This window comes from Achroia grisella, unplaced genomic scaffold (assembly GCF_030625045.1).
Source record: "Achroia grisella isolate CSIRO2021 unplaced genomic scaffold, CSIRO_AGI_Agris_v1 utg516, whole genome shotgun sequence".
Classification (NCBI taxonomy): domain Eukaryota; kingdom Metazoa; phylum Arthropoda; class Insecta; order Lepidoptera; family Pyralidae; genus Achroia; species Achroia grisella.
In genome coordinates this window covers 1,787,606-1,931,784 of record NW_026712909.1, presented here as the reverse complement: position 1 = coordinate 1,931,784, position 144,179 = coordinate 1,787,606, and the positions used below count along the sequence as shown (strand labels likewise).

Here is a 144,179-nt window from a genome sequence, read left to right as displayed (position 1 = left end):
TATTCATGCCACCGGTAGTTCGGCTCTTGTGGATTTCCTACCTTCTACAACGTATCCCCGCAGTCGTACCCCTGTTTCGGAGGTCGCTTATTCGCGCCTCGGTACGTCTGCCCTTGTGGATCGCGTCTCTGTTTCTAATAAATTCACTAACAGACATTTGACTTTTTCAGAGCCCCAATCTACATATCTTCAATCTTCAGGTCCTCTTAATGCGGTGCTGGCTGAATCATCAGCACAGTGTAGTTACCAGTGTCCCCAGGGAACAGTAACTACAAATCAGCACCCGGAAAGTAATATTTGTTGTAAAAATAATACACACACAGGTAAGTCAGATATTCATTTATTAGCAAATGCAATAACAGCTTTAACAAATGTTAACCGTCCTTCAAAACACAGGGATGATCGCCTGCCTCCCTATGATGGTAAGCATTTGGATTGGTTTATTTTTAAAAAAGTTTTCGAAGAGTCAGCCTCTTCGTACACGCCTGCTGAAAACTTAGCACGTATTGGCATGGCGTTACGTGGTAGTGCACGAGAAGCCGTTGCTGTATTGTTGGTAACAGCACACGACCCTGCGCCAGTCATGGCACAGCTAGAAATGCGGTTCGCTCGGCCAGAGTACATTGTGCTACATGAAGTAAATACACTGCGAGCCCTTCCTAGGCTAGGCACAGAATCGAGAGATTTACATATCCTTGCTTGTCGCGTTCGTAACAGTGTCGAAATTATAAAATTACTGAAAAACAAAGCTTATTTAGAATCTCCTGAACTTTTTAACTCTGTATTATCCAAATTGACTCCACTTATGAGATCACGGTGGATAGATTTTATTATTTCCAACAAAAATTTCACCTCCAACACGTCTGTAGGTTCACCAACAAAACTTGAACTTTTAGCTGATTTTTTGACTAGGGAGGTAAATATTCAATTACAATTTGGCATAATTAATAATCATCCTAGTAGTTCTTTCGATAATTATTCTAAAATAAATTCTAAAATGAAAAATTCATCACATTCTAGTACATGATGATAATACGCATGACAAGACATTAACATGTCTTTATTGTCAGCAGTGTCATGTAATAGAAATATGTAAAAAATTTCTTTCTCTCACACCTCAATAGAGGTTTGAGTGGTGTAAAAATGAAAAAGTTTGTAACAGATGCCTTAAGAAAGGTTTACACAGATATAAATATTGTACTAGAGGGGATTTATGTAATATTTCTGGGTGTAAATATAAGCATCATAAACTTTTACATTTTTTGTCGGGTGTGTCGGGGTCCTCTGTCAGTAATAATTATGTTACTATAGAGGATATATCTCAGGAGGACCAACCACGAACGCACATTTCCATGAATTCCGCAGTTTGTCCTCCGATAATGACAACCTGGTTTAAAGAACATTTAAATTAATACCAAAATCAAGGACTGATAGAAATGCCCAGTCTCCTACGCGTCGTCGACGTCGGTCGGTCCTAATTTTAGAGAGCAACCTTCCTCGAGGTAGCTGACTTAAAGGCAGAGTTTCGGCGGTCCACACTGGCAACGATGGCGGTCCACCCTGGCAAGTCTCATCGATGTCAAACCACTGACGGAACACTGCGTGGAGCTCCCAAGAAGCTGGTGCGGTTGCCCATCAGCTAAATTGGGGAGGATGTTGCCGATGGCAACCTTTTTGATAGTTTTTATGTTTTTTATATATATTTGAATTTTATATTTTGACGTTCTGTTTTTATATACTATTTGTTTTCTTATGCCATATGGTCTTTATATTTTTGCTAGCGAGCTGATTACACCTATTTTACCTCACCTAAGAACGTGTCTCATTTTTAACCAGCCTTAATACAGTCCATCCTTCCATCCGTAACAACACTGATACTGATATTTCTAGATTAGTCTATTTTAGTTATTTTCATAGTTTACTCTCTTATGGAATATTATTATGGGGAAAAGCGGCAGATATTAAAAATATATTCATATTACAAAAACGTGGCGTTCGAGCGATCTACTGTATGAAGAGCCGTGACTCATTAAGAGAGAAATTCAAAGAGGCAAATATTCTCACCGTTGCTTCTCAATTTATATATTCAAATATCCTACATGTTCATAAAAATCTTGACTTATTTCCAAAAAACAGCAATATTCATAATATTAATACTAGATTTAAAGACAAACTTGTTGTCCCAAGTATCGTTTAGAAAAAGTTAATAGGTCTTTTATGGGAATAGGTATAAAAATTTACAATAAGATACCAAAGGATATGTTGGAATTACCCTTAAATAAATTCAAAACATCTGTTAAATCATATTTACTGAGCAAAGCCTATTACTCACTAAACGATTACTTGAATGACGAGTGTGCATGGCAATAGTTGTTCATGCACTGAATTTTCATTTAATGTTAGACATAGACACCTATATAAATATACATTGTAAATAAACTGGCTTTAAAAAAAAAAAGTAATTCAATTGAGTTTCTTGCCAGTTCTTCTCAATTGGATCTATATACCGAACTGGATGGTAGGGAAAAAATAAAATTATAATGTAAAAATTTGACGTTTATAAGCGGCTAAAATGTCCTACATGAATAAATGATTTTTGAATTTTGAATATTTTGAATTTTGACAACTACAAATTCTCCCACTTTAACATCATCATCTGCTCAAGTTGTAAAAGGTATTCCGCAAGGATCTATTCTAGGGCCGATATTGTTCATACTCTTCACAGCTGACATAATTAATTCTATTAAAATTTGTAAATATCTTTTATTCGCAGATGTTCTTCAAATGTAGGTATAAATCTATAAATCCCTATAATCCTAATCCTGATATATCAGTGATTTGAACAATATAGCGAAATGGTCTGTATCAAATGGTCTTACTTTAAATCCAACAAAATCAAAGTTACTAGTACTTGGTACTAAAAATAAAATAAATCAGATCATGGTACGAAATCCTACACTGTCAATTTCAGAAAATCCTCTAATATTTGTTGATCAGGTTCGAAATCTTGGTGTCATTATGGATGGCTAATTACACTTCGAGGGTCATATCCATGAAACCATAAGAAACTGTTACTATAGACTAGGAGTACTCTATAAAGTACGTGATTTTCTAAGTGAGGAAATGCGTATCACTCTGTGATTTATTAGTTCTGTCTAAGCTCAATTATGCGGACACAGTCTACGGAGGCTGTCTATTAAATCGTACAAAAAAAATAATACAGCGCGTGCAGAATGCATGCGCACGCTTCTGTTTTTCTGTATCCCCCCGTGCTCATGTTACTCCCTATATAAATCAATGCAACTGGCTAAAAGTGGAACACAGGCGATCTCTACATTTTGCAGTATTGCTTTTTGGAGTGGTGAAGTATAAGAAACCAATATATTTATTTGAAACACTTTCATTTTCTACGCGAATTCATCGATTGTCACATCCCTACATGATCTGTCCTCAATATAAAACTGCAACATTTCGTGGTAGTTTTAAATACACTGCCACGAAATGCTGGAACAATTTACCACCCCCGATTCAAAATACTATTCAGTCAGTTTCGTCTTTTAAACATCATTTTAAAAAATATTTATTTAAGGTACAAAAATCTTAAACGTGGCAGATAAATACAGTAGTCATATATACATATATATTGATTAAATAAATAAATATATTCAAGCTATATTATATTACACAAAAGTCTTTCTATCAACACTTTTTTATCCTTATATATTTTTCTTATATTTATCACACATACTTATAATTCATCCATTTAACTCATTCTTCATTTTATATATTTAAATTCATCACGAATGCTATTTCTTTTTTTCAAGTGGCTCCACTGAAAATCAGCGCTGTACTGACACGCTGCGGCACCAGCTGAGTGGAAGCCTTTTCAGCATAGACGATTATTAGTATTTAAGTTTTCTTTTTTACTCTGCATGCTGAATAAATGATTATTATTATTATTATTCTTTTTTCCCTTTTTTTCTCTTCTTTTATCGATTTAAAAGAAGGTAATACTCACCTACACGGGCCTTAGCCAAGTGTGGGAGAGGTTGTGCTGGGTGAAGATATTGTTGAGGAGGATAAGAATTTTCGGGTTATGCGACAGGTATTTAATATTGTGGCTTTCTGTAGGAGATATTTATTATTATTATTATTATTATTATTATAAATCTATTAAAATATATATCATTTTCGAAAAAAACTTCGCTCCCATATAATTAAAATTACAAATACGAAACATGTAATTCTTATGAAATTAAAAATCTAGATTCAAAAGATACGGGTCTAGATTTATGAGACTTTGATTAATCGATCTTTTTTTTAAACGAATCGTAATTTAAAGGCTGTCATAACGTGACTGTCAAAGTCAAATTGACATTTTCTCCATTTTAGTTTATTGTCATTCATTTCATTTATTTTGTTTTTATTTGGTTCTCAACTTATTATTTTAAATATAGTAGTGATATAGTAGAATTATAAATAATGGATGATGTTTTAGTGTTGAAAGATTACAAAACTGTTCCTGATGTTGTTCATGAATACAACAGTACTTTGCAGTATGGCAATGTCCCTTTAGTTATTGATAACGGTTTGTTCGCGTATTTTCAAAATACTTTAATATTGTTGTTACTTGAATTGTGTCCAAACTGTGCATGTAATAGATTTGAGTTGCTCTCTATTTCTACACTACAAGTTGGCTAAGTACTTATAATATTAAATGAATAAATCACAGGTTCGTATCAATGCAGAGTTGGTTGGTCCATATACGATGAGCCTCAATTGATATTTAAAAACCTGATAGCCCGGCCAAGGAAAGATAGATGTAAAAAGGATGCTGAGCCTCCAGTAACACCACCAATTCAAATTGGAAATGATATAATTAATATTGAAGCTGTTAGGTAAGAAGAGGTTAAACCAGGTACCCTGCCTATGATTTTCATTATTTGTAGCATACCTTGATTAATTGATATGCTTTTATTATACATTCAGTAACATAGATGTCAAATGACATAACTAGATTCATAAAATAATATTTTTAATTCCCAATGTATTAAAAATACTATTATATACTTAGTATGCTTGTTATTGTTTATGTTCAAGAAATGTATCATCATATGTATCTCTAGTGAATTAAGAGAATAAATTATAGATGATTTCAGGTTTCAACTTAAAACTCAGTTTGACAAAAATGTAGTAACACATTTTGAGGCTCAAGAGCAAGTATTGGATTACATCTTTTCACATTTGGGTATAAATAGTGATGGTCATGTGGCACATCCAATTGTAATGACAGAAGCATTTGTAACACCAAATTACTGCAGACAATGTAAGTATGTTATAATAAATATAAATTAATATTATTAAATTGTAGTTCCTGTGAATCTTGACTATTTTGGAAGTCTTATCACTGAGTATGACTGTAAAAGAGGGCAATAATAATATTTATGTGTCAGAACCCTCAAATTTTCTTATCAACTCAATAATTGCCTTTACACATCATACAAATAGAGATGCATACTATTCTAGGTGGTAAAAAATGTACTCACAATTATATGATATTGTTTGCTTCCTCTTTCTCTATCATAATATGCATACTCTAACTCACACGAAACCCAATTCTAGCATGAACAAGTTCGAGTATGTGTCAATGCTACTAAGAGAAATCTACTATAATCACTTCAAAATGTTTACAGTGATGTCAGAACTGCTGTTTGAGGGATATGGCATTCCAGCTGTCAGTTATGGTGTTGACTCTTTGTTCAGCATGTACAAGAATGATATTGGTGACACAGCACTCATCATCAACTGTGGCTATCATACTATACATATAACACCGGTCATCAGAGGAAAAGTCATTGTAGAGCATGCCAGAAGAATCAATTTGGGTACATTAATTGCACTGAATTTAAATCTAAGTGTTTTACCATGAAACAGACAATGCATAACAATGTAATATTAGTAATTAGTAATTACATAGACATTTAATTACTAATTACATTATACAAGTTAATATTTTTACACCTTAAAAAAATGTAAATAACACATATAGTGTAAATAATAACAATAACACTACCATTGTACAGTTATTGTATGGCTACAAATGTTTGGAACTGTAAATAATGTTACTATGACAAAGTACTAATGTATTTACAATTAGTAATCCCATTTAATTAGTGATATTTTTTTAAAATAATTTATATATACATAATCTGTTATAAGTATATAGATTAAATATTTAATTTTAGGAAAATAGGATAAAAAGAAAATAATTAAGGTAACAGATATGCAGATAAACACAATAGAATGAATAATTCTTTGTTTTATATTTAGGTGGCAGTGAGATGATATCTTACTTGCATAAATTACTTCAACTGAAATATCCAGTTCATGTAAATGCTATCACAATGTCTCGGATTGAAGAGATTTTACAAGAACATTCTTCAATAGCTTTAGATTATCAAGAGGAGATAAGGAAATGGGCTAACCCTGACTATTACGAAGCTAATGTTAAGAGAATACAACTGCCATTTATACAGTCTTCAAGTTCATCTGGTCTTACAGGTATGAGCTTCAAGTTAATTATTAGTTAGAGATTTCTGCATACTTTTTTTCAATTTAGGAATACACTATCTGTGAATTTGTAATCCTGTAAAAAGGATTACAACGAAATAGTTATTTTCGGCTCTATCCTGTTGTACATATTGCCATGTTTTTCATATAATGTATGATAAACAATTAATTTAATGAAATTACAGTATAAGAGGCATGATATCTTAGTCCTCTGGTATATGGCAACATATTAGCAATAGGAGTGTCACCTGATAATGTGAAATCTGTAGTGTTCATGTATGTGATAGTTTCCAGTTACCATTAAACAGGCCAACTTTTTTGCCATTGTAATTACATAAAAAAAATATTCAATATACTAATATAAGTTTTTTTTCATTAGCTGAGCAACAAAAAGAACGCAAGAAGGAAATGGCGCGCAGGTTACTCGAAATAAATGCAAGGAAACGAGAGGAACGCCTTGCAGAAGATGAGGAAATGCTTAACCAGTTGTGTTCCATACAGGTCTGTGGGTATTATAACAAATTTATTAAAATATCTAATAAGTTTATTGTTTCTTTTAAATTGAAATGTATTGTCTTTTTTTAAGGATATGATAGAAGATGGTGACACTGATGAATTCAATGAGGCAATTAAAGGTTTCGATATTAAAAGCTATGAAGACCTTCAAGTGAGTATCAATATTAAATAAGCAAGCATGTCAATACACTCACTATAGTAACAAACAAACTACTAAAATAGGACTACATATATATTACAATTATCTGGAGTCATAGCTTTTACAAGTAAATGTTATAATCAGTTACAAACAAACTATGTACAATTTGAATAATCCACCTAAATTCTGTTCAATGGGGGACACATTATTTATTAGTCCTAGTGAATAATTCCAGTGATTATCCTATTGTTCTCTGTGATTGAGGAATTTTAAAACCACCTAAGCATTATGATTATATAAATCTAGTATTTGGACTATGTGCTGCAAGCTGTGTTTTGCTTCCTTACCCTACATAACCAACAATTTTTGTGGTTTAATTCAAATTAATTGAGCCGTTTATGTTTTAGCGCCAAATCGCAAATGTTAATTTGAGGATAGAAAAGAATAAACAACGTATCGCTGCCGCTGCAAATGCTGAGGAGAATTTAGACACACGACCAAATACCGGACGTATGCAGCCGCCTACTGATCCCGAGGCGTTCCAGATATGGCTCAACGATACGCGAGCCAAGGTTAATAAAATAACATAATTTATTGCTAGGTAGACAAAATACTTCCATAAATAGTTACCTTCCCGCGTACTATTGCAATTCTCATCTCTTACGACATCTTGGGGGTAACATAGTGGAGACGTTTTAAATGTGCTCTCCCACTACTTACTCCATAACTATACTTATGATTTTTGAACTGTATGCGTCTATGGCGTTAAAATTATTTATTTTTTTGAGTTTAAAATGAAATACTGGTAAAATTGAATAAAAATGTCATAAGTAATAATAACCCAGGACAATTCATGCAGCGTTATCTACTTTAGCCAGCCTTTACCTAGTATGCAGAGCTTGTACCATGGGTTAGTACATGGCACATGGTATCGGTTATTTAGTAACAACTAATAGAATTATCCACTTTTTACTGTATACATAGAAGACACCCAGACAAATACAAACATCATCATTACAAATATAAATGTTTGTATCGAAACCGTTAGACCGCTGGCGCGACTGGTGCGGCGCGTGCGGCGCGCGCTTTATGTTTGTAGCCTACGTATGTATGCAACGAAATATACAGTATCCTAAGGATATAAAAACCAGCGCTCCCAAGAATATCCTTCAATTTTTGTCCCTGACGGGTCTAGGTAGCGGACTTTGAAACTGAGCAAAATAGATCTATGCAGGTGCAGTGTCACAAGTCTTAACAACTAACATTAGTCCGAAACTCTCAATAAAAAAATGTCAGTACCGGGCGCTGTCAGCGGCGCGGGCGGCACGGCGCGCTCGCCGCGCGGCCATGCTGCGGCGCCGCACGCCGGCCGCCGCCGAGCGTATGCGCGTCATATCGCGCCTCGCCGCCGCCGGCGACGACTTCGGCGCGCAGGACTCTGACTGGGACGCCTACAAGAGGTAAAGTAAGGACTTCCACACCCACCTCTTTAGAATATAATATAATAATAGTTATTACACCACACATCGCAATACAACAATGACGATGCTGACTGCCGCGAGCAGATAAATTATATAAAATAAGATAGATAGATAAATAATTTATTTGCTTCAACATTTACAGGGTTAGGTACAAATGTAAAAAAATGCATTAAATTTAAGATGAAATCGTCCTTAAAAAAATACTGAAACAATAGTCATAAAGTAATGCATTGTATCCATCTCTGTGGAGCATCGTCACCGCGTCACTGTGTAATTGATGAGTTTGTAAGGTTATGCGTCTCAGCGTTATTCCATTCAAGCCCCGACGATCATTTTCCTAGAATCTTATGGGGAACACGGCCCGCAATAACCGGATCCCCACCAACATTCAGTCCACATGAATGAAGGCAGACTACTGGATTGAAATAAATAAAACTGCTGGATCCTGAAAACATGAACGCTCAGACATGGGCAGGCTGCCCTTCTCTGCTCTACCTAAAAATTGTACATTTTACTAATATTATAAAAGGGAAAGTTAGTGAGTATGGATGGATGAATGTTGGTTACTCTTTCACGAAAAGACTACTGACCATATTTTGAAACTTAACACTAATATAACTTGTACAACAGAATAACACAGGCTATAATTTAAAAATATTGTAATTGTAAATTTTGCGAAATATAATAATAAATCAAGTTTGGTGCAGACAAAGTTACGCGGGTCAACTAGTGTTATAATAATTATACATAAACAATTTAACGGCTCCCCCACACCCATCTGGGCCAGAAGCAAATATGACTCTTGTCCCATTAGAGTCCATAATTTTTGGACATGCTACTATCAGCCAAACATTGATTGAACTGCTTTTGAAATTTGGTGCAAAATACGCGATATCCGAAAACAAGAAATATACTTATTTCCAAACATTCCACATCAACAAAATAAATTAAGTTTATATTAGGATTCATCAAAGTATATTAACAATCGAAAAATCGAGAACCAACCATATATGTTTTCGGCTTTACCTAAAACTTTTATTTCTGAAACTGAAACAACTAGATACAGATCAGAAGACTAAACTGTTTAACAAGCAGTCTGTCACTTTCTAATATGTTACACATTCATTTTGTGTTTACAATTTCTAACAGTTGCAATATTTTGATAGCATAAGTAGAGAAGCAGATTCTGATTCCGAAGCTGACGGAGAGCGCTTGATGGAATTGGAAGAAGCACTCCGTGAGTACGAACCACAGCTGTCCTCTCATCAGCACCATCAGTTGCACTTGGCTATTGAACCTTTCAGGTAATTTTAACTTGTAATGCCTATAATGCATCTTACTTAGTCTTAGTTAAAAGTATTATGTACTATATATGAAATAGTATTATTTTTCGAATTATTCTAATGCTGTTGGCCGCAGTTGGTCTTTACAGCTTTAACGAACGACAGGGGGCAAGTGTAGATGGCACTCCAACGGACGAATATGACTTCAGTGTAAGGCTTCCAACCTCAGCCCAGACCCGTTGTAGTTTCGATCCTTGTTTGAATTGAACTGTGGTTAAAAGTAATTATTATATTAAAAATATTAATGATAGCATAAATATTTATGTCCAGACGTTTGCCACACCTAGTAAAGAGCCTAAAATTAGAAACCACAAATACTCTTCAAATTTATTATTTTAGTATTTCTTTTAATTATCACGCTTAATTTATTTATTATACAGTTGTGACGTTCTTTTTATAAATAATTTCGGAATATATAATCGTTTTGTTTTAGAGCTCCAGAATTAATGTTTCAACCGTCAATGATGGGGAACTTGGAAGCTGGTTTAGCAGAAACAATGGAATATGTATTTAAGCACTTCAGTCCTGAGGATCAACTATTGCTAGCTAACAATGTGTTTCTCACTGGAGGTTGTTCACAATTTCCAGGTATGTCGCCTTCTGTATTTGTTTAGTTCCATTTAAAAAAATTATAATTACTACATAAAAACATCAATATTACCAAAATTTATGGTGCTTTTACACAGTTACAGTCAGTCTAAAACATACTGTTTACTAATTATTTATAAACTCCACTACGAAATTTGAAAGTACAAAGAATAAAATAAAATAGTCTAAAGCTTATTCACACGGCTCTATTATTGAAGCAGTGTTAGGAGCGCGTTACGTAGCCTCATGTATAAGCTAAACGTAATAATTAACTCCATAACTGCTCTGATATAAAATACCCATCGATTTCATGGTCCTATATAAAAAAAAATTGTTACTATTTCAGGTCTCAAAGAAAGATTGGAGAGAGAGCTTCTCGAAATGAGACCTTTCCAATCTACACACAAGGTAGTTACGGCTGCAAATCCCAGCCTAGATTCGTGGTACGGTGCCAGAGATTTTGCGGGCAGTAATGAATTTGAAAACTGGTGTATTTCCAAAGAAGAATATTATGAGATGGGCGGTGAATATCTAAAGGAGCACTACGCCAGTAATATTTACTACAAAAGTCCTGCGCCTATTGTGGACACCACATTAGCACCGGCCGGCGACGCTAATGTCATTAAAGAGGAAATAGTAGTAGATTGTTAATCAATTTTGGCGTCTTTCAATATATTTCCATATGCAACTCTGAATAATCTTTTTGTTTAATTCCCAACGTATTTGTAGAATAGTATTTCCTATTACAATGTATTTCCACCAAATTAAATATTTATGACATTTTCGTATAAGTATTGAGGTTATGTTTTATACATGTCAGATGTTATGACATAAATGTTCTGAATATTTAAATCATATTTTCTGCTGAGTACTAAAAATAGTTTGAATAGCAATATTTTTAGTCTTCTAATAAGGTAACCGCATTTATTGTATTTATTTATTTTATACACCACTACATATGTATAACAAACGCGGTACGTATGTCAAAAACAATATATTGTTAGGCTTTGGTTTCGAAATGTCACAATGAAAAATTAAGTATATAGTGAAATAAAAAAAAATGTTAGTAATTTTTATTATATTTACGAATCACTGATGAGATATTCCGCTGCTATTAGATTATTAATTAGAGTACCTATATAAGTACTTTAATTAATAATATAATACCTGCTTTATATGCCATACTTTTTCTACAGGATAAAAAAAAATAATCCAGGGTTGGTAATTAAACAAATTAATTAGCCACAAATATCATGGCACGTTTATTTTTCTCCACTACATGGCGACTTCTAAAAGAATCGTGACTTGTTATTTGCATTCACAGTTTCTTTTTATTAGGGCTCTGCAAATGAGCACTAAAGAATAATTTTACAATGTAAATATTTCCATAAAATTAAATAAACTCTGTATTTATTTTGATCTCAATATAAATCACTATGAACTGAAAAAAAATTTTAAACGTTTTGTTAGTTCGCTAATTATATTGATTGATGATACTATAATTAAGAGTACATTTAAAAAATCACATTAAAGCATATACATAATGCTGACTACATAAACACTCTTACAGCCTCTGTCTCTACCTTACCACACCACTCTATTCAGGTTGTATACTCAAAAATATCAACAATAAACAATAATAAGATTTTTTTTATTACAAGATAAACAAACCAATAATAATAATATTTTTATCACAATCATTTCAGACTATAAAAACAACTAAACATTACTTATATATAGTAAAGGAGGCTGTAAGAGTTATACTCACGTGCAATTTAATACACCACAATTAACAAATCTAACTTATTTAAAATATAAACTAGCCTAAAAATTTTAACAATAAAAGAAAACAATTGTATGTAAAATATTGGTCATTAAAACTCTGAAGAGCTATAACTAAATGACCGTATCAAATATCATCATGCCATGATGTTTGCTTATTGATTTTTAATAAAAAATTAGCAATTAAAATGATGTAAATAACTCCAAAATTTGGTTAATTCATTGGCTCATAGCCAGTAATATAATTTGGTTAGCTTATACAAATCGTATAAAATCAGTGACTTAGAAATAGCTCTCAGTATATAAAAAAAGTTAAAATCCTTAGGCTGTACTCTCGTATGATTATAATGTAAGCAACGCAATAATGTTGGCAAAGCGGAAGTTCGCGTAAATCTAACGATACAGTATAACTAAATATTTATGTACCTTAGACATTATGATTACACAAGGCTCACTGTTATTTGCTCTTTAAACTATCAAGATCTCAAACGATCAGGTGTAAGTGTCGGCGGCGCTCAACCCGCGCCCCGAAAGACTAGCAGTCGTTCTCCGCACACCTCGGCCCACCGCGGCCACCACGCGGGAATAGTATACGTTTATATTCACCGGAAGGATATGTATGATTTCTTTAACAAAATGTCGAGGCCTGCCTATAAAACATGGTTGGTCCGTCACCACAACCACTACGACGTAAAACAACATATTTAACAAAACCTTAAAATGCCAATAATTCTTTTGAGTATTCTTGTAAAGTTGTGAATTCCTTTCGTATAAAGTAATTCAGTCTTTTCTACAGTTGAAAAATAAGTAGACAATGGGAAAATACAATTTATACAATTTTTTGATTACGTAAATGGAAAATGGCTATTACATTACATTCTAAATATAGTAACTAACATCGGTATGTAAAATAGTTCAGACAACAAAGACGCACAAATTACAGGTCCACTAAATACTAGTACGTAATATAATATAACTTGCATTAGTGGACACTTCTACAAATTGTGGTTCTTCATTACTATAAATATCCTAACTGTTTAAGAAATATATATATATACATTCGTAAAATATTTATCATCCACTTCGAAAGTCATGGAACCTGAGCTAGAGTAAAAGATGACGAATCTCTAAATATATTTCAAAAACAGCAGGATTACACCACTGGCTTCTCTATGAACTCGACCAGGATGAAGTAACGATAGAATAATGTCACTAAGTAAGGGTAAACAATAATAAAGACAGTGAACATATAACAAAAATATATTATTAATCTAGAATTAATAAAGAAACAATCTCCCTTGCCGATCCAGTAAGAAGCTCAGTGGTTATATAATATAATCATATATTTTATATATGTACCTAGTTCACTATGTTGGTGTTTCTATTTCATTCATAATATCTATGGATAATACATGGTATCAACAGAGGAAAGCACCTGTAAAGTGGTGCATACCAATGTTGTTACAAACTATTATTGATAAATTATTATTTTAAAATTTAATGGTGATAATTTTTTTTCATAATGGTAGCTGAAAGATTTATACTACTTTAAACCCAAGTTCTAGTTTGTCTAAATAATACTGTTATCAATGGCTTGGTAAAAATCCTACTAAAATTTAAGAATTTGAAAAAAACGCGTAAAGATATTACTCCTAACTTTTCTGGGCAACTAAATGCATACATCATAATTACTATTTATCTTAAATTATCGTGTACATATTTTATTTATTTATTAAAAATGATAAATGAGACATTGGCCTATTTTTTCGTGTTTCTTTCAAATACAGAACTATCAAAATATAAAAAAATATTGAGGACTATCAAACAACATTCATATGTATATATTATTATATGTATACGTATGTACATCTACAAAGAAATTTAGATTTTTTTATAGTAAATAGTACCCAAAGTATAGTTCTGTACTATATACTCTAACATTTATTCCAATTATGCTCTCAGTTCGATATCTTTATTATTAGATTGTAGAGTGAGACCATTCTACAAAACATTCCTATTATAATATTGAATTGTATTCTCTTTTTGATATATAAATATATATACTTGAATAAATAAACCCTACCAATATTTACAATTCCTGACCCAGCACATGGACACACACAATATGGAAATAAAATAATGTATGATTTGTAATGGAGAAAATATAGAATATAACAGAAATGACGTTTATGACACGTAACATATAATACGAAGACGATTCCCCTTACAATATTTTATTTCCAATTCTACCCTGACCTGCAGACTTAACTAAACTTACTCTACCACATCATTACATAGAAATGGCACCAATCTATCTTTGATATCAATAATGGCAAACCATAAGGAACCCCCGCAGCGGACACATTAGCTGCACTCCAGTGCACAAACCACTCTGTCTCAGGTATTGGAAGACTACTGCACTATATCACTATACATAATTACTATTATTCGAAAACAGTAAAAGAGACGACAGTTTGCATTCCACAAAAAAACGTATAGAACGCAAACTGTAATATCCGAAATGGTAATCATTACATACTGTATTATACGATGTTATACATGAGAGTACACTAACATGAACATTTATATGGAATATTAGAAAAAATAATGAAGTTTTTAATGGTGTTATGATTGATATTGCCTAATGTCGCTATCCGCTAGAAGGCACACAAAGTTTTAGTAAGAAGCTTCACAAATGATACGCTGCATGCGGCCGCACGGACGGCGCTCGAACTATCACTTATTGCCTGCGGCCGGCCGCCCACTCGGTGGCCACATTGAACACTGAACATAAGTTTATTCTGAACGCAATACGATTAAAAAATATTGCCAATTTTATGTTGCAACAGGCACTTCTCTGGATTTCTCCAATAAACATCATATTAAACTTTATTAATTTTGTGAAGCTTTTCAATATTGCCTCTGAGGACTCTGCAAATTATGGCTTTATTTGTACTTATTTATTAATAATTATTTATTTTATATGAACCTGAATATTACTTTAAAGCATTCTTATGGATTAATATTGAGGTTAGAGTCCCTAAAAATTCTCAGCGATCAAAATACTTTACCTCTCATTGGTAACAGTTCTATAAAATTATTGAACTCCATAATTATACACTGACAAATTCTAAGTTAAAGCATCGCAATAAGATATTGTTACATTTTACTACCACTAATGAGAATGTATGACAAGCGAGTTATGTTATGAACATTCAATTTAGAATTTCATAGTTTGGAGATTTACCATTCACGATTCCAAAGTTATCACTAAGCAAATTAGAATATGAGATCAAAAATTTTAGGCCTACAATCTAAAATGATGAGAGTTTAAGTATTGATTTATGAACGCCACCACGTCAATTAATATAATTATGTGATGGTATAGATAAATCACAGTTGTGGGTAAAAATCACAATGCATATCATAGGCGGTACCGCTACTTGACTACTCACTACTTCCTCCTTCTCCTTGTGATGTCCACCTGATGTTACCGAGGGATTCCACAAGCGGAACGAAACCAACTCGATGCTCATCCTTTATAATATCCCTGCACACGGCTTCCTCTATCTATCTCTTCTCGTCTCGACGATCGACGCGCGTGTCACAGTCGACCAACTCAACCAACAGTAAATATAAATAAATAACTCAAAATAAAATATAATCTGTGCATTAGTCCATGCTGACCATTCGTAGTAAGGAGTTAGCAGTCTCCCGTTTCTCTTGTATATCATTCATTTCATTAATAACTTGTAAATAGCTGCTCTTGTTGATGGCTGCCATACTTAAAATATTGCACTCTGGCTGCTCGCTTGTCAACCGAGAGCTGAAACCAAGATATATATATTAAAAATCATTAGGACTAGTATAAACATCTACAATTTTTTACGTGTTGTGCATATTTTTTGATATTGATTATAGAAAACTATACCAACCTATATCAGCGATCAGTCTGTAAGATGCATTTGTCCTGACATCTGGGGCTGTGGTGTGGGGGTGTGGGGTGGTGGGGGTGATGCTAGAAACAATTATCCCTTATTAATATAGTCATATCTATATCTTAAATTATTAACTTAGTAACTTCGTACACAATTTTTTTTTGCAACCGTTTTAACTATTAAAATAAACAAGCTGTTTCAAGTGAAGTTTACCACAATACATTAGTGAAATCTGCACCAAAAATTAGATCAAATCGGAGATTAGACTGGATAAACACATAAAAAATTCTATCAATCATTGTTTTGAGTTGTATCATGTTGATAAAGTTATCAGTTCAGTATCAGTTTTTATTATAAGTAAGGATTGATGAAAATATTAAATTAATTTCGGACTTACATATCGATGCTATAGACTGGGGCGACATTGCTGACATTTTGCTTTGAGTGTCCTGCATTGACACCTGTGTACCTTGCGAAGTCATATAGCGATTGACCATGTGTGGAACAAAACTGAAAAGAGAACAAGCTCAAAGTTATAAATTTAACGAAAACGAAAAATACTAGTATTGTGCCTACAATGCAACAATAACATGGTTGCTTATTTAAAAAAATCCTAATCACGTATCTTTTAATAAATGTGACACTTGTAGAACATTAACATCATCAGCGATAAAGAGAAAAAACAAAACTTTGTCAGAGTATAAAATCTTAGGCAAATCATTTAACAGTAAGACAGCTACCATCTACAAAATTTAGGATTGTTAGGCAGGCTATGTAGGAGGCAATATGATAATGGAAGTCCGTTTATTGTATTCCCACAGAATGGGTCTGACTGACCATTCATAACTAACATCAATAACTAGAGCCTTAATTATTGTTAATAGGTTTCACAGCCCTAAAATAAATTTGGCAACATTAACAGGCAGTTCAAATGTAACAAACCTTAAGTCACAAACGCCGGGCGATTCGTAGTTACTGTTATTCGAGTTGTTCGTGTTGGTGGCGACACTGTTAATAGTTCCAATGCTATTCGCTGACACGTTGCTATGATTTTCACGGTGCACGCGGTTATGATGTCTGTACGTAAAGTGATTAAACGTTAGGTTTTAGAATTACTATAACATAAAAACGCATTAAGGTTCCTCGAGAATCTGGTCTCTACATCCTATCATACATCCTACATCCATGATACTTTTTTCTGCGCCATTTAGTCCCCATGGTAAGCAGACTTTGTGTAATGGCTACTAAACAAATATTACTTATTTTTTTTTCGAAATACACACAATATACATAGAACACACATAGACAGATACAAACAATCATACTCATATACAAATGTTTGTATCGTGCGAGTAATCGAACTTCCAACCATCGGAAGTAAGGCGGTATGTTAAACCGCTCGACCATCAAATCTGTCCCCACCACGGAGACAGCAATTATTTAGTTGTTTTTAGTATTGTATATTATTACACGTTCGCTGTTCCTCAAAACCATCGGACTGTTTTCGACATCATGGAGATGAAAGGAGTGGTAACAAATGATTTAGATTGAATTAGCAACAATATTATACAAATATAAGAAAGTGAAATATTTTGGGATTTCGTATACTAATATATACATGACAATAAGTGTTTTAATAGTGGATCAGGCATAAATCTATATAATGTAATGAATATGTAATATAAAAACCTCAGCGTTAGTAGACAATAATGAATAGATAAGTAGAACTTGATCTAAAAGGGCGTGTCGGGAACGAGCGAATATTGAGAAAACAAGTTACAAAAGTGATAAGAAACAATAGATGTGTGAAAACGGCGTGAATGTGAACACACCTTATGAGATAGCTGTCCCTGACGAATGTACGTCCGCAGACACTACACTCGTAGCAGGAGCCAGCAGAATGTGTACGGATGTGCAGCGCGAACTGCGACTTTGAGGTGAACGTCATTGAGCACCGATCGCAGTTCAGCGGTTTATCCGCCACATGAGACCATCTATTAATAAACGGAGAACAATGTAACAACATGTGAACAAGTTATTATTTTACACAAGTAACATATTCAAACACACACCCTAAGGCATAATATACAAACTGTAGACAAAAACCGTTTCCATCAATATGACCAAAAGCGGTTTTGATACTAGTAAAATTTTAAAGTACTGTTATAAAATAACATGTTTTTGACAACAGCATTGCGTGCATTCATTTGGGAACGGAATGACAAACAAGCTTACAGCCCACCTTATTGGCACCGATTACATTCACAAAAATACAAATGAACAGCACCCTTTATTTTTGTTTGCAGTAGTTTAAAATATTTATTTATATAGATTAACATTTACAAATTTACTACAATATCCTGGGGGTTGGGAGCGCGGATACCAAAAATATGCAGTATGTGTACACTTCAGTTCACTATTTTATAAATAACACCGTTACACCCGGGCCGTTTCAATCCTGGGGATATGAATGTTATAACTCCCCAAGTGTTATGTACCCAAATCATTTGCTTATAATAGAATATTGAATTGAAATATATAATTGAAATTTACGTGCTGTCGGTGCAGTGATTGTTGAAGACTATGGTGTTTCTTTGAAGCATTCAGCATATTTCAATAAAATAAATATAAATGCATAAATTAAAAATAAAAGATTCGAGACAATTATAAAAAATATAGTTTACCAGGGTACGATATGCTCATATGTATTTTATTTTCCGATTTCTATAGCTTTTACCGTTCGCCTTTTATTTTAAGTTTGTATATTTAATCAAAACATAATTATATATACTTTTTATAATATCAATGTGAACCACAATTGTTAAGGAAATCTAAATATTTATACAAAATCACAAAGCTTTTATTAATTATAAAGCTAGTGGGATTGTAAACAAAACTATCTAATTAGACTGGGTTCGAAAAATAGGTATATATAAGAAAAGGGATTTATATAGGGGAATAAGAATTCAGATATTTTAAATTAAAGCGTCAAAACCGACACACAGAAGCAAAAACAATTCCAATTGCAGTGATAAACAAAGTTTCGAAAATTAATCTTTCTTCTTAAAAATGTGTCAATTCTCTTTGCGTCGAACAGAATTTGTGGTCGTTAGGAAAATTAAGATATGAGACAAAGATTTATATTAATTGAAGACATTACATATTCTATCATGTGAAGTAAAAAGCATTTTATAAAAACAAAATCTGTCCCAAACAATAAATACCAAATAATGCGTGAAGTAATGGAATGCATTTGTAGAGTGTGTCGTAACAACTCATCATCTTATCACATATTGACTCACCTATGAGCGGTTACATAGCTTTTCACCGCGAATCGTTTCTGACAAATATCGCAAGCGTACGGGCGTTCTCCTGTAAGTGTATATAAAACAACATTAAAAAAGTAGAATACGAATGCAATCCATACATGTTAACTACAATAAGCTTGTGAAACTTAATGGCATAATGATAAAGCTTAAAATTAACTACAAAACAAGATGTAATGAAAAGCAAGTGGGTATGCAAATGATGATGTTAGAAAGACGGCAAGATGCAATTAGACAGTATGATGCAGTCTGAAATTGATGAATGTAAGCCAAGAAATTATAACAATAAGGAACATCATAATATTAAAATACTGAAACTTATGTGGTGATGTAGCGGATGATAAGATTACGTTATCGGAGACAGTTGTCGGTGCCACATCATTAAGTTCAGAACAATAGGAGTGTATACCTGTTATCACAATTTGCCGTCTTCTTAACTTTACATATCTTCCAACCACGGTAAATATATTCACACATGCTCCTTTTATATGAAAAATATTATAATATATAATAAATTAAAAATTAAAATTTACATCTGCTATGTGTGAATGATGATACCGATTAAAAAAAACGATGAGCATCTGTACTCTCATTTATTAAAAAATAGTACAAATGCTTTTCGGGATAAATATATTAGCTGTAGCTCTTATTGTAAAATTAGCATGTTAGCAGATAAGCTCAAAACTTTTATTAAATTTGTTTAGAGAACGCGATTTAGTGGCGTCGTACCGGTATGTATTCGCTTGTGAATATTGAGTGTGGACTTCTGCGTGAAGCGTTTGTAACAGACGTCGCACTCGAACGGTCGCTCGCCTGTGTGCGTGCGCATGTGTATCTCCAGGTACGGCTTGCAAGTGAACGCTGCCGGACACTCCATGCACTGATACGGCCGCCCTTGCACTAACCGTCGTAATGCAATATTAATTCTATGTCCCGTACTTACTCGCACTATACACCTTATTTCATACTCACAAAGACATACATACGGCTTTACGTGTCATGTGGCACCGACAACTCTAATATAAACACATCTTATAAGTACTACTAACTACTCAAGTTTTCGAGACGGTTATGATTTAATACTAATGAACATAGTTACATTATTACATTATAGCCCATGATATATGAATTAGTTAATAGGAATAACAAAAAAAAGTGGTGCTTGTGAATGCGACTGACCTGTGTGCGTTCGTTTGTGTATATTGAGTGTAGATTTTTGCGCGAATCTCTTGAGGCATACGTCACACTGGTAGGGTCGCTCGCCGGTGTGAGTGCGGTTGTGTATCTCTAGATACTGCTTGCAGGTGAAGGCGGCCGGGCACTGCAAGCACTGGAACGGCCGCCCCTGCACTGTGGACGAGATTAAACGTTAATGAGAAGCGGGCTCTGGCCCACCTCCCCGCGTGCACGCATCCTCACTAGTAGCCCACATATCGTTCATACGTCCCTAGACCCTAATGTCGAGCGGCGAACGCCGACCGACCCAAGCGTCACATACCTGAGTGCGTCCGCTTGTGTATGTTCAGACTGGATTTCTGTGTGAAGCGCTTCAGGCAGATGTCACATTGATAGGGACGCTCGCCGGTGTGGGTGCGCGTGTGTATCTCCAGGTATTGCTTGCAGGTGAAGGCAGCGGGGCACGACAGGCACTGGAACGGTCTCCCCTGGACTGGTGCCCAATACATATATTATAGCAGCGGTGAGCAGGCAAGGACGCTAAACGCCCTCGCACTACGGAGATTGCGGCGCGGACTGGTCGCCACTCGCCGCTAAAACTCCGCTCCAAATCTTTATCGTTTATGAATATTTAGTGCGCTAGCAATAATCAATATCAAGTAGTCCGATCGTAAATATATAAACATCCAAGCACTTGAAACAATAAGAGAGATTTGGAGAGGCAGAATGTGTGTGGAGTAAGGCTGGGAGCGGGCGACGGGCCAGTCCGGCCCGCGGCTGTCACCCACCTGTGTGCGTCCTCTTATGTATATTGAGGCTGGACTTCTGCGTGAAGCGCTTGAAACACACGTCGCACTGATAGGGCCGCTCGCCTGTATGCGTGCGCATGTGAATGTCCAGGTAGGGGCGGCGGGCGAACGCCGCCGGGCATTGCCCGCACGTGAATGGACGGCCTTGCACTGCGTCCAGTGCACACACAAAAGCGAGTAACGCACGTCGCCGACGCATGCTGGCAACGTTGCCTTTTGTCGCCCGCCCCCTGCCAATCTCACCCCACTTATCGACTTCCGTAACTACGGCTTCGTCTCTATTTAATATACCCAATTTTGATAGCACCTTGCATCGATATTGAGGCGCCAATAATGCGTCACTGCGGCGATTGCATTACCGCTTTTGTGAAAGAATTATTATTCATGAAGAAATGATGAAATACAAAAAATGATATACTAAAATCTTTGAATGTATTGTGTTATTAATGAGAGGAGAACATAACTGACTATCTATTGATAACATGATAGGCGGGGAAGTATTCATGTGAATGCAGAAGTACGTAAAAGCGCGCATTGAGATGAGTTAAAGATGTTGAGATGTTAGTCGAAAGCAACGAGATGGAAGCTGCTGATATAGTGGGATTGTAAAAACAACGGGTTAGGCGGGCAACGGAAAATAGGAAAGAAGCATGACGCTAAATGATGTGAGACGGAGTGGCCAGCCCTACGTTGTCACTAATTTTACCGAAAAAGAATACTGCGCAATATAATATATGTGGGCTACTAACCCGTATGTATTTTTTCGTGCAAATTGAGCGCGCACTTCTGCGTGAAGGACTTGAGGCAGACGGTGCACTGGAACGGCCGCTCCCCTGCGCCGCCAACACACGGACACGGGGGGACAGAGAAACAAAACAAAACCACGATGGACAAATAATACTACTTGACGCAAACCAATCGCTTTTACGATGCACTACCATGAGGGAATTTCAAACACGTTATTTGTCCATCAGATATACTCTCTCTCCTACTTAACGAAATCCTCACAACGTACACATGCTTTACTTATATTGTTTGTGAATAGTTTTTGAGCCTGTACAACCTAGTGAAAAATCTATACGTAAATATTGTATATTAAAAAAAATAAAAAGTACGACAAACACTTCCGAATCGCTAATCGTGTTAATGTTATGTTACAATGTGTTTTTCGAAGTTGGGAGCCCTTAAAACTATTCACAAAACATAGGTATCAAAGCCACAAACAGTAAATAATGTAAGCTTTAGAAGCAGTAACAAAAATGGAATTGTGGCTGAGAGACCGATTTGAAAATAAAAATTAAATATCAAGGGACCCACCAGTATGTATACGTTTATGAGTGCCAAGGCTTGACTTCTGAGTGAACCGCTTGTCACAGATGTCGCATTGATAGGGGCGCACTTTGTTGATCAGCGATTGGATGTGCTCCTCTAGAAATACCAACAAAATTCAGCTACAACAACGGTTCTGCTCCATGCACTGCCATAGATGATAGTGCCTAATAACGTGAGCTCTAAAATTATAAATTGTCTACTAAAGGATTTTAGGGCAAAATGCCTACCAGTGTGTATTTTCCCATGTCGGCCCAGGCTGGACTTCTGAGTGAAGCGCATAAAACAGATGTGGCACTGGTACGGCCGCACTTTCTCTAACAGGGCTCGTCTGTGCTCCTCTATAAGTTATACGAGTTTCGATATAGCAACTCTGCACCCTCTCAATCAATATGCATTTCATTATTACCTAACAGGTTAAGAATTTCACACTCATTCACACGCATTCAGGGGGAGGTAAACTATGTAATCATTATCATTCATTATTCGTTAGTACCCTTCTGCCACAAGGGTAAACGTTTCTCACAAGTTGGCAATTAGTAGTAGACAATCACCCACCGGTATGTATTTTTTCGTGCCGGCCCAAACTTGATCTCTGTGTGAATCTCATAAAGCAGACGCCGCATTGGTAGTTCCGTTCCTTAGCCAGCAGCGCGCGTTTGTGTTCCTCTGAACGAAACCATCGGACAAATCAAATTAAGGCTTACTATAATTGCTACGGAGGGATTGTCTAGACTCGAGCTCTATGAGCGCAATGATTGAGATATCTATCAAACGTTTTCATTCACTATAGGCACAGGGCGGTAGATAAGTAAGGGTACCCAAACAAAAACCCACCCGTGTGTATTTTCTTGTGTCTGTTGAGGCTGGAGCTCTGCGTGAACCGCAACTGACAGAGTTCACACTTGTAGGGCCGCTCCTTCACCAACAACGCGTGCATGTGCTCATCTAGAACCCAGGCCACATTCCAACAACATACGCTCGACTGCTCATATTCCGTTCAATTCCATCTACTATAGAACTTACAATGGACTCCTTTGAGTGGTAAATGTCTCGAAGTAATAGCAGTGTCCATTATACGTTCATTACCTCCCCCTGTTTACCTCGCATCAATGAAGCCTTCCTCACGCCCTGATTTATTATGAATCGATTTTATATTCGACTCAACTCAAAAACTATTCACATTTTAAGTTAAGCATATGTATTGTCGAGTATTCGATGAGCGAACTGTGTGTCGCACCAGTGTCATAGGTAACTGTTTATTATGTTCTATAATAATTAAGTATTTATAAAGTAAATGAATGTACATGTATACAAGAATTATAGAAGCTCCGTCCAGAGGCCGCGTTTTACATGCCAGAATGTTGAGATATACATTTGTAGGTATAGCAAATAAATGTTACTTACTATTAACATATACACAAGTTAACGGGATAATACAATAAGATATATTTTGACATTTTAATCTAGATTCCAATTACCTACGGTATAAAACCATGCTTGACATATTTTCTTTCAGCGAAAAACAAAATAATAAAGCTTATTTAATAAGAATAAAAAAATTTGCATACATATCATTAAAATTAAAATAAAATTATAAATATAAAAATGACGATAACAGACAACACGTGTAATATGCAAAATGTATAATACTTGAAATATCAGGGCGTCAAAATAGGATATAAGCAAAATATGTAATATTTTATCACACACAATGTAAAAAGAAAAATAATAAAAAAAATTTTTTTACATATTTTGGTTTCGTGGAAACAGGAGGAGGTTAGTATTAGACTGAAAATATAATATCCAACGTTCTCATGCAGCAATATTTTTAATCCCCTCATGGTACTAGGGTCATTGGCCCATTTCTATTTAATTTCCTTTTTAATTTATTTCATACTTAGCTCACATATAACAATAATGTAACTTCCATATAGTTTTATATAATATTCAAATTGTAAGTCAATAATGACATTGATATTCCTTAATATCCATATTTAACAAGGTGATAAATAATACTTATCAAATTTTATTTGTGATTTATGTACGTCTACGTTCCATAAGTTAAAAGAAATAAATAATGTTGCATAATATTTTGTAGAATTCATTGTAAAGTAAAAATAAAAAAAATCACATACATATTTCATATATTAGTATCACCAAAGTCTAATTAATAGGACTAATTTAGGATTAATGTAGCATATTTTGTAATGACAATTTACTGTTCCATAAATTATCACCATTTATAATAATAAGGTGCAACATTGAAATATGAAAATTACAATAATAATACACCATATGACTGGACCTCCAATTCTTCCTATTAAAATACCAAAATAAACACTAATAAAGAAAGATCTTTAAATTTAACTTGAAACAAATATTTTTAAACCACACATAAACGTATAATTGGGACATGCAGAATGGAATTAAGTACTAACAAAAATTATTTTATTACTATTAACAAAAATGGTTCCCTTCTGCATATGCCAAAATAAATGTTGAGAATGAGAAGATGCAGTCTTTCCTACGAGTGGACACTGACCTGTATGAACGCGCTTGTGCGTATTCAGGCTGGACTTTTGTGTGAATCGCTTAAGACACAAGTCACACTGGAACGGTCGCTCCCCTGTGTGTGTACGCATGTGCACTTCTAGATATGGCTTGCGGCAGAATGCTGCGTCACATACCTTAATAAATTTATATTCAATATGAATAAAAACATTGTATTTTAAATAATTTATATAAAAATTAATATTTCAGGATTATGCATAATACAAATTATAAGATTTATATCCAAATGTTTTTGTGTAGAATCATTAAAAATGTCATGATCGTCGAATACTAATTTCACATGTAAGTACAATTTAAGTTAACAGTTTAACCTTTCAAATAGTAACAATTTTATTATTCTTAACTATAGTAGTTATTACTCAATATCGCGCGGTATCAATTCCAAGTAAGTGATTCCATACTTTTGCTCGCGAGTATATTTATATGAAGACAGAAGACCTAAAATCAAATTTAAATATTAAAAAATACTAATAGTTGGTACTTACAGTACACTGAAATGGTTTGTTGCCAGAGTGGAGTTTCATATGGACATAATAAGATGAAGCTGACGATAGTACTTTTCCACAAACCTGTAAATATTTAATAATGTAATGGGGATTATATAAATAAAATCTATAAAACCATATTCCAATATTTAACTCACCTTACAGGCTTGAGGTTTAGACCGCGGTGCCCCTTGGCCGTTTGCAACTTCCATTTTAGTTTGAACTGATCCTAAATCTACACCCATACCCTGTATATAAATAAAACTTATATCATAATGAATCCATTTAGAAATTATATAATACTAGATAAACAAGTATAAGAATAGAAGTAAGTAGAAGAGTCAATCAAGAGTAAAGTACCAATAAAAGTATACTTGATTGGTTTTTAAGTTTACTATTTAAACTTAAAAACAAATCAAATTTAGTATTGAACTCGTAATTTATTATAAACTAAATATATATATTACCTGAGAACATTGTCGCCCATCCATATCCATCTCTACACCTTCATCCTCCATTCCTTTGAAGCTTAACTACAAAAATACACAAATTATATTAATACCCAGTTTTTATTTAGCCTTGTGTCTCATTCAAATGCATCAGTGACCATGAATCCATGAAGCGGATATATGAAATAATATACGTAATGGATGGACTCTGAAAGTAAGCAATCATATCATTACTGATTATTTAATGATTGTATGATACAATTTAATAATAATATAAAAAATATTCCGTGCACAAAATATATTGTAAATGAGATAGTAAATGAAATAGTAAATGCTTTTTTGCTTGTACACAAGAAAAATATATATTTTAATTTTAGACTTGATGTTTAAGTATCGGTGTCAAAATCCATTTACCATTAAGTAAAATTTCAGTAGGGTAGCAAATTAATTGCAATGCAGACTTTTGATCTAATAATTTGCAATTGTACGCAATCTCACTTTAAAAATTATGGCGGTTGGTTAGTCATAATGAGTAAACTGACCTGACACCCTCATTCCTAAAATTTTTGATATGAGCCTTGCTATACCAAAACAAGCCGAATGGCCATTATAATCAACAAAAACGTAATAAGTAAATAGAATAGTGGACATATGTAGACTGGCTTGAGGTGTGTCATCACATCATCTATATAATATATAAAATTCTCGTATTACAGGTTTCGTGGTTATACTCCTCCGAAACGGCTTAATCGTGTTTAATGAAATTTTATATCTATATTCAATAGGTCTGAGAATAGGTTTATAACAAATTTTTTACCCGAAGGGTTAAGGGTGGCTCACCCCAAAAATTTTTTTTCTATATTTGACAATTTTTTTTTTGTAGCATTAAAATATACATACAGCCTTAAAATTTCACCCTTCCACCATCAATCTTTATTTTTAATAGTGATATTAGTACTTAAATCTTTTTCAACTATGACATACATCATCATCTTGTTGCATTTCTTGTTGTTGATGTTGTTCCATAAGTTCTTGCTGGTGGTGTTGTACTTGATGTTGTACTATCAGGCTATCCTTCGAGTCTTCTTGGTGTACAGGATGATGTTGGTTCATATTGATGATAGGATGGTTGGAATCTGATCGAACTATTGTTGGGGGACCGGAGTGTATATGTTGATGGGATGAGTAGAAACTGCAATATACGATTTTCATTATTTAAACAAGAAACAATAAGTGTAATTAATGGTATCGAAATTAAAGAAAATTAAACTTTAGAGTATTGTATGTCTATGGTTTGTCTTTGCCATTCCAGATATGTAAAAAAATGTCATTTTTTGCGTTACTATTGGAAAAATACATATATAGGCAATTGTTTTGGAATGTCCATTGTTTTCTTCATGCAGAGTTTTAGTAAGTACTTTCATATAGTTAACAACGAAATTTTGATTAAATACAACATATACCTCATTGGTTCAGCTTTGATCTGTTGTTCGAACATGGATATAGTGGCGAGTAGGTCGCCGGGGGGCGGCACGGGGACCCCCACGCCCCGCGCCACACCCCCGACGCCCACGCCCCAGTGTGCCGGGAAACTAATGGCGGACTGTTTGATTCACCCCCATTTTCAGCTTGTGCCACCTGTATCAATAAAAACAATAATTATATGAAATGAAATAATTCATTTGTATGGGTACATAATTAGGGTTTTATATATGTCAAGCCAAGTGTAATTTGAATGTAATAGAAATAAAAATAATCTATATTCAAATAAACTTAAAAGTGTATACTTTTGAATAACCATATTTTTTGTTTCTACCAGTCAAAAAAAATATACTAAGTAAAAATATTAAAAGCTATGCGCTAGTCAATATTATTATAAATATATGTAATATATTCTTTAATTGTATATTCTGATTATGAGCATATTAAAACATGTCAAATAGATATAAGTAGGTATAGAATTTTAAATCTGAACAAAATCGTTAATCTAATACATAAAATTTTCATGTCCAGTATTTGTACTATGACCAATTCTTATGAAATTTTGTGGGTTCAAGACTAAGAGGTAAACTATTTTTCATAGCCCTATGTGATAAGCGTGGTCCACACAAACTTTTTTAATAAGTGCCTGGTTTAATTTAATAAGTGTTTTGGTTTAGTATGATTCTAATATGAATCATCATTAAAAAACATATACAAACATAAATTTAATCCATCTAACATTAACATCTATTTTCTAATAGCGATAATCCTTACTAATAATATAAATTCAAAAATAACTCTGTCTGTATGTCTCGTTTTCACGCCAAAACTATTGAACAGGTTTAAACGAAATTTGGTACACAGATAGTCTAGACCCTGAGAAAGGACAAGTCATTTTTAAAGCTAGAAGGTTGAAAGTTATTTTTTAAGCTGTCTATTAAATATGAATGCATGTGACAATCAAGTTCGCAAAAATTTTAGTCTTAAAGGGTTAAAATATAATAGCAGATAATAGTTTTTAAGTAAATCGTCATTTTTGAAGCTTGAACGAAGAAACCTTTTTTGGCTTATTTTATTAAATAATTTACTAATATTATAATGTGAAAGTAACTTTGTCTGTTGTATGGAGGAATCGTCATTTTTGAAGCTAGAAGCATGAAACTTATTTTTTAGGCTTTTTATTCACTATAAATAATGAAAAAGGGTTGTAAGGGGTTGAAAGAGAGATGAAAGATTGTATGGAAGTATCGCCATTTTTAAAACTTGATATGTTTGAAACTTATTTTTTAGGCTGTTGATTAAATATAAATAAAGAAAAAGGGTTGTTAAGGCTTGAAAGGGGAAATGAAAGGTTGTATAGAAGTATCGTCTATTTTAAAGCCAGAAGGCTGAAATTTATTTTTTACGCTGTTGATTGAGTTGTATGATATTCTACATGGATATTCGTCATTTTTGAAGCTAGAACTATGAAACTTTTTACTTGATTTTTATTGGGTATACCTTACTGTACCTTGACCAAATAATGAAAAAATATATAAATGTAATATTTTTTTCATTATACAAAATATATTATATTAAATATATTAGGTTATAATGTAATAAGGTAAAGGGCCATATTATGGAACATTGTACTAGTTTATGAAACAAGTGATAAAAATCCGAATTACAAATAAGTTCTAACGTATTCAGTATTTATAATATTATCTTTATGATCTTTAATAACCTATTTATTGATTAAATTAATTTATTTTTGTAAACACCTTAAAATGTATAGAAAAAAAAATAGTTGAAATGCCCGTGTCAGGTTGCATGAAAAAAGACTGTCTTTTAGAGTTAGAGAATGACACGTGTCATCACAATTGTTTTAACAATTTGAAATATTTGTCAATGATACAAAAATACTTGAAACATGTCAATCAAAAGTTTGACTTATTATCTATTGATTGATAATGAATTTAAAGTACTTTAATAAGGTATTTATTTTTTATTTAGGTGTTTCATAATTGCCGCAAAAATTTCTAAACAGACCGTATTTATGGAACAGTATATTCAGTGTTCCACATCCCCCTCACATTCGATTTTCTTAGTTGTCCGTAATTATGAAACAGCAAAAAGTGGACAATATTTAGTTAATTTCGTGTTAATCATTGTTAATTAATTACAACAAAGCAATTTACGTTAGAACAGTTTATATTTCTAAAAATTTGCATTTAGATATGTACATAGATTGTAAAATTCTATGAAAATGAAAAACTAACCTCAAAAATGAATAAGCTGGATGATAAATATTGTTTTATATTAATTAAAACATATACTTAAGTGGAAAACCTGCCTGAAAAAATTTAATTCAAAATTTTTACGAAGCACCTACATATCACATTTTTATAGATGTTTTTAAATTAATAATTTACAAAAATTAGGTAGATACATTTTTTTTTATAGAATTTGATATCTTTATTCTATAGATTTATTTTATATTGTTATTTTTATTTTTGATTGTTTGGTATAATTTTTATAATTTGATATTGGTTGGTTTTCCTGAAATAAATAAACTAACTGTCAAAGAAGTGACGTTGGTAAATTTGAATTTTTAGTGAAAGAACAGAACAGTAAGAAAATAATTTGATTAATAATCAAGTCGAATGATAAAACTAATGATTACATGACACTTAACAATGATTGTCATTCTTCTAATAAATATTCTCCTCTGATAAATACCAGTACCCAGTCTCAACAAAGCAGCCATTCCTGAGGTAATTACTGTATGAAATTATAGTATAAAATGAACCTTAGATATGGTTACTGAAGCTCATTCTGGTATTTATGAAAGTAGTAATTTAAATTGACTAAATTTAACTAATATTTTGAAGCGTAATGTTGGTGATGAATTAATATTTGAGTTGAATTTGAAGTTAAGAAAAAATAGATTAAAGCTGAGTCATCAGGTAAACTCAAACTACCTTCTGCTGGCACATCTGATCGATGGATGCAATATGACTAAAAAAAAGAAACTGATCGTAAAACTAAAGAAGAAAAGCTACATAAAAGAAAACAATTACTAAATGAGAAAAAAGTGATAGCTGATGAACGGAAAAAGCTACTAGATAACGCATTACTACAAAGGATAAAAGAAGAAATGAAATAGTTGAATTTTTGGTTTAATTTAATGTATATTTGGTTTTTATATCTTGTTTATTAATGCTAAGATTTGAAACTGTTTTTGTCATACTTACTTTGTAAGTGAATATTTATTTATTGCTTGTTTATTCGTATAATTTTTAAATCTAACTGTATTAATAATTAGTAATAAAACTTTTGATACTATGAATAAATAAATTAGTAACTGAAAAATGTTTTTAATGCGAGTACTTCAGGTTATTTTGAGTTCCATAATTTGGGACATTCCCGATGGAACACCCGTACGTGTTGCTTTAGACTGTTTCATAAATACGGCCGTATGTACTTGTCTGTTATTTTATTCAATTTATTAGCATTTTCAACTAAAACTCACTTGATAATAATTATTATCACTTCAGTAGATATCAGGCAAACTATTAACTTAGAAAAATTCAATGTTTCAACTCTATTTTTTTTTAAACAATGTAAAATATTCAACTCCTACTCAAAAGGTGTTTCATAATATGGCCCTTTACCTTATAATATATCAAAATATATTAATGTAATATTTTTTTCTTTATTTGGTAAAGTCCCTATTTTATGCAGACGAAGTCGCGGGTACAGGTAGTAATTTATGGGGATAAAACAACGTTTGCCGGAAACTTAAGACAACCAATTAGTTAATTACACTCACCTATTTTAACGATGTCAGGTACCAAGCAAAAAACCCGTTTAGTGCGACTCTGGTTTAAAAGACCAACTGTTTATAGCGACCATTATTTATGATAATACGCCCGGATAAAACCACAAGCAATGTTTTGTTTACATAACTTACGCATCAATACCTCGACTTACTGGCTACGTGCGTTTAATCTCTCGTTATTGGCGCACATAAATCTGTTACTTTTTGTCACATGTAAGGACAAGTACAACAAGCTCGACAAAATGCGTTCCGTTAAGCGAAACTGTTTTACAGTTGAAGAAAAAGTGCAATATTACACCGATTAGAAGCCCATGAATCAAATGCAACCCTCACAAAAAACTATTAACATAAACCATCTCATCATGATTCCTATATACTGTTTTATTTACCTAAATAGGAAAATGAAACTTTTACATTCATAATCATCATGTTACATACATGATGATTATGAATGTAAAAGTTTCATACACTACATAATTTAAGTACATATGTATGTATATATGTACTTAAACAATCCTGCCGTTATGTGCGTCATCCGCTTAGTACGAAGTATCACCATCCCTAGAAAGTCTTTACATCCGGAAATAACTGTATTTATATCAGTTAATATTGTAAATTATAATCACCATATAACAATATTGTTCAAATATTGAAGTTTTATATATAGGCTTTAATAACTCTGTTGGGTCTCTTGGTCTATTATCTTGGATTATTAAATTTAAATTTGTATGCAAGATAGCTGTGTTGATGTTGTTATAATGATGATGATGAAGATCATCATCAACAACTTATTTATAATCATCTATATCATACACACACAACATCTATAGCAAAATTTAATAAAATTTTTCTTAATTTTACAAGATGCGGTTGGTAAGCCCTGCCACAGGCTTATTTGCGTTTACAGTAGTTATGACAGGTAGTCTTTATAACAAAACTGTCTGGCTAAAATTTATATAAATAAACTATTCAATTAATGATTATGATTAGTGTTGAACGTAAATTTAATCATTTAGTTAAAAAGAGTAATAAAATACTGCCAACACTGCACACTGGACATTAATTCTAGTCGGGGAGCAGAACACAGATGCATGTATAATTATTTCTTAAATTGTTATTTATTACATAAGAAATTATACCAAATTATTACCTGAATATTACCTACCTGAATAATTGTAATTGCTTTGGGATAAAATAATAATAGAGTGTTTAAAGTATTTATAAACTGTTAACATAATGATTATCGAGATAAGACAATTTATAATTTAAAAATAAAACAAGGATTATGAAATTATATTGCATATAATAATAATTAATAATAATATAATTTTACCTAACCATATGATCTCTATCTATCTAATAGGTAAGATTATTAATTTGTATAATAAAAATTTTTTAATAAATATAAGTTTTTTGAAGCATGTTACATTATACATACATTTATAAAAAAATATGCTTAAAAAATTATTGCTTTATATGTAGAAATCTATTTATATTTAACAACCAATTTTAAATTTAGATTTATATATTGTCAGTATGCTCAGAATGCAGCAATTAAATATTTTTTCAGTATATAAAATTATATACTATTAGATGGTCCTACTGATTCCAGATTGGTTTTTAAATAAAATAACTATAAAATATGTCAAAAGAACTGCCTACCACCTGTCTTTTTCATGAGGCAATGGATAATGATAATGTAATTATAAAACAATGTTATTTGTGATTTTTATAAAATCTAATTAACTTTTGTGGTACAAAAACAAACAACTTGTTTTTGTGCTGTACTTACTAAACATCTGTACATAAATATCTGTACTGTCTTAATAAACATCTGCAATGTGCTGGGTATTAACCCAGAGAGATTAATAAAGAAAATAGCCTATCATTGAATAGATGTAGGATGTATAGACAGGTAGTGAACCTGTCTATACCAATATTATTTTTTTCACTAATATACAATTCAGAAAATTAAGCTACACTTTATGTTTTTTTTAATTAATGAATAATATAGATTGTATTGTAACACAAATACCTATAAATAGTGTTTTATATAATAAAAAGAAATTAAAAACAATAACTTACAATTGAACAACACAACAACCTATTTTTATATGTTTATTTTTATGTATTATTGTTTAGATAATGTCATGACTGATAGCTACTTAAATAAGTAACATTAGAATAACCAATTAAGGGTTAAATTTGCTAAGTAATTAAAAAAATATTTTTACAATTTACTGAGTATTATTACAATAAATAATTTTAAAAATAGTCAGATTGTCACTTAGAATATCAAAGAATCAATCAATCAAATCAAATAAAAAAAAAGTACACAGCAATTTAAACAAAGCATTTAATGTTTTATTCATATTGGTGCACATTACAGTACAACATTATTATATATATATATTGTTCATTTATACAGATGAGTGCATTGCATTGTCCTACTACTAATATATAGCTGTATACACAAACATAACGTTACATACGAAGTATAGTATATAAAGCTTATTATCGAAATCACCTTGTTTATGATTACTCAATGTTTGTGAATACGTATAATGTAGACAAATTATCTATCAACAAAATAGTAAATCAATTAAGTGCAATCAGGAAGTTAAAACAATTAAAATGCAAGAGAAAATATTAAATGGCGGAAGCTCACCGACCGACTGTCTCCACCCAGCCTCCCCCCGGCCATCAATAAAATGGCCAATTCGTTATTGAATTTTGTCCCCAACTTTCAGGCCGAGGCTGCGCGACGCCGGTTGATAAGCGACAAGTAATTTAGTGACCACTACCAGTCCAATGTAAACAACTCAAGTTTTTATGATGTATACTATTAATTTTAGTGAAAGTTATGTCATATGATACAGCTAAATAAGAGAATGCAATTTGCGACAATATCGTTTAGTAAAATTTTGTAAACATAAACAGAATTAACAAATGAAAGATCATAGTGTAATTAACCTTTAGAGATTCTAAAGGTGCATATTAGATGAGATATAAAAAAAGTTATTAAACCTTTTTTGCTTAGATCTTGGTGCATCGAGTTTGTATGTTATTCTATTGGTAGGTAAATATAGCAAAAACTTAGTTTCTACTCACATAGATAATGGAACACCTAATTCTAGCAGCGTGTAGAGTAACACATAAAATATAGCACTAATTACACAATTTCATTAAGATTGGCCATTCGAATTATGTTTTTCTTAGACACCGACATAAAATGGCTGCTACCTCATTGTTCTGCGCGTTCGTTCGTGCGCATAGAAGCCGTGAACGCTTGGGGACGACTTCTCCGCCAATTAAAATTATGGCGCGAAATTTAAGCCACCGTTAAATTGATTTTGACCGATTAATTACTTAATAAAATAGGTACTCACTAAAAATATTTAAGTATAATAGTTATAATATAACAAAAAAGATATATTGTAATAGAAATAATAATGAATGTTGGAAGATATACTTTAACATTGTTATGATATTCCTCTAAATCACTTTTGTTATTTAATTTTACAGAATTCATCTTAAACACATTTTCTCTTTGTTGGTGTCTAATACCATTTAGATGTTGATTTAATTGACTATCTGAGTTTGTGTACACATCGCATATAGCACAGTAAAACCTATTACATTTGCTTGATATACTACGATTAATATCTTTTGGCTCGTCCATGAATTTTTTTCAGTCTTAACACTTAATATGTATATTTTGTACTGTATTGTGGTTTAACAGTGTGCAAAATTTATGAAGGAAATTTTTTCTCTCTCTTCTAGCTCTGGCTATGAAGGTAGTTAACGTTTAAAATATTACTTAATAATCTGTCTACCTTCACATACAGGGTTTGGCGTAAAGGTATAGTTGGCTGTAAATGTATATTGAAATAATTTGTAAATAAATAAAGAGTAAATAAGCAAGTCGTTGCGTGCGCACTGGTTAATTAAACCAAATAATCACAATTGTCGTGCGTAGAATAGTTCGCGTCATATCAATCACTAATAACTAATAGGCATGTATAGTTTACGAATGAACTAGTTCGAAAGAGCGCTCATAAATAGAAACTACGCAAAGAAGTTCGCAAATTTTAAAACTCTATAGTTCATTTGAAGAAACACAACAAGTATTGCTAAAAAAATTGCAATACTTACTTGCCGGAAAAATACATATAGACTAGTCGAGCGAACGAATTAAATAAGAATTGTAGAAGTTACGAACTAGATTAAACGATCCCAGTCGCAAACTATTATATTTTGTAAGTGAATCGATTTCTAATTCTTTTGTTATGCCAAATGAAACATATTATTATTATGATATTTATTATGACAATTGGTACTTGAGAAAAAAAAGCGAAATTTATAACAAGAAGCGTATGTAAAAATTTGCTATGATGAACACCAGGGCGAGGGGTTGTTAATAATGGTGACTAGACGATTCATTCCTAGCAATGTACCATGTTATATTAACCTTTGCCACGATGCACTAACTGGCTTGACTTCGTACTCAGACTATCAAGTTCCACTGGTGCCAGCCAATGCATACCGTTACCGCAGGCGGTTGGACTAATGTACCTATATTATATTCGTTTTTTAAAAAACTTAATAATGAACAAATTTAATAGAAGCATCACAATATTCACATAAATATGAAGAATAGTTATTTATATACTTGAATAAGTACTTAGATTGCTATAAATTAAAGTTAGCTTTTAAAATATTAAGTAACATTATTGAATTAATTAAAAAATAAAGTTATTATGAACAAAAGTTAACTAGGTATTCCTATCATATGCATTAATTTCACATATCAGTTTAAAAACAACAGAGCTAGAATAAAAATACAGTTACACAATGTCACATCTCTAGTGGAAACCTCTAGTGTCTCATTGCACTGAAATCCGGACATCCCGATCAAATCGAGCAACCGCTTCTCTCCAAGTAGGTATGTGTACCTACTTAAACAATGAAAAAGCGCTAGGCGCTCTTGTCATTGAATATAAAAGAATACATATCGTCCTACTAGTACTGAGTTCGGTGAAAAAATTATTGTTTTATAGATACCTGTATATTCAGTCTTACACATGTTTTGCATATATTGTGACTTCGTTTTGTTAACTTTACATAGTTATCGTCGTCATCTATTTTTCAAACGAATCCTTCATGCAATATTTCAGCTCAATTGGAAACACGAAAAACAAACCTGCGATTCAAAATTCCAGCATAAATTAAAATTACAACGGCCTATAGCAATGTTCAAATCCTTTTAATCCTTAAGCGGTGCCCTTATACCCTAAATTAAAATACCTACTCTTTTATATACATACGTAGGTACTCTTCTTCTATACCGCGCCGTATCCGTCAGACCCGAGTTGGTCTTCGGTCGCTCCCAAAGTCTTTTCTCTGATTAGTAGTCCTAATAAGTTAAAAATAAATAGTCTCTTCTTCGTTCGTAAAAATTAGTTCGGCGAAATTTAATAGTTAAATTACCGTATAAGTAGTTTAATAATAATGTCAATAATTATTGAGATTTAGGTCAATAATTATTCATATGAAGAAAATAAAAACCGGTTTGTATTATTTGTACGGAACCGTCGGTCGGCGAGACCGGCTCACTTCACTTATAAAAAGACAACAGACAATTTATGAATAATATTTATATAGAACCGGGACGACAATAGAGCATGCACATATTTTTTTACTCCAAAAATTACTTATAATTTATTCAACTGCATTGTTTTTGTGTATATTGACCTATAATAACGTTATAGAAATATACTTAATATACTTATATTTCTTTGGTAAAAGTTGCAAAGATATCGCTTGATATAAATGAAATTATTGGCGTGTTTTGCCTGTATGTTCCTTTATTTATTAATTCAGAACTACTTGTCAGAATTTGGCATAATTGATTCGTTAGAATAGTTATTTTTTGTTTTTTTTTTTAATAATAATATCTATCTCCGGATATTAAATTCTAGGCTTGTTACCTTAATTTACTTATATACTACAGAAGAGGTACCAGAGTACTTGCAATCATAATCATTTCAATAATATCATCAGTTCAATTGGCCAGAACGTCTTCAACAAAAAAAATATATTAATGATTAGATTGTTACCGTATTGGTGTGCCGTAATGTACTAATTAAGACCCTTAATTAGTACATTTAAAATATATAAATATTGTAAGCTTTCACATATATACATATCCCGTTAATTGGGAATTTTAAAATCACGCCTTAGATGTGAATCTAAAATATTTTCTATACAAATCTGTAAAATACAAATTTAGACACCAATATAATTAAAAAACCACTATAATTGAATTTGATTTTACCAAAACTAAGCCATGTGATATTTGATTTAGATTTAGATACATTACTATTTTTTTCATAAACTAACTGCCTATCACCGCACGGATTTTACTTATAAGCCTACATCTTGACGATTCAAGAGTTTTAATACAGTTTGCAGCAATGTATAGAGCAATCTCTATCTATTGCTGAAGCTGTCTAGAAACTCGTAGCGTAATTTAAAAAATCTAACCGTAAAAACAGAGAGTGACTTTGTTTTACTATGTAGAGATAAATATATTACATTTTTAACACACACATAAAATCAGACTCTGGTCTACAAACAATATTGTCCAAGTATGGTGTGTGTAAGAGAATCCTATTATCACATGGAAATCAAAAGACATAGACTATGAAATGAAACTACACTTTATTCGTCATAGTGTTAAAGAGGGTTTGATCCAAATAAAATATATGGAAACGAAAACAATGGAATCTGACCATCTCACTAAAAAACTTCCAGGACCACGACTCTCAAAACTTAGTTTTTAGTACAATAATAACGTTGTGAGGATGGGTTTGTTAGTGATGATACTGGCACAATACTACTTTAATCGCTGAAAAATAATATACAAAAAATACCTTACTATTATATATCTTAAATAACCAGTCGTCTTTTTCCGGGAATAAATATGTACTCGTTTGCATAAAATTAATTTATCCTATAGCACAGTGGCGCCATCGTTTGAAATTTTACCCGTTACAATTATTTATTTTACCCCCGGACCAGGGCAAAAGAATTCGCCCCGAGATCCCGACCTGTACCCTTTCAGGAGTGTACAAAAAACTCTTTTAAGTCTATCTTTCCTGTCGCAGTTGCATAAATGTCGAGTTGCTTGCCTACCTATCCTTATTCATATGTCATTCATTATTTTTCATCACCGACTGCATTGATAGAACAAGTTTTAATAAACAAGATATTTAGCTTTTTATTACAACAAAAATAATAGTTAGCAAAACTGTCTGTGTTATAGTTTCTATGTTATTTATATAAAAATGTGTTCGACTGAAGGACTGGTATCCATGGTCATGTATAAAGAATTATTAAAAAAAATATATAGTTCTTAGTGTCACGTTGACGTTGATGTCTATCGAAGCAACACTAGAACCCATACATATTTAAAATAAAAAAAAATATAATTTTCTTTTGAAAAGTTGTCAACATGGCGGTCAGTGTTTTATATAATTTTTATGAAATTATCCTTAAAAATCTACGTATAATAATATTTTTTTAGATTTATTTTATTTTCAAATCTTTCTTAATTTACTTAAGATTATGTCTAGTGTTATATTTTAGTGCTTGGATCCATCTAATGTCTTATATTTCGGCATAATATAACCTATTCTATACATTTTGAAAATTGAATGAAATTCCCTAATAAACTGAATACTAATTAAACATGTATATTTTAGCGTGCACCACCGACTGCTGGTAAAAAGGAAAAAAAAGAGAAGAAACCGCCTAAAGACAAATCTAAAAATGTTATGAGAAATCTTCATATACGAAAACTATGCCTGAACATCTGTGTAGGAGAGTCTGGTGACAGGCTAACTCGTGCTGCTAAGGTTTATTTCCATTATTTTGCTATGTTGTTTTCATATGTATAACCTATTGTTACTATGCAGCATGAACTGTTCAAGACTCACATCGTTGTGTTTCTTTGTAAATTCATGCAAGAGCAAATATTTCTCATTTGCAACTTCTAAATACTAAATGTTTACTATTTAGAATACTCGAAGAAATTACACTTGTAATGTTACAATTTTAAAATTAATATCAGTTCCTATACTCCCTATAGTGTGGTGTTGCTGACATGACCATAAAGTTTTGACACTTTATATTGTTAATGATTGGTATTTAGTCATTATTTTTAAAAATGTATAATAAATTTAACGATTCCTTTCTCGTATTTTGAAATTAGTTAGGTTCATTGATTTGCGTCATTCACACCATGGTATGAAACATAGATTTGACTTTATAAAACTGAGTTCAAACTAAACAACAGAGTTAATAAAAATCTGTTGTTTAGGTTGGACTTAGTTTTCTTGTTAACAACACCTGAAGTCAAGTTTATGTAGTTCATCTCTGTATTGACTACTGCCCATACTTATAGCACCATGCAATTGTTGAATTTAAGAAGGTGAGGGGGTATGCTTATTAAGAATTTCGCTGACAGTAGTTTTATTCCATGGAGCTGTCCAGATGTTTATATTTTCTTGTGTTTGTATAGCATCATTCTGCTAACAATAGCAGAATGATGCGTGGTTACTTATTTCATTATTTACCCAAATTTAAATTCTATATTCAATGTTATTTCATAATATTATCATTGTAAATGTCCTGTTTCTATAATCTGTACAATTGTAAAGAACAATAAAAAATCTTAAATCCTCAAAATTCTTAGATTCATACTTTCATTATAACATAGTGCTGTAGTGGAAAATATACTCATTAATACATTTTCCACTACAGCACTAATGGAAAATGATATTATTACCTACAGACATGGTAGAAATATCATACAACTTTGTTTTATCAATATAGTTAAATATTTATTATTACCTTATTGAAAACAAATTATCAACATTTATTAAATGTATTGTATTCTCCAGGTGTTGGAACAACTTACTGGTCAACAACCTGTATTTTCAAAGGCCCGTTATACTGTGCGTTCTTTTGGAATACGTCGTAATGAAAAGATTGCTGTCCATTGTACCGTGCGGGGTGCTAAAGCAGAGGAAATCCTTGAAAGAGGTCTGAAGGTGGGTTATTACTGTTTATATACATAATTGATTAGAGATTCTTGCCAGGTGAAGGAATGTAATGATATTTTTTGGGTAAAGTTATTAATGGGAATAAATCAAGAATTTAAGTGTAAAGATTTGAATATTTCTATATAAATATATGGTAGTTATTTGAAATTACCTAAACTTAAAATATTTTGTGAGAACAAATTTTATTAATGTGGCTTTTTTATACCTTTTTTATAATGCTTCTAATTTTTTTTGTTCTTCCCAGGTCAGAGAATATGAGTTGAGACGTGACAACTTTTCAGCCACTGGTAACTTTGGCTTTGGTATTCAAGAACACATTGACTTGGGTATTAAATATGACCCATCCATTGGTATTTACGGTTTGGACTTCTATGTTGTTCTTGGACGACCAGGTATGACTATATTTTATATCTTATTACATTTATAAAATTCTTTATTTTTGTTCATATTTTATGTTCTGCTATAACATTTGTTCCATGAAATTATGAAAGATACATAACGAAATGCATTGTAGAAAAGGTTCTGAACTAAAATGTTAAAGTAGAATGTGATATGTTTGTTTGAAATGAAAAGGGTTCAAATTCTCATCTGTATTTATTTGTTTCTAAAATATATGAAAGTATAAAAGTAATAAAATATTTATAACACAAAAATTATACTATTAATAATCATATTTCGAATTTGTTTAGTAATCTCAATGTGTGAGACTAAATCGAAATTTATTGTTTTAATTTAATGTTGTCTCCAATTAAATATTTCTCTTGGGGGCTGATATTTAAGTGCAGCATATTTGTATATAGGCACATGTGTTCAAGGAAGGAATCATATTGTTTCCTATTCTGTAAATCATGTGCTACATTGTAACTTAACTTGTAAAGAGTAATATATTTTATTTTACTCTTAATGAGATAAGGATAGATTCAGATACAACAAGCATGCAATAATTAGGGTTTCATTTAAATAATTTAATTTAATTTGCCAAATTATAAAAATAAGTACAATGAAAAGTGTGATGAACAGGTAGTTTATAAAGAATTTGTTATTAATTGGTTTCCTCAAATGGTGTTGCACATGTGAAATCATCATCATTACCATCCATGGAGAAATATTTCAATACCTATTTTACGATTCTCTTTTTTCTAGGTTTCAATGTCGCACACAGAAGACGTAAGACGGGCAAAGTTGGGTTCGCTCATCGTTTGACAAAAGAAGATGCCATGAAGTGGTTCCAACAGAAATACGATGGTATCATTCTTAACAGCAAAAAGTAAATTAAGTAAAAAAATATATGTATAAATATATCGTGTTTTCTTTATATTTTCCCATTAAAAAGATACAACTTGGTGGAGATTGGAAGCCAAACTATTTAATATTAATCATAATTACATAAGTACCCTCACATAAATCAATTTACAAATAATAATCAAACTACCCATAGTTTACATACATAACGCCCATAAACATTTGACCAATCCATGCATTACTGATCAAGTCTCGTATTGAATTTGAACACATGTAACGTAAGAAAATAACAATTATGTGTAATGATCAGTTTTAACAACTTAAATTTGCTGAAAAATAATACCTGTTTTCGAAAAGTTAATTTAACATATTGGGTGTACAAAATAAGACTGAATTAGCTAATTAGATGCATTTAGCTTTATATTGAACGGACTTAAGCATTTGTTTTCAACTACTTGTAAGCATCCAATAATAACAATTATTTTTGCTACTGTATTGTATATTATAATAATGTCCATAGTAAAAACTCGTTTATTATCACTTTAGATCTGTCAGTTGAAATTAGGGGACATTGATAGAACACATTTATATTTCTGACTAACACTCTGATAATAGAAACACCTTTAACAACCCAAATGAATCTAATGTACCGAGCGCCGGTATAACTATAACAACTTAAAAATATTGTGTAGTTCTTCCCGCAATTCTTATATTATCTTCAGACAATTTTCATAATAAAAAAATTGCAAACTATTCTGAGTAACCATAAACAAAGTTGCCGTTGAAATTCGGTTGCTATGACAATTATTTGTTTAGTCACTAATACACTTGTAGATATTTATATATATCTAAATTAATAATACTGCAACATCTTGAGATGGCTGGAAAATTTGGCGGTTATGAAGATGACGAGGAAGATGTGTTGGCACCGAAGGAACCACAAGTTACGTCCCAGAACCCAGAGGAGCGTAAAGCAGGCAGAGCTTTACGTATCAAAAGGAGACAGGAAGCTCTGAAAAAGTATGTATAAACTATATATTATTAGGTATATGTGCCATAGCACAGAAAACTTGGCATTATAATAGAGTGAACGTAGTATTTACAAGGAACAGGCCCTTATAAAAACTACGTTATTGGAACTTTTTTTACTAAATTATGTAACGTTCTTCATGTGCTAACGTTTTCTCAAAGTAGGGGCCCCAGGTAGACAGCTCATAGTATTTTGTCCGAACTGACCCGATTGATACACACCTTTTCCCTGCACTTACAATCCCTATCTTCAAGTTACTTCTCTTTAAGTTTATAGCGTATAGCACCACTAGGCTCCCAGCCCGATATCACAAGTTTCCGGTGACAATACCGTACGTCCGGTAGTTAGTATTAGACATAACTTGAGCTAGCCCTGCATTATTGGACGCCTAACGTTTTCATGTTCCCACTATAGTTTCCAGGACGGAATACGGGGGGGTCGACCTGACATTGTAGATTATTAGTAATGTCCCTAGTCATTAGTAAATCCATAAAAAGACTATCTCTATTACATCACGCGTTAAGGGCGGGGTGAGAGCTTGACAAAGAGTAACATTATAACGGGTTGTAGGTATCATAAACTGTGTATGTAAAACTTTTGACTTTTTTACATAGTATAAAATATATTTTATACTGTGTATTTTTTATGATAATGGAATAGTGCACCCGCCTGTGCTAACGGTTTTCGCTGGCGGGGCTCCAGTCGAGGATGAGAAGATTAGCATGAGGTCAGGTCAGTTAGCCCATCGTGACAAATTCACCAAGATTTTATCACGATGGTATACAGGGGGAACCGCGTGTAGTCTAAACTGACATGGTATATTGCTAGCAATGAGATCATAAGACCACATTACTAACAATCCCCTTTCCCTCCTATACTGTGTATTCGTGTAGAGCTGAACAACAGACCGACGAGACCAGCGGAGAGGAAGAACCAGGCCCCATCGAACAGGCAACAGCAACTGCGGCTGAAGAACTCCAACGATTAGCGCTCGATGGTGCTGCTAACGTTACCAACGTTAAAGTTACGACGGACGAGCGGGAAGTTATTCGGCGAGCACTTTTTTCGGAAAAAATGATTCGTTAGTATTATCTTATCGTCTTACTTGTAGAAAACCCACATATAGAAGACTATCTGTTACCAGGCCCGCGACTTCGTCCCCATGGAATATGTCATTATTTTACTTAACTAAATAAAATTTCTAAGAAAAGCCTAGTTAGTTACTCCTTGTAGTGTTAGCAATCTGCGAATGATAATCCCGTCAAAATTAGTCCAGCCGTTTCAGAGGTCGGTAAGAACAAACAGATATTTTTATAGATTGAGCTTTGTTGTACGTACTTATATAATCTTTGGATAAAAATTTTTGTTCAGGTTGCTCGGTGATTCCAATTTGTAATAACTATGCCTGTATTTTTAGTCTATGTATACATTTTACGACTGAGAAACGTTTTTACTTTTGTTTACTTAAATTAAGAAAAATGAAAAATTTTCAGGTTCTGTACAAAAAATAGAGGATGAAGCAACTGAAGCACAATTACAGTACGAGGCAATTACTTCCAACTGGGATGTTATGGTGGCTATTAAAGACCCTTTAGATATAGACGCTGAAATTAAAGCCCAAAGGCAAAAGTGTGACGATTTGTTAGCTCAAAAGAATAACCTCATCGGCGAGTTAAAGAATGATCTCAAGCGCATGGATCAGGCATATTATGAAGATTTAGATAAACAGGTAGGTACATCATACAATTGTAAATTCTATAGCATAAGCATTTAGGGTAAACATTTATTAGTTGTTTCTTTGACACAATTCTTTCGTTTTTAGGATAAAGACATAAAAGAATTATCTGATAGAATTGAAAAGCAAGTAACTATTATGCAAAGGGCTTACGAGAAACAACTGAGTCTGATAGAACATGCTATTAATATAGAACGGGATGCGATGGTTGATCATAATAATAAAAGATGGGAGGCCCTGTATAAACAACGTGACAGAGAAGAAGTTGCCCACATGGAGTACAAGTTCGGACAGGTGATATTTATAATTATTTAAATAAGTTTGTTATTATAAGTTGTAATTAATGTGTCTTTATAGTGTATATTTTATATGTACGTATTCTGATAGGTGCTTATGCTTCGACTGATGATCGTGAAATTGTAAACAGTTGAGAGAGGGTTCCGTACTTCTACTACAGGTATACAACTGATAACGAATAATATTTCAAGAAAAATATTAGGGTTTTTTAAGGGCATCGCACCAGGGGTGCCACCTACGTAGTATCTATAAAAAAATAATTATTTAATCCTGCATTATGTTAATCTTTAGTTAGAAGAACATAAAGAAGAGATAGAATCTATTATGTGGGACCACCATGAAAAATATCGTGAAGCCAAAATTGAACTCGAGTCATTGATTCAAGAACTACAAAAGGAACTGGAAAAATTAAAAGCTACATGTATTATAAACACAGAGAAAATTGGATACAATTATCAGGTAGGTACATGTCAATTATCTTAGTAATAACTTATAATGTAATTAAATATCTACTTATAATCAATAAATGATTTAGCTGTTGGTAATATAGAATAGATAATGAAAAGAATTTTATTAATTTTTACTTACAGCTATATTGCATGTCTATGATTATTTTAGGTTCTTAAAAAAAGGGAGGAAGAGAACGTCTTCGTCAGGTCACAACAAAAACGGAAACTAAACAAAATGTCAGATATAGCCAACAATCTGCGATCGAAAATTCGAAAAGCCGCCGAGGATGGTGCTGTCGAGGAAATTAAAGCTGACGCGGAAATTGTAAAACTAATGCAAACAATGGATGATTTGGAAAAAAAATCTGAGCACTTCTCTCATGTGAATCATTACAAGTTTAGCCAAGTGTGGCGTATGGCTGCCGCTCGATGCTCACAACTTTTGCGGGAGTTAAGCCAGGCGGAAGTGGCGCTGCATGCTCACGTCTTATCTGAACCACCGCCACAAGCACCGGCACCACCACCAAAGAGCCCCTTAGCTAAATATGGTAAAATCTCTACATATATAAACTTATCCTGACTAATTTACTACTCTATTATGGATTAAACGAGGGGGGTCTAGAACACGATAATTTTATACATAGGTTAATGGAGGAAGGGAATGTAATGAAGGTGCCCTGTTCGTATCGTAGCCTGTTAGCCCAGTCGAGTGCAACACCTAATATCATTCCTTACAAACTATATGTTACGATAATTATATACTTATTAATTTTCATTACCTCTTTGCTATTTCTAAATGTTCTTTCTTAGACAATGCCTACCTATGTAACTGAAGAAATCTATGCTTAACATTTTTAGTTTTTAACATTTGCTGTTTGCACTATATGTTTATCAGTTAGTCAGGATAAGTTTTGTTGTAAATTTAGAAGATTACTAAACGGTGTTGCTGTGCACTAACTTACTTAATAACTTACAGAACATGAAGATTTGGACAAATGCGCACAAAATTCTATTATGCCAAAGGAGCCTATAGATCCAAACGATAAATTAGCGCAAGATGCGAAAGACAAATTGGTAATCTATTGAAAATATTTGTTATTGCTATTGAATATATTACTGAAGTACTTAAACTTTGTACAAAGTGACCTGCGTCACCTATTTCTCTTACTCTATCTGTGACACATTTCAGCCTCCAGTAGCTTGCTTTGTACTTCGGTGGAAGGTTGAGATAAGGGAGTGTAATTACAGGGTATGCAAGTATCTAAGTCTTCCAGAATAGCAACGCATAATTGGTACCTGGGTTATGTGACAATGTCTTTGCTGTTCATGTACCAACAACATTAGAAGAAACGCCACGTTTGAAGGCCGGGATGGCCTTGCATCAGGACCTCTTATCCTTGCCTGTACCGCCACTCTCATCAGGCTATTATAACAATTATTACCCTTTTTTATAGATGATAATGATATGGTGCACCCGCTTGCGCTCACGGTTTACGATGGCGGGGTGGATGATAAGATGAACATGAAGTCAGATCAGTTAGCCCGACGTGACAAATTCATCTGGAATTTATCACGATGGTTTCCAGGGGGAACCGCGTGGAGGTTATGGGACACAGTCACCTAGATACATCAAAATAATAATTGCATTTAATAATGTCTAGTAAGACAAATTCAATATTGTCTACTAAGCACTGCTGTGTCTAAACTGTGTCACCCCACCTTACATTTTCCTATTGTTATTTAGTATATAAGATTATTATTTCTATGTACATATTATCAGTTTATTACCATCTGTAATATACATCGTCTCGACCAACAACATTGTATCATTCGCCCGCAACAGAGGTCAACAATTATTACCAACAATTTGTCCAGAGTGACCTAGTTCTAAACATTCTCAACCAAGCGAACATATCCACGAAGATGAGCGATCCATCTATAGCCGAAGCCAAAGTGGAGATTGGCCGTTATATAAAAAATATTGTTACAGGTTCGTCATATATTGCAAATGGTAGCAGACAATACAGGATTCCTGGTAGAAGACCGTCTGTTGAAACTAATTGAAAAGTATCAGTTGACTTCCCGAAATTTATGTACATTAGATTCCATATTTATGGTAAATACAATACAATTTTACTATATTTCGATCATACCTTAGGGATCTACGAGATGATTCGTACTTAAAATGTAATAAGATTAGTTCAATTTGAAGCTTTTGAAGACGATCAACTCTTTTTCTAGATTATGTTTTAAGTGGTAGAAGTATGACCACTAGTGGTTGTGAAGCACGAATAATCTGTACGTACCGGGAAATATTGCACCTCTTTAGAATATCGACGTCAAGTGTTATCACGTTTTGCATGATAAGTCGAGCTTTCGACTGCCCATTTTTTTTTATTTCACGACTCTTGTATTTAAATTTCTTTAAGGCTCTTGAAATTCAAGCCGAAGAGGATATTGAATTACTATGTAAGACATTCTTAAATTATGCGTTTTGTCCTATATGTGTGGGAATGGAAGTAACATCCGAAGTACTTGAACAGCCAAGCTTTATATTGACAAATGAAGATTCACATCAAGCTAGCATCAGCGCTAAAGGAGGGCGCGGTAATATATTTTTTTGATTACATATTTGCATGCATAAATTTCTTAAGTACCTACGCAAGTAATTATTTTAAATATATTTTTCTATATTATTAGTTGAAAGGCCTTCATTGCGTGGACGCTCCAGTATTGCCAGAAGCATTTCAGCGAGCACATCTCGATCTGCCCATGTCGGATTCAAGTAAGACCATAAACTATAGCCATTGTCAGTAAATTGGCGTCTATTTAGAGTAAAAAATTACTATCAAATTACATGCATTTGTACCAATTACGATGAAACGGAAAAGATATGCAGTGTAATAAAACTATAATATACATAAATTAAGTACACACATGTAAATATAAGTAAATATAAATTATAAGTTTATATATAAATTTTACATAGATCACTCACTCACACACATACACACATACGCACACATACACACACACACACACACACACACACACACACACACACACACACACACACACATGCTCAATGCACTCCACGTTTAAACTTAAAACTAGATGTATAACTAATTTATATGAAGGGGAGACCTGGTGTCTAAGTTACAGGCTATGGCTTAGTTTGGGCTCCAGATTTCCCACAAATTATATTTGTGATTTTTATTTGATAGCATTTATATAATAAAACTAAAATTACATAATTTTAGTTTTATTTTTATCTCCACAAATTACATAATTTGTGGAGATAAAATAAAAAAAAAATTATTATTATTATTAATTAACTTTATTACCTTTATTACGCCTGCGCTAACGGTTTACACTACCGGGGAACCGGTGGTGGTTGATAGATGACGGGATGAAGATGAAATGAGGTCGTGGCTAACATTGTGGCTAATTTACCAAAAATTTACCATAAGTCACTATTTTTACAAGGAGTCACAATATTTACCATTGTATTTAAGTTTATTGCCCCATTCACGAATTGTATTAGGACACAGTTTTAACCATTCCAATTTACTAAGTTCTAATCTACTCGACGCTATAACATCATATACTAAGTGCTATCGGGCAATTTATTTATAAGTAACTCGTGTACCTTCAGCATGTGATTCGTAAGTATTGAATCTCACCAATAATTCTAAAGTAAATTAGTTTAACTCAATTAGGAATTAACGTAGTACCTAAACATAATGCCCACATTTTGCGAAATATATTAGTATCCTAAATAATCTACCTACATTTTTTGTACAGGTCTCATGAATTGTCAGCAGCTGATCAACTACTTATGGCTGAAGCAGACGAAATCATACAAAAATGTGGCGACCCTCAAAGTAAGTTTTCAGACTAAGAAGTAGAATAGTCATTACTATGTTTAAATCACGTGGCATTAATCTTGATTAGCTGCGTTCTCCTTTCGTAAAGTTGTTTAAAACACAGGTCCAACTGACAGTAAATGTTTAGTATCTATTAGGGTGGTTCGCTTACGACTTATTTAATTATTTTAACGAAATAGTTTACGATTTTTGTTTATTTTATTTTATTCAGAATATATTTTTAACATCAATTGTATATTATAACTATTTAGTAATGCCTGTCTTATTTAGTAGTTTAGTATTTTGATAATACCTGATAACTACACATTTTTTTATTAACATTTATTGTTAAATATATGCTTTAAATAATTTGCATTTTTTAATCTTTTCCTGTTTGTAAGCTTAACTTTGCCTGTTTGAATAGAATAGAATAGAAAATCATTTATTCAAATAAACTTAATTTAAGCACTTTTGAATAGTCAATATTTTTTTTAAATCTACCACTTATTCGGAAAGCTGTCTCATCACAAGAAGAATAAGCAAGAAACTTGTGTGTTGCTCTTTTAAACAATCCTTGTAAGTTCACATTTTACAAGTCGAAACGTGTGAATACAAACTACCAACCAGCACTAATTTATTTAGGCTCAAATATAAAAACACAATAAGATTAAATCAGTCGTAGTGATAAGAGCAGATCAGTCCCTACAAGCAGCACTCGCTCACGAGTATGACGGATGAGCCAGCCATCACTGCGCTCGACCATATTTTAGGGAGCCCAATGACCCGGCCCACCACGCCGCCACATGTCTGGACATTTTAGTGTGCATGACTACTCATTCCACTCGACCACGTCACAACTACAAAAATTACTATATGGTAGTTACAGTATTCGCACTGTAACTACCATATAGTAATTCGCACATGAGGATGCATGCGGCAATCAATACAAAAGCCGCTACGCTATCAAATATCAAGAAAGCAGTATGAAAAATAAATTATAACGTTGTCCGCAAATAAACTTATACTTACTATATATTGCTATCATCTATAAATTCATCTATCCTATAATAGGCTTTTTTACATAACATTTGTTTACTATAAAATTTGAATTGCCTCTCTGTTAGATTTAGCGTAGATTCTGGCAGTTTATTATAGAATCTTATGCAATTACCATAAAATGAATTACTAACTTTGTGTAGACGGCATTTAGGTAAAATTAACTTATTTTTATTGCGTAAGTTTCTACTTGTACAGTCTTTTGAATAAAAATAAGTACATAATATCCGTTTCTTAAGCATTTAATTTTATCTTCAGCTACTGTATCTATGACGGGTGGAGGTTCTGATTCCACGGGACCCACGTCGGCGCGACGTGCTGGTGCTCGAGGCGTCACAGTATCCTCACAACCGACTGTAAGCACGACAAGGACAACAAATCCTTTTCTCTGCCCAGGTCAGCATGTTTTTTTATATATAATAGCTAATATTATTTAGTAGTAATAACTTTATAAAATAACTGGCACTATCAAGCTTCAAAGGAAAAGAATTATGTCATCAACAAATCTGAATAATTATTTTATCTGTTACTTGTTATTTTTCCAATACCAATTTTAAAACTATTAAATCAAGTTTTGTATAAAGTAAATTTGTGTACCTACATTTTTTTATATAATTGAAATGGAAAAACAAGCTGAAAGCTCCAGGTTGACCTGGATGGTAAGTTGTGGTATGTCTTTGAATTTACAGATAATTTAGAGACATTAATTTTGCGAAAACAAAGATGCCACATCATACCATTATGTATAAGGAAAATATAATATTTATATTTTGTGACTCAATTCATAATAAGGTATCTATTTATTGCGTATTTATTTATTTCTTCATAGTGGGCCATTACCTAGAAATCGAGCCCATGCAGGTGTTGACAGCCTTGAGTGAATTTATGTTGGTATTTGTACCACCCAAAAAGAAGCAACTTTATGACATTTTGTAAGTATTCAAGTAAAAAAATATGTTTGTTTAATCTAAGAGAATTTAGCAACAGGCTATTATGACTATACTATAATATGAGTTAACAAATTAAATATAGATCTGACATCAATAATAGAGTGGTCAGTAAAACATGGTCTTACACTTAATCCCAATAAAAGTAGTACTATTACATTTGGAACTAAACAACAAGTTAAAAATATTATAGAGTGTAAATCGGCAATTAAACTTAGCAATATTACTATACCATATCAAGATAGTGTACGTAATCTGGGTCTCCTCATGGATGAGCATATTAAATTTGAACACCATATCCGAAGTAAAGTAGCTAAGTGTTATGGGGTATTAAAAATGCTTTATAAGTTTTGTACGTTTCTCAAACGAGGCATAAGACTATTATTATGCAATAGTCTAGTATTATCACTAATAAACTATTGTGATATTGTTTATAGTCCTTGTATGATTGCAAAAACTGCCAAAATAAAACAAAGAGTACAGAATGCTTGTATGAGATTTTGTTACAATATACCGCGGAGAGATCATATTACACCTTATTTAATCAGAAATAATATATTAAATTCACACAATGTTTGTATTTTAAAGTATGCTTGTCTTTTGCACTCCATAAGGAATACAAAATTATATTATTATTATTATTATTTTTTTTTTTTTAAGCTTTTTATTTTAGTTCTTAGTTGTACAATTAGGTTATAAATACTAGTTATATAACAAATCGATTGTATATTAAATATATAAAATAAAAAGAAGAAACAGATTATTTAAGTCTCAATATAACATTATGTCACTGCTGTCCTAAAACAAATGTTTATAAATCTAAAATAGACTCCCTCAGAGACAGATGTCATCAGTTTTCTAAACCTTTCATCAAGCTCATAAGAACTAGGGGTTGTTTTAAGTATGCTGCAGCAAAAATTTGGAACGACTCGCCCCCGCCAGTTCGTTCATCGCTGATTTTATCCTTACCAATATTTAGGCGCAAATGTAGCAAATGGTTGCTGCAAGAACAATCCCCCGTTTCGTAGTATTGTAATTTACTAAGTTGTGTCGATATATGTGTGTACACGCAAGTCTGCGTCTGATGGTATATGTGATAAAATAACCCTGTAGATGTTATTTAATGTTGTAACTAATCCTGAATAATGTTTAGATTATATATATTTAAGTTTGTTATTGTCAATTTTTATGTTTGTTTTGTTAGTTGTAGTTTAAAACTTAATATGCTATCGTCGTCGTCGATCTCACATTGTATTTTACTGGTAAAGGCTATAACAGAATAGCAGAGAGGGTGGACTCACTGCCCTCACTGAGTTATAGACCGTTTTGTCTCATTAATTTGTTTTTAAATTATATTATTCTATGGGCAATAGTTGTATTGTGTAAAACTTTCTGTTCGAGACAAATAAAGATTATTATTATTTTATTATTATTATTATTATTATTATGAAACAGAGACGTTAATATCTAGTTTTCAACGCGTTTGTCTCTTAAGCGACAGAAATACACTAAATAAGTTAAATCACTACGTGTTAGAGATAACCATTTATTTATGATTGTGTTTAATTCAAGCTGTTTTATCGTATACAAATATGGGGGTTATAAACGCCAAACTACCCTAAGATATGCGTTTGATATGTTAAAAGTTAGCTTGCTGGGTATAAAGCCATTCGTTATTGCTCATAGGGATAGCGTGAAGCCGCTAAACTTTAGTACACCTTCACGAAAATTAACAACTGAAGAGATTACGCAGTATTGGGCTCAATGGAAAAATATATTCCCTTTTGAAAAAGACCGCTTTTGGGATGGTCTACTTACTGGCCTAAATAATTATTTACCTATTTTACAAGGTACGTAAAATCTTTTTATAATATTTTAGTAAAATTATATTAATGTTTATTTGTAACATATTCTATATTGCGATTATTGTTTTTCTTTGAGGACTTGTATTTAATAGTAATTCTTGTAACTTATAATTTGTTTATTTAGTGAATCGAATGTGTTGTCACAAAAAGACGATTGAAATAAAAATCCCAAAGTCGTTGTTCAAATTAAAATCAATAATATATGTATACTAGCTGTCCCGGCAAACGTTGTTTTGCCTTAAAATAAAAATAAAAAATTTAGGGGTGGACTACAACTAACATTTGGATTACAGGGGGATGAAAAATAGATGTTGGCCGATTCTCAGACCTACTCAATACGCTCACAAAATTTCATGAGAATCGGTCAAGCCGTTTCGGAGGAGTATGGGAACGAAAACTGTGACACGAGAATTTTATATATAAGATATATATATACAGTGGCGGCCTAAGGGGGTGGCGAACAGGGCAATCGCCCGAGGCCTCGTTCTTGCAGGGCAGGCATTTAATCGCGAATAAACAAAATTACCAACAGTAAAATTTAGAATAAAAAATACATATTTAAAAAAATGTGAAATAAGATAAGAGAATAAGATGTTGTTTTCTTAAATCAGCGGAAAATTTCCGCATACTCGTTGGCATCACTTAGGTATTTTTAACGTAGGACAAAGGGCCTCGCAATGGGTAAGGCCGCCGCTTATATAGCGGCGGCCCGGCGGCGGTATCTATTAGTATTTACGAAAATGAATTATATCAATTTGTTCAAGACATGTTTTAAATATGTTAAAAGTCTTCTATAATGCGCATATTGCGAAACTTCGTTAGTACCTGTTGTGCATATTTAAGTATTTTATCCATAGAACGGGAACGTATTTATGAAGAAGTGATGACTCTTCGAAGTCGAAACGCCGCTTTGAGACGGCTGGTGCGCGGAGCGCTGCCCGAACTGCCGCAGCCTTCCGCCGCCCGCGCTCCGCCAGCGGCATTCACTGCGCCACGGCCCGACCTGGCACCACACGCGTATTCCAAGTTACCGCCGATTTAATTATATAATCTATTCTTTCCTAGCTCTCACTAGCAATTCCATTCACATACAAATGATACTAATTTAACTAACACACAAATTGACACATCATGGATTCATAACACAAATATTCTTTCCCCATTTTAATTTTATTGTCAATGCAAATGGTAAAGGGTATATTTGCGAAGGTCTACTCTATCTGAATTAAAATTTATCATAATGAATTGGTTTACGCTGAAAACGATATAACACAACGTAATATGATAGAATCACTGTCACATTCCTAATTTTTATCGTGGGTGCAAATAACCCAATATTCTTTATTTAAAAAAAAGTAACAAAACAATATGATAGTTATTTTAATTATTATACTTATTTATATATATATATATTAAATAATCATGTTCGGATCAAATAAAATGAGACAATTTTGAAATTGTTGTGGTTATTTTATTTTGTATCTTAAACATAGCAAACCATATAGAAAAACTAATAATTTCCGTTTCTAAGATCTGTATTCTCTGCTTAGGTATAGCAACTTTCAGTTCTCCGTTTTCCAGAATGAATTTTCTATTTTTACCCGACTAAGGTACTTTTAAAGCTGGTAACCATGAAACTAACCAACTCGTAATAGACACTGACTTTATTTTTTGTAATTTATAGAAAACGTAGTTGGTCTATGCCCACGACTTGTATCCAGAGCCGTAAAACATATTAATAAAAAAAACTACACGTCATCATAGATTATATTGCTGACATAGCCTGTCTTCTATTACGTTGTCCGTGTCAGTGTTTCAGATCTGTGCTATAAATACAAAAGTCATTACCTACTTAACCTAAGTTAATTTTAGTTCTTCTCAAATAATCAAAGTTCCGAATATCTTTTAGTTTATTAGTATAGTATATGGAATGAATACTACGTAATTTCCTACATTATTTAAAAAAATAAATCGGTTTGTAAGACTTAAGTATTTTAAAATTACATTAAATAATTTATATATTTTTGTCCGGTCTAGTTTTTACTTTCACTTAAAATTAAGTCATATCATACTTTGATTCTTATTTCATTATATTATTTTTATTTTGAGAAACTAACATTACTTTTGATCCAAAATCTTGACATTTACGAAACAGTATAATGTATATATAATAACAAACATGTACATATATTGTGTCCGTCCGGTTCCCAGTTTAATACTTCGTTTTACATTACAGAATCTTCAAGTGAATTATACAGTATGTTGTTAAAAACCCTGTTTCATTTGTTGGGAGCAATACAATTTTGTTATGGATGTTACTATGATGCAGTATATGTTAATATTCCTGGTAGTGCTGCCCCAACATTGGGCGGAAAATTAAAATATTTGACATATTTGGATGCGGTAAGATAACATTTTTCTTCTATTATTTACAATACTAAACTAAAAATACTTCAGCCATAAATTAAACTTAGGAAGCTATCTTTGCTAAAATTACAGTGTGAGCACAATTCTTTGTATCCTTCCCATAAAGTATACCTTAAGTAGTCATAATTTCTACTGTAGTTTGCACTTTATTTTATTCTATAACTTAAAATACTATAAACAACTATATAGAAAACCATACCTTTTAACAAAGCAGGCTATTTTATTTTTATATACATAAAAACACTAAGATTTCAATGAATTTCTGTGCTTTTTTTACAAAATCAAAGGCCAAGCTAAATTAAATATTCTTTTAGAGACACAATATGGTTCAATAGTTAGGAATTCAATACAGACATTTATACACTATTGTAGATTCAGCATGCGCAAAGATATTAAACAAGATCTGGTATATGTATGACATCTCATGTTAAATATAATAAATATCACAGGTTTTATACATAATTATGGCAATGAAGTAAAAGTTAAAAGCTTTATCTTCTAATAATTATATATATATACATACTCATCAGAATTGCATTATAAATACTGCTATTTCTTTGTTACAGATAGTGCAGAGTATTTATTTTACTATAGCTTTCCTCAATGATCTGTTTGGTAACAATGAGTCAACATTGTCAGAGAAACCTCTGATACGGCGTATAAAGGATATTCTTTTTTGTGCCCTGGCATACCCTGTAGCCATGTTTGTTGGAATATCATTTTGGGGCATATATGCTGTAGATCGAGAGTTAATTCTCCCTCGAAGTCTAGATCCATATTTTCCAACATGGTTAAATCATGTAATGCATACTAATATTGTTATATTCGTGTTAATTGAACTTATCTCATCATTCAGAATGTATCCAACAAGAAAATCTGCCATGACTATACTATCTACTTTCTTTCTTGCTTATTTTATATGGGTACATGTAATTTATTTCAAAACTGACAAATGGGTTTACCCTATTTTGGCCGTATTAAACTGGCCAATTAGAATTGTATTCTATTTATTCTGTCTTGGCTTTGTTTCTAGTCTTTATTTCTTAGGTGAGAAATTAAACAGAATTGTGTGGTCTAAGGAAGTCGAACGAACTGTTAAATCTGGTAAAAAGAAGGCTAAATAATTGTAATATGTATATTTTCTTGTAATCATATACCAAATAGTTAATGTAAGAGTTTTGTAATTGGGTTATCATAATTCGTAAAAATAATATAAGAATAGCTATAGCAATAACTATGAGCCTTGAATGATATCTGATAACTATATACTATTCAGTTGAGTCTTTGAGTCTTATAGACGGTATCCACTTTTTGAAATACCAGTGGAACATCTATATAAGAACAAGTATTCTTAAATAAGTATTCTAAATGATGTACTTACCACAAATAAATATAATTATTGTGATTTGAAATTAAAATGAATCTTTTGGTGTCCTAAAAATGTTTGATTAGATTGTAATTAAATAAACACATTGTCAAGTAGCATGATTTATACTAGAATATCTTTACGTAACATTGCATAGAGCTGTAATTTCCTTATTCAACGAATCTAGTTTGATGTCATAAAACTATTATAGTTAGATAATTCTAAATTATTGAAACTGATTGCCACAAAATAGCTAAAAAATATATATTATATATAGTGTATTACATCTAAGTAGAGGTATAGATTATAATAATTATTAGGTGTAGCTATTGACTAGGTACGAGTTCATAATAATTAGCATTGTAATGTGTAACAAGTCTTCTGTAGCGGAGTGAGTCCGTGTTAGATTGATAGATAAATGCTTTATTCAATAATTACATTGTATAGATGCTTAAGTTATGCGAAATTTTCTAATAGAATAGCTTTAAAATAGTTTCAGAATAATGGCACTGTCTAGACAGTCACACCCCAGAAAATAGAAACTACCATTTATATTTTTACACACCTTAAATAATAATTTGATCAAGATTGTGAAATTTTATTGCATACTACAAAATGACGATTATGGAAATACGGTGTAGGTTGTGACCTTAAAATAATGATTTTTTACTTTAGCTGATAATTGTCGAACGTGTGCATTTTAATTTATGATAGGTATTTATTATTAAATATTTTTTATGCATTCCAAATATGTTGTTTTGTTTTTATACTAAATATAAACTAGGTATTTAGTCTATTACAAAATTTATAACGTTGTTCATCAAGAAATATTCCTTGTAATGGGACATTCATTTTAAGTCGGCCTTGAGTGGTAATTAATGTGTAAATTACAGTAGTGCTAAGAATGAATTTAAATTTCCATAGGTCATGGGAATCCATATTATTAAAACTGTTTATTCCATATATTTGCTTTTTAATTTTATTAAGTTTTGTAACAAACACACAAAACGATCATGCTCACTTTCATACCTACTCTGATTTTTCTTCTTTATCTTGTCCATTCTTATCACACCACATATCCAGTTTCACATTCACATATTTCTGTTGTATTCAATCATGTTTTCTCCGTAGTCTAACACACCGCCTTAATTTCGACCCTCGCGGGTTCTATTCCTCGCATATAAATGTGTTTTATATAATTGTCTAGTCATAATACAAACTCTGCTTAGCACTAGATGGTGCTGTTTGAATTGTACTGGGTTATTATTATCATTATTACCTTGTTTTTATAAAGCTGCTTATATTGTTTTATATTTAAATTGAAACAATGTGAATAAGATATTTTCACGCCTGTTTTATTTCGCTGTGTATTTACACACAAGATAATCTATTTCCGATAAAACTTCAAATTATACAGGCTTTTAATTAGTGAAATTAATTCACAACTGTTCTTTTAGAAAACTATGTAAGTATAGGAATAATCTTCAGACGGAAGATTAATACAAGGATATTGTTAAACCTGAACAGATATACAACGAAATGAAAAAATGTTAATACCTATAACTTGTGAAATAAATTCATAATAAAAAGAAATAGTAGGTACATGTTTTATTTAAAGCATTTTGTTTATTTTCATAATTTCTATTGTAGTTTGCACTTCATTTTATTCTATAACTTAAAATACAATAAGGAACAATAAAATCAGTTAGCATTAATGAATCCAATAAATATTTTAAGTACATAAATCACATCGGTCCTTAAATAAAAAATATAATTTTTACATATTTGGCCATAATCTAAATCACTAGGATGACTAGATTAATTTTAAATATAATGTATTTACGCAGTGCGTTAAACTAGTTTGAGAATAACGTGCTATAGAACTAAAACACTATTTAGTTACTGAAACAAAAATAGCTTTTCCCAAAATTTTTACGGAATGTATCCGATTATATCACCACCTTCAATATATATGAACGATAACTTAAAAATGTTCTAGTAGTGAACTAAAATATTAATCGTGCAAATATTCATTAAACTATCTTGTGATGGTAAAAAAAATTGTATACTTAGATATTTTTTGTGGGTTTTTGTTTGGATTCTTATGCAAAAGCGCAAGGCGCGAATAAGTTCCATAAGTGTCGTATGCCCATTATAAGTTTAGAACTGTTAGGATCTTTAAATACTTGACAGACATTTCTTTAAAAAAAAATTTAAACCTTGTTCGCATTAATTTTAATTTATGAATCAAGTGATTCCAAACAAATCTATACTCAAAATGTCTATACCGAAATACAAAATTTAACAAATTTTAGGAGATCAATTTTTCATATTTTGTCTAAACTTTTTTGTCATGTAGTTAATATAAAGACAACAATTTTTACATTCCATGCAATTGCACTCAGAATTAATATTATATTATATTTTTTAAGTAATAAGTTTTCTAATAAAAACTAGTTAATCTCTAGTTACTATAAATATACAAAATACAATCATAGCTACATATCCTTAAATAGGATAACAGTATAATTATGTCAGATTATACACAACTTGCCACATTATTAAAAGTAACAATTATAATTTATGAACCAAGTGATCCAAACCATATATGTTTGTAATCTCCATGCCGAAATCTTTAATGTCATCAGAGTACTATAAAATATTAAATTAATAAAAGTTATGTTTATGCCTACGTTAAAATACTGTAGTAGGTACGTATAATTAAGTGTATGAACTATAAAGATATGCAACTCATGTAGCTTCACTATTTTTACCAGCCGTTTCACAGAGCACAAAATATTTTATTTCGTCATTTTCATTTTTCTATTAATTTATACTACTCGCCTAACGTAAATAATACTCTCCTTAACCACTTGGTCCATAACATACACATTATTAACATACTAACTACACTGGAATGTAAGTACTAGCGATTTTCAATAAAATAAGAACGTAGCTCTAAAAAAAATCTTAACATAATTAAAAATTAACATGAATCTGTAATAAATCTCATTAGTCACATACGGGTCGTAATAACTACATAAAATTACGAATCAGCGACGGAATTTATCGGAATGTGTTTATTTTATAAGAACGTTATATTTACTGTGCGTAGAATTTGGTCAAATCAATTGTTTAGTTTGAAAATTGTGCTAATATTATTAATTACTATATTACAAGTACACTGAATTATTATAACTAATACATAAGGTAAACCGTAATGATGAGTATATCAAGCCGAAATTAATGAAAATATTAATGAAACTAAAAAACTTTTCAAAAGAATAATCTCCATACAAATTGCGCGCACACACCAGATCAATTTATTACGATTTTTTGTTGAAAGTAGTTGTGTTTAGCGTTATAGTATTTTCCCTGGTTTTTGTTTTGGTTATACCCTTTCAACTAACCCCGTACAAAAAGAGTTCCATGTAATATCTAATGTTTTTGAAATCTTATTTAAGATTTAAAAATTCACTTCAAAAGTCAACTTCATAACTCAATAACGAGTGTACGGAGCTAATAACCTGGTTTAGTTCTGATTTTTAGTTAATTTTTAAAAAATAATATGCTTATTGGATCTCTTCACACATCAGTTTAGGTTTTTTTAAATACTTCAGTATACTAAGTCAAAACTAAGCCAGATAGAGAACTGAACCACTTTCACCAAGAAGTAAAAGACAATAAATTTGGAACTTATAAATACCATATAAATTAACTGTCCGCATAGTTTGTATGAATATTTTTATCAATTATTTCCAATGTACTTACCTATGTAGAAAGAAGTTCAATTTAAACAATTTTAACTTTGCTATTATCCATATACACTATTAATTTTAATTTCATAATTTCGAGTGTAATAATGCATACACAGTGCATCTAGTCACAGGATTGGATAAAAATATTTCCAACCGTAACAACCTTGCTAAAGAATCAGATATCCCTTGCAGACACTATTTACCTCAAGTATCGTTAGTAAATTAAAATTAAATAGGCACATACTTTTTTCTGTACATAATGGCATAACAACAGTAGGAAAGTTTATTAATTTTATCTAATATCTTATATAGTTATACATAATTCATTGACTTAGTTACGTAAAACATCATGGTTGACTTATTTAAAAAAAATAATACTGGGATATCAAATACCAAAATCAATAAAATTGTAAAATTTATCACATCTTTAATTGCCTTGTAATGTCTTTTAATGCAAATAATAATAACGTGAATAAATGTTAACATTACTGTTTTGGCAAAACTATAATCATAATAATATATATTATAATATGTACTTACTAGATAAATACTACAAAACAGACTATTGTATTGGAAATCAGTGGAAGAAAATTTACAAAAGCCTGATGCGTTCTGGATAACGCTAGAAATTCATCAAAATCAGGAAAAGATAGTAATAGTAAACTCAACCTATCTATTACTATTCAATTTATTGATGGCTTACGTTAATTGACTTAGAAATGGAAGCTGGATTTGTTGATAAATCTTCTGCCACTTATTGTGCGTTATTCTGTAAGTTTGATACAAAATCCGTTTATTCGTTGTTATAAATTTCAGGGTCATTAACAATTACTCACTATAACTACTATACGGCATGCGAAAAATGTTTCCTACAGTACAAAATCTGATTGGTTCTACTATTCATTAATTTCGATGCTCTTTATGGTAATTGTCATATTTTACTAGCGTCATAGCCTTTCATTTACATTAGTAAAATGTATTGTAGATATAGTCTGGTACACTTATTTTGATTTTAACCTTTTGCTTACATTAACCGTATAATTTGAAAAGGTTTTTCGATATATCGAAACTATAACGAGGATATGTGCTATACTACATACCCAAGAATTACATACCAGACAATACCAGTCCAAAAAAGTAATTCTTAAAAATATTAGCTTGTCACAGTGATTTTTATTGAAACTAAAATCTTTTCGGTAACGTTTCTAAGAACACTTGTACTGACCGATACTAATTTAATGACAGAGACGGTACATTTTAGATGGCTACGTTTTAATCTTACGATTTCCTTTATAATGTCCGTTTTTCTTCCATCCATTCCCTTGGGGTGCGTCTCCGTTCATTGATCGCGATAGGAATGATGTCGTCTGACCTTTAGATTCAAATAAAACATCTGAATCCGTTTCAGTTTCTGACACGTCTTTACCCGTAACTGGAAAGACGAAAGTTTCATAATGTTAATTATGAAAAGGATAACAGGAATTTTCGTAAAGTAGTTACATTTACTTATGTTTGTTTATTATATTAAAATACTAGATGAAAACCCGGCTTCGCTCGGGTGAAATGTGGGTAGATATTTCTGTATGACTACATGGTATATTAAAAGTAAGCAAGGCATAGATTTGTAAAGTTTCGTTCATTGTGTTTAATAAATATAGTAAATAAAAAGTGCAAAAGTTTTTATACAAATAATTTTTATTTTTTTGTAAAACTTTAAGTTGTGCTAAAAAGCAAATTAATAAAAAAAATTGCCAAATTTGTCTTGCAATCGGTCAATTTCTGGTTTAAAGGAAAAACACATACTCTTTTATCATAAAGTGTCAAAAACAATATTTTCGCGAAACGTCAACGACCAAAGAAAATGCTAGTGAAATTAAAATATGGTGACTGCGGTTCGTTTGTCAGTGTCATTAGAATTTAACGAAATACTCCATAATCCGAATTTGGCGGATATATGTTGTCGACTCGAAATCAATATTTTTTTATGTTTTGTTAATCACATACGGCCTTATTACAAAAAGATAAATCTGGTTTAGCACTAGTAATAAACCATTCACCAATGTATTCCTTATTACAAAATGAAGTTTATCTCTAAATCGTGATTCGTCTATGGTCTAAAGTTAGACCTGCGATGCCCCTAGTTTAACAGTGGTCTAAATGCAAAAATACAAACTCCATTTTAAAAATTCTATTGTTGTAGTTTTTGGAAAAATATTTTAACTAAATTAAAAATATATTAACTAAAAATATTTAAAGCAAATTTTACGACAATAAAAACATATAAAAGACGTTAATTGTTATTTTTTCACTCATTTGACTTTGAAATAGTCATCATTCGAACGATCCAATAAAAATATCTCGCCGTTCCTTTTCTCCGTATAGGACTCCTACTTGTAATTTAAAACTGATTTTCAGCCTAATAGTACATTAATAAATATTATATATTAATGAAATAGTTATAATGAAGATATAGATAAATAGAAATAAATTTATTTTTAGTTTATGCATTTTTCTTTGAACTAATATTATTTTTGATCTTTTCAGTTTTCTGGTAAAATGGAACGTAATTGTACGGTGACAGACATGAGTGACTGATTTCTGTATGGAATACATAATGAACGATTTAACTGTAGTACTAAGTAGTCCTCTGTTAGATCTGGATTCGTAATAATGTTAGGTTTATTCCAAGTATTAACTTTAGGAATGGTTTAAACCACGACCATTTAGACCACGTTTCGTCCGAGTTTTAACAGATTTTTTGTAATAAGACCGATAAGGTTTCGTTCGAGTCTACCGTACCCCTTGACGGAATTATTACTATAGATTTACTTTATATACATAACTAGATTGCTTCGTAAGCTGTGTTTTGGTTGTAGGAAGATTAGGCATATTACAGGATAAGAAGCAAGACATCGCAGGCTGAAATGGCACTGCATGAGTCTTGTCGCGGGTATGTACTATGGATTTCAACATGATATCCATAGTGCTGTTAGTGTATAAACGATGGTTATCACTAGGCGGCCCCAATCAGCTTATTTGCCATGCTAATGAAACAAAAAAAATATTAACCATTGTGTAAGTAAAAAATTGTAGTAAATCGGAAGCAACTGAAAAGAGAGTGCAGATGTATATAGATAGACTAAGAAACCATTCTTACCAGTTATCACTTATATTCTGCTGAATGAAATGTGTATGGTTGATGATTCGGTTTGGCAATTTGAAGCAGTTATCATGTTGATCAAAATATTATAAAAATCAGCCATCAGAAAATAAGTGAAATACTTTTTACGAATAACGACTATACCTGATACCTACTTAAGAATGGCCATCTGGTCATACTAGCGGGCATGTTATTCATTGAAGTATTAGGCTATCGTCAGGACCTGTAGCACTGCGACCCACATAGATCTATTGGGCTATTGGGTGTTAGGGCGGGTGTACACTCACAGGGCGCGTCGTCGTGCGCGGCGAGCGGCAGCAGGCGGTACTTGGGGCGCGAGCGCGGGCGCGGCGCACACGTGCGGCGAGCGGCGCGCGCGCAGCCCCAGCAGCACGCGCCCGCGCTCACCAGCGCCGCCACCAGCCCCAGGCTCGCGTACACCACCGACCAGTCTGCACGCGACCGATCAAATGTTATTGGGGAGAAGGAGATTGTTAGTAACGGGAACTAGTAACTCCCATTGCTAGCAATATACCATGTTAGGTCGACCTCCATGCGGTTCTCCCTGGAAACCATCGTAATAAATTAATGGTGAATTTGTCACGATGGGCTAATTGACCTGACCTCATGCTCATCTTATCATCCTCCAATGGTCCTCCGCCAGCGTAACCGTTAGCGCAGGCGGGTGTACCACTCAATAAGCATTCACAAAAAAAAACACATTATTTAACATAAGTCTCGGCCTCGGTAGTCTAGCGGTTTAACTCTTTACTTCCGAACGTCGCGGGTAAATAGTCATAGTTGTAGTTATCGCAGTCGGACATCGCGTCGGTATCGAACTGCGTGAACATAATAATAAAAACGAAGGGATAAAATATATATAAGCGAGTAGTGGTAGTTACCGCAGTCGGGCATCGCGTCGGGATCGAACTGCGTGAAGAGGCTCTGCATCCAGAAGGCGTCGCAGTGGCAGGTGCGCGTGGCGCGGTCGCAGGCGCCGCGGCCCGAGCACGCACTCAGGCACGCCACCGCGCGCACGCGCACTCCGCCGCCGCCGCCCCCCCCGCCACCGCCGCCCGCCGCCGCGCTCGCCGCCCGCGACAGCGGCAGCGCCGCCGCACCCTCCATCGCTTTACCCTGTCGTCGTCACACCCAAATCGCTTTCTTACTTCACTATATACAGGGTTAGCCGGTGATATTAAAAGATGATACAGGCCAAATTTTGTTAAGACGATGACATAAAAATACGTTGGAAGGTATATTTTGAAAAACTTATGAATGAAGAGAATCTGTGGGTGATCCTACAAAAGATGTATCGGTAAACATCGGTGTAGTAAATGAGATTGGTATGGATGAAGTAAGGAAAGCAGTGAAAAGTATGAAGAATGGGAAAGCTGTTGGGCCAGATGGCATACCAGCAGAAGTCTGGAAATTATTAGGAGAAGATGGATGCAAGTGGTTAGCCCTAGTGCCCATTTTTAAGAATAAGGGTGATGTACTGGATTGCAATAATTATCGAGGAATAAAGCGCAAATTGCAATAATTATAGAGAAGCGATTTTATTTATTTTTTATTTAAACTCTTTATTGCACCAGACAAAGAAAACACACAAAATGATATAATACATAAACTGATACAAAAGGCGGTCTTATCGCTAAGCAATCTCTTCCAGACTACCAGTAGAGAAAGTAACATTAAGATAAGAAAATAGTAGGTGGTGCACGTAATGAACATAAATATATCTATTAATATATATAATAAAGTATAAACATACATATACTGTATATATGAAGGGAACTATGAGACAAAGAGGACAATATGAACTTAAAGGGAAAGAAAGTGGGATTTGACAGAGACTTTGAAACTAGCAAGTGACTGAATGCTCCGAATGCAAGGGGGGAGTGCGTTCCATAACCTGACAGCCTGGACAGAAAAGAATTTAGAATAGAAGGAAGTGGAATGAGAGGGATATCTGAGAAGGAGGTTGTTAACATTACGCGACGGATAGCTACTGTTCTCACTGAGAAATGTGAAACTGTCTTTTAGATAATCAGGAGTGTGGGGGTTAAAGAGAATGTTGTAAAGGAGTGATAGGATGTGTAAGTTGCGACGAAGACGGATAGGGAGCCACTTGAGTTGAGTACGATAATGGGAAATATGATCATATTTGCGCAGACCAAATATGAAACGTATACATAAATTTTGAAGTCGCTCAAGTTTATTTAGTTGCTCTTCAGTGAGATCTAAATAGCAGGAGTCTGCGTAATCGAGGATAGGAAGAAGTAAGGAGTGAGCAAGTGCAATTTTGGTTTCAAAAGGGAGAAAGTTACGCAATCTGTTCAAGCTACCTGCTGCCGCAAACATTTTTTTGCTGACCTCGGAGATTTGATGGGACCAAGACAAAGTACAGTCAAACACAACGCCAAGATTTCTTACAGATTTCTTGTATTCAATAAGGACTCCATCAAAGACTACAGGTGGAAGGTCATTCCAAGATATTTGCGAAATATATCTGGAGCTACCTATAATGATGACATGTGTCTTCGAGGGGTTCACAACAAGGCCGTAAGACTTACTCCAGGCAGATATACGGGCGAGGTCATCATTAATTGTGGAAATGGCTTGAGAAATATCTACCAAGGTAGCCCCTGAGTGTAGATTTGGAGATCGTCTGCATAAAGATGGTAGGAAGATTGAAGTGTAGAAGTGATAGAGCCAATAAACAAAGCGAATAATAGAGGAGATAAGACACCACCCTGAGGCACGCCAGCTGACGTAAGGCACCAAGTAGACAAAGCGTCATCGATGCGAATACGCTGTCATCGATGCGACGCCCCAACAGGTAACTACGAAACCAATCAATTGCCGTTGGAGATAAGTTGAGAGAGGACAACAAACCTAATAGGATATCAAAATCCACAGTATTAAAAGCATTACTGAAATCAAGTAATGTGAGAACAGTAAGCTGAGAGTTCTCCATAGCAAGACGAATGTCGTCAGATATTTTCATAAGAGCGGTAGTCGTACTATGACCAGGGCGGAAACCAGATTGTAAAGGATTTAGAAGGTTATGTCTGGTTAGGAATGAATTAAGCTTTTGTTGGACTAAACGTTCAAAGGCTTTGGATAGGAAAGGGAGAATGGAAATAGGACGATAATCTGCGAATGAGGTAGGAATGTTCTTTTTGGGTAGAGGAATAATGTGAGCATCTTTCCATTTGGAAGGAAAGACGCCGGAGGATAGAGATCTATTAAAAATAAAAGTAATGGAGGGCAAAATGATATCAAGATTAGGAATGATCATATTGCGATTGCGTGATGAGACTTGTTCGGACATCGTCGGCTGGCCGGACTGGAGAGACTTTTATATTTCAACTATTACATCTCACTTACAGTCCATAAAACAATCTTTTAATCTAAAAATCCTTAGTTTAGGACCCTACAAGACTAGTATCACTCAAAACCCGTTTGAATTTATGCCAGGCCGAAGTACCACAGATGCAATATTTGCACTGCGCCAGCTGTGTGAAAAATACAGACGTGCTCACAAGAACTTGCACATGGTGTTTGTGGACCTGGAAAAGGCGTACGATAAAGTACCCAGACCGGTTTTGTGGTGGTCCCTGAATGATAGAGGAGTGCCAGTGAAGTATGTGGAGTTGATTCGTGCTATGTACAGTCAACCTCGTACATACGTTCGGTCGGCCGCGAGAAATACCAGCGAGTTCAGTGTGTCTGTAGGCTTGCATCAGGGATCGGCTTTAAGCCCGTACCCCTTTTTGTTGATAATGGATGCCTTGACGTTGGAGATACAAGAAGAGGCACCCTGGTGCATGCTATTTGCAGATGACATTGTGCTCGTTGGTGAGGAGGGAGCTGAGATACAGAGTAGATTGGCGATGTGGCAGCAAAAGCTGGAAAGTGGTGGCTCAAAGATTAGTAATTCCAAAACGGAATACATGTTTTGCGACTTTGGCGGTCTTTCTGGCTCTGCAGCCATATCACTAAATGGAGCTCCATTGCCGATCTGCTCCGATTTCCGGTATTTAGGTTCACTCCTCCAAAGCAATGGCCAATTAGACCGAACCATAAAGCACAGGATTAACTCAGATTGGATGAAGTGGCGGCAGGTTACGGCGACGACGTGCAACACACGAGTTCCCCCTTAAACTTAAGGGCAAAATTTACAAGACCATGATCCTGCCTGCTATTTTGTATGGATCAGAGTGCTGGCCCATAAAAGCGACGGATGAGAGACAGTCGTCTCTCATCCGTCGCCTTTATGGGCCTTTCGCATGCAACTGAAATACGAATGTTGAGATGGATGTGTGGTGTGACGAGGATAGACAAGATAAAGAATGAATACATCAGAGTAAGTATGAAAGTGGCACCGATGTCGGAGAGGTTAAAGAGTAATCGTCTATCGTGGTATGGGCATGTAATGCATAGGAATGACGATCATATCCTAATGACGGTGTTACATATGAATGTGGATGGTTATAAGGGTAGAGGAAAACCGAAAACGAGATGGATGGACTGTGTGAAAGATGATATGGTGAGAAAAGGAGTAAATAACGGGATGACTGCGAACAGAGATGAATGGAAGAGAAAAACATATTACGCCGACCCCAAATAAATGGGATAAGGAAGAAGCAGATGATGATACAGGGTTAGCCGGAACATGGTATACCACCCCACAGGGATAAAAGTATCCATTTTTTTTATAGAGTCGTTTGGACTATTGTCAGGTATTTGGACCTGTAGCACTGCGACCTACATAGATTTATAGTGCTCTACTGAAAGTACCCATTCTAACGAGAAACTTTTGTTGAAATTGAAACTATATATTTTTTTTCGAGAAAAAACCGGTTCATGTTTGTTATATAAAAATTTTATGACGACAAAAGACACAGCCCTTACAATAGGTGTCAACAGCAGTAACATAATAAAAAAATATGTAACGACATTGATAGCTTTTATGAATGAAAAACGGAGCTTTATATTTATGGTTGAATACCAAAGTATAGGTTTGTCGATTCTTTGTAATAAATGATACAGGTTTATTTTTGTATGAAAAAAAAGTAATCTCTTTCAGATGGATGAGCAAAAAGGAACACATCCAATATTACATTTCTTATGCATCCGGAATAGAAAATAAACGGACGCGAAATGAGTTATATTCTATTAAGCGTAAGTCTTACCTCCTTCGACAAGAAAAAGATGAGTTGTGTATTTCCAGAATCCACTTGACCTCTAACTGCACTGATATTGACTTTTATGTCGTCCTTCAATAACAATGTCATTTTTTGTACAAGAGAGTCTAGTTGGCTTTGTGTAAATGTTGAGACAGGTATATTCAGTGTCATCTCTAGTAGACTTGTCTCCAGTGGGTCAGGTTTGACTTGCACGCTCACAGTGTCACGATCCGACTCGCCTTGATCGTCAGTTACGGTCAGCTCAAATACATATCTACCAGGTTCTATATCTGTTAGCTGAAAATTATTAATGGTTTTCTTGATGTCTTATTTTATTCTTGACAGCCTCGATGTTCTAATAGTTTAGAACACCGTTCATGCTCGCGGGTTCGAATTTAAAAACATACAATATACAAATATTATGTATGCATTTATTATAGATATTATGCATGCATTTACAAAAAAATTACGTATTTGTCAATTTTTATCAGTTATTTAGCACTAATTGTACAAGTTACCTAGTTTGGGACTAAATGACACTGTGTAAATAGGTTATTATTTATTTCTAAGTTCGATTACAAATTATCATCTATATTTCATTTAAGATTCGGTTTCACAAAAAATCTGTTAGCTAAAAAGGAAAAACCTTTTATATTCAAACAAAAACTAACTTAATTCAGAACTGGTGACGATATAACCAACAATACATAGAAATTCATCATTTTGATTGAACATATGAACATAGTGTGTACCTCCTCATTTTCAGAGAGACACGATATACAATAAATGTTTTACCAATTCTGATCAACATAATTTACTAAGCTCTCTTACCATTAGTACAGGTTCCGTGTCCGATTTAAGTATGACAGTACCAGCGGCTAAGCCAGACCCTGATCGCGACCATTTCCACGTGACTATCCGAAAGTCGTCCGATGACCTCGAACCGTTAAGGATCAGCACAGATATGGGTAGATTTAACACTTGATCTCCTCCGGCGTCTGCTTTTGGTGGACTGTTTTTATCTGCCATAATATAACTTACATATAATGTAGAACTAAGTAGAATGCGTCGTTATGGCCATTTGAATTGTTATACTTACGATTATTATATTGCCAATGTGATTACCATATACTCAAATAAACAAAAAAAATCATAAATATATGTTAATAGGTATAATTCGTACAAATTAATAATCGTTATACGTTGACCGAGACATTATTAAAGAATGAAAGAAATATCATATCGATACATCGATTATAATTATCGGCGTGACTACATTGAGGTAAGTAATGTCATTAGTGTACAATAACGAACTAACGTCTACTAATATTTTATATAGAAAATATTTATATTTATTATTCTTTTTTATATACGTGTGTGTGTCAAATACACGGTAGTGTATGTTATTTTTTTTTATTGATTTAAAGTATTATTTAAGCATAAATTTAAAAAAATATGCGTTCTGCACTCCTCTATGTAAACTATAAATGTGCGAAATTTCATACTCCTCTTTCCGCGCAATTTTCGTAAAAAGGAGTACTTTTGCTTCACGTATTAATATATACATTATAAAGTAACTTACTTTGAGTTACGGTGACTGATACGTTGTTACTAGCGGAGTTTCCGTTATCGTCCAGAACAGTCAGCGAGAACATGTATTGCCCCTTAGTGAGGGCCGTAGCGTTGGCTACAGATTCGTTAAAGTTGATTATGTTAGAGTTAGTGGGGCCGGACAAGCAACGCCAAGTGTATGCAACGATCTTGTGGTCGTCGTGCGAACCGGTACCGTTCAATGTTATCCATGTTTGAGGTAGAGATATGAACTGTAATTATAAAATCATTTAATAGATAGCTACATTAGATCTAAGTGTATGTTGCACGATGTTTTAAAAACAAGTAAAAATCGCTTAAAACGAAGTAGTATATCGTACAAATTCTACATCAATGTATCTACATGATTTTGAAAACCAATCATCTATTGACGGAATATATTTTGACCGCTTTTCAGTTTTCATCTGCCTCCTACCTCTATATTGTAACATATAGATTTTTATAATGAAATTTATATTTTTTGATGGCTTTGGTGGTCTGTCTAGTGGTTTAGCTTACTGCCTTACTTTTAATGGTCGCGGGTTTTTTATAAGTTTGTATCGGTCTTGGTATTTTCTATATATAAAAAAAATCTATGCATTTGTATCAGTTGTGAGTACTAGACTCACAACACAAACTCTAGCTAGCTATGTGAATTGTCCTGAGCTTATTATTATTTGTTATTGTTATAATTTATTAGGATTTTGAATTCTGTAGTACTGTAGTTGATAAGGCAAAGCTATAGCTTATATAGCTAAAACTATATAATTAATAAATTATATATGAGCACCCTAGTGTACTTGTGTGAGAATGCAGTTATCAGTATCAATGTATTTGTTCGCACCAAATTCATTAGTGGCATTTAGATAGCCAATATTTATACTGTTATCGTAACTTATTTAGAATAAAGGTTTAGATAAGTTTTTTATTTGTATTAATATTAGGAAAATAATTTAACAGATATAATATAAATAAACTAATACTTAATTTATTAATAGATATGTAAATAATATGAAACAAAGTGTTTTTCGTATGGATTTTCATATAGGTTTCATTGTAATTTTGATATTATTATGGAAGCTATACCTATAAATTTATGCATTCATGTGTTATATTAAAAAAACTTGTCCTAACTGACTGATCTCTTAACCGCGTTAACTTTTTTGTATTTGGCGTGTGTTTTATCGAATTTAGTCGTTTCGTAATACGATGCGAAAATAAATTTGTATTAAATAAGATGCCCGCATACTCTTTTTTATTACAACACATGAAAGATTAAATCAATGAAATCATTTATTCGTGTAGTTTTTAGCCGCTAATCAACGTAAAGTTTTTTGTATTCATATTTGGACGGTAGAGCGTCCAATCAGTATACACATTCGATTGAGAATAACTGGCAGGTACTCAATTGGTTTTTTTTAAAGCTTTTTTTTAAAAACGTTATTTATGTTTATTTTTACATTATAGTTGTCTATGTCTAACATTAAAGGAAAATCCCGTGCATGAATAACTATTGCCATGCACGTTTGTTGTTATTATATTATTTATAAAAACATGATAAAGATGACGTTTATTAATGTGGCATATTCACACAATTGTTTATTATACTGTACGTAACTGTATCAAATAACAATACTAAAAATAGCAACACTATCATATCAGGTATTGCAAAAATAATACACTTACCATATCAGAACCGGCATCCGCTACAGGTGGTGTGTTTGTTGGTGGTTTCACGAAAACATGCACTTCAGCAGTAGAAAACTGACCTGATGAATCTGTTACTTTCAACACAAACGTATACACACCCTCAGATAAGTTGGATAGCTGAAAATAGTAATAAGAATACAAAATAGCAACTTATGTGAACAAGATATTATTAATAGTATGATGATAGTAATAATTAAAGGGAATGTGTACCGTAAATATAAATAACATTATTATCTATCAATGTTAATAATATTGTGTTATTTGTCATAGGTTGCTAACAAATCTTACTAACTTCAAATTGAAGTATTTTAAAGATTGTATTGGACATCTTTGCTTATATACTAAATAATGAAAAAACTGTTCAAAATTTTATATATATTATTATTATAATTCCAAACCCAAAAAAGTAAGATCACATGCTGCTAGAATATTAATTATGATGATTGGATAAGATTCAGTTAGTTTAGTAATAAAATGTAACTTGTATGTATTGATGTTTCAATACTCACATACCTGTAAGTAAGGTGAGTGTGTGTTCTGCATATCTACAGCTTTGTTTTCATCTTCCGTCGACTTAGTCCATTCCCATGACGTAATCTCGTGGTCGTCCGTGGACAAACTCCCGTTCAACGTGAGATTATTATTTGGCAAGTATATTATTACATCTTGGCCTGTCAGATACAAACAATGTCAAGAATTTTTTTTCTCCTCCTCTATCTTTGGCTTTGCCTTCGCATTTAGCCAAATATCAAAGTTAAGGAAATATGTCAAGAGTTGAGCATATTAGAAGTTCTAGATTGTGTTACAAACTGACATTCATAACAAATTTAAAGTCACACCTAGATGTTTTGTTTAATCACCAGCAAATACCATTCCCAAAAGTATTAATATCAGGCAGACATTTGACTGCATAATGTTACATTATACCGAACTCTAATCAATAGGATTCCGAGTGATTAAGGGATTGACATTTCTATTTTGTCTTAACTAATGTTTACCTGACCTGCACAACTTTGTCTGCAATACACTTACTCGACATTTATCAATATAGAAATAGAAATAATCTTTATTCAAATAAACTTAATACAAGCACTTTTGAATAGTCAAGTATTTTGATTCTACCGCTTATTCGGAATGCAGATTCATCACAAGAAGAATAAGCAAGAAACTTGTGTGTTGCTCTTTTAAATAAATATTGATTTACTTATATTTAATTAATAACAAGGATTAGGCATGCGATAATCAACATAGAAACCGCTACGCACTTAATCTCTGTTCAATCAGATAACATTGTCAGCGCTATGAATTTTAAGTTAGATATTTTATACAAAAACATTATAATCATTTATAAATTCTTCAATTTTATAATAAGTTTTTTTACAAAGAAAATATTTTATGACACATTTGAATTTTTGTTGTAAAACCTTACGCAATTTCCATAAAACGAATTACTAACTTTCGTCAAAGCACTTAGGTAAAACTAGTTTGTTGACATTACGTAAGTTTTTATTAGTGTAATCACCTACTTTTTTAAAACTGTTAATGTTTTTCCTGGCATACATAATATTTTCGTAGATGTATTGAGAAACAACGGTGAGGATATTTGATTCTTTAAAACATTCATGCAAAGACTCCCTGGAACCCATACCGTAAATGGAGCGGATGGCCCTCTTTTGCAAAGTAAATACTGTATTTATATCAGCTGCTTTACCCCATAATAAATTACCGTATGACTGATAATGCTATGAAAATAGCTAAAATACACGAGTTTAGCCGTTGCCACGTCTGTTAATTCTCTAATTCTTCTTACCGCATAAGCTGCAGAATTAAGTCTATTCGCCAATTTAGAAATATGAGCACCCCATACAAGAAATACAGTACACAAGAAATCAAAACAAGAAATACTATATGTTATTCTGATGTATAAGCTATATTACTGTAAAGTTAAATCCGTTTAGTATGTTTTGCATGAAAGAGTAACAAACATCCATCCATTTATAATATTAATAAGATAAAATTCGTAAAACATAATTTATAAACATTCTATAGAATTTATTACTTTATTTATACATTTTATTGCACCAGAACAAAAAAAATATACGAATTAATATAAATATATATATATATATATATATATATATACAATCATAGATACAACGGCAGCCTTTAGGTAGACGGTGAAGGTATATGAAAAAGAGTAGGTGGTGCAAATCACAACACTATATTAGTTATATATAAATAATACTAGCAAATATACATAAATTTAATAATACACATATCCATGAAAAATTTGAAGGAAAGAAAGGGATTACAAAAAAAGGAAAAATAGAATTAAAGGGAAAGGAAATGAGATTTTACTGATCCTTTAAAGCTAGCAAGAGATTGAGCGCACCAAATAGAAGCAGGAAGCGAGTTCCACAACCTATCAGTCTGAACAGAAAATGGTTTTGAATAAAAGGAAGTGGAATGAATGGGAATTCTAAGACGGAGATTGTTTACGCTACGCAAGGAATGACAACTGTTCTCACTGAGAAATAGGAAGCAGTTTTTAAGGTAATCAGGAGTAGCAGGATTAAAAATGTTGTAGTAATAAGACAAAAGACTTGGTAAAACGGAGAAAATATATTAATAATAGACAACTAACATATTAGGAACAGAATGAATTGAAGTATCAAACAAGAATCTAAAGAAGGAACTATAAATATAATTTTTAAAATACAAATTTAGATATAAAAACACATTACTTAGCCACTTCAGTTGAATACGAAACTGGGAAATGTGATCATATTTGCGAAGACCAAATATGAAGCGAATACATAAATTTTGAAGACGCCGAAGTTTGTTTAATTGTCAAGGATTTTGATCAAGGATTGATTAATAGTCAAGAATAGGAAGGAGCAAGGAATGTGCAAGTGCAATTTTGGTGTCAAGGGGAAGAAAGTTACGTAATCTGTTCAAGGCACCTGTTGCTGTAAACAACTTCCTACTAACCTCGGAGATTTGATGAGACCAAGACAAAGTATTATCAAAGATAATACCAAGATTTTTAACAAACTTACTGTATTCCATTAAAACCCCATCGAAAACCACAGGCGGAAGGTCATTATAAGTAATTTTTGAAATATACCTCGGGCTACCAATAATAATGACTTGGGTCTTCGAGGGGTTTACATCGAGACCGTAAAATTTGCTCCAAACAGATAGACGAGCAAGATCTTCGTTAACATTTACAATGGCTTGAGTAATATCAACCAGGGTTGCTGGAGAATAAATTTGGAGATCATCTGCATAAAGATGGTAGGAAGATTGAAGTTTAGAAGTGATTGAGCTAATAAATAAGACCAATAAAAGAGGAGATAAGACACCACCCTGAGGAACGCCAGCAGACGTGACGCACCATGCAGACAGAACGTCATCAATGCGAATGCGCTACTGACGCCCCAACAGGTAACTACGAAACCAGTCAATTGCCATTGGAGATATGTTGAGAGAGGATAATAGACCTAATAAAACATCAAAATCTACAGTATTAAAAGCATTACTGAAGTCAAGTAAAGTGAGAACAGTAAGTTGAGAGATTATAATATTTTTTTACCTGCATTGGCTTCAGGAGGATAGTCTGTGTGGTTTAGAACAGTAATATTAGCTGTGGTTGAATTCTTGACATGGTCAGAGTCCTCAACTGTTAATTTGAATGTATAGACACCAGGCTGTTTTAGATCTTTCAGCACTAAAGTGGGTATATCTTCAAGTGGTGGTTGGAATCCTATAGGTCCAGAAGTTAAATCCCAATGCCATGATATTATCTGAACATCATCCTGTACAGAAAGAATAACATTCACTTCAACTTATACAACCATATACACCTTAATATATAATAAAAACAGGCATCCTGATGTCACATAAAACTAAGATTTGTGTTACATTTTAAACTTTTAAATGGCTCAAGATCACAGATAAGAGAATATTTGCATATTCAAAACAAAATGAAGCACTTGGGAATAATCAAACCTCTCTGAAAGTATTAATTTAATACTTAATCAAATGTAAAGTATGCACTAAAATAACTAACAAGTATGTACAAATATGGAATAAAGTATTTAGTATTACCTTGCTAGCACTGCCATCAAGTACAGCACCAGAATTGGGTAGTTTCACAGTTTGTGTCTGTGGTGTAATTACTACTACTGGTGGCGTATTTTTTCGGACTTTAGGCAATACTGTCACAGTAGCATATTCCTCTCCATATGAATCAGTGCCATTAACTGTCACTTTAAATCTGTATTGTCCTTCGGTGAGATCCGTAAGTTTAACAGTAGCACCATCTTGATGCATATTTCCTAGAGAACAATCAATTCCAATTAAGAACTCTTTATTGCAACTAATTATTGCTATGTTATATATTAATATTATATAAATAATTTACCAGTAAAACCACCCTTTGACTGATCTACTAAGGTCCACACATAGTTGTAATGTCTATTACTTGTTTTTTCATTGGGTATTGTATAAGCCGCTAAAGTCACTTCATTGTCTGGCAATTGAACCTATAATATATGAAATATTTTACACAAAAAACTAATGGCTACAATACTATCAGATATTAATACATTATAATAAATCATACCTCTTTATCTGATACAGAAACAGTTAAATTTTGTATGGTTTTAGGAGATGAAGTGTCAGTTTTTAAGTTATCATTTTTTGAATCAGGAATTATTTCATCACTTTTTTTAATTGAATCAATAGGTATTGTGGGTCCCTTTGAATATGGCCGTATTGGTACACAAGAGCTTTGTATAAGCTCTGTACCTGGCACACACTTACAGATACCATGACCTCCTTTTAGTCCAATTGGTATACAATCTGAATTGATTGGACAATCACCAGCACCCATATCACATGGTACATTTTCAAGATAATTTGTTGAGTCCATTATCATGTCACTGTCACTAGATTCTCTAAATTTATTATAATTGTTCCCTTCACTCTCTTCCATATTTGGCAAATTGTTAATGAAGTGGGACAAGAAATTTGAGTCTTCAACTTCAGATAGCATTTCATTGTGATGATTTGAATAAGGTGCATAGAGTGATTCTTCTTCAGGTGAGAAATTGTTGCTGACTTCTGAATAACTAGATAGATCTAATATGTCCGACCAATTTTCTGTGAACCAAATTTAAATTTCCATCATATATGTATGAGTATCACGGTATATAGACCTAAAATATACATATATATAATTCACAGAAAGGAACGAAATTTAATTATAATTGACAGTTTTTGTGGTCTAGTAGTTTAGCATACTGCTTTGCTTCCAATATTCACAGATTCAATATCTTACATGGTACCAACATTTGTATTCATGAGTATGATTATTTATATTGGACAGTATATGTTCTACATAGAAAATATACGTATATTTTAAAAAGATCAGTATATCTATGAGTTATCACAAGATCAGTTCAGCTTGGGATTAGACAGAGCCCTGTGAATTGCACTGATTTATAAAAAATAAAAAATGCCAAATATCTAAATTTACACATTAATTTACATTTGTATGAATACAGATGTTTGTTGAATCAAACAGTCAGGTAGAAAATTTTATACACAAATTTATATATAATAATAAAGATAATTTATTTAACAAGGTTGGTAGTTTGGTTAATTGTTGTTCCTTTGTATGACTTTTTGTAGCATTCACTTAAGTAACATGAAATATATTACTTAGAAATAAACAAAATAACTTTTATTTATATATAACAATGCTACAAAAACACAATACAGTTTAAGTTACTAATATATGGTATACAAATATAGACATCATATTTATGAGACTAGAATTTTCAATATAATTATTAATAATAATGAGATGCAAAAGAAGCCTAAGATGTCAACAATAAGAGAAGTCATTAATTATTATTATTGGTTAAAAACAATATTGAGTATTGAATTTTTTATAATATTTACCATTAGGTAGAACAGGTTTAACTAATATCATTGAAAGATGTGCATCCCATTTGCGATTACCAGGAGTCTTCGGTAGTGGCAAGCACAGCTCATCACTGACACATTCGACATGGAAACATCTTGAGTCGACAATGAATACAATATTACATGTCTCACTAAGACAACATGCCATTACACATTGAGGGAGACCTTTTATCCCAGTCTTCTCTGTGTAGTTTCCAGCAGTAAGGTTCCCTAATAAAAGAAACATTAATTTTAAATGAATTATACAAAAGATTTTTTGTATTTTTTGTATATACATCTATGAATTACTGAAAAAAACAACTGTGTATTTTCTAATACATAGCAATTAAATCAATGTTCTCAAATGATTTAGCAAAGTAGTGATATAGCGCGTGGCCTTACCTACGGGAGCATAATTCACAAAATTTTTTGGAAATAATTTGGGGCATTTATTGTTTTCATATTTATCACTCCATGGCTTATTATATTGTGAAAAAGATATTCTTACATTAAAAATGCACAGCAATATAATTAAACCACAATAATTCCAAACACAATTATTCATATTTTAAAACTATAAATTAGAATCGTCTGATGAAATTATTAATTAGAGCGGATGGAACATCGAGTTCAGCCAATTCCGCTAATGCTATCAGTCTGCAAATCCTGGTGTTTGTAGATAAACTTTTACGTGGGTGTTTAAACTGGGGTCGTTTGACTATTTAATATAATTTACAACATAAATATGCAATGTATAGGTTTCATATTGATATATTGAAAACTGAAACACAAATGACGATTGATGATTGTATTATAGTAGAATACAACACAATTTCAAATTTTCAAAGACAAACATCACAGAGCAGACTACCTCAAACACCAAAGCAGTATTGCAAGTTGCAATACCCTGGACTACCAGAATCAAGTCCCGAATACCTAAATCTGTCGTTAAGCACTGCCTCCTCCCGTCCCAGTTTCTAGGTATATGGTAGATGTAATTTTCTAAAATAATTCTCATAAAATTTACCAACCTTTTCTTTTCCTGTCCCCCAGACGGGGCTGTCTATTTTAGATATACTTAAAAAGAGTCTAACATCCAAATTATCTTTACTTATTAGTAACGATAATTTGAGAGAGAGAGACTCTTTTGAGAGATTATCTAAGCATTATCTAATAAGATAACGCTTAGATAATCTTAAATTTCAGTCCATTAATTTTTCCCCAAATTTTGGGTAATAGCCAAAATCAAAATAAATCACAGATCATACTATATAAAGTCATGTCAGTAAACAATTTGACAATCAGAATTTCTACCACAGATGACATATGCAAAATAGTGTTGTAAAAAGGAAATGTAATCCATAACATACTTATCTATGTAATTGGAATGGCAACGGTCTACGGCTTACTTGATGGTAAGCGCTAGCCGCCTCTTACACATATACAATAACAGCAGTACAGATATCACGTTATTACATGTTAACGTGATGTTCATGCACTACGAACATCACGTTAACATGTAATAACGTACTATCACTAATACTATGACATTCTAGAGCGTTGTAACTTCACTGCTCAATCTGCATCCTATGACTGAAACATACTTTATAAAACAAGTCAGCGAAACAGCGGTGGCTTTCTGCTATAATAGAAACAACTATGATGACGAATAAAAGTATGTTCACAACTCCATCTGGCAACTCTATTTGCTGAATAAACATTGATTTGCAAGGGTATAATAGGTCCTCGGTAGCTCAGGAGTCGAATACGTGTCGTACAGAGAAGATATCCAAATTGATGTTGTTCACATGTAATGAGATTCGCGAATTTACTAAGACGATGCGCCTGCCGGTGTTACAGATATAATAAGCCATAGTGCATACTGCTTTTCCTATGCAATTGTGTTGCATATTAAGGGTATATAAAAACGAGCAATAGAAAAGTTAATGTAAAAAATTCCATGACGAAACGCTGAGGTACCTATGCAAACAACTTACTACAGTCTAAATCTGGATTTGCATAGGAAATGCTGACCATAATAGCAATAAAAGGAAATTATGTAAGTCAAACCATGTGGCTTGGATTTTTTTAATGCAATTGTATTCCAGGTGAATCACGGAAATACAATTTCTATTACTATTATTAAAAAGGTATGGCTAATATCATTGTAGACATTATATTCTTATGCTCATAAAGATGCAGATGTATTCATTGGAATTATTTTTTTAATTAAAATTGTTTTAAAATACTACGCCATTACATTCTATAGGTACTGTTATCATTGTAACGATTGAACGACTTCATACTTAAGTATTTTCAAACCGTAAACTTTAATCAAAGTGTTTAAGTACCAATTTTCAATATTAGTACGAATGCCAATTTAGTAGGCGTAACATCTATAATAAAAATGGGTGCTGGACAAATAGGCGGCATAGCCACAATGCGTAAATTATCATAATTTATTATTTTGGTTACTGCAAATACTAAATTAAAATAAGTTACATTTTATATTTTATAATTAATTTTGCAGTGGATATTGATTTCAAAAATGCAGCAGGTTTTATTGGTGTGCAGGCCGATTTAACAGAAGCACAATATATTGTAAGTTGATAATGATTATAAAAGGAAGTAGTAAATACTTAGATGCTGAATAATTTTTGTTTATGCAAATTTAATATATACGAGTATAGGTATATCTAATAATGAACACGTTACTGATTTAATATTGTTCAGATTGAATTATTACGAATGGCATTTCGTCGGTTAAATTGAAAATGACACTATTCAGAATGTACATCTTTTACAAGACAAGCATTTAAAGTTTTTAAATTTATTTAAATTATTATTTTTTCCTTAAAGTTTTAACAAAAATTTACACAGAAGTATTATAAATAGTTTTAAAAGTATTTAGACAATGATTAAGATGACGTGGTTAATTTAATTGACTTATATAAAAGGAAGCAATTCTAGCTTCTAATTTTGAAAAATATCATTTTTCTATTTAATCAACGATTTGTTGTTTCGTTTTGTAACTAGTACATTACGTGAAAATGGCTACACAGTTGATATTTAGTTTCTTCTTTAACTAGACAGAAATTTAGCACTGCAGTAAGCAAGTAAGATATTTTAATTTCAAAATATTCATCCTTCTGTTTAGGTACATTTCTTATCTCATGCAATGATGTTCTGCGTTGGCGCACTCATAGAAGCTCATGTGGTCCTAACACCGGCTAGCTGTGTATTTGGAGAAAGGTATAAATTTGATGTTATCGGTGGCACGCATAATTTTTTGGAGTTTGCCGGCGTTAATCGTTTAGTACATCATCTTTGTATTCACAGAGGTAAGATTTTTTTGATTACGTATATCTTAATTTTCATAACGTAGTGAAAAATTTGTATTTTTTAAACTATTCACATATTACCTAGATTTTATAATGTAAGTTTGTGGAAATTTTAGGGTATAATCACACACGACGATGGATAGAATGTTCTCCAGACAATGTGGCATTATTGGTATTAAATCAGCAATTTTCATTTCACAAACGCGAACTTGGCTCTGATTTCGTGATAAACAGAGTAAGATATGGTACCTCGGCTCCAAAGGACGACCATCGTATCGGTGACTCAAGTTGTCGTTATTATGGCTGGGGGAGTAGGCGAAATGTGAGTAAACGTACTCACATTGCTAAGTAATATACTTATAGAAATGCAAGTTTCTTTGTAAATACAAACATAATACACTCAGACTAATACTTATGAATTCACATGTTTGCATCATGCAAGGAATCAAACCCGTGACCATCGGACGTAAAATGAAACACCTAGAGCACCAAAGCCGTAAATATGCGCTGTATAAGAAATAGTATTAAATTATAACAAATGTCCTATAACTATATGCCAGTATTACTGTTTTCTATGTAGTACATTATGTAAATCTTCCGAGTCAACAAAATTGGAATCGATCGGTAGTATGGATGTTTTTTGTTGATCTTTCACCCTAAAACTGTTCAGCTATAGATTTGATTGATAATATATTGATATATATTGTCTGGTCGGGAACTGATATATGATGTAGGTGGTAAAAAATATTATTTCTCCTACTACTCCTACTATAGTGAGTTTCTTACAGGGGTATTTAATACCACTGCTGATACATCTTCGCCGTGTTGATGTGATACTTGCACGCTCTGAGAATTGTCCTCAAATATGGAATTACAATAACAAATACCTTTGCGTTCAGCAACCGCCTTGCAAGGTTTGACTTATTTATTCTATACTTATGTCTATTTAATATGTATCAATCAACAAACGATTATGAATTTTTTAGAACTTTCGAAAGCATTAGCGATTCACATATGCAGTATAAATCACACGACCAGCGTGAAGTGTAAAATGAGAACTATTAAAGTAAAATAAGCAAAATAAAATAAAATGCCTCTATGTAGTACTCTATGAGTTGGTAGACGAAAAAAAAATCTCTCGCGTATTTTTGGAGTTGCATATTTAAACATTTATAAATCTAGGCGTAATATGTGTATATTGTATATAATATGAACCTTTGTTTATATCATAACAGAATAGATTTTATATTATTTGGCGATAGCATGCATTATTATAGGTAATTATAAAAAAGTTTTGTACGCACAATTGCGTCATTTATTTATACCGGAAGTGCATTACGTACATTTAAGTATACAAAACCAGAGACTTCATTCGCAATAGTCTGCATCTTATTGTTGCTGTTGTTTGATGTAATTGTTATATTTATCTTTTAATATTTATGTTTTAGTCTGAGAAATTTGGAGCATTATGTCCAGTAAGTATTTAAGTTATTAAACAAAATTACCAAAAATACTGAATTATTCATCTATATTATGACTGCAAAAGTATGTTTGTAATTTTTTCACTATTAAACGACTAAAGGGTCTTTCTCTTTAGTCGTTTAATAGTGAAAATTTTAAACTTTTAAAACGAAGGAAGTTAGGAGGAAAAAATATTATTTTAAAAATCAGGCGAAATTGCAAGTGAGAGCACTTTTTCTATATCTTTTTTCAACCGCAATGAGACTGTATGTCTTCTACAGAGGCATCTTTGAATCTCTCAGCAGTATTAACTGAAGCAATTGTTATTTTAATCTATCTAAGTATATTTCTTGCTATATAATGAAGCACTTGTTTTACCTATTCCTGCACAGAAGGAAGAGACATGAAAGTAAAAATATTCCTAACAAAGAATCGTAATATGTGACTTTATACTATGTGCGTTTATACATGGTGCGGGTGCCATTTGTCTGTATTTGTAGACTAGAACATTCTGGCTGGGTTAAATTTAAGTTACTTCAGTTATTAATGATTTAATATATAACGAATCTGGTACAGCCTAAATACTAAGTCATAATTTGTAAATCGCAGCAACTTTCAAAAGTGAAACGAAACGTTACTGAAACTGTCACTTGTACCATGCTACAGCGCAAATGGTATAGTGAACAACAATTTGTTATACATTGGTCACTAAGCAAGCTAGTTTTTTAAAAAAGAAATACCTATACCTAATAATGGAAACCCAGAAACTTCCACTTTTTATAAATGCAAGTATTAGAGAATTTTGTAAGTCATAACCTTTAAGATGTCACTGCTTACGAATTTAATTATAGAAATTGGATAGTTCTATTCTACCGTTATAAAATATAGATGGCATTTTTTTAAACATTGTGGAATTATTTATTCAAGATTATATTTTTTTTTAATGTTTTCCAAAACTAATGAATAATAATTATAACTAAGGCTTAATAGTGAAGCTGCAAGCATTGTAACAATAATACAGGTTGAATATTGCAACAATTAATTTTGTTTTCAATATTACAAAATAATGAAATTTTGTAACATCAAAAACAAAGAACTCATGTAATTATATTTTACAGGATGACTTAGGAACAATTATTGTGTGTTCGGGATTTGTCCAGGGTATGATGACTTCTCGTCTGGTAGATCGACCATGTGGTGTGGGATTTCTTGATTTAAGCAAATATAATAAATTTCTTACATGCGGTGTGGATGATTCAAGAGATGTGATCGATCATGATGACTTTATGACATTTGATTTCACAACCAATCCACCAACACCATCCTTAATAGTACCACCGGTTTTGCTCGAGGAAAATATTACAAGTGACCGTTAATAAATAATTATACAAAAAATAAATGTGTAATTAACCTCTAATTAATCTGTATTTCTTAATACAATCTTTTACACACATTCTGTTTATCCTTCTCCTTTCCCTTACAGCTAGTCACATTTTTAGGACTCCCAGGGAAGGGGCTTCCTAATGGACGTCATATATATCGCAATTTCATTCAGTATTTTAATTGATTTGAAAGTCTTAAAACTCACCTTTAGAAAATTAATGTTAATTGTATCGGGATATTCGGAACGCATATTGATTCCTATTTAGTATGTAGCTTAAACTAAAAAGAAAGTTTAGATTGTTATACCTACATTACTTTTTAAATTCGCATCAAATAGGTCACAAAAAGTTCGAATAGGAGATTGTACAGTTCCAGACAATATCTTATATTTGGCGTACCTCAAGTTCTCCGTTCGTACCTACACTCTTCTTGATATATGTAAACAGTCTATGTAATATGAAAATACAAAATGGAGGCTAGACTATTAGCAGAAAAGGGTATCTGCCAAATAGCCTTGCCAAATAGATTGGTTGGACTACAATATATTGACATTAAATTTGAATAAAATGCAATATATAATTTTTTCATGAGAAATAACTTACAACCTAACATAAATTTTACATTGAGAATGCTTACTTGTGATGTTTCTGGATTTAATAACTGCAACTGTTTTGTTCTTTCTAAGGTAGATAGTCTTAGGTACCTTGGAATTGTAATAGATCAAAATTTGAATTGGAAACAACATATTAAAACTATAAATTGATCGAATGCGAAAACTTATACCGCTTTTTAAAAGAATTAGATATCTAAAAGATAAAAAGGTTAGTAAAACTGTGTACATAGCTCTGTGTCAGTCTAAATGGCATTTCAGTATGGGGAGGTGCCAGAAAAAGTACTCTTTTGAAAATATAAAGGGCCCAAAGCTGTATTCTGAAAGTGATAAATTTTAAGCATTTTAGATATTCAACAACGGAATCTTATTGATAATCGAAATAGTATCTTATTGATAAAATTCATTGTATATTCTATTTATACAAATCCCATTAAATAATCATGTATTTGTCTACGTAAATATATATTGGGTATAGAAATATACTGTAAAAGATAACTATATATGTGTGTATGTATATATATATACATACACACATTATACATATATATATATTCAAAACATAGAAATAGTAAATATATTGTTATTATTAATAAATTGTCTGGTAGTAGTTATTAAGTTTCTTTTTATGAATTAGTCTGTAATCTATTTGTTATTTACCCCTTTGGACGATCACACGCTTATATCATGTTGTATGTAAACAGTAATAGAATGTAAAAATCAACTGTAAGTGAATACAATAGGGCCTTAGTAAAAACTAGCACAGGGGGTAGTTTTCTTTCTTTGGTACTGGTACTGCCGTATGCTTAGTTAAATATGTACCTACTATAATTCTTCAAAATAAGGATTGTGTCCAATTTAACATACAAATTATTATCTAACTACTTAGAATTGATAATTGTTTCATCAACATGCATTTAATACGGACTTAAATTTATTTTGTTACCGCACTGTCGTTTATATTTGTTTGTTGTTTAATATTATTTAAATTGTTTAACTATAAACTAAACGTGTACAAAACGCTGCTGTATTTACTAAGCAATTTTATTTTTGTAACAATAATGTCGAGGCTGTACTAAATATTATTAGTAAAGTAAGTAAAACGTAAATAAGGTAAAGAAAATATAAGACAAGCACTCACCACCAATCACTGTATTTAGGAGATCATAGTGTTAAGACGCCACCTGTCGTAGCTTTCACGAGCTCAGTTACTTAGTTTAAGAACTAAAGTAGTATTAGGTAGCAATTTTAGTAAATATAGTTTATAGTATCATTGTCTTTACCACATATGTGAATTATGCATCACCTTCAATTTTACTATAATTATTATAAAATGTACTTTGTCTTGTCACTCCTATTTAATAATCCGTTATTTTATATGTACATTATCTGTAATGTACACGAGTTCTTTATAAATCATGAATTTATAAAGAACTCGTTTATTTATATTATGATTATTTATGTCTAATATAATTTTAACATTTTATTTTATTGCAATCATTCTCCATTAACCTTTTGTATTTTTTTTTCTACACAAAGTTATTCTGATAGATATTACTTAAGCGATATAACCGTATTTAGTATCTACATACTTTCAATTGTATTTATTATATATTATTTTAGGTGCATTATATACTACATGTATAAATGTAGTGTAATATTTTTGACAGATTGATTATCGACTAATGTTAACAATCATTCAGCGAGTACCACACTATCATATTAACAACATGGCGCAGGTCGCTTGCTTGCTTGGCTACAATTTCCTCTCACAAAATAGGTTAACGTCTGTGTTCATGATTCCAGTAATTGTTTATAGAATTTGTTATTAATATTTGTTTTGTATTTTCTGTGCAGTGTTGTAGTGAAATCTACGTATATAATGTTATAGCGTAAACTCTTCAAACAAGGTAAGAATTAAAATATACAGTTCATCATACTTTTAGAACGGCTGCTGCAAATGTTTTTCCTTTTTTTTAATAGAAATATTTCTTTAAATAGGTATCGAAGTCATTAACTATGGATTTCGGGCACCCTCCGCCGCAATTGAACATGCCGCCACCCGGCATGGGTGGTCCGTTGGGTCCGCCCGGTCGTAACAACATGCGCCATAACTTTAGACCTTTCAACTACCAAATGCGCTTTCCACCTCAAGGTCCGCTGAACATGACTCAAGATGACTTTGATGGTAAACGTTTACGTAAATCAGTTATGCGGAAAACAGTAGATTATAATGCTGCTATAATTAAAGCTTTAGAATGTCGCGTTTGGCAACGAGATTGGCGGGACAGACATGCACTGCAACCGGATGCAATGTATACTCCCGATTTGTTACCTCCGCCTTCATATCCCGATAATCCTATAAACGCGGTGACAACACGTTTTGTTAAAACAGCTACCAATAAAATGAGATGTCCGATCTTCGCCGTTGCGTGGACCCCTGAAGGTAGAAGATTGATAACAGGAGCATCTTCAGGAGAATTTACTTTATGGAATGGTTTGACATTCAATTTCGAAACTATCCTTCAAGCTCATGATTCTCCTGTAAGGTCCATGGTTTGGTCTCATGGTGAAGGATGGATGGTTACAGGAGATCACTCAGGTTTTATTAAGTATTGGCAAAGTAATATGAATAATGTCAAAATGTATCAGGCTCACAAGGAAGCTGTTAGAGGTATTAGTTTTAGTCCTAGTGATTCTAAGATAGTTACATGTTCAGATGATGGTACTTTAAGAATTTTTGACTTCTATAGATGTCAGGAAGAGAGAATATTGAGAGGACATGGTGCAGATGTTAAATGTGTTCAGTGGCATCCTACAAAAGCTCTTATTGTGTCTGGGAGTAAAGATAACCAGCAGCCAATTAAATTATGGGATCCAAAATCTGGAACAGCTTTGTCAACACTCCATGCCCATAAGTCTACTGTGATGGATCTGAAATGGAATGAAAATGGTAATTGGCTTATTACAGCTTCTCGAGATCACTTATTAAAATTATTTGACATTCGTAAACTTGGAACTGAACTGCAAATATTCCGAGGACATAAAAAAGAAGCATCTAGTGTTGTTTGGCATCCTACTCATGAAGGATTGTTTTGTTCAGGTGGTTCTGATGGAGCCATTCTGTTTTGGAATGTGGGTACTGATAAAGAAGTTGGTTGCATTGAAGGTGCTCATGAATCAATAGTGTGGACTATGGCATGGCATCCCCTGGGACATATATTATGTTCAGGATCTAATGATCATACTTCAAAGTTTTGGACTCGAAATCGGCCTGGAGACTTGATGAGAGATAAATATAATTTAAATACTCTACCACCTGGTGTTCAGGATGATCACGATCTAGAAGAACCAGCTGTTATTCCTGGAATGGGACCTGAAGACAAAGTTGAAATATTCTCTTCTGATACTGACAAAGTTATTCCCGGTTTAGATCTGGATACCACATTCATACCCATGGAATTTGAGAAAAAAGTAAAGAAAGTTCCTTATAGTAAACCTATACCTAGGAATTTCCAAGCCCAATGGAATCATGGGCCAACTACTGATGAAGCTGCTACAGAGGCTTTAACTCAAGCATTAGTGAAGTCAGTGCCTGGAGCTATACCATTGCAGGATATTACACCATCTGCAATATTTATTTATGGCAAGTTAATATCTGTAGAACCTGGCTCAAAGCTGGAGACTGCAATATCAGAAGGACCTCTTGCACTGAAAAAATACATAGCCACGGGTGAAATTGAAGAATTGCATGATGTAATGCCTCATTTAGAAGATGATGCTGATGATGAAAATTTCCAACCATTTGAGTATCCTGAGAGAGAAAATGAAATAAATGAACAAGAAGGTAACGAAAATGATGGAGAAAATTTTGAACAAGATGATTATTATGATCATGATATGGAAGAGCATAATAACAGTTTAGACGAAGATCAATCTTATAACAATGGATCTGAAATGAACAATAGGGGACCTATGAACAATATGCCTCAGATGAATAATATGATGAGGCCTCCAATGCCTATGGGCAATATGGGTCCTATGGGTCCACCAATGCATGGTATGGGACCAATGCCACTATTGGGTAATATGCCGCCTATGGGCAATATGCCACCAATGGGGAATATGCCACCAATGGGCAATATGCCACCAATGGGTAATATGCCACTATTGGGAAATATGCCACCAATGGGCATGCCACCGATTAATAACATGCCACCTATGGGAAATATGCCTCCACGTCCACCTTTCAATGACAATGGTTTTAATAACAAAGGCCATTATGATTCAAATTATGATAATTCGTCATATCCACAAAATGATGATGGATATAATGATGAAGAAGCCTTTGATCAAAATTATGAGGAAGACAGTTATAATGATGAAGGTAATGTAGAAGATGGATATGTAAGAAATCAAAGATGGGACGGTGGTTACAGAGGGAGAGGTAGAGGCAGAGGCCGTGGAGTGAATGGTCATGGTCGTGGCAGAAGAGGTAACATGGGTAATCGTGGTTCTACGTGGAATCGCAGGGGTGGAGCTACAAACAGAAGTTTTAGACGTGGCGGCAAATCGTCGATATCCAAATAGCTTTAAGAGTTTCTTTATGTTAGTAAGTTCCACACAAACTTTAATTTTCCCATTTATTTGTGAAATACCTAAATATGACGAGTGTTAAGTGTATTGTGTAACGGACAAGTAATAATGACGATGCGATTCCTAAGGTTGTACATAATTTTTATTTACCGCATGTAGTTTATTTTCCTAAGCTGAAACATAATAAATTTATATTATGTCAAAAAAGATTATTATTATGTTTATATACAGGTCTAGTATACTGTCCCGCAATTCTGGTAAGTTGACTTCTACTTTTTGTGATTAATTACAATGTTGACAATATAATAACTTATTAATTACTATCTCAGGTAATCACAGTCAAGGATAGAAGAAAGAAATTGATGTCATATATGAAAGAATTATATGTTCAAGCCGCAAGCTTCCAGCTTTGTATCCTGGTGATATCGTGGTTGGAGTGACGTCATCATCTTCATCAACCTTATAGTAAGAGCCCGGTATTTATTGAATTTGATTTGTCAATAATAAAATTTTATAAACCCTTCACAATAAAGATTACCCACCTTTACCTTCATTGTAAAATATATGGCATAAAATAAAGAATAAATTAAAAACATGTCCAAGGCTTCCCTTCCTTTTAATACGGCTATTATCCAGTTATTATATAGGTTGACTATAGGCTAATTTATTATTTTTATAAATAGTTTTAATAGTATTTTATGAACCTGTTATGTTGGACGAAAATAGATTTAGAAAATATAAAAACAATACGTACTTAAAATACTTTTTTTTTATAATTTGTCAAAGAAGTAAAAAAGTTTATTATTTACATATAATAATTAATTATAGTTTTGTTTATAGTTGTTTTATATTTTTAAATAGATTCATTAGTTCTTTCTAAGTATTCCCATAATTAAAATGTAATTGTCTAAAACGATATTTCAAAATATTCATTTAAGCGTTGAAAAAATAAGTAACGGTACTTTACAAGAAACACACGTTATTGATTATTTCCAAAATTTACATATGGGTGACATATTTTTACTTTCAGAAATTAGAAGACGTGCGTACATATGTTTTTAAATAAAGCGTATATGGTCTGGGAAATAATATGTATTAAATAATATCCTTATTTATAGTTACAAAAATAGATAGACATTACAGATAAATTCTTCTTTAGTATTATATTTTACATTTAAAGAAAACTATGAAATGTTTCATTGTAAAATGTATACTGGTATGAAAGAAATAGTGTATATATTTGCGTACTTCCGGCAATAAATTATTTCGTCTTATAGGCAAACTTTTTAAGGCATCTGTTAATGCATTTACTCTTATTTCTGTTTAAATTGTTAACTACATAATAATTATTGCTAAAGAATTGTTGTCTTTAAATTAACCTTTGCGCATTTCAATAGTTAATGATTATTTTTTCAAAATATATTATACTCAATAAAAAATATATATTGTAATTTAATGAATTAATTCCATGGGGGAAATATGTGTCTCTACGAAATGAGCGATGTTTAAAGCAAGGTTTTAAAAAATATATAATATATTTTTTTCAGTGATGACACCTACTTGTAGATAATATCGAAATACATAATTGAAGTTATCAATGTTAAAAGTTATAAATATCAACTCAAAGTACGAATTTTGATCAAAATTGTTGATGACATTTCCGAGATAGTGTAAACATTTACTCTACTCGTTTAGTATTTTTTAATCAAAATAATATATGTAATATTATTTTAATTACTTCCATGTGTATATCTCTAAAATTTATCGCCCAACCCAAACAATGAAATTATATAAATATCACTTTATATGACCGTACCTGCCAGATTCCTTCAGCCTTGGACAGTGTGTTTGAGAGAACTTGGATATTACTGATTAAATGGTTACAGTATAGAAAATTAATTTCAACTATATGTAGACATAATAAAATATTGAAAATTTAAAGGGTTTCATTTGACATCGCCCTACACCTACATAAATAAAGATGACTAAGAAAATTTATTGTAGTTTTCATTTTTACAAATTATTTTGCCCCGACTCCAAACCTACGCATCATAGTCACAGTGTTTTCCTTTTGTTTCAGATGAAAATTGCAACATGGCTGTGTTGGATATTGAGTGCACTGTTATGTCAAGCGAGCCAACATGATAGCGGTAGTGACAAAAACGCAATCCTAATAGACAACGGCACAGATGTACTCGAATCTATCAATGGGACTCCTAACTTTAGACTCATAAAGCCCAACAGGGCGGCTCCTTGGTTCCCGGAACGTGAGATTAAACTTGACAGTTGCGTGAGAAGAGCTCGCTGCGAGCCCCTAGAGAAGTTCACTTGTCTAGGAACCAAACTACCTTTTGACAAAACAAGCGTTCATCTTACTTTTTATGACAATCAGAATCAAATACAAATACAATTGGAATTGTATAAAGAACTGATAAACGTGCCAAAATGCTGGGCTGTGATACAGCCTTTACTATGTGCGACATTCATGCCAAAATGCGAACGAATATTAGGACAAGATATGGTCTATTTGCCTTCTTATGAAATGTGCAAGATTACTATGGAGCCCTGTTTAATTTTATACAATACTACATACTTCCCGTCTTTTTTGAAATGTAATACTACTCTATTCCCACCGAAATGTGAAACACCGGCGAGGGAAATGAAATTCAATACAAGTGGCAAATGTTTATCGCCGCTTATCCATACAGAAAAATTTCTGCATTTCTATGAAGGTATAGTATACAGGCTCTTAGTTTAATATTTTTTAAAGCTTAGAATGCCAAATGGGTTGCGATTGGTAGTATTCGCTTATGACACAATTACTGAAGGGTGTGTTATGGCAGCGACAGTACAGGTTATTGACATACGATATCTCATTTCACCTGATTATTCGTAGTGACTTTTGTCGATGTGGATTAAGGTAATGATGATCACGACGACGACGAACATGAAGCTGGTGGCAGTGATGTCGACGATGATGATGATTTTGTTGTCATCATGATCACCTTTGAAATAATCATCGACATCATAATCTAATCACGACCGACACATACAGCAAAATAAAATTAATACAGGATGGAGGATTAGCTCCCTGCCACAGACTTTAAATAAGTCCGAGAGAGCCGATGCTCATAATCAATCATACAGAGCCTTCAATGAATGTTAATCAGGCTTTTATAAACTCATAAATTAATGATTATGATTAGTGATTAACGCTAATAATTGCTTTTTATTATCATGGCTTTTTTAATCATATTTAGTTTATTCATGATTGAAATCAATCGAATTAATTGATTAAAAAAGTAATCGTTTACTGCCAACACTGCTGTGATACCACTCATGTGTTGCCATTATTTAGGACTATGATGTCAATATTAAATTCAAGTATTTTTTTAATTTTACCATTATCTATATTTTTAATCTTAAAAAGATTTTTTTTTGATGGCCGGCTAAACTGAGACTAATGTAGCTACGTAGACGTCTTTTCACAAACTGTATGTATATCGCCGCTTGATCATACAGAAAAATAAAATTGCCCAATAAAGAAACAAAGAAATGAAACGGAGTGTTATAATTTGTTTTAAAGAATTTTCATAGCTTGCAGAAGTAAACGTTGGAGGAGTGTCTGTTTGTAATATTGAAATAATCGTTTTTTACTACATACTATATATCAAAATAAATACGGTGCATACACCAAATTAACATTTTTTACAATTTTTGTCTCACTGTTTGATCCGGCTAATCTCTGAAATGTCTGGACCAATTTTGACGGGACTTTTTTTGCTGATGAAATAAGATGTAACTTAGGCTACTGTTATTTTAGAAGAATAAAGTTAAATTCCACGCGGACGAAGTCGCGGGAATGTAGTATAGAATATTTAATAAACATTTCAAACAATCATTGTCGTTGTAATACAGGTATTTCCGGTTGTGGATTACCTTGTCGTGATCCACTGTACACTGAAGATGAGCATCAACAGATCCATCGTCTAGTGGCATGGGGTGCTGGTGTATGCCTGCTCCTCAACCTGTTGACTGTCGCCACATTCCTTATCGATTGGCGTAGTGCTAACAAGTATCCTGCGCTGGTCATCTTTTATATTAACGTCTGTTTCGCAGTCGCATCTATGGGGTAAGCTTTAGTAGTAGTTTTAATTTAATTAAAATTATATATATTTTTGTAGGTCGATGGGTCTCAGGATTATAGGGTTTTTCTTAAAAAACTTATGAAACTTTTTATGGCGTCGTCGGATATACATCAAGCATTAAAGACTTATTGTTGTACTGATATTGAGGTTGTAAATATAATATGAAGAATGCTAGCGGCGCCGCGGGTAAAAGCCAGTTAGTTATACATAAAATTGTTATGATATTGGACTTTGATTTACGAGTTTTATATCTAAAATCTAAGAAGTTATTCTTTGTTCAGGTGGCTTGTCCAGTTTGGCTTTGGTTCAAGAGAAGATATTGTTTGTTCAAAAGATGGAACCAGACGACAAGGTGAGCCGTCAGCAGAAGAAAACTTGTCCTGTGTAGTCGTTTTTGTGTTGGTAAGATATTGTTAATATTATTTGAAGAGATATTATATGTTTTAGTATATTGTTAGTGCTATACATAACTGACTGGATCAACTAAGGCATTTCTTTTGCTTGTGGAAATTCTTCCAAAGCCTTAACAAAAGTCACATAGTGTACCTACGAGCCGCCATTAGTCACGGTTTCGTGTTATTATTGTTCTACGTACTTGTATCAATGTAGAAATAGTAGTATATACTATTTTTAGATTATACTTTATATGTATATATATTACAATAGCCGGTTCCGTAACCTAATATTACACTTGGTGAGGGGTTTCAAATTAAAATAATAAAAAAGAAATCTAACTAATTTATTAATACCTAGTACATTTTAGCCGCTTATGAACGTTACGTTTTTTACATTTTTTCCCTGTTGTCCAATATTGAAAACTAACAAGAAACAATAGATTTTTTTAAAGGCCATTTTATTAACATTACTTATATAGGTGACTAACATTGAATGAAAATCCCCTTAATGAACAACTGTTGCCATGCACATTTGTCATTTTTCACAGATATTCACTGTGACTTCATCCCTCTGATTGTTTCGCTGTCAAATTCTTTCAGGGATCAAAATGAGGATGGCCTGCGTGAATTCAGAATTTCACGCAGGCCATCGTCATTTTGATAGCGGTGATTCATACTAAAGTCCTATCCCTTAGCGGTATTTCGGACTAAAGTCCTATCCGTCAGGCAGGAGTTGTCCTTTAGCCGCTCCATAAGTTGTTGCGTGGGTTTGGAGTGCCATCTGCACTCGCCCCCTATTGTTCGGTAAAGCAGTAAACGCTAGCTGCGGCCAACAACATTAGAATAGTATGAATACTGTTCTGTATTAAATTATAATCTAATTCTGTTTTCTTTAGGTATACTACTTTATGATGGCAGCCTGCGTTTGGTTCGTCATATTTACATATGCATGGCATATGAGTTTCCGAGCACTAGGTATGTATCTGTGACAATTAATATATTATGTTGTTGCAGAATATCACATATGTATTTCTGTGTAAATCAATGTTTCCTAATCGCCATTTTTTATTGTCATGCTCTACCTAAATTCTGCATTCGACATTTAAATGGCCAGGATCGAAAAGGTTAAACTTGTGTTGACTGCATTTTCGAATTGACAATCACAAACCTTAACAATCAAATTGCAGGGCGTGGGCCCCACGTTGAGAAACACTGATGTATGTTTGTGTAATTTGCAGGTAAAATACAAGATAGAATTGATAAGAAAGCCGCATATTTCCACTTGGTGGCGTGGTCGTTACCGCTGGTGCTTACCATAGCCACGATGGCGTTTGGAGAGGTGGATGGCAGTAGCGTGACTGGCATTTGTTTTGTCGGATATATAAATTATTCCATGCGTGTAGCCTTGTTACTTGCACCGTTATCTGTTGTATTGCTGCTCGGTGGATACTTTCTTCTTAGAGGTATGTACATAATATTGACTACCTAAGAAGTGAATATTTTTTAATAATTAGTAAATCAAGGGATCTTACCACGTTTTATTTTTGTTGAGTCCCCAATATTTCGGCAGTGTTTCAACGGCCATGATCACAGGTAAACTGAAGAGCAGCGGGTGGATGGTAAATAAAACTATCTCCTATTCGAAAAATCCATATCCGCTTTGTTATTTTCAGGTGTGTTCTCATTGATCGCCGTCCGCGTGTCCAGTAAAGATGTTATATCACCTAAAGCTTCCAACAAGATTCGTCAGACCATCACGCGATGCTCGCTCACTGCCGCGTTGGTAGCAGTTTTTATATGTGTCACCTTCGCCTGTCACATCTATGAATTTAGAAATGCTGATCTGTGGAAGGATTCTTTTAAGAAGAATATCATGTAAGTGAGAAATTAGACGACTTACCATACCAATTCCAAAACATACTTGACATAGTATTGTTTGCTGATGACAAATCACTTATTTTCAAAGTGAAAAGAAATACAAAGGATTTTAGTAATTTAAATAATGCTCTTGAGGATGTTCTTAACTGGTTTACATCAAATAATCTAGCGCTTAATTCAATGAAAACAAAATGTGTTAAATTCTCTTTACCAAATATAAAACAAGTAATGACAAATGTTAGTTTGAATGATCATGTTTTGGACTCTGTTGATGAGACTTCTTTTATTGGTATTGTAATAGATAATAAATTGCAGTGGGGACCACATATATACACACTTGCCAAAATAATTAACTCGGCTGCTTTTGCTATCAGAAAAATTAGACGGTTAACTGATACTGCAACAGCGAAGCTAGTGTATTTTAGTTACTTCCATAGTATAATGTCGTATGGTATTATATTGTGGGGAAGGGCGGCTGATGTAAAATCAATTTTTATATTACAAAAAAGAGCAGTTCGTTCAATATATAATTTACCGTGTCGCGAATCTCTTAGAGAACGCTTTAAAGAAACAGGTATCCTTACTGTTCCCTCTCAATATATATTTGAAAATATAATGTACGTACGTAAAAACTAAAAATTATTTACAAAGAATAGTCACTTACACAGTTTTAATACAATGAATAAAAATAAATTAAATATGCCTAATTTTCGTCTCAATAAAGTATAAGTACATCTTTCATGGGACATTGTATACGTTTTTATAATAAATTGCCTGATAATGTTTTGAATTTAAATGAAGGGAAATTTAAGATACATGTAAAAAATACACTTTGCGCTAAAAGCTTATTATAAAATAAACGACTACTTGAATGACAACAATGCGTGTACTCAATTATAATTTTAACTTTTGTTATGAGGTATATAGCTTTCCCATTGACATAGATAATGTAATAAACACTAAAGAAACTTATTCTAAATTTAGCAATGACTTATTGTAATTTAAATAATGTAAATTATATATTGTAATGGGTGAAAACTGTGATTGGTATAGTTTATGCTGTAAATAATATAAATGACGTAGTGGAGTAACTTGAAACAGTCATGCTCGCTATAAAGTTCAAACTTGTGGCGGCGTGGTGGGTCGGGTCCCTCTAATATGGTTGAGTGCACTTGTGGCTGGCTCATCCGTCATACTCGTGAACGGGTGCTTCTTGTGGGGACTGGTCTGTTCAGGTTGCGAACACTGATTAGATTTTTTGTTTTTTTTTTCAATAGCATATGCTGGTGGTCACTCTATTCTCCCAAATTTGAATTTAAATGAATCTGTATTATTGTAAATATGTACAACATTAAAAAAAATACGTGCTGAGTTTCTTCACAGTTCTTCTCATCTCGAAATCATTCCGAACTGACGATAGATTTGACATATCATAAGAGTCTGTAATAGACCTACATGAACAAAGATATTTTGAATTTGAATTTGAATTTGTTAGATTGACATTTTGGTTTGAATTACAAACTCAAAGTAATATATATCTACAAAAAGATTACTATTACATATAAGAACTGCAACCACATTCAATCATATCACACAAAGCCTGGAAGAAATCACTATGTAGCGCTATATAGTAACAAGGGCTTCCATTACTACCTCTAATTGTAATTATGTTTTTTTCTATTTGTAGTTAGAGTTTTTCATCATTCATTCAAATAATAGCTAATATTCATAAACGCCATAAAAAAAAAGTATCCATACTGATCGGAAATACGTACTCCGTGGTCTAGCGCTTTAGCTCACAGAACTAAATTTACTCGTACTACGAGTATTTTGAGTCATGGCGGGGAAATACGCATGCTATTGTTTCTTTTACTTTTGCCTCTATTTAATTAATAATATTCTAGGAATATTGTTTCTAACATTATATGGTCTATTAAGTAGTCTGAATGAATTATTATTATTGTAGATGTCGGTTGGAAGCCTTAAAGGAAAACAATAAGGAGTGCGGCGGGGGCGCGCGGCCGTCGGTGTCGGTGCTGCAGCTGCGGCTGCTGTGCTGCTTCGCGGCCGGCGCCCTCATGGCCTCCTGGACCTGGACCCCGGCCGCCGCCGCCGCCTGGAGGCGATACTTGGCAAGGTAGGCAAGGTAACTCACTTCTTAGGCTATTGTAAAACCCCATCCTTCAAAATTAAGCTTCACTAATCACGATTAGACAAATTTAAACACGAATATTATTAATAAGAAAGAATATCTGTCTTGTCTCTGTTTTGTTACCTTTTAATAATTAAGCGAGTGAAAGGATCTTAATGAGAATTGACGTAAATATAGTTTGTGTCATAAGGGCGGACATTGCCGATTTACTTATTTTTCCGATTTCTGTAATGCTCGGTTGCTAAAATATTTGGAATTAATTGTGTATATAATTTATGTTGCCTTTATAACTTTTTTTTTTATACTACTATGGTAGCAAACAAGCATACGGCCCATCTGATGGTAAATGGTTACCGTAGCCTATGGACGCCTGAAGCACCAGAGGTGTCACGTGCGCGTTGCCGACCCTGAAGAAACCTTAATATACCCTTCTTGAAAAACCCCATGCTGTAGTCTCGTGAGAAAACCTCGGCAGGAAGTTCATTCCACAATCTAAGTGTACGCGGGAGGAAGCTCCTCTGAAACCGCACTGTCCGAGACCACTTAGGTTCCAGCTTGTGGGAATGAATTCCCTGTCGATGGCGAGCGGTGCCATGGTGAAAGGTAGCCGTAGGCATCATGTCGAACAATTCCTCAGAACACAGTCCGTTGTATAATCGGTAGAACACACAAGGCGAAACGAAGTCAGAGAGATTGGGATCATCGACAATTCTCATAGCACGTCTCTGAACCGAGTCAAAAGGACCGAGCTGGTATCCAGGTGCTCCTGCCCAAAGATGAGAGCAGTACTCCATGTTCTCTATTTATAACTGAAATAATAATTATAAATAATTAAAAATAAATAAATCATACCCATATTCTTCATTTTCAAAACAGTCAGGTGTTTTGGAATGTGGTTTAATAAGTATTTATATCTAGTATTTAAGAAATCAATGTTATAGGAAATGCGGATGTTCAGTGGAAAGTGAAGTAACGCGGCGTGCACGCAAACATGAGTTGATTGCTCGCGCGTACCGTCGTCGCGGCGAGTTCGCGGCTCGCGGCCGGCTCTCCATCTCGCTCGGTGGCTCCAGGCAGGACCCCGTGGGTCTCTGCATCGACCACACGTCCCCCATAGACTATCCGGAGGACGCGAAACATGAGAGGTAAGAAATAAAAATATATCATAACATTATGATTGCGTCGCACATTAGGTTACGAACATTGATTAGATTTTTTGTTTTTTTGCAAGAGCATATGCTGGTCACTCTACTCCCAAGTTTGAATTTTAATGACTGTGTATTATTGTAAACATGTACAACATTTCTATGTAAAGAATACGAACTGAGTTTCTTGTCAGTTCTTCTCATCTCGATATCATTCCGAACTAACGGTAGATTTGACATATCATAAGAGTCTGTAGTCTACTGCTACCTACATGAATAAAGATATTTTGATTTTGATTGCTGATCAACCTACTTAATGTTTAACAATTTTATTTAAGATTACATTCAAGTTATTTGCTATGTACTGTACTCCAATTGTTTTTTGCCTATTATATAATAACATAATATAAATTTTTATTTTGCTTAAAAATATTGTATACGTAATGTATACAATATATTTAACTTACGCAATTCTTAGTTCTTATAAAACTAAAGTTACATTGTATTTTAAGAAACTTTTCTTATGTCTAAATAAAACGTATTCAAGTTATACACAATATAATTATAACTTCAAATATCTGGGATCATGTTGATGCATATTTAAGATGATTCTCTGATGATACGTGTGTACCATTCGTCATTGGTGTATTAGCATTATCATGATAGTAATTATTTTAATCATTTGTTTTTCTTTATAGTGCCGATTTATCGTCATCGTGGGCTGCGAATCTTCCAAGATTTGTGCGTAGGCGCGACGCTCTCGTTTTGCCTACGCACACTCATCACTCGTTGAGTTCTACCCCGGATCGTCGTAATTCGCAAGACTCTCAAATAAGTATTAGCCTTCGTCATGTCTCTGTTGAATCGCGTCGTAATTCACTAGATAGTCAACTATCAGTAAAAATTGCTGAAATGAAGACGAAAGTGGGCAGACGACGAACAAAGCACACTAAGGCTAAACGTAAAGCCCGAGCGGCAAATGTACGTAAAGAAAGCACGCCGTCCATTGAAAGTCAACTAAGTCGTTGTTGGCTCCAAGCTGTTGCAGCAAATAATGATCGGTCTCGTGAGGAAGTGAAATTCAGTTTTGATTGACTTATTCAGGAATAAATTCGTTCTCGTAAAAAATTACGTCTATACTTGCGACTGTATTTTGTTATGCATTGTTGACAATAGCACCATGCATTCTATTCAAAGTGCTAGTCAGTAAAGTAGTAAAGATCAGTGCTAATTTGGACAGACCTATATATAAATTGTCGCTTAACACATTCTTAAATCTGACTAAAAATGAAGTTCACTCACCATTTAATCATTCTTTTATATGTAATATTTTTAAGTATATAAGAACCCAGTGTACGAGAACTCGATATACCATAAATGACATTTATGGAATGAAGGAATATACTTTTATGGAAATTATTTATTTAACTTTTTAGCCCGTAAGTGTAAAGTTCAAATTAGGATTTATCCAAGTCTTAATAATGAGAATCTAGGGTTATCGGATATGTGAAAAACTGCTTGTGGTGTGAATCATTGTTATGTAATTAAAAGACTGAATGGAATCTCTGTTTAAGTGAATATATCTTATTTTGAAAGTCCATGTGCGCATGCAACATTCATGACAATCTCAAATGATATTTTTGTGATATTATCTGTAACCTCATAATTATAATTGTGCCATAAATAGTAGCATGGTGAAAGACAGCGGCAAATCAGAACTGATAGTTTGTTACTCTGTAAGTTGTATTAGTATTTAGTTGTAAGATATATCAAAATGCAATGCAAATTTAATTTTTACAATCGAAGCGCGAGTACTTTGTGATATAAGTACGATACTTTTAGAGCTTATCATCTGGCACAATAATCAAAGCGTACAAGGCACGGTTGTGATGTTTATTTACATTGTTGTGTAAGTAAGAAAGAGTACCGAGGCTATTTATGATGAAATCGATAGATATTTTGATATTGCAATAAAATAGTTTGCTATATTATTATTGTACTAAGTAGCGTTAATTATAAAGTCAGCATAAATATGCTGCAATGTTATCAGTGCAGAAAGACTCGAGTTGCATTTTATAATTCGTAAGTCTGTTAGCTTTAATTACTATTATGGAGTTTTTACGGATATGTATGTTTTCTACCAGTAATTTACTTTATTTTAAATGACTTTTTACATAATAAAATACGATAAAGAACAAACACGACTTTTCATTTCTTCTTTCTTACGTTATTTCACTTTCTAGCGTTAGACCCTTGGTGTAAGTCAAGAATATGAAAACTATATACATTTCCGATGGATAATCTTAACTTTTATATGGAAAGTTTAAATTCAAACAATAAAAATCATGTTTCATAATTTAATGATAACAAAATGAATTTATGTCACGGAATAATTTTTAAGTAGTTCGTATCTTTTGGTAAATATATGAAAGTTGTACATAAGATACTATGTAAATGTACAATACAGTCGAAATAAGAATTAGGAGAATGTACATCCAGCATGATAAAATACGCAGTTCTTGTTCTCAGATCTCTTGAAAAAATCAAACAGAGAGCTAATATTGTTTCTTAATAAAGTTTTACTTTATCTATGATAAATACTGCTTTTAGTTTTGGCTCATAGGTGTTTTTGCTAAATATACATGAGATTTAAAGCTGCCGGACATTACTGTTCCGTTCTAATCTTAAATAATGTACGTGCATTATAGAAGATAACAGTAAGATACAGGTACGGGAATCTTGCAGTCTATCTGAACACCATACGATAAATATTAACGTAGAATGCTCCATTTAGTGTAGATGTAGAAGTTTAGTAGAACAATGGTGCACTAAGCTAAAAAATTGTATTCATAATTTGATCTATGCAAAAAAGTGAGTTTTTGGTTATTGAATATTTCTATTGTTTTAGGCGGTTGCATCTCTGCAGGTCGGTCCAACATACTATATACATAACAAAAATAAAATTTATAAGTGTGAACCAAAGATGATGTTAATCATATGAAATATGATACCTACATCTCGAAACATAAGCAGGTTCTTTGTTTTCAGTAGTCTAATCTGAGACGTAAGTTTATATTATAATAATAACAAGTGTATGTATGTATGTATGTATAACTTAAAGATAGTAAAAAAATGCAATACAAGATATGCTAAACAGTGTATAAATAAATTAGTATGTACATATCAAGTAGTCCAAGTAACTAAAGACAAGTCAACATTTTTAGCAAAAATCAAATTGTGATACAATAAAAATTATGGTTTATTATGGAGACTGACGATAAATAAATTTAAACTGAAAATTAAAAATCTACTATGCAAATCGTTAGAGTACTTTATCTTCAATCACAGACAAGTTAAACGTGGCAAGACACAATCTTACATCTAATATTAAATTCTGAAGGTAAATCTTATAATGTATTGAACTAATTACCATAATAGGAACTAAAAGTTAGTTATTGTACAAATTCTGGATAATTATTAAGTAATTTTTTGTTAGGTAGTAGGAAAATTCATATAAAGTAAAATTATTAGATATTATGCAAATAATGCTAAATATATCACGTGTGATATTTAAATACAGGCTTAGGTTTCCCCTTAAGACTATTGTCATATCATCGCACAGTGTTCCCATGTAGTGCATGTATGATTTTGGTATAGGAGGCATAGTTACAAAGATTGTGTAGTTGGATTGAAAATTATATGCCTCACAGAGTTTTTTAATCAACAAAATTGCCAAAGGCATGTATTAATTTGCATATAGTAAATCATAGTATCAATTTAATAAGTATCCAGAAATAATACAACACAACAAATCCCGTTGTAAACTTTCGCTTACTCGTGTATAAAATTCACCTTTAGATTTATAGTGACATTTTTACCAATCATCTTGATTTAATAATTTAAATAAAATGACCAGCATGCAAAAAAAAAAATAACAAGTCTAAAAACAACACCACAAATACAATAAAATTATAATATTCAACACTTATGCTACTTAAAGATGTACATGGAATGTAGTTGTTTCACTGTACTTTTTACCTTATAACTAATGTAAAATTGCACAAAAAGGAAATTAATTCTTTGGCCTTAAGAACTAAACAGAAATCACAAAACTTATTTAAAAAATAAATTCGATATAAAACAAAAAAGAAGATTGAGAGATAACAACCACCACAAATAAAGTGTATTTTACGTGCGAATTATACTAAAATCAGAGTTCCTTAAAGATAATGCATGGTCATGTGCATATGTTCTAAAATTAGGACTTATGTAATTAGGTTCCATATTCAACAACATGCAACTATTAAAACCTATCTAAGTAGCAACAGAAATAATCTATGGACATATCACACGTTCACAGCAGTCTTCATGTAGCTCTCGCCTTGTGTATGTTCTTTTTTTCAGAATCAGTGAACCCTAGAATGTTCTCTATAGCATTCAGATGACCCTGGTGGTTTTCCGGATCAGTGAGGAAATAATAAATAGCTGATTTCAAGAACTGCAAAGTCACCTCAGGATCCACATTGGTCTTGCTACCTTTCTGCGACTCTACGATGCGACGATACATTGCCTGTAAAATAAAATATCTATGCTTGACAATTGGTTTACAGTTATATTTTGTAGTGCATGCATTAATTAGTTAACAGGGCATTAAAATAAAAAAAACTACATCAATAATAATAATTAAAACTAAATGTAAAAAATAAAATTATCCTTTTTTTATACAAATTCTAGAAATAACAATACACTGTCGTAATTTTTACAACAAATATTTTTTTCATTACACATACATTTTCATTCGTTCATGTCATTTTTAATCCATTATTATTTATTAAATATACCTGCATCGTTCGTGCAAAGAAATGTATATATAATGCTATAAAATATCGAAATTTAATAATAAAAAATCATTCAAAGTCTTGATCATTGTACATAGCGACATAGTATGCAGTCTATTTAAAAAAATAATGACTACTAGTAATACTATTTTAAATATAATAACTGTATACCTTTTACCTATTATGTTACAAATAAAACCAAAAGAGGCTGTTTCAGCGGCATATCATGCAAAGCTTGTGTTAGGCAGGAAAAAATAAATATAAATTAACTACATGTGTTAGGAGTAAATATTGCTAATCATATATTAGGATGATGTTAGTATATTTAGTAGGAGTAGGGTATTTATATTGCTTTGCATTTTGTAATTTACAATGCCACTTTATAATACAACTATAATAAGTACAACAATAAACAGAACTATAAATAGCAGCAGGAATCAAGAATTTACCAGCTACAATTTAATCAAACTTTTCGAGTACAATTTGCACATTAAAACAATGTACAATTCTCATAAAATGAGTACTTATGGTTTTACGATGACCACCCACACCTTAAAAAAGAGTTCCACCTTGAATAAATATATAAAAATAAGAAACATGAAAACATAAACTTTAGCAAGACTTTCTCAAAACCTTTGTGCTAAAGCAAAATGTAAAAAAAAACACGAGAATGGTCAACAGTGAACGCTGCTGTCCGGTAAAAGATCCAACCTTTCGAGCTCCTAGGACCCACAAAGAAACAGCCTCCTTTGCACTTAGAAGTACTTGTGACTTTGCCGTTCGGTCCGCTGTGAATGCCGTGTCCTGCAATGCACTACACATTAAAGCTCGATCCTGTTAATTGCCACTACATGCACACAAACTTTCATGTTACAATGTGATGCGGTTAATTATTCATAATTTTTAAGAATTATTTTTCTAGCTCCGTTCTCACTTCATGGGCGACGGTATTAGCTTCAATAGAAAATGTTAGCAATAATTATATGGCAAGAATAGATGTAACTATAAGATAGTTATAAATGATATTGATGAATGAAATTACATGGACAATTTGTAAACATTTGTAATGCTACTGGAGTACTATAATGGAAAAAATAATAATTAATAATTAATGTGTGCATTAAACACTTTCTTGAATAACTTTGAATATTTAAAGTCTTTATCATGCGTATCTATTACGACTAGAAAAGGTTTTCAATGCTTTTCAATACCATAACTGTTTCTGCATTTTTCCGTAATGTAATGAAAGAATAAACATTATTACACCTACACTTTTATTATTTTACGCGTAAATTATGCATTACAAAGGTTACACAACTGTTGTCAAGGATGAGTGTTCAATGTAAACAGACTATTGTTTCGCAGATAAGTTAAAATAAAGCGAAGTTAATATTATCTATACTTACTCGGACATTTTCGAGCTCAGTCTGGGTAATCTGCAGCTGTTCAAGTAGTTCTTCAACAGACACTCTGCTCACTTGTGAAGTACCTGCCTCACCTTCCTAGAAGATTGGAATAAAATTATGCACTTACTATTAATAAAATTATATTTAGTTTTATTTCAACTAAAGGCACATGATAAAGTAAAAGAGGACAGTTTCGTACTGTACAACCCTGTGTGTATCTGTAACTATCAAATACTATAGTTCATGCATAAAATAAGAAACTATTCAAATTGCATGGTATACTAATAATCAAAAGCATCTGTGAATGAATCGTCAGCAGCTGTTAGAAATAAAAATTATACTAAATGAAATGACTTGCTCGCTTTGCAGGACGTGTTGTCAATTGGCATAACATTTCATTACTATGCCAAGGCATATTTGATTAAGGTTTTGATATTTTTTTTAGAAAATGCAGTGCTGTTGATGTAAAAAGGAACAATTAGCATTTTCTGTTAGCAGAAAAATTGCTTGCCATTTCAGTCAAATAAAACAAAATAGGGTACACTACCTTCTCTAATTCAAACTTAGCAGCTTCCACTCCTTTGTTATACATTTGCAAGTACATGGAGCGATGTCTATGTTCTTCTTCTTGCAACTGTTTGCTTGCTTCTTCTAGTTGTTTCTCTAGGGAATGGATCCGTTCTTTAGCTTGTTCATAGTTTGGTAGTAATTCACAGTAGCGTGTGTTCACATCAGCCAACTTCTGCAGCAAAGCTTCCACCTTGTCATTGTGAGCTTTTTTTAGTTCCTGCGTTTCTCCCACATGTGCTCTCATCACATCTTCAACCTTCTTTTCATAAAAAGATATTAGGCTACGTCGCTCCTCCTCTGAATCTTCTTCAGTCATGCAAGCTGCCTCATTTGTTAACATATGAACTGATTCTTTAGAGTGCAAAGAAGAGTTTGTGAGATCATCAAAGTGGCCTGAATCCGTAAATGAGCCTTGCATATCATTTCGACAGCGAGTTGGAGTTTGATCTTTGAACAGAGGACTATCTGTCACATCAAAACTACTACAAGCTTCGTCATGTTTTAAGCTTTCTTGCTCTGTACAAATATCATCTGCATTTTCTCTAATGGTCACAATTTCACTGGAGTTTGATTTTTCATCTGGTGAACAAATTGATGTTTTGTAAAGGCGAAGTTCAACTACTTCTTTTGTGAGTTGAAATATCTCACTGTCTTTTTTTTCTAAGTCTTTTTTAGCATGGCTGAGTAGGCCTTTAAGGCGACGGATTTGTTTTTGGGCACGTTGTGTTGGTGTTAGGTATTCATCACCTGCTAGACCTGCATGAGAGGAACAATGTAGGACATATCGCATGGAACGGCCGCTGAAAGTAGTTCCATTGAAAGGGGCATAGCCCGCATCAACAGAAGCTGCGGTGGCAGCACTACCATAACTATGGAGAGAGTCATCATCAGGTAAATCCTCAGGGGATCCAGGTGGAGTATGGGCAGAATCAGTCATATCCAGTTTGCCATCAACATAGCTGTCAGGTGGTTTCAAACAGGATTTTCTTGATTTGTGCTGGGCATTTGAACTGAATGACTGCAAAGAAAAATTCTATGTAAGAGATAAAAAATTTACAACCTATTATAATTTTTGTAACTAGTGAATTTATAATAATATAGTTTATGTAGGAAGGCTGATGATAGAATGTAAACAAATATAGGCTTCTCTATATTTTCCCTTGCTTTACCTTACTTAACTTCATTAGAAAGTATTAGGAGACTTAATAAAAATTTAAATAAAATTATTTTTCACATTTTATGCAATTACACATTGATGAAATGTTTATTACATCCATATATATATATTTGAGATATAACTTGAAATTATCATCCATTTATTGCTTTGCAGGAAGAACCTTTTGTGCGCATTTCATATCACTTTTTATAGTAATGTATTTTGTGTGTACCATATAGGCAAAGTAAAGTTATGATATTCTTAACATGATATCTAATATAATAAATAGAGGTATTACCTACGTTAATAAAATTTACTGATTTACAAGAGCACATTAAAATTAATTCACATTAATAGTAAAATTGTGCTGTCATAATAATTATGCTGCTGTAGTACTGTTTGATCATATGGTTATTAAGTGACAAAAGCGAGAGAAACTGACGTGCAAATAGTGAAACTTACATGGCTTCTCTGGCGATGGCCCGGCTCCATGAGTCGAGCTCCATCGCTTCGGGTTTTTTCATGACCGTTCTCCGTGATTACAGGAATTAATTTTCTCGTGGAAAGAGGCGAGCGCTGCACCATCTTTTCACCGCGCAGTCGCAGTGAAGATGTGCGCCGGAAGTTGCCGGCAACATTCCCCGTGCAGCAATGTTCATCATGAAACTCTGGCACTCTTCTATTATAATTTTTATTCATTTTCTTCAATTGTTTACATGAACGTAGCGTACTATGAAAAATAATAAATTAAAAGTAGGTAACATATGTTTACATTGTATTTCGCAATTGGAATTGAAACAGATAGGTACGTGTAAAATACCATTATGGAATAAATCGATTATTTTTCGAACGAAAATTGATTTTATTAAATTCAAATAATGTGTACAAAAAAAATAAGGTCTGCATGTTGGTTGTATGTCAAAAAATCAAGACCCAGCTGTCAAAAAAATGTAATAAAATCAAAAACATTATATAAAATCGAGTTATTTTCAATGGTCATTATGCTAAAACAATCGATTCTTTACGTAGAATATCAATCCGGTCAATTCCTATAGACAGTACAAGATACAGATAATAAAATTGAAGATTATCTGTATCTGTATTGTATCAATGCATTGAATAAAAGGCAAAGAAACTATGCTTATACAGACAAAGTGAAGTCCAAAATTAATAGACACGTGAGGTACGTATCTATTAATTTTAGTCTTCACTTTTGTAATTGTAACATGTTATTGTAATTTTCTATTTATTGAATATAGACATTAAACACATATATGACTATTAGTGTTTAAAATATAATATTAATACAGTAATATCATTGTATCTTGGAGATGAATATCATTTAAGTTTTAATATGATTTTTCATCATATGATTTCAGAATCTCAGGTAGATTCTGAAGTCATATCAAAACTTAAATGATTTTCATTTTTACAGCGGAAAGCGTAAATTTATTTGTATTTAGTAGCATATTGTCAACAGTAAATCATTTAAAAATAGAAGAAAGAGCACGTGTTACGTATACGTATATAACATGTCGCAATGAAACAAATAAGATATAAAAGCTTACAAATCAAAATAGTAATAACATGAGGTACTTGCAATGCTGCTAACGGCGGCGGCCGGACTTCTAGCAACGTCAGACATCAGGGTACCCACTCTACTTCCACGTAATACCTTCAGCAAGTTATCGTGGTAATTATAGAGGTTCTCAACCTTTAGTCAATTCTTGGTAAATTTGCCACTTTTCGCGTAACCTAGTCATCCTACACATCATAACAATCAATCCTTCAAACACATCCTATCATCTTTAACCAGTCGCATGCTGGCGTATCTATATCGTAAACGCAAGCAGGAACTTCATTTCACAATCTTTTATAAACAATTAAGTGATTTTGAATGAAGTATAAATATAAAGCGTCTATAATTTAGACTCATTATAAATAGTCGGTATAACGTTGTTCGCTTAGACGATTTCTTACAACATGGCTGAGTTGCGCAACTGGGCCTGACTAACATTGCATTATCATATTACCTATAGGTATTCAGTCTGGGAACTATAGCATTTTGCAACTAATATTTACTAGCGTATTTGTCTAGTCAACAATCAGAAGAATTAATAGAACAGCAAGATTAATAATCTTTATATTTTATTATTATATTGGTGCTTTATTTTTACCAGTTATTTAGGATGGAAAATCAGTTTAATCCCGAAGAAACAGCACATTAAATATTGTGAATAATAAATTTTATCCAATAAAAATGTACTATTACATTTAATAACAATAAACATAACTTGTTTCGGCTATTTTAAGACCCGGTTAAATAAAAAATATATAGTTTTATTCATATAGCATCATTGTTTTTCTAATTCAGTCCTTAAATTATATATGGTATAAGTATTTACTTATAAGAAATAAATGCTAGATATTTCTTGGTATAGACCAACTATGGCATTGAAATCGTACCGCATAGCTATTTGTGAAAGGGTTAAGTTGATGTGTAAAAAAATCATTGATCATTCTATTTTTTTCTGTAATATTTACATTTGTCTTTATCAATATATTAATATTAACTGTAATTAATATAATAGAAAATAATTTATTCAAAATAAACTTAATTTAAGCACTTTTGAATAGTCAACAATTTTTTTTTAATCTACAGCTCATTCTCTCATGTCTCATCACAATAAAAATAATAAACAATATTTATACGCAGGCAGATTACTTTAATGATTATTGTCTCTATTTAATCTAAAAAAAGAATTAATTACACTACAGATTAATTAAAAGAAACTGTTGAAATTAAATGTGCGTTTTATTTGTAGATTAAACAAAAGTTACCATATTTATTTATTTATTTATTTATACATATTACCATATGTAATATGTCCACGATGTCGTCTATTTATAAACGGCGCGTCATCCTACAGGTTTGGAATATGGATTTGTTTGATGTTATGTTATTTTATTCCATTTATTTTAATACTATTGCGGTTTACAGCTTATAATGAAGACATGCAGAATGTACCTACTATAAATCCAGCGGAAAAATTTATGGAGTAGCTGAAGCCTACCTGGAGATTAGGATTTTAGTATGAGGGCTCCGATAAGGGTCCGGGTCTTGGCTGAGGCCACCGTAATTTTAGTGGTAAGCAGTTGTCATAATAGTTACTTTAACACCAGGATTTAGACTAGCACGTTACTACTGTAACGTGCTAGTCTAAATTAAATATTTATTTTAATGGTCCAAATCTTTTTGTTGCTATACTTAATCTCAATAGTGTTTATGTTTGATAAAATTCGTTGTGTAGGATTTTCATTACCGGGTTTTTCGATGGCGACAATTATGCCAACATAACTAGGCAACAACAACGAAGCTCCATTTAGCCGAAGTTTTTAGTTTATTTTTAATCATATCATAATTAATAACAATAATTTCTGTCTACACATTGTTAGAATTAAACAATGTACATGCCAACTTAAAATCAAACGTTACGTGTCAAAGGAAAATCAATGCTAAAAACATTCGAAAGTAAAATTAATAGGTGATTACTTACTAATTGTAACAAGTACGAATTTTCCAATATCCATCGCGCTCAGTGAGAACATCGCCGATACATCAGTGATACACGTATTTAACACATTCGTAATTCGAAATAATACAGTCGTTCGCACAATGTTGTTCCAAGGGAAAACTTGGAAATATCAACTTAAACATCGCAAATTACATAGAGTAAACCATTCACGTTAACTTTTACGCTAGGAATGTTGCGGCAAGTTGTCGGAGCGCAGAGCGTTGGCTGCGTGCTTGGTCAATGTTTGTTCACGGTATGTTGGTCGTTGCTGAGGCTGGTAGCGCCTCGCTGTGGCCACGTCAACGCAACTACCAAATTGCTTTTAGCAAGTGTACTCCATTGTCGAGGTACTCGACGTTATGCCACCATCTAGCGAATTGCATAATACCAGTAAGTACGGATCTGAGCAAATCAGAGAACAATAGCGATAACATAATTTTTTCACCGTGATAAGTAGCTACAGAGCATTGCCGAAACTCGTAAATCAGGTACAATACGCCACCTGGTGTATTATATAGCAATACTATAAAATTACGTGTTTAGTAATTTTCAGTAGAACAACAGTGAGCATTATCAGTAATTTTTTAAGTAATTAGAAGGGCAAACAAGCTGAAGTCCTAAGTGGTAACTGTCACCCATATATCTACATGAACAGTAGTAGGTATAAACATCACGATAGCATGTAGCACCTGTGATACCGCTCAAACGTAGATATTAGGCCTCTTATCCTCTAATTTTACTGCCTTATCTCGTCTTTCAAACAAAAAACAGGACACACGCAGGTATTAAAAGGAGTTTCTCCATTCGTCTGTATATTTTGCCACGCGATGTCTCTAAACGGATTTTTTTTTATATGAGATTGCAGACTAATTAGTCAAAGAGTTTTATTATTTAGATTGACCTTATTACCGTCCAAAGATTACGACCGCCTCTCTATGTACGAATTCTAAACCATTTCTACCTGTTATAAGTCTGTCAGTCAGAGGTACCTAAGGAAAGACGCATGGAAGGTTCAATGTTCAATGTTCAAAGGTACCCTCAAATATGTACATATATGTATTTCTTTCTCAATTTATAGTATTCAACTACATATGTGCTGATGTTCGTCTTCGGTGAAACAGGTAGATATTTAGTTTCGCGAACAATAATTATTACGACATACTCTGATAACGATGAAAACATGTTTCACGAGTGCAATGCGCAGAGACGGTTGCGTTACGTTCTCTTTTACGTTTTCCTTACATTTATTATCGGAAAATTGCACTTGCTGAGAATACTTATTTTACACAAAGGAATTTAGGCTAATAATTGTGTGCAATAACGTTTATTTGTTCAGGAATAACATGATTTATCATATTTTTATTCACATTTCACGGCCTTATTTTTATATACTTACTTCATTATGTATTTATTACCTTGAAGCATTCACTGTAATTCAAATGCAATTATAGTTACGTATTGCTCTGGCTAATTAACACACTTCCTGTGCCACGGTTACGTGCTCTTTATGATATTTAAATGATTTTGTTCTAAGTATCTAACGCAAAGGAGCGTCTCTATTCGGAGCCTCAATTCTCCTAATAATTTTAACGATTCTCATTTGTTGTTCTCTATTTTTTCTTGCAATTGGAATGCAAACAAGTTTTTAGGGATCATGATGGTAAGTGGTAACTGTCACCTCCACACATGAGCATAAGCACGGACATCACATGTGACTACAACTGATCCGTTGCTGAAATAGTTGAATACGGAACTTTTAAATAAAAGCAATTACAATACAATGTCATGCGAGTCTATTACGTCTAATTACTTATATTAATCCCCGTTTAAAATTAAGTATACCCCACATTATAAACTTTACGTCGCTAAATATGGTCGCTATTACCATGCAAAATATACGTTAATAATATAAAAATATATGTAGATCATATGTAGATATTAAATAATAGATATATAGAGATACTAGTGATGCTCAGCGTCAATTCACATAGCGTCATCTAGTCACAAATAAGCAGAGTCTGTGGATAGGGATACTAAAGAACTGATGAAATACATAAATATATAGTTTTTTGTAAATATATAAATTATACAAAAACACCCAGAACAAACAAGTTCATGTAAATAGTTTTTAGCATCGTACGAGGAATTGAATCAACGATCATTGGAAGTAAGGCAGTATGTTAAACCTCTAGATCAACAAGGCCGTTGTATTTTTGCCTTCTTATTATAAAAAAATATATTAGCTTTCTGAGCTTTTTTTTTACATAAACTTTAATTGTGCTAAATTTTATTACAAAATTGTATACCTACTATATTCAAACATGTATGTATGATGTAAGTATTTGATTGTGTTGGAGCAATGCTATTAAGATCACTTTAAGTGCACTGGCAACCAATTCAATGTAGGTGTGTGGACAGATGGACAGATCTAGGTATAATCCGAGGTGAATTGTACCACATTCGATGTATAGATAACGAACGAACCTAGATTCATGATGGAGTCGTGACTTATTTATCAACAGATCTAGTAATTGTAAGTGTAAATAATCTTTATACAACAATGTGTAGGTAGTTGCCTAATGTTAAACATTTAGCGCTATTTTTATCTAGATGAGGAGTAGTAATCAAGCTTACGGTCTGATTAGAGGACTAATCATGATTATTATGTGCTTCGTAGAATATACTGCACTTACTGACAATAGCACATCATTATGCTTTCTGAAAATAAAAACCTTATTATTCTTATCAGAAGTACGTGATGCTGATTATTGAGACAAATAGGTAACACATACACATACCACCACTCCTACATACAAATTTGTTTTATCTAAACTATGAATTTTCAATACTATTAGGTATAGTAAAAATAATTATATAGTTTACTAGTTATGCATGGGTGGTTCACCCTTATTTCTTAGACCTACCCAATATGGACACAAAATTTTATAAAAATCGGTGAAGCCGTTTCGGAGGAGTTTGGTAACAAACACCGCTACACGAGAACTTTATGTATTATTAAAATTTATATGTGGGTATATAGTTTAGTCTACCTATGAACTAACCCACAGTGCCTTTTAGTGTCATACTAAGTAGTGTAATATGGAACAAGAGCCGTAGACAAATGATATATGTACTTAAATATGTACATATTTATATGGTGTATAGAAACAACGCCTAGACGAATACCAACAAACTCACTCACGAATGTACAATACATATATACATATGTTTGTATTGAAGAGAATTGAACTCGCTACCGCGACCGAATCTTCCGAAGGTGAGGCAGTACGTGAAACGATCACTACCAAACCAACAAGGTCGACAAAAGATTCAATGCTTGCGACTTTCAAACTGAATATGTTTCCATTTTATTGATTTTAATTATAGTGATGAAATTAACTGAGTATAATCATTGTTTCTCAAAGTACATATAAGTCAAGAGACTATTACTATTTCTATTATGTTATCTGTGCTATTACTAATAATAGGTATGTACAATTTTTTTATTTCTGATTTATATAACTCTCATGAATGGCAATAAATTTTCCTTTAGGTTTTTCTAATTCGGGTTACTAAATCGCCAAGATATATTATTTTCAAGTAACTGCAAAATATTTATTTAGGAATAGATTATTATTACATCAAATTACTGTTTCCTTTGTCTCCACATTAAATAAATATAGTGAAGGTATTCTAATATTACAATAATATGTAGCTAATACAATTGTATTAGTAAAAATTTAAGCTTATTTTTTTATTTCCCCTTCAGTTTGGATCGAGAATATTTATTTACGCCAAGACAACATCTAATTATCTACTTTTTGCGCTCCAGTAGGCCTACTCTCTCCCGATTTCACGGGAGGTATGGCACATTTGCATGCAGCTGTATAGGTATAGAATCAATAATTATTTATATTTCTAATCAAAGATGATATTGAATTCTGACCATATAATGTAGAGATTGTCAAAGGAATACAGATTACCCTCTGTTCGGTAAATGAATAAAGTATCTGTACACTTTGTTATGGACAGGGATTTAAATATCTAGGTCAGTAAGTGTATGTAAATAATTACGAAGTTATTAACATTCTAACTACATGTCCTACATTCTAATTTAAAATTGCATGACTGTTTAGCTCTAATAAGCTCTAAAATCTTCTATGAAACGAAATCTGAAAGGTTTAAATGTCTCACACCTAAATAGGTGTATAGAGAAATTGGAAAACATTTATTATTAGATAATCTTGAAGTTTATTTCAGGATATGATTATCTTAGTAGATAACGAAATAGAGTAGCTTAGCTAACCGTAGCCTAACCTAACCTAGTCCCAAGTTAGGCAGTGTTTGTGTTATAGTTACTATACAATTGGTAGTAAAATTATTGGGTACTATGGTCAAGTATAGAGCATAAGGTGATAACATTTATAAATGTCTTATATCATCTATTATGATATTCATAATGTCTTAATGACTGATGTCACCATCTGTCTTAACTATGCTTATGCTTACTATTTAAAATCAGATATGGACCCTCGATTTGTTTGCCTTTTCAATGCCTAAAGAACATATGTGGAATTTTGAATTGAATTAAATACATATATTCAAAAATACAGGTCAGAACCATATACACAGGGGGGTAGGGGATTGTTAGTAGTGACTGTTGTTTGTTGTGGACTAATAACCCCATTGCTAGCAGTGTACCATGTCAGGTTGACCTCTATATGGGCCCCCTTTGAAACCATCACGATAAATTTCATGATGAATTTACCACGATGGGCTACCTGATCTGACCTCATGTTCATCTTATCATTCTTCACTGGTGCCTCGCCAGTGTAAACCGTTAGCACAGGTGGGTGCAACATTTCATTATCGTCCATAAGAGTCCATATATTACGAGTATATCGTGATTATCATTGCGAAGTTACCTAGTGTAGTTGTTTTCATAACATAGATTTATACTATGAAACTATAGATTACGAGTTAACTACGTTTTAGAATACATATTGACCTTGAGATTTTAACATTACAATAACATTACAAACGTAAGTTACCTTGAAACCTGCAGATATTATATGGTACTTAATGTTTAAAATTCATTGTAGTCACAAAAGTAAATACGTATTTTTTTTAGATCGTGTTATATAACTATTTTGGTCATTTCTATTGATGTCAAGTAAATATAATTTATTCAGGTATGAGATTGTTTATCATATAAATTAATATTGGGATACAGAAAGTGATATATATTCTATAATATTAAGTAGGCAGTTGGTATAATGTAAACCGAAAACTATAAAGACTTTAGATAGCGTGACTCTTTTGCAGAAGGAGGTTAATTGTTGAGATGAAGTGAGGTTTGGAATATCTGATATATTATTGTCATAATCAACATCAACTTACAATAATAGTAAATAAATAAAATTCTCTTTTTCCTATTATATATATGTACATAGGAATGTATTCTGGTATATGTATTTCTCCATTGGTGACAATTGTTATTTATTGAGATACATAAAAATATTTTATCACGACATCTTATTCACACCAAGATTTGGTAATAGATTGTGTTAAAATCTACGAGTAGGTATATTAGAGTAGAATGAAATTCTTTTGGTCCAAATGTTTTAAAATGACTGATAATTAAATTAGTTTCCATAGTATTAGTCATAGTGTAGGTATCTGTGGAAATTTGACCTTGAAAATCTAATGTAATTATTTAGTTTTAACATTTTCTTCTATAGCGTACCGCATACATAGCAGAATGTTAAATTCTATTTCACGTAGGTACAGTTTGCGCATATTTACATTAAATAAACAATGAAGAGGAGATTGTGGCTAAAGGGATTGTTGGTTTGAAAGGTAATTCTGTCTGATCAACTACCACTTAGTAGATACCGTTTGGTTACAATTTTTGTTAGTACCTGATAAATTAATTGCCTTTCATGCTCTGCTTGTACTTGCCATTAACATATGTAGGAGCACGAAAACATCATTATTATATTATTTGTAAAATAAAACCTTTTTATCTTCTTATTGAAAAGAGGAATTAAATTATTCTAATACCATTGTACCTATATGAAAAAATTTACAAAGTCGATATTTATTTAATTATTTAAAACAGTGAGAGTATACACAGGATTGTTTCTTTACGGCATATGAAATATAAATTACTTGCTCTTACCCGTGATATGGTCTGAAAGTCGTCGGAGTTTTCTATTCATTCTAGATTTTTGAGACTATTGTAATTTTAGATCTTCATGTCAAAATTCATTAAGATCCGTTCAATAGTGGAACAAAGAGTCACAAAGAGACAGACCGACACACTTTCGCATTTATATTAGTAATAATATAAATTATAAAAAATAACTATACTTTTCTTACTCATTTGTTGAACAGTGGCTTATGCTGTAATTAGTGCTCCGTCCTGACTTTTTCTTTGACTTATACATATTAGGAGTAAATAATATTTGCCTATCTGCTGGGAGTTGAGTGCATATTTTATAGAGTCAGTTTTCGAACAAATGTAACTAAAGAACATTACTTAAATAACCTCAAAATTCTAAGATAAAATCTAGATAGCATTAGGTACCAATTAATGTACAGACTCAATCTAAAGTCATGAAAACAGTAAAATATAAAATAATCATCAGAATATCACTTTCGTTTTCGTTTGTCTTGGAAAACTTCCTAGTTAGTGGTATAGTACTACTATATACATGTATAGGTACTTATAGTATATATACATACAATTTTGTAAGGAATACGATAACGTCTCTTTATTCTGACATATCTGATTACGTTGATCGATTGTTTATCAAACGTGTTATCATCATATACAAGTATATCAGTATAAAAAGGCGTGCATGGATTATATATATTTCGGTCGATGTTATGCATTATTTAGAAAGTACAACAAAAGGTCTGAAAATTATATTTACATAAAATTTATTTAGATATAGTTAGTACACATAGTTAATTGTATGCACAATTGATTTTCACAAATAATAATTATTTAATATGTATATAGACTTTAATATTTGACGAGACCTTATAACTCTTTTAATTATTATAAATTAATAAAAATAACCTTATTCACAAGCTATAAAGCTTGGTTTAACTTAACTTATAATATCTTGCTATAATCGTATTTACTTTTGATATAAAATGAACGTAGTAAACCTAGAGAATAGGTTCCTGTGGGGACAGACAAGTCTATTTTTACATTAGAGCGCGTCAGCGTTCAGCCTAGTCACTGCATGGGGCCAACGACCATACGATGCACCAACACGGTTCACTTTTTTTAAAAGTCATCGACCTTAATGTAATTGTACCGACATCAATTATCGGCAAACATTTCTAGGAATGTAAAGTACCTGCAGTAAACAGACTTACAACAAAAGAATATTGTAATCAGTTGGGTCTCTTGGTCTTCTCTCTAATTAAGACTTGTATAGTGTTACAGTTTCATTATAATATAACTGTATATTATACTTACAGTTAGATAAATTAAGTAATATTATCTTAATACAAAATTAAAATATGCATTTAGCATCTCAATTTACCTCATGTAAAGTAGAGATTGTTTAAAGTCGTTGATGTCTTTAACTTTAAAAGTTTTCAACGGCCAATTGAAAATTGATTATTAAGAAGTTTCTTATTTATTGGTTTTAATTATTATCTACAATTTCTATATATATTACATATCTAGTTTGTCGAGTAACTTTTTACTTTAAGCATGCAAGAGCGATTATTTTCAAGTAGCTAGTTGTTAATTCATTAAGACGTTAAGGATTACTTGTTATGGTTACCAACTATTCAATACAGTGAACAAAGCACGGACGTTATACGATTTTCGGCCATACGTTTATATGTTACATATAAGGCTTCATAGAGATAATGGATACAAAGTACAATTCTGTCTCACTCATTTGCTTATTAGGCATCCTGCTTGCTCGCTGTGGATACGTCATCGCAGAAACCAGCCAGCCAATTGACCGGTATACCGCCAGCCTTCAATTTTTCTTTTATTTATAACTTGTTCGGGTTGGGTAAATTCTGCCTCGTTTACACTGGCGCGCCACGCCGGTGCAGTTACATTTACATGCTGATAATAATCCAGTACACTAATATAAACAAATACATATTTTTATTACTAAACTATTATTCATATTTTGGTATACGTCATATACGTAAAAAAAAGTAACTTGACTTTCTTAATGATTATCACGGAAGTCCAGTTACTTTTATTTATACTAACCAAAATTCATTCATGAGTCTTTGTTTGTTTGGTGAACTTAGTTATAAAGACTTGCTCGAGCAATTAAGTCAGAACTCTAATAAACCTACTCAATTCTAAGGCGTATCCGATAAAATATTAAGAATTATGCATACATTAATATTATATGTATATTGCAATATTTATGTTATATAGTATTATAAACTTAACACATATATAATTTACTAATTAAATCAATACCTGAGGTTTTAACCTTATCACTTAATGAGTTATGAATAATATACACACTTTACAAATGCAATATAGATTAAGTACATGTATATCCAAGGGATATAGGTGTAATTTAAATCTTATGGATGCATTTAATAAAGCATTTAGGTGTTAAGGGCCCTATAGAATTTATTAATGAGAGTCAACTTGAGCGAGCAGTGATACCAATGTGAACGTAGCATTATATGGTTTAATGAACGGATGGCGATGGCGGCGGCGTGCGGCGTGAACACAGTGCGCAGTCGGCCTCGAGCACCAGGCGGCGCGCGCGCAACTTTACCGTAGACTGGTGAAAGGCTGCATGACTCATACCAAACACTAGTCATGAACGAATATGCAGAGTACGACTGGAAGCTGCATCAGATGCAGAACGAGCGACTATGTGAAATAGCCAGAAAACGTCTCACCGATGGCGACAGACAACGAGCTCTGGCAGGACTAAAAGAGGCTGTTGATTCAAGTCTCAATCTAGCTCTTCGCGACAAAAGCCGGTGTCAAGATGACAATTTCTTGAGAAGATTTTTATATGCATGCAAGCATGATGTTCAGCAGAGTTTCGAGCTACTTGTGCGCTATCACCAGTATCGACGGGAACATCCAGAATTATGGGCGTCGCCAGATGGCGGTGTTCTAAGAGCACTTGGAGATGGAATACCAGGTGTACTAGCAGAGAGAGACCGTCGAGGCCGGTGTGTGTTGATTATGTTTGCATCCAATTGGACACCTCATGCTTGCACCTTACTCTCCGTTTACAGAGCCTTATTACTCACCCTTGAACGGACACTAAACGACGTACAAAATCAGGCCAACGGATATGTGATTATCGTTGACTGGACTGAATTCACATTTAAACAATCCTGTAGTTTGCAAGCTAAAGTATTAAAGCTCATGATCGATTGTCTGCAAGATTGCCTGCCTGTAAGATTTAAAAGTATACATTTTATTGGGCAACCCTGGTATGTTGAAACGGCTCTTGCCGTAATAAAGCCGTACCTTAAAGCAAGGACGCGGGAGAGAATTATACTTCATGGAAATAATTTATCCACATTACACGATTCTTTACCTCTGGATATACTTCCAGCGGAACTTGGAGGCGAGGGACCCTCATACAATTCACAGCGTTGGTTGCAGGAGTTTTGTCGGGGTGAAAACATAAACACAGTGTCAGTTGCACCTGCATCAGAAGCTGTAGAGGAGAATGATCTCCCGTCAGCAAAATTAGATAAAGCATACAAACAAAAGGATAATCCCAACTTCTCGTTTCATGGCAGTGAAAAAAGTGCAAAGTCAGAATTACTACGCGATAAAGATTGACCTTCGATACCACGTTTATTGATCATAATGTGGAAAATGGACAGCTCTATGCTCGGAAATGCCATTATAATGCTGCATTTTAAGAATAACCTAACTACTGGCGCGCGTATTTGTGATATTGAGTGTAAATTGTTAATTTATTGTTTGTAAGAACGCATGTAAAGTATTATTAAATAGTGATTGGAAAATATTGCGTACATAATGTGACATTAGGTACGTAATGATGTGTGTGTGGTGGAGTAATTTTGAGTTTCTCTTGGTTATTAGAGTGTCGGCATGGTTTTATCGTGTGTCGGGGGCATTTAAGTCGGCGCATCCCCCGCATCCGGTTGAGACGTGGTCGTTGTAACGGTCTCGAGCTCTCGATTCAGCGCATCCACCCGGCACGTTCGTTTGCTGATGCGCGCGAGCGTTGGATCTCTGCATTTTGCACAAAGAATTCTTCTCGCATTCTTGTAGATTTGTCTTATTTATTCAAGTAATTATATTTTATCAACCAGTATCTCATTATTATATCATATTTAGTTAAGACACTACGTATACAAGTGCTTTATGTGAGGCTTAGTGCGCATTTACTATTATGTTTAAGTCAATGTTTGGAAAATATTGGATTACCATAAAAAATATTTTGAAAATAAGTAGTATATATAAGTATTGTATCTGTCGAAGTAGGCAAGGTATTCTTCCATATTATCATAGCCATCATCTTTAGTGGCACTAATTATACGTGATGTTATTATGACAATCCCAATTAGGAGCGACTTTATAAGGACTGAACAACATTTTTATCCAGCTGAGTAGTTAAAATGATTAAAAAAAAGTATTTTCTTTAAAACTACTTAGAATTACCAATATAAAACATCCTGCATCGATTGCGTTGCAACTTACCTATGTACTGTTTGTTATCTTTAATTAAGTAAGTCATATTGGAAGATAATAAGCATTGACTATACAGAAATCAAAATGATTGACATATAGGAATAAGTACCTATATGATTACAGATTTTATGTTAATCTTCCAGTGAGCTCTCTTTCTAAAATATTTATTCTATTTGACAATATTATTTGTAAATAAATGCTGTGACATTATGCGATATTACTGTACTGTTTATTATTATGATTTCTATAGGGTTTGTAATTATTCATCTATAATGCATTCGATAAGTGGATTTTGTATGTAAAATATGACTGAAACAGTTGCTTTTAACACTGATATTTTTACTGTATAATAAATGAATTCAATTTCAATATTATTTTGTTTATTAGACATTAAGTATAATATGCTATTTAAATATATACCTGTATTAAGTAGATATACATGACATATTATAAAAAACAAAAATACCCAAACCAATAAAACAGATTTGTTTTGGTTTACAAGTAATTTTATTGTTAGAGGATCGAACACACGACTATTGCTTCCGACCATAATTCACTATGCTTAACGGCTAGACCACCGAGGTCGTCATAGTTGTCCAAAAAGAAACTAAACTAAGTTGAAATTTTAGACTACAAAGAACTACTGCCTTGCACGGCGCCGAAGGTCGTAAGTAAAAGGTTTCTTGTTGTTACTATACTATGTATGTATGTATTTCTATAAGCCTGTAAACTGATAATAGTTAGTAATATTCAGTGTGTATTGATGTATATATACATCATCGTCAGTCAAGTTGACAATCTAGGTATCTACTTATCTGCCTATTACTCAGCCTTGTGGAAGTAGGTATTACGTATTTAATGACTGGAAATTGTTCTTGAGGAAAACGTTATAATAATATTGTTTTTTAACAAAACTGGTAAAGGGCGAGCTGGAGAGTTAGATAGAGTGATCAGAACCAATAATACACATTAGCTATTTTTTTATATACTTTAGTCTAACGAAGTTTAATACCGCACTTATTATATCTACATAAGCACCACTTACTTTTTTTATACATAAGAAATAACGTACATAAAATAAATTTGAGGTAGCGTCGTTAAGTAGAGGTAGGGTAGTTCTTGTTGTAATTAAAATGTGGCTACAAAATTCGATATTTGTCTGTATTTACAGCTTACAGGTATTTTAATATTTTTAGCGTTTAGGTATTTTAACAGGGTATTTCTGGCTAAAAAATCTATTTAGTGGATACGCTAGTAAAAGAAATTATTTTAGAAAAACTAATAGCATCTATTTTCTATCCTTCCCTTTACATTTTTCAATAGACTTATGTATATATATAAATTAAAATCTACGCAAAATATAAAGCAATTAAAATCGAGTTTGGTAGTTACCAATGAACTCTTTTCATATCATACTCTACTTAAGCTAGTAGGGCTATTTAAATGTTTCTGACTTATAGCGTTATGACGGACGGGCGGACGTGCGGATAAAGTCATACCATAAGTAGATATTCCGTTTTACCTTTTTGGATCGGAACCCTAAAATTATACCTGTCATCTGTGACCAAAAGAGAAATGCTATTATTTCCTGTTATTTTTCTACGCAACAGTAATTTATGATGAACACATAAAAGTAAACTCGATTGGATTCGGTGATAAAATTTCTAAACTAAATGAAATATTCTCAAAATGTGATATTTATTTTATTTTTATTAATAAGTTTAATAACGTCAGGCAATAGGGTTCTAAATATCATAATAGATAAATATAATTAGGATTCTTTTTTTTATTAAGCTATATTTGGTAGGTATTTAGTTAAATCTAAGAAAAACTTGTACCTAGTCACGATACGTTCATGATGTTTATTTTTGATTATTTTTAATTACCTACATATAATGCATAGATATTACTCAGACTAATATAAATAGATATACTCATGGATACATAGTTTACATTATTCGTAATTATTCAAAATGATGATTTATAAAGTAAAGCGTGAATAAAAGGTAATGAAATGAAATGCTAAAGAAATGAATGACATGACCACCTATATAAAACATAGAAGAGTACTATAGACTTATATTAGGGGAGCTCGGCGACTCACGTATGGTAAACTATGGTAGCTGTAGCATAATATCCGGAGTTATGGAAGGCGTAGACAATGGGCAGTGAATTGAGTGCGCAGTGCGTACGCGCCGACGCTGCCGACGCGGACGCGGCGCTCATGTTAGTCACGTGGACTGCGTTTCCGTTGATGGCCGCAACGGAAAGAAAGTACGTATTTCTGCTAATAAAATAAAAAGTTGCAATAAGGTATCAAATCTATTTCTCTATCTTGAAATACAAAAGATCTGTTATGTTTTGTCTAGATAAAAAATAGTCCAATTAACAATTGTCCTCCTTAGCCTTTTTTATGTATGGCAAAAAATTTATGCCTTGTCTGATAGAAAGTGGCAACTATTGCCATATACATGAATAACATAGACATTACGTCTCATGAATTTTATTTCAGAGGACTAAGACATAATCATTCTCTTAATTTCACAGATATATCTTCACTCTTCGAAACTGAAATTCAGCTTACACAGCATGCTGCTTTTCACCAGAAATAGTTGAAAAAAAAAGAATCCATGTAGGTGTATTATACAAAGTTTATTTAGTGTAAAGATCTATATCATTGTACCTACCTGCTGTAAATATGCACGGTAATGCAGATATAGTTTGTTCAAATATTAAACATTAGTAACAACGAAACACAGATTATGGTTTGTGTTATGATGTATTTTACGAAATCGAAACAGCTGCTGCTAAATCAGTAACGACTTATTGCACCTGCTCTTCAATTGAAAAACTGATTTGAAACTTCTTTGTGTATTTTAATACATACAGTAGATCTATATTGTTCAAATAGAACATAAAAATAAATAAATATGCATATTAATTACATTACAATTTTTGGTACATTATTTACTGCTTAAAGATCATTGCATTTCCACTCATTAAGTATAATTAAATTCACTTAAGCTAATTTAATTGTTTAATTGAATATAACGTTAAATAAAACTTCAGTTCTTAAGCAATGCAATATATTAAAAATCTATGCGAGCTAGGCACGATTATCTTGTAATTTATATTTTATTGAGCGTAGGCTGTCACCGAATATTTCTTACTAAACAACTGTAGATGCTGAATTACTGTCTATTCGATTTTGTCACTAACGCAATCCGGTTTTAATTGATGACTGTACCATGTGGATAAACGAAGGTGGTCAATAATATAAAAAAACTAACATTTAAAACACTAAATATTACTAAAAAATTAACTATTTTATGACTATTAAGTAACGAGTAGATATAAGTTTATATAGTTGAATTTGAACTACTAGATCAGAAACTACTAGCTTCTAAATAATAACACTGGATTGACGATGATGACCTACTTTACGAAACTGTTCAGACACGTGGTTATTGATTTACTATAATGCCAGTGTTATCTTCATTAACATTCAGAATCTAATATCAAAGAGGGATATGATTCAATATCTAGGTATTTATAGGTTTTGACGTGATAACCTAATAAATAGACAGATAGGGACGATTTCCCTATCTGTCTATTCGCTCGTTATTATGTATGGCGTTCACAACTTCAAATTTCTTTGATTGATAAAATCATTGTGTTTCAGTCTACATGACAGAAACACAATGATTTAATATTTTTAATATTATAAAAAACACAATTTCACAATTCAGTCAGATCACACAGTATTAAATATACTAGTTATGAAATTTCAGTAAGAAGTAGCTGAAGGTGTTCTGACAGAGTCCGATACTAAGTTCCATCCTTTCTTCATGTAATTGGTATGGAAAACAAACCGACGCGACGCGACGGTCGTAAGTAACGCAAGTAACCTAAGGCAAGTGGTAACTATCGCTTGTACATATACATGAACAGCACCACGGGCATCGAGTCATCATGTAACGCCCGTGACGCCACGCATGTGATCCTATTCTATAGAAAATATGTAAAATATTGGATTATATCAATATTCTTTAATTCCACGGCATTTATCTCAACATTTAACCAAAACATAAAAAAAAATAAAGAGCAAGCAGCTTGATGACTGAAATAGGTGAGGCTGAGGTACTCATGTAGATAACTATTTACAATGTTTATATTTGTTTCTACGAACATGTTTACTGTTTTGGTTAATGGTAATAGTGTACGCTATAGTAACCAGTATGTCACAAGAGAATGATAAAAGTACGTGGAAGCAATCAGATCACTTATGGGTATATGATAAAAGAAGAAGTTGGACGTGTTTTGAAAGAAATATGAACTATTGTTAGGCAATGTCATGTGGTCACTGGTCAGACAAACAAGACTATATGTGGTTAGATAAGAAATATAAAACTATACAGGAGTTAACCACAGATATCTTAGATACTTCGTGATTATTAATTTAATACTAACACGTACCTACCTACTCTATATGCTACCACTAAAGTAATAAATTTGTATTAATAAAATTCAAGTAGATTATATACATATATGTTGTATGGCATATATCAACTCTTTTTCCTATTATCACCCTCAAAGTAATTTGGTTATATGACAGTATCATTACAGAGTATATATGACTTCTTAGTCATTAGAAATAGGAATGTATGAGTGGTACTTTTCGCGTTACAGAGTTCTGTGTGATGTAAGTAGTGTTTGTTGAATATGATGCATCAGTTTAAATCAGGCGAGCGCTCAGCTTATTTGCCAGGTCAGACGTTATAAATCTAAACAACGTAAGGGAAGTAATTTAATAAACGTTCCCTGTCATTATAAAATTCATTATACTAAGCATGAATAGTTTGGACAATTGAAAATATTAAACTAAAATTCCATATAAGTAAAGGAAAATTTTTGTATAATACCTATATATGTATATATATATATATAGTTCCTTTGATTTTTAATTTAAATACAGAAAAAAGTTATTGATATATAGACAATATATAAAAAACGTTTTTTGTGTATTGTCTATATCCAGTGATATGTGACCTGTATCAGTTTATGTATGTTATTAATATTATAGACCGCTCCCACACATATTGTGTAGCCCAGGTGCTTTGATCCGTAAACAAATAAATAAGCCATTGTTCCACGTTTCATCAGTCGAAACAAAGCGTGATCTTGGAGACAAAGAATGAAATAAGACATTTATAGGCATTGCGAGTACAAGTACAATTAATTATTTATGGTTTTTTCGTTAGAGGTCGTCATTGTGTAGTGGTTTACTACAACGTTATACAAACAGTACATCATGAAATCGAATCTATCATCTGTCTGATATCAGAAAACTCTGTATGTCAATGTATATATACATCTAATCGATAACGAACTAAATTAATTCAGTGGATTACTGTAAATTCTTCCACGTTAATTCAAATACACTTATTGAAGCGGAGATATCTTATGTTTCTGATGAGTGAGAGATGTTCTTGTAGTGAGGGTTTTGAAAAATAATAGAGGTAATAATATTATAGCAACATATAAAAGAATATTATAAAAATAATGTGTCCAAAAAATACAATTATAAAATTTCAAAATGACATGAAAATATATCAAGGTTTACTGCAGGATTATTATTACATCTTAATCTTGTTTTAGATTGGCTGTTTCCAAAGTTGCGTGAGAGAGACATGGTCTATTTGAATGTAGCTATTGATGGATATCTGCGTACCAAATTTTGTATAATTCCCTTAAAGTCATTGAGGCATGAGTTATAGATAACTTTCACATTTATAATGTTAGTGGGATCTTGTTGCCAGTGATTTCCACTCTCGCTTTATTTTGATCGTGTTGGTAATGTCTAGTCTGTCCAAACTCTAGCCAGTGTGAAATTTGTTAATATGTGGTGGATAGATTTTAAGAACTACTATTTAAAAAAAATGGTATTTCTAGAAGCATTCAAATAAATAAGTACTAAGACAGTAAGTATAGAACAAGTAGGTACTTGATTTAGTAAATTATATTATTATTAGTAATACCAATAAGAAATATTATGTATACATCATTAAAATAATAAAACATTCTTTTTTTTTAACAGAGTTTTTATATGCTCAATAAGACACGAAGAATTAAAAAGTCCAAACTTGTGGCCATGGAAGGGAATAAATTTGATGAATTGGGTATAATTTGTAGTAAATTATGGTAGATGCGAAGTAATCCTTATCTTTTTCGTTTAGTCTTTCCCACAGATTTTGGAAGATAATTGCTTGAAATGATGAGTTGCGTAAGATCTAAGAAAGGATATTAATTATTACTTGTTCTCTTGTCTCTGTAAATAAATGACCAACGAATACATTTTAGATTTCAATAGGTAATTCGGAAAATAGTAATCGACATAAGTTAAACATTTATCACTATACTTTATATTTGGTACACTACATTAGTGTCCAGATATGTACTGACTTATATTCTATATAGTTACTTATATATGCTTATGTACCTAGTAGGTATATAACAGTTTTGTAGATAAGTACAAACTTGCATGTTAGTTTATTTGTCTTCCTTAATAGCTTAAGATTTCTGAAACAATAAGGTTTTACGAGAGTATTATTCAGTTAAGTAAGTTATCATTTGGACTAGCTTATCTTCACATTATTAATGATTCATAAGTAAATTGAGATTCAATGACGTTAGGTATTTGTAGTTTAACACTACAAAGCGTCGTGATACCTGGGTATATAACGAAGGAAAGACTGGACAGATGTTGTTAAGAAAAACTAGATATCTTAAATTTTTTATCAAGAAATATTATTGTCAGTTTTTTTAACTCACAGTGTTTGCTCGCAATGACTCCCATGTTGTTCGGAAACTAATTTTATTAAAACTTAAATAAGTTTCTAAATACACTTGTCATGATACAAATCTTCCTCAAGATAAGGATTAACATAACGATAACGAAAGTACCCGAGATTAGCTTTGTCGTACAGATTACTCGGAAACGTGTAACAATCTTATCTCACGATTTTATTTTTGTTACTAGAACAAGACGTGGGTCTATTATTTCGTAAATCATAATTAAATCTTATACTTGCGGACAATCTGTCTGTTCCATGGTCTATTAATTCTCTTTCGACACTGTACTGCTTCCTCGCCAGGTGTCAGTATCAAGTTACAAAACAAGCTCGACACTGCGCTGCACAGCTTCTGAGCGGAACGCGGAAGGTGGTTGGTTATATTTAATTTTTACTTTACTACAAATTTATTTCACAAACATTATTTTTACTTTAATATCGTACTATTATACATAGGTATAAAAGCCTTGATATACTTAGTTCAAGCCGACCTCGCCCAAGGTTCTATATTAACAGTTTTAATATCACTATCACTGTGTACTCTTAAAGTCCTAATATTATGAATGTGATAAAGAGTTTACATACCAACAATTATCAGACTTACTTCTATTATTGTAGTAGAGACTATAAACATGTTTTATATTTCAACGGCTGGATTATCGCATTAGTTTTGATTTGCAGTGCCTTTTATTATATATTTGTGAATTCTAGTTCATATATACATAGGAACATAATAATATACGTTAAAAAGTATATATCTTGTTTTATCAATACTAACATTATAAAGATGGATTAGATAATGGATGATAGAAAGATGGATGGATTTAGTTCTGAAGAAAGTATATTAGGAATCACTAGTATTTAAGAAATTTTACATTATTTGTCATCATTATTACGTACTATAAAAGAAAATCGCTGTCGCTGCCTGTCCGTCCCTATGTATGCTTAAACCTTTAAAACTATGCAATGGATTTTGAAGCAGTTTTTTTAATAGATAGAGTAGATCAAGAGGAAAGTTTGTATATATAATACATAAATACCCGTGTGGAGCCGGATCGAGTAGCTAGTTATTTAATAAGAAAACCAAAAATCTTCTAATCTCTTTGGTTAAGACTGGGTATACTTGTCAGTAAATGAAGAGCTAAAACACAAACAGACTTCAATTCAAAATCGACTTTTTATATCTGGTACGAGTGTCTGTTTGTTTCTTTATTTTAAGTAAGGAAAGTTATACAAAAAACGTAAATAAACATTTACGGTTTTTGTATAATTAAATCGTAGAAAATAAATATACCGAAATATTGGGAATATTTCGGTATATTTATTCAGTTTTACACTAGATAGCAGTACCTAATCTTATCTTATCACATAGACGTAAATAAAGGTTTATATGGTCATATTATCACACATATTTTTGTCACTACATACTCGTAAATACCGACTTTACTTTAGTTATTATCAAAGGATTTGTAGATTATATCAACAAAATTAGTGAAAATTAATAATATAAAAAGAGAATCAGTAATTGTTTAGTCATCAATGTAGAATCGGAATTAGGTTAGCTCAATCTAGAGAGAAAAACGAAAGTAATATTTTATTCAAAAATCAATTTAACAAAGGGATTTTCTTTGAAAATAACAAAGCTCTACAATGTAGTTATATGATATGAATATAAGAAGATATATTATGTGAAAGTCAAGAAGCCATATAAACATGAAATGAGCACTTAAAAAAAATAGAGCACGTACAGAAAAACACAAACACATTATAATATACTTAATTAATGATGCAAAAATAATCAAAATATTTATTGTAAAACAATAACGCAGATAAATACAGATACGCCTGTCTTTTGCTTTCGTGAGAATCATAAAGCGTCTTTACGGAAGTCATTTGAATATCAGGCAACTTTACCAAGGTAGACTTTGTATAAAGTAATTACTTTTTTTTTTTGATCGCCATTATTTATATTAGTTAATCGGGTTATACCACGAATAATTTTGTAATTTTATCACTTGATGTTTCGACTAGGTTACACTAGCCGTGGTTACGAGCTGACTACTCTAGTAAATTGCCATACGGGGTACAATGACAAGTCAGCTTAGTCCTCTGAAGTGATAATGCAAGTGAAGTATCATATAAGTATAATGTACCTAATAATGTCCGTGGTGCTATTCATGTATGTATTACAGGAGTGGTTGCCACTTTCATTGGGTGTATCAGCTTGATTGCCATTCTATATATACAAAAAATATGTGGTGGAAGATAGAATGGATTGGCTGGTGAGTGTTGCAATAAGAGTACTTGAGTAACTATTAAGTGTTATGAACACTTATAATTAGCTAACGGTTCATACCTGATAGTACCGTTCTTGGCGAATGTTCGCGAGTTGCTTTAGGCCGATAATGCTACTTTTCTATTATATTCATTATTTATTATTCAATTCACCACATTTATTCATTATAAGGTAGATGGGTAGTTTTTTTTATGTAACTGAAATGACAAATAATCTGTACGCACACTTGATTGTAACTAGTAGTCTCGCCTATATACATAAACTAATTATACTAAAGACATATCGATATAATGTAACATCCGAGATACCAGTCATACGTTCAAAGACATAATTCAATGCTTAATCGAACCTAATCGAGCCCTACAACCAATATACAGCTGTCAAAGCAAGCTACATAACGGCAGAAATAGATGAGGATGGGGTAACCACGCAGACGGCATTTTACAGTATACCTCTGCTAAAAGTTATTGTAATATTTTATAATCCTGTTTTCCTTCAGAATCTAAAATGAGACAAAGTATTACGTAGATAAAAGTAGAATTTAAATCATCTATCCATATCGAAACGTCTTATTTCAATTATTTTAATGATTATCACGCTCGTGGAAAGATAAAATAAGGAAAGGAGCTTAATAATTTATTTGTTCCAGACAACTAAGTACCTTCTATATTTACAATTAGTAGTACCTTTATTGATTGTAATTTGATAATTGTAAAAATAAAAACATTATGTAGCATATATACATACTAGTATATATTTATGTATATTTTGAAGAGAGTGAACATATTAGAGGAAACGTTTGTGGTGCATATTTACTTAATATTTTCTATCTTTTTATTAATACTGCTGTTCATGTACTTATATACCGGTACAATAAACCTTGGATTAAAATTTGAGATACATTAGTAGATTTGAGAAACTATTGGGAATAATAATGTACAATCTTGCACATCGAAGGTTCGGCAATAAGCAAGTGTTGCCTCTATCGCAAATTAATTTTCAACTTAAATATTGTAAGTAAGTAGGATACAAAGGTTATGGTTGTGTAAGCACACATATAATGATTAATGATGTTTTACATAATAATATAATATGTTAACATACAAAAAATCAGATTAGATAACGCCGTTTTAGTGAAATTTATAGAGATTTTGTTTATGTATACATAATACTTAGTTTGTAGTAGGTACATATTTCATGTCTAGCGTATAATATGACGTGATAAGAAAATTTGCTGCAAAGACAGTAAATAAACATAAAAATGTCATTGAACTTCAATTAAATCTGTATTTGTCTTTGCCCAAGTTACACGTTATATCTACTCGTGAAAGGGTGCAACATAAAGGACTGGACTGCTCTAATAACTATGACTAATTTATTTTGTTACTCAAATAATTCATCATCATCACCGTCATCGCAGCCCGGAAGACGTCCACTGCTGGACATAGGCCTCTCCCAAAGATCTCCACGACGATTGGTCCTACGCTGTTCGTATCCGCCTTGCAGCGATCTTGATCAGAACCACCTTGCCGGAGGCCTTCCCACGCTGCGTCTTCCGGTCCGTGGTCGCCACTCTAGGACTTTACTGCCCCAACGGCCATCTGTCCTACGAGCTTTGTGCCCTGCCCATTGCCACTTCAGAGTCGCAATTCTTCGGGCTATGTCGGTCACTCTGGTTCTTCTGCGGATCTCCTCATTTCTGATTGGATTATGCAGAGTAACTTCGAGTATAGCCCGCTCCATTGCCCTCTGAGTGACTCTGAGCTTGTTTATGAGGCCCATAGTTAGCGACCACGTCTCTGTGCCGTAAGTCATCACTGGCAACACACATTGGTCGTAAACCTTCGTCTTGAGACACTGCGGAAATTTGGACGAAAATATATATCGGAGCTTCTCGAACGCTGCCCATCCGAGTTGGATTCGACGAGTGACTTCTTTCTCGAAATTGGACCTACCTAGCTGTATTATTAGACAATTAATAATCACAATTTACTGTTTTACCATTTATTGTTTTATTATACGTTTTGTGACCGTTACACATTCTTCTCACAAACTTATCCAAACTCCTTTATGACAGCTAGTGTCATTTGTCTTTTGACACTGACTTATTTATACAACATAGATTATATATCATTATTACTACTACATCTTCCCCTTTAAAGAAATTAAATAACAAAACTAAAATTCACAATCATAGTCCTTAAGGTAACTAGGAGCATTAATTTTCCTTTTAAACCTAACTACATTTTGATTTTGTTCATTATGTTCTGTATTACCATTTATAAGACTCTCACTATTGTCACCTTCCACATTTACCTCATCTGCATTAATACAAATATTTGATTCAGGGATACACACAGCCATTCTATCCTTACAAGTTGGAGACAATTCTTTTATTATCTCTTCACCTCCTCCTGTAGTGATAGATTTACATGGTTTTACCTGAGATGTATTTCTTCTTAATACACTTCCATTTTCATCAACAATAATAATAGATCTAGGAGAATTGTGAAAATCTTTCACTTTTCCTTTTAACCATACAGTATTTTTCAAATATACTATATCCTGACCTACATTACTTGTTAAAGCACATTCATAATTACATTTATTAGCATTGTCCCTTTTAGCTTGATAGTCATTAAAATCGTTTACAACTTTAGGAAGTAACAGTTTGTCATGAATAGGTATCTTAGACCTAATTAATCTACTGAATAACAATTGTGATGGTGAATATGGTGAACCCAAAACAGGAGTATTTCTATATTCTAACAATAAATAATGTATGTCTAATTTATTTTCAGAACACTTCTTTAACATATTTTTAGCAATGCCCACAAACCTTTCTATAAAACCATTAGATTTTGGATATAATGGACTAGATGTTATTATTACAAATTGCCATAATTTTGCAAAATTTTGAAATTCCCAGGAATTAAATGGCATATTATCAGCTCGTATTACTTTAGGAATGCCATGTATTGAAAAAATACTTTTTAATATTTTTATTACTGTGGAAGCAGACAATGATGATACTTTACCAATTCAAACCATTTTGAATAGTAATCAGCTACAATAAGATAATTTTCTCCAGAATAATTAAAAAAATCACAACCTATTTTCTCAAAAGGTAAATTACTCTTATATCCAAAATCATGGGTTCTTTGCCTTCCTAGCACTATACTTCTCACACAATGCACATTTTGACACAACATTCATGATATCCTGTTTAATGCCTAGCCAATAAAACAAAGAAGCAGCTCTAGATTGTGTTTTTGTTATACCAAAGTGTGAACTGTGCACTTCATTGATAATTTTATTCCTTAATATTGCTGGAACTATTATCTTATGATCTACATATACTACCGAGTTTTCATAATAAATGTTATTTTTAAATTTATAAAATGACTTTACATGATCTGGCACTTTACTTATCTTATTTGGCCAACCATCTCTACACAATATTATTAGACTTTGTAATATTATGTCATTCTTAGTTTCCGAAATTATCTCCTTCATATATGCATTAGAAACATTTACTGTATGAACTACTTTATCAATAGACAATTCAAAGTTTTCAATACTGGCTGTACTCGACGCCCTACTTAATGCATCAGCAATCAACATTTGAGATCCCCTAATAAACTGCAATTCTAAATCATATATAGCCAATTTAAATTTTCCTCAATCTCTGTGAATTTATCTCATGCAATTCTTTGTTCATTAAAGCTATGAGTGGCTGATGGTCAGTCTGTACAGTGATGTGTCTACCATAAATATAATAATGAAATTTACGACAAGCAAATAACACAGCTAAGAATTCTTTGTCTATTTGCCCATATTCACATTCAATTCTACTAAGACTTTTTGATGCAAATGCTATAGGATGCTTATTTTGTAACAGTACACATCCCATGGCATTCTTGGAGCTGTCTGTCTGTATTACAATTGGTAATGAGGGATCAAAATTTTGAAGTACTGGTGGGGACATTATGAGCTGTTTTACTTTCTCAACACATTTTGTGTGATTTTCATTCCACTGAAAAACTATATTTTTTTTAGCAGTTCACGAAGAGGAGTTATTATTTCAGACAAGTTGGGAATAAAATCTCTCAAATAGTTAACAAATCCTAGAAATCTCTGTAAGCTCTGTTTATCATTAGGCATATCATAATTAATTATTGCTTTTATTTTGTTACTATCTGGCCTCAGGCATCCATCTACAATTTCATGACCAAAATAGTGCACTATGTTTGGTAAATATTGAAACTTATTTATATTAAATTTAATATTCAATTCCCTAGCTCGCAATAGCACTTTTTTTAATGCTACATCATGTTCCTCTTTAGTGTTACCAAATACTAAGAAATCATCAATATATATGAAAAGATTATCTATATCATTAAAGCATTTTTCACAATTTTCTTGGAATATTTCAGCAGATACATCTAACCCAAATGGTAAGACATTAAAAGAATAAGTGCCAAACACTGTAGAAAATGTACACAACTTTGTACTCTCCTCTGACAACCCTATCTGCCAAAATGATTCTTTCAAATCTAGAACAGAAAAATATTTAGCTTTACCTATTTTCGTTTTCAAATCATTAATTGTAGGAATCTGATAATATTTTTTTAGTATACATTTATTTAAGGACTTAGGATCTAAACATATACGTATAGAATCTTCATCTTTTTCTACTATTACATTTCTCTTTATCCACTCTGTGGGTTCCTCTTGTTTCTTAATTATTCCCTGGTTACATAAGCGATCTAACTCTACTTTTAGCTTCTCTTTTAATTTTATAGGTACTCTATGTGGAGGTTTAGATACAGCTTCAGATCCTGGTTTCAATTTAATTCCATACCTCTTAGGAAATCTCCCGACCCTGTAAATACATCCATATAATCATTGATAATGCTACTTCTGTTTGTGTTTCCTTTAATCTCCTTAACTCCATTTACATCCTTTCTTAGCACTAGACCAATCAATTCACATGTATATCTTCCTAATGTGGGTTGAAGACCTGATTCTGTGACTATAAATTCAATTAAATAAGTTTTAGAATTTAATTTGACTTCTAACAATACAAGCCCATGCACTTTAATACTAGATTTATTATAAGCATGTAACGTAATTCTACATTTATTTAACAAAATCTTTTTGCTCTTCAAAAGGTTTTCATATATATTGTATGGAATTAAATCTACCTCTGAACCAGTATCCAGTTTGAACTTAATATATATGTTATTTTCTACTAATAATTTTTGCACCCATTTATCATTATTGCTATTGTATACTGACCCACAGTAGTACTCTCCTTCAGAGCCTTGTGGCTCCTGTTTTTCTACAGCTTTTACATTCTGCTTCAATCTCGTACGACAAACAGATCCAAAATGGTTAAGTTTCTTGCATCTGGAACATTCCTTTCCTCTTGCTGGACACTTTTCCATTTTTGCCACATGTATTTGACCACACCATTTACAGTTGATTGTCCTTTCACTGTGATGTTTTTGCAATACCTGATCCACATGGTTATCTTTTTTCTGGATCTCCTCCACTTGCCTCTTATCCATCTCTGATATTCTCAATCTTTTTATGACTTCTTCTAATTCCATGTCTCCTTCTACCAACAATTTCCTTTGACATTTTAAATCTGACGTGCCCAAAACTAATCTATCGCGTATTGCTTCTTGTTCAGATTGAAATCCACAGTCTTTCACTAATTTATTTATATCCGTCAGGAAATTATCAAATGGCTCACCTTCAGACTGACACCTTTGATAAAATAAGAATCTACAATACAACTTATTCTTCTTAGGCTCACAATATGCTTCGAATTCTTGTAATATTCTAACATAAGTTTTCTCTTCATTTTTCAAGTTGAAATTGTTATAAATTTTTATACCTTCTTCTCCCACTAAATTCAACAATATAGCTACCTTTCTTGCGTCTGGTATTTTTTCCAAGTCCGCAGCTAGTAAATATATTTCAAGCCCTTGCTTGAAAGCCCTCCATTTCTCGGCCAAATTTCCCGAGAGTACAAGTTTTTCCGGAAAATAACACTGCATCTTTTTATATGGTTTCGTTTCGTCTCGACTGCGCCATGTATTATTAGACAATTAATAATCACAATTTACTGTTTTACCATTTATTGTTTTATTATACGTTTTGTGACCGTTACACATTCTTCTCACAAACTTATCCAAACTCCTTTATGACAGCTAGTGTCATTTGTCTTTTGACACTGACTTATTTATACAACATAGATTATATATCATTATTACTACTACACTAGCTAGATAGTTTGCCCTAAATACGTACTACGTATGTAGTGTCCGACAATTTCGACTCAAATAATTATTACATTTATTTACTTTTGTCAATCTTGCTATTGCAAATTACATTCACTCAAAATCTTAAATATTGAAAGGTTAAATACCATTTAATTAACAAAACTAAACCCGAATTTCTTGCACCTCCTTCTTTTGATGAGTGTGCTCTCCGCTTGTGAATGGGCGGATTTAAATAAAATATATGATCATTCATTCATTCATGCTTATATTCAGTTTATTTGAAAAATGATATTCCAGTAGTACACCTATAATAATCATGGTTTACTTCTGGAATTGCCACTTTTCTCGTTCTAAAATGTATTAACAACCCCTTTACTTAGCCTTAAAATAATGATACCACCATCCCTTAATATTGTATTATCTATGCTTAAACTAACACTTGTACACAATAGGTGCTACAGGGGGGAAAGGGGATTGTTAGTAATGTCGGGCTCATGACCCGATAGCAATGTACCCTGACAGGTTTACCTCCACGCAGTTCCCCCTGGAAACTATCGTGATAAATTCCTGGTGAATTTGTCACGAACTGACCTGACCTCATCTTCATATTATCATACTCCACTGGTGCTCCGTCAGTGTGAAATTTTAGCGCACGCGGATACACCATTCCATTACCATAAAAATATAGGTGCTACAGACAGTCCTCTTTGTAGAGGCTGCTGAAGCCCCAGAAACAGCCGCTCATATAACGCTGGAGTCGTACGTCGCACAGCAGTGGCCATACAATATACACAAATCCTCGGAACGGTGAGGTCCGTAAAACCTGTGAAGACACTAAGAGACTTCTGCAGTGAGAGGAACTTGGCTGGCTATATTTGTAGTCTCGGCTCTACACGCACAACAGCCCATATGAAAGGTTAGAAACGGAGAATAGAGTCCTTATTACATTGCTAGTAATTAACGGCTGTCAAGAAATGCCAAGATTAAATTCGTAAGGACTAATAAAATTGTATAAAAAGTATCAAAGATTAATTTAATAAAGATTCTATTATATTTACAATTTTATTTGCCAGACCTTTATATACGACCGGTGCTCCAAACATTCCAAATTTGGCTGCACAAGCGATGAAGTGATTACAACCGGCAATAATATTCTCTTAGTCAACTGTGATGTGACTAATACACTTTGCAATTGTCTTGAAAGTATAGGTATCACATTTGCTTAAAATATACATTATGTAACTTTATTGACGTGCTAGCTGTATAGTTAGTTTATTGTACATAAATATATACGTAGTATACATATATTGCGTAGAATATTCTATTTTAAATAAATAAACAGTTTCATAAATAACAGTTTAATATTATAAGTTTTATATATATAGCGACTCTAATCAGATATCTCAGAGAATAGTTATCTTTGTTTTCAATAAATTTGTGAAATTCTGTAAATATATTTGCGACTTACTACCTACTCAATAACAATTTCTAAAAACATAAACACTAGCCATTGTTAATTGTCGACATTGTGGTGAATATAAAACTAAATAAATATATCTTTAAGGATATTCACATCATGTGCCGGCCCGTATGGAACAAAGAGAAGGTAGGTAATGATGAAATATTTTTATGAAGTTTATTAGTCACTATAATTGAGGATGTAACTCTGAACTAAAAATATGAATAGATATACTGTCTATCTCTGCCCACATGTAGAAATTGCAAGCGAAAGTTATTAAGGTCCGTAGAATATATGTTAAAAGTGAAATATATTCTTTTAACAATAGTCAAAGGTACCTATGGAGTTCATTTAATTAAAATATCGTAATTTAGAATTTTAGATATTATAATACTCAGTTATTGTTATGTTACTACGGAATAACTACTTGTGTAACATTTTACTAATGTATTTAATATCTACAAAATAAAATCTTGTCATATCAGTTTAACGGAAAATTTACAAGTAGACACTTTGACAGAAAATTAATTAAATTAAAATATTAATTGTTAAGCGCTGTTGATTTGTCGATTCTGTTTGATTAATAATAAACAATACTTCTGCACAGTTTGAAGCAAATCGTCGAATGCAATTAAAAGTTTGATATAACGATTTGACATTTGAAACAAGATGTAGATATTTTTTATATAAGGATTGTGTGAATTATTCACCATGTAAGTTTTTTGCGAGGAAATGTAACATAGTATATTACTAGAGACAGCTCTAGCGTCCCATCCCATCTGTTATATATTATACTAGCTATGCTAATAATAAATTTCAAAATAAAATATAAGCTATGTGTTATTCTGATGCATAAGCTATATTACTGTAATGTTTCATCAACATCTGCTCACGAGGTTTTGTATGAAAGAGTAACAAATATCCATACTTATAAACTTTCGTGTTTATAATATTATTAAAATATATAAAATTGTCATAATCGATATAGAGGTTTAGGCGTGTATTATAACAAGCAAACAACATTTACATTTGTATGTATAATATTCAGTTTTGAATTTTATTGTATTTGATATAGTAAACAAGCTGACAGCCCGTCAAAAATGGTAACCATTTTTCATCAGACGGGCTGTCAGCTTGTAGACACTCATAAACCTGAACAGGCACCACAAACGTCACAGAATAAATTAGTTATGTGTCTAATAATAATACATTATTATAAAATTTATTAGCTACTCGCCCCGGCTTCGCCCGGGTGTTTAGTACATGTATTATACATATAAAACTTCCTCTAGAATCACTCTAATCAATTGAAAGCGCTTCAAAGTTCGTTACGTAATTTTAAAGATTTAAGCATACATAGGGACGGACAGACAGCGACAGCGACTTTGTTTTATACTATGTAATGATAATAACTACATTATACCCTTTTAATTGTGAAATAAATGTAGTTTTCTTAAAATTACAAATTAAAAGTAAGACGTAAGTAAGCAATTGAGTGTCTTCAGTCGGTAAAATACTATAAAATCAAAACTGATTTAGTCTAGGTAAAAAGTATTGTAGGTTTGAAAAAGAGAAATAAATAATGTATGTGGTTAACAAATTGTCGGCCCATAGTTTAGAATGTTGACTACTTCTATTCTGGCCACTGATGAAGCGACGGATAACTATTACACAACGCTAATAATTATTACATTTAACTGCCAAATCATACTATTATATTACTTTTGTACTGCTAAAATTATAAATGTGGTAGTAATTGGTTGTAACTGAATTAGGTTGGGAACGTTTATATTCAAAACAAACTAGAATACTTTTTCCAAAATATTCATACCTACATATTCGGGAGGAGACACAAGTATACTGTAACATACATACATATACCTATTTTACAATGATCCTTATTTACTTAGATGATTGTTTCTGAATTAATATCGTATAAATGGTTGGTTGAACTTCAAAGAATTTATTGCAATTAAACTCCTCCATATAGCTAATTATTTGTATTGCCATTTCATTAGTATAGTGACGAACTTTGTTGGGTAGTAGGAAGAGTAGCTTTAATGGGCCCATTCCTATGCGCGTCAATACTCTCCCTGTCCCACTAAATACGGTATGAATCCGCCAATCCATCCAATATTATCAATTACCTTTATATTATTTCTGTTTTATAATAATAACTCCCACCTGCAACTCATGTTACGTCAGTTATATGTCCATCTATCTATCAATCTACTTCTCAGTGTTATCAACTTACATGTCATTTCCAGTATTAACACAATATTTTAGATAAAATTCTACTTAAACAAAACCTAACACTGTAATAAAGAGAAAGAGCAATGTATGCATTTTCCAAATAGGTACTTTCACTGTTAAAGGAATTATTCCATAGTAACTGGGCAGTCAGTATAACCTCTTCTGATTTTTATCATAATTCACACAGGCGAAGCCGCAGGGTACAGCTGGTAATATTATGTATTTTTGTGTGCAGGCAGCGTGAACAGATGTATGATATCACATTGCCGCTCCCTTTCATTTTTAAACTACGCTGCAGAATAATTACCGGATACTTTAGAGGTGGTCAATACAAAAGGTAACCTATATTGTTGCATATTTTTAGCATGTATGAATATAATAGCTGTGGCCGCTACTTCGTCCGCGTGAAGTTACCTTGGATAGCAATTTAATTAATTCGACTTAGAAGTAAGATATACATGACATCATTTTAGCTTCAAAAAAATTTACGAAATTCCATATAAACTGTAATCCAAAAAAAAAAAAATATTCATAGATAAATTAAAGGTAATTTTATCAAACTTAATTAAATTAATTTATATTTAATCAACAGCCTAAAAATGAGTTTCAAGCTTGTATTTTTTAGGATAACGATACTTCTATACAACCTTTCATATCCCCTTTCAAACTTTTTTTGCATAAAAAAGTGGCCTATGTCCTTTCTCAAATTCTGGACCCAGTGTTTCCCAACCCTTTTAGTACCATTCCCCAACTTAGCCTTTCTAAATTTTATATAGACTGGTCTAGACCATCTGTGTACCAAATTTCATTTATATCGTTTCAGTAGTTTTGACGTGAAAGCGCAACAGATAGACCAAGTAATTTCGCATTTCAAAAATTCTAAGTAAGGATTCTATAATCTTTATGAACATAAGTAGTGAGTACAGTCTACAATTCCTCATAGTTATGGGTTATATATTTTTACGGATGATAATGGAATGGTATACGCTGGCAGCGTTGGTACAAGTGAATGAATCGCTATTTATGTCATGTCGTAAATATACTTATGCACAAAGTACAAATTTCAATGTAAAAGCGCCTAATAGAGAAATAGCATATAATAGTAATGACGAGTAGATTATTACTAACACAAAATCAACAGGCGCATCTGATTGAATGTTTCACCATTATTAGTTAGGAGCGAAGAGGTAAAAAGGAAGTTATATAAAAAATCTCAGGTTTACTTATTCGCCTTACATGTGTATATATGTATAATATTTATGTATAATCCGCCAACTTTCATTTATAGGGATTGGCCTTCCGCCACTCACGCTTTCCTAACAGATGACTGCATTTGGCGTCCGTTGCAGGCTCCTTACACAGGGCCTCACAAAATTTTCTGTAAACGTGACAAAACCGTCACTCTAGAAGTCCAGGGTAAAAAAATGGAGGTCAGCTTGGATCGTGTGAAGCCTGCTCATTTCATGCACGAGTCCTCCCATCCATCCACATTTTCATCTTCCATTCCTTCGACTTCATCTTGTCCGCCAATCACAACTTATCCTCATTCGTCACCAGTATCTTCCTCACAAACACCCTCGCCCTCCTCGTCACAATTTATTCCTTCTAATCAATCTATTTCAACCGCAAAACCTATGGTTACCAGGTCAGGACGGAGAGTTCGTTTTAGGGATGTTTTAGATCTATAGTTTATTATTTTTTTGTTTTTTTTTATTGTCTTATTATTTTGTTATTTTTTTTTTCGTGGGGGTGGTGTGGCGAATCTACAGACAGCGCGTATCAACACCTTTGCCTGGCGACACAAGAGGGAGAAAAATAACAATCCTGTCATAGGGGACCGAATCACTTCTTTTCTTATATAATTTCCATTTATATTATTATTATCATTCACTACTGTAAATAATATAAGAATACACATATATATACAAAGCCACGACTGGTCTCATTCTATCATCGCTTTTCCTGCTGCTGCCTATAATAGATGAACACTGGATATATAAGTAATAGCGGTAACAATCTACCCGCTAAAATGTTATACGTACCACAACTACATCATATTATACATATATTTAAAGTACCTATATTAAAGGTAACGTATCCGGTTTCCACCAATGTACGTATGAAATAAAGATAACAACGTTATTTTAAATATTATTTCCTTTAGGAAAAATTCTTTTTACTTTTAGAAAGGAAAAATGTATTATTAAATATTATTATACATATAAATCAAAGATTCATGTGTTTGATTTTGACTAACGTAAGCATGTGTCAATTTTTAGTTAAATAGAGTGAAGTAAATACTTTTACATTTTGTATATTTATTTTATTAAATAATAATAATTATTATTAAAACAACAAATGTTAATACCTCTCACACCAAATTTATTTACACTAGTCATGTATACTATATAAGCCAGAAGAAACCACATTTGGCATTTGTTTAAAATTTCAAAAAGTAAGGTGCCCGAATGAAATTGTTGAATGAATAAAAAAGCTTATAAGCTGATTATATTATATAAAAAAATACCATTGTCCTTACAGGAAAAACAAGTATATTTTATAAGTGTACTAAATAAGTAGTTTCCTATAATTTCTTTAAAGCAACTTCATGAAATTTTATGAATTTCGCAAATTTAAAATAAAAATATATAAGAATTTTTGTAAACAAAATATACATATTTAAACCATTTAAAAAAAATAGTTCATGTTCGTTTTTCTAATCGTATAAGATGTCCGGAAACTGGAATCAACAGTATTTCCATTTTCAGACGATCGCAGGCTTTTGCCGTCACCTTGTAATTTCTGAGCACATTTCCGAGGATACATTTCGCTACAAGCATTCCATATTTTTTCCCTGCAAGTAAATATTATTATATAATATTACAATATCCATTCCTATGATAAATTGAAACAGTATTAGATTTTAGAAGAATGAAATTGATTGCCGTTGTAATATAAAGTAGCACAAATGGCAATGATCCGGATCATTGCCATTTGTGCTTGTATTTCATTGGGCAAACAGACGTATCACTTTGAAGCTTCTCCAAATCACATTGCAAGTTATCTTGAAGCG

General features: G+C 32.5%; 11 protein-coding genes across 33 annotated transcripts in view; 7 read left to right on the top strand and 4 right to left on the bottom strand.

Annotated features, from left to right (window-relative positions):
- The first annotated feature begins 4,411 nt into the window (after positions 1-4,411).
- Positions 4,412-11,363, top strand: LOC131847173 (actin-related protein 5). Its single transcript, XM_059196653.1, has 12 exons — positions 4,412-4,588; positions 4,733-4,898; positions 5,160-5,326; positions 5,694-5,885; positions 6,331-6,561; positions 6,950-7,071; positions 7,157-7,237; positions 7,633-7,797; positions 8,522-8,685; positions 9,873-10,010; positions 10,483-10,637; positions 10,984-11,363. Exons 1-12 carry the CDS (start codon positions 4,483-4,485, stop codon positions 11,286-11,288), a joined length of 1,992 nt encoding a protein of 663 aa, XP_059052636.1. The 5' UTR covers positions 4,412-4,482; the 3' UTR covers positions 11,289-11,363.
- Positions 11,364-13,791: 2,428 nt separating this feature from the next.
- LOC131847234 (zinc finger protein ZFP2-like) lies at positions 13,792-35,087 on the bottom strand. 15 transcript variants are annotated; one of them, XM_059196734.1, is made up of 22 exons: positions 34,919-35,087; positions 27,969-28,143; positions 27,490-27,697; positions 26,524-26,589; positions 26,215-26,304; positions 26,057-26,140; positions 25,543-25,687; positions 23,835-23,945; positions 23,556-23,666; positions 23,228-23,338; positions 22,986-23,096; positions 22,418-22,501; positions 21,648-21,818; positions 21,182-21,352; positions 20,863-21,033; positions 20,413-20,583; positions 19,660-19,729; positions 18,190-18,351; positions 17,300-17,434; positions 16,755-16,867; positions 16,355-16,437; positions 13,792-16,245 (listed from the first exon to the last, which is right to left on the bottom strand). In XM_059196734.1, exons 2-21 carry the CDS (start codon positions 28,001-28,003, stop codon positions 16,367-16,369), a joined length of 2,391 nt encoding a protein of 796 aa, XP_059052717.1. In that variant the 5' UTR covers positions 28,004-28,143; positions 34,919-35,087; the 3' UTR covers positions 13,792-16,245; positions 16,355-16,366. The 15 variants fall into 15 exon arrangements, with proteins under 15 accessions (XP_059052717.1, XP_059052719.1, XP_059052723.1 ...); XM_059196736.1 differs by having other exon boundaries at positions 21,648-21,731; XM_059196740.1 differs by lacking the exon at positions 20,413-20,583.
- A 4,152-nt stretch (positions 35,088-39,239) lies between these two features.
- LOC131847236 (large ribosomal subunit protein uL5) lies at positions 39,240-42,237 on the top strand. Its single transcript, XM_059196750.1, has 5 exons — positions 39,240-39,329; positions 39,574-39,726; positions 40,774-40,923; positions 41,180-41,327; positions 42,079-42,237. Exons 1-5 carry the CDS (start codon positions 39,324-39,326, stop codon positions 42,204-42,206), a joined length of 585 nt encoding a protein of 194 aa, XP_059052733.1. The 5' UTR covers positions 39,240-39,323; the 3' UTR covers positions 42,207-42,237.
- A 710-nt stretch (positions 42,238-42,947) lies between these two features.
- Positions 42,948-54,781, top strand: LOC131847232 (dynein regulatory complex protein 1). Its single transcript, XM_059196733.1, has 15 exons — positions 42,948-43,197; positions 44,101-44,288; positions 44,701-44,936; positions 45,030-45,236; positions 45,531-45,698; positions 45,858-46,236; positions 46,665-46,762; positions 47,679-47,804; positions 48,118-48,295; positions 48,389-48,473; positions 49,493-49,572; positions 50,869-51,006; positions 51,440-51,542; positions 53,244-53,407; positions 54,280-54,781. The coding sequence occupies exons 1-15, from the start codon at positions 43,055-43,057 to the stop codon at positions 54,462-54,464; spliced, it is 2,478 nt and encodes an 825-aa protein (XP_059052716.1). The 5' UTR covers positions 42,948-43,054; the 3' UTR covers positions 54,465-54,781.
- Positions 54,782-55,280: 499 nt separating this feature from the next.
- On the top strand, positions 55,281-57,466 carry LOC131847189 (androgen-induced gene 1 protein-like). The gene is made up of 3 exons (XM_059196673.1): positions 55,281-55,396; positions 55,659-55,825; positions 56,416-57,466. The coding sequence occupies exons 2-3, from the start codon at positions 55,682-55,684 to the stop codon at positions 56,971-56,973; spliced, it is 702 nt and encodes a 233-aa protein (XP_059052656.1). The 5' UTR covers positions 55,281-55,396; positions 55,659-55,681; the 3' UTR covers positions 56,974-57,466.
- Positions 57,467-60,869: 3,403 nt separating this feature from the next.
- Positions 60,870-79,377, bottom strand: LOC131847176 (dyslexia-associated protein KIAA0319). The gene is made up of 14 exons (XM_059196656.1): positions 79,004-79,377; positions 78,599-78,832; positions 77,256-77,794; positions 77,055-77,175; positions 76,739-76,968; positions 76,224-76,446; positions 73,142-73,299; positions 72,605-72,745; positions 70,911-71,151; positions 70,160-70,350; positions 69,335-69,625; positions 65,036-65,270; positions 64,421-64,585; positions 60,870-62,405 (listed from the first exon to the last, which is right to left on the bottom strand). Exons 1-14 carry the CDS (start codon positions 79,164-79,166, stop codon positions 62,239-62,241), a joined length of 3,099 nt encoding a protein of 1,032 aa, XP_059052639.1. The 5' UTR covers positions 79,167-79,377; the 3' UTR covers positions 60,870-62,238.
- A 1,631-nt stretch (positions 79,378-81,008) lies between these two features.
- LOC131847101 (uncharacterized) lies at positions 81,009-84,823 on the top strand. Of its 2 annotated transcripts, XM_059196565.1 has the most exons (7): positions 81,009-81,045; positions 81,132-81,202; positions 81,759-81,942; positions 82,059-82,264; positions 82,731-82,856; positions 83,391-83,417; positions 84,522-84,823. In XM_059196565.1, exons 1-7 carry the CDS (start codon positions 81,009-81,011, stop codon positions 84,777-84,779), a joined length of 909 nt encoding a protein of 302 aa, XP_059052548.1. In that variant the 3' UTR covers positions 84,780-84,823. The 2 variants fall into 2 exon arrangements, 1 of the variants encoding a protein (XP_059052548.1); XR_009357699.1 differs by lacking the exons at positions 81,009-81,045; positions 81,132-81,202; positions 81,759-81,942; ... (1 more) ...; positions 82,731-82,856; positions 83,391-83,417 and adding an exon at positions 84,037-84,207 and having other exon boundaries at positions 84,522-84,609.
- Positions 84,824-87,122: 2,299 nt separating this feature from the next.
- On the top strand, positions 87,123-101,898 carry LOC131847099 (protein smoothened-like). Of its 6 annotated transcripts, XM_059196563.1 has the most exons (11): positions 87,131-87,176; positions 87,254-87,306; positions 92,073-92,724; positions 93,911-94,124; positions 94,422-94,542; positions 95,432-95,510; positions 95,774-95,998; positions 96,209-96,410; positions 98,380-98,550; positions 99,507-99,710; positions 100,409-101,898. In XM_059196563.1, exons 3-11 carry the CDS (start codon positions 92,073-92,075, stop codon positions 100,803-100,805), a joined length of 2,265 nt encoding a protein of 754 aa, XP_059052546.1. In that variant the 5' UTR covers positions 87,131-87,176; positions 87,254-87,306; the 3' UTR covers positions 100,806-101,898. The 6 variants fall into 6 exon arrangements, with proteins under 6 accessions (XP_059052545.1, XP_059052542.1, XP_059052546.1 ...); XM_059196562.1 differs by having other exon boundaries at positions 87,123-87,306; XM_059196561.1 differs by lacking the exons at positions 87,131-87,176; positions 87,254-87,306 and adding an exon at positions 87,486-87,584.
- A 168-nt stretch (positions 101,899-102,066) lies between these two features.
- LOC131847213 (protein quick-to-court) lies at positions 102,067-111,429 on the bottom strand. 3 transcript variants are annotated; one of them, XM_059196701.1, is made up of 6 exons: positions 111,238-111,429; positions 108,143-108,410; positions 106,502-107,542; positions 105,955-106,050; positions 105,260-105,352; positions 102,067-104,280 (listed from the first exon to the last, which is right to left on the bottom strand). In XM_059196701.1, exons 2-6 carry the CDS (start codon positions 108,377-108,379, stop codon positions 104,077-104,079), a joined length of 1,671 nt encoding a protein of 556 aa, XP_059052684.1. In that variant the 5' UTR covers positions 108,380-108,410; positions 111,238-111,429; the 3' UTR covers positions 102,067-104,076. The 3 variants fall into 3 exon arrangements, with proteins under 3 accessions (XP_059052684.1, XP_059052685.1, XP_059052686.1); XM_059196702.1 differs by lacking the exon at positions 111,238-111,429 and adding an exon at positions 109,277-109,295; XM_059196703.1 differs by lacking the exons at positions 105,260-105,352; positions 111,238-111,429 and having other exon boundaries at positions 108,143-108,664.
- Positions 111,430-119,985: 8,556 nt separating this feature from the next.
- On the top strand, positions 119,986-122,406 carry LOC131847179 (clavesin-2-like). Its single transcript, XM_059196660.1, has one exon. The coding sequence runs from the start codon at positions 120,086-120,088 to the stop codon at positions 121,073-121,075; it is 990 nt and encodes a 329-aa protein (XP_059052643.1). The 5' UTR covers positions 119,986-120,085; the 3' UTR covers positions 121,076-122,406.
- Positions 122,407-143,770: 21,364 nt separating this feature from the next.
- LOC131847140 (cytochrome P450 4C1-like) overlaps positions 143,771-144,179 on the bottom strand; it is a 14,184-nt gene continuing 13,775 nt past the window's right edge. The window contains exon 10 of the mRNA XM_059196609.1: positions 143,771-143,960. Coding sequence (XP_059052592.1) covers positions 143,809-143,960 — 152 coding nt within the window. The 3' untranslated portion in view covers positions 143,771-143,808. The remainder of the gene's footprint in view (positions 143,961-144,179) is intronic.

Coding starts and splice junctions, on each gene's coding strand:
- LOC131847099 (XM_059196559.1), top strand. CDS start 87,416: ATGGATTTCGGGCACCCTCCGCCGCAATTGAACATGCCGCCACCCGGC.
- LOC131847234 (XM_059196734.1), bottom strand. CDS start 28,003: ATGTTCGAACAACAGATCAAAGCTGAACCAATGAG. Junction 27,698..27,968: donor ATCAAAGCTGAACCAATGAG/GTATATGTTGTA, acceptor CGTATATTGCAG/TTTCTACTCATCCCATCAAC. Junction 26,305..26,523: donor ATGGGCGACAATGTTCTCAG/GTAATATATATA, acceptor ATTTATATACAG/GGTATGGGTGTAGATTTAGG.
- LOC131847179 (XM_059196660.1), top strand. CDS start 120,086: ATGAACGAATATGCAGAGTACGACTGGAAGCTGCATCAGATGCAGAAC.
- LOC131847101 (XM_059196565.1), top strand. CDS start 81,009: ATGGGTGCTGGACAAATAGGCGGCATAGCCACAATGC. Junction 81,943..82,058: donor TCATCTTTGTATTCACAGAG/GTAAGATTTTTT, acceptor TGGAAATTTTAG/GGTATAATCACACACGACGA. Junction 82,265..82,730: donor GCTGGGGGAGTAGGCGAAAT/GTGAGTAAACGT, acceptor AGTTTCTTACAG/GGGTATTTAATACCACTGCT.
- LOC131847232 (XM_059196733.1), top strand. CDS start 43,055: ATGGCTGGAAAATTTGGCGGTTATGAAGATGACGAGGAAGATGTGTTG. Junction 44,937..45,029: donor ATGAAGATTTAGATAAACAG/GTAGGTACATCA, acceptor TTTCGTTTTTAG/GATAAAGACATAAAAGAATT. Junction 51,007..51,439: donor AAATCCTTTTCTCTGCCCAG/GTCAGCATGTTT, acceptor ATTTCTTCATAG/TGGGCCATTACCTAGAAATC.
- LOC131847176 (XM_059196656.1), bottom strand. CDS start 79,166: ATGAATAATTGTGTTTGGAATTATTGTGGTTTAATTATATTGCTGTGC. Junction 69,626..70,159: donor ACACGGAACCTGTACTAATG/GTAAGAGAGCTT, acceptor AATAATTTTCAG/CTAACAGATATAGAACCTGG. Junction 62,406..64,420: donor CGCGCACGACGACGCGCCCT/GTGAGTGTACAC, acceptor TCGTCTTTCCAG/TTACGGGTAAAGACGTGTCA.
- LOC131847173 (XM_059196653.1), top strand. CDS start 4,483: ATGGATGATGTTTTAGTGTTGAAAGATTACAAAACTGTTCCTGATGTT. Junction 4,589..4,732: donor CCCTTTAGTTATTGATAACG/GTTTGTTCGCGT, acceptor AATAAATCACAG/GTTCGTATCAATGCAGAGTT. Junction 8,686..9,872: donor GACTGGGACGCCTACAAGAG/GTAAAGTAAGGA, acceptor ATATTTTGATAG/CATAAGTAGAGAAGCAGATT.
- LOC131847236 (XM_059196750.1), top strand. Junction 40,924..41,179: donor TCCTTGAAAGAGGTCTGAAG/GTGGGTTATTAC, acceptor TGTTCTTCCCAG/GTCAGAGAATATGAGTTGAG. Junction 41,328..42,078: donor TGTTGTTCTTGGACGACCAG/GTATGACTATAT, acceptor TCTTTTTTCTAG/GTTTCAATGTCGCACACAGA.
- LOC131847213 (XM_059196701.1), bottom strand. CDS start 108,379: ATGAATAAAAATTATAATAGAAGAGTGCCAGAGTTTCATGATGAACAT. Junction 107,543..108,142: donor GCCATCGCCAGAGAAGCCAT/GTAAGTTTCACT, acceptor TTTTCTTTGCAG/TCATTCAGTTCAAATGCCCA. Junction 105,353..105,954: donor CTGAGCTCGAAAATGTCCGA/GTAAGTATAGAT, acceptor AGTGCATTGCAG/GACACGGCATTCACAGCGGA.
- LOC131847189 (XM_059196673.1), top strand. CDS start 55,682: ATGTTGTTAAAAACCCTGTTTCATTTGTTGGGAGCAATACAATTTTGT. Junction 55,826..56,415: donor ATTTGACATATTTGGATGCG/GTAAGATAACAT, acceptor TCTTTGTTACAG/ATAGTGCAGAGTATTTATTT.